This window comes from Leptonychotes weddellii, chromosome 3 (assembly GCF_054177405.1).
Source record: "Leptonychotes weddellii isolate Sample4059 chromosome 3, ASM5417740v2, whole genome shotgun sequence".
In the NCBI taxonomy this organism is placed as follows: domain Eukaryota; kingdom Metazoa; phylum Chordata; class Mammalia; order Carnivora; family Phocidae; genus Leptonychotes; species Leptonychotes weddellii.
This window is the reverse complement of record NC_138371.1, coordinates 10,540,262-10,675,718: the sequence shown is the minus strand read 5'-3', so window position 1 is coordinate 10,675,718 and position 135,457 is coordinate 10,540,262. Positions and strand designations below refer to the sequence as shown.

Genomic DNA, 135,457 nt, shown 5'->3' with positions numbered 1-135,457 from the left:
CTACCAGTCTGTGAGTCTGTGCCCTGACCAGGGGTGGGAGGCTTTTGCTCATCCACGGTGCAGGATCCCGAGGGCTCCCTTCCCCTTCCATTTATCTTCTGATATCTGCCCATGGAATCACAGCTTCCCGCTTCATACCTCGAAACCAACCATCTGCGATATTCTGTTTGTAGAGATCCAGATCTATCTTCTTACATCTCAGGCTGGGTGTTCAGAGTGGTCTGGTAGATATCCAGCTCAATTCCGGGGACTAGTTGGAATAGGGTCCCCTACTCCTCCACCCCCTTTTTTTGTCCCCCAACGCATTTTTAAACCCCTACTTTTGGGGCATCTGGGTGGCTCAGTTGGTTAGTGCCTTTGGCTCAGGTCATGATCTCAGGGTCCTGGGATCGAGCCTTGCGTCAGGCTCCCTGCTGGGTGGGAAGTCTTCTTCTCCCTCTTCCTCTGCCCTTCCCTCTGCTCATGCTTTCTCTCTTTCAAGAATATAAATAAAATCTTAAAATAAAATAAACCCTGACTTTGGAGTTGCCTTCAGCTCCAGTGTAGGAGACACTTCTGAAAATCTGGCCCATTACTTTAAAATGCTACCTCAGTGGAGGCCCAAATGGTATTGTCCAGCTTGATCGGTCACTTTATTAACCCAGTGTCTCAGTTCATCCAGGCTGGTATAATAAAATACCAGAGACTGGGTGGTTTATAAGCAACATTTATTTCTCACAGTTCTAGAGGTTTCAAAGTCTAAGATCAAGGTGCCAGCTGACTGCGGTCTCAGAAAAGCCTACTTTCTAATTCATAGACAGCCATCTTTTTTTGTGTCCTCACATGGTGGAAGGAGTGAGGGAGTTCTTTGAAGTCTCTTTTATGAGGGCACTAATCCTGTGAGAGCCTTCATGACCTAATCACCTCCCAAAGGCCCCACCTCCTAATACCATCACCTTGGGCATTAGGATTTTACATGTAAATTTGGGAGTGTGGGAGACACAAACATTCGGTCTATAGCACCTAGCTTGACCCTGAACCAGTGTTGGCTTTTCTCAAAATATTAAATACATTCTCCGGTAATGAAGGATGTCCCCAATGAGAAAGTTCAAAAACACAAGTCACAGTCTCCAAAGATCATTTCCAAAGGGCCATTTCACAATGTTTGGAGCAAAGGTAGTATTATGGGAATAAGTTTACTGTGTCCCAAGATAACTTTGCTCAAGAACACTCATGCAAAAATCTAAGGGCTATTTCATGCTAGGTTATGCCACCCAGGGCCCTGGCGTTGCACAGTTGCCCATTTCTCTGCCTCCATCACCCCTGCCCCATAGCCTTCCTTTGTTTCTCCCTAAATCCTGCACCCCAGATCAAGTCCAGTGTTTTCCAGGAAATTTCCCTGACCAACCAGTCTATCCTCCATCCACTCAGCCAAGGTTGCTTAGATGTTCCCTTAGCTCTTTCTCTTTTTCTTCTTAAGACACCTCATGCTATTTTTCTGTGTTCTTACCTTTTTGTGCCTGGTTCTATATCTCCTTCACCACTTAAGTTGAAGATACTTGATACCTGAAGGTACTTGAAGGCAAAGATGTGTCTTGAGCTTCCAGTATTTACCATACTATCCAGCACTGTGCCTAATGTGTAACAGGCACTCAATAAGTATTAATTAATTAATTGCAGGATAACTTTCCTGTCTAACTTTTATCTAATATTTTCCCCCTTTAGAATTTTTTGGCTATGCAAAGAATAAAAATAAAATGCAGAGGGCTTTAGATATATCCTTAACTTTGTACAAATGATAAAAGTCCTCATCCTTAATTTTGGTCAACAAATATTTACTGAGCCCCTCTTATGTGAAAGCCACTATTCTAGGTGCTCAGAATATGACTATATAAGAACAGAGTTTATATTTCCAGTGATGGGAGAGAAAAATAGTTGAACAAGTACGTGGAATATATATTCTATCCAATGGTGACAGTTGCTGAAGAGAAAGAAAGAGCAGAAGAGTAGAGACTACAGGGTGGGGGGAGGGGGTTGGGTGGAAGGGGGCAGAAGACACAATTTTAAATCTGATGGTCAGTAAGAAGGTGATATTTGAGGGAAGACCTGAAGAGAATGGGCTATCAAACCTTGTAACATGTAGACAACATTTGGGAAACTCAAAAAACTAAGGATCCACATAGGTAGTTGTTGATATTCTGAGCCTAGTGTCCCATGTCTGGAGCCCTGAGAATGGCTTTAAAGCCTCCTGTGCTTACTTATACCTAAATATTAATTACAACGTGCCATTATTATTATTATTTTGAGAGAAAGAGAGAGAGAGCACGAGGTGGGTGGGGGGCGGGGCAGAGTAGAGGGAGAGGGAGAGAGAGAATCTTAAGCAGGCTCCATGGCCAGTGCAGAGCCCAACATGAAGCTCGATCTCACTAGCCTGGGATCATGACCTGAACTGAAATCAGGAGTGGGACGCTTAACTGACCGAGCCACCCAGGTGCTCCACACCGTGCCATTAATCTTTTATTATATATCTCCCTCAAGAGACTGTGAGTGATTTGAAGGTGGGGATTATCTCATTTATCAGTACAAACCTCATAGTATTTAGCACAATTCCTGGCCAACAGTGAGAAGTCAATAAATGTTTGTTGCATATTGAATTAGTCTCCATTCTAGCAAACAACTCATCTCATCTAAATTCAAAGCATGCTTATCCTAATTTGAGTCAAATAATGTTTGCATAGACATATTTATTTTTAATGTAAACATTTAGCGAACGTCTTTTAAAATAAAGAATTAAATTTCTTATAATGATCAAGTAAAGCTGGCCCCATATCCTCTTTTGACACTGACCCATGGAGAACTTGCCAAATATGGATTTAAAGCTGAGTAGCATATCTGCTACTGTTCAATAAAAGAAGAATAGCTAGTACTGGGAGCAATAATGCAGGCTCCCAAAGGAAAACTTTAAACTAGCACACACAGTACTAATTTAGCCCTACAGTTATTAACCTGAGGAAAAAGTAAAGTTCAAGTCATCCAAAAACTCAAGGACTAATGAGACAACCATCAGGCTCCTTGGCATAATCATGGTTGTGTAAAGACATAACTTTGTTGCTGGCTTTTAAGTTGGGGGAGGGCATGTGAAGAGTGCCAGTTTCCACCTCACGGAAGAGATGTTTTCTTTCTCTCTTAACTCATCTTCAGTCCCCTTATTGACTCTGAAAGCCCCCGAGGCAGAGAAATCTAGCGCTCTGTCATCTAGTCATGTCCAAACGGCTCTTCACCTGAGAAAGGCCATCTATTGAGCAGCCCTGGAGGCTGACACCACCAGCTCACCTGCTGAGCTCTCTGGCAGCAAAGCACCCCGAGGAAGTTTACTCCAATCATATAAAATCTATTGCAACGGTAGTCGATACACAAGCTAAACAAAATCCTTTAGTATCAGTCGATGCTCCGCTGTGAGCACTGCACGGTGTCTCTTGAAGACCTGAGAGAGAGCACAGATGACCCAGGGGTCCTGCCATATGTTCCTTGGCCCTGAGCTGGTGTGGCAGTTCCAGTGAAATCTGCTGTTGGCTGCTGGCCAGCCAGGATCCTGTTTACTAGTACTGTTCGAGTCATTTAATAGCTGGCCAAGTCCAGATGTTGCTCTTAATGGTAACTCCCTGCGGTCCCCAGAGGTGACAAGGTGCCTACAAAAAGCTGCTAGAGCCACTCCCACAGCTCCGGCTCCATTGCCCTTCCAGTTCGAACCCTCTGGACTCAACTGGTTTCCTTCCCATCGACAGGACTTTCTTCCTCTGCTGGGTCCTTCCGATCAACAAACCAGCTGGATAGTTTTATGTGATTTTGTTTTCAGATTCTGCCCCAGATGCTGCCTCTCCAGACTGTTCCCTCAGTGATTGAGCATTAGCATCCAAAGGCATGGAACAGCCAACCCCTGACCCCCTCAGGACCAGCCAATAGGTGTCTCAGCTCCTGCTCATCTAGGAAAGGACACAGATGAGGTATCATCCAGGACCCCACAGCAGAAAACAATATAGAACAGATGAAAGAAAAGGCATGTACTCCGTATCTGCGCAACAATATAAATCTGCCATTCTATCGTGCTAAAACACATTTTAAGCCAAAGAAGAGTGTAAAAGGAATCAATATTGGCTCCTAGAGGCTCTGGGCTCTGGATATGGCCAAAACATTGGCAAAAAAAAAAAAGATGTGGTGTCAAGATCAGTGGGCAGAGATGTGGTGTCAAGATCAGTGGGCAGAAGACAGATGGGGGCTCAATTTTGCCAATTTTGAGTATAAAGTTTTTTTTTTTTAAAGAAAAACTACTCATAGACCATCTCAGGAAGTTTCCAAAATCCTATGTTTGTCTGGGAGCACAAAGTCCTGCCTTTAGAGATCAATGAATATTATCTGGTGGCCTAGAGATCTCCTCAAAACTGCTAAGCAGAGACCCTGGAAGCTTAGATTTCAAAGACTGGAGCTGGGTTTGAATTTATAATTCTTTATTTTACAAGTGAAAAACCAAGACCTGGGGAAGTTAAATGGTGAGACCAAGACCTCTGCTGGAGTTCACACATGGTTCATACATGGTCACACATACCTCATACATGTTTCACACATGGTCCACAGTGCAGTGTACGTGTTTCACACGTGCCTCATATGATTCATACATGGTTCGTATGTGCCTTGCACATGCTTCACATGTGGTTCATACATGGTTCACACATGCCTTATAAAAGGTTCACTTTCAGTCTCCTCTCCCTCCAAACTCTACCTAATGATGTTGAATATCTCTTCTCTAAGAGAAGAAACAGCATGTCTTAAGAAATATGTAAATTACATGTAGTTTCCCCCAATGCACTCAAAGAAGTGAGCTCTGAGATCTCTCTGACTCAACACTCCCAGATGGTGCTAGACCTCCATAGACTTTAGTCTGCCCCAGTCAACTGTAAGCCCTTGATTTTTCTCAAAGCAGAGACTGTCCTCAACATGGTTTTCCCAGGGTTTGCACACAATTCATTATTAGCACTCCATACAGTTATTGAATAAATAATAAATCCTTCTAGGTTTAACTGTAGGGTGATCCGCATTTAGATATATTGACTCCACTGGTCCCTCTCCCCTGTGACTAGTAAACTATCTCGGTTAAATTATTTCAGGGAAGTCATGGTTTGATTCTCCTATCAACTGGTTACCTATGTTCTGTCCGAAGAGATCATTTAATCTACAATTTCTACTGGTCTTCTTGAAGTTGGCACCATAACTGAAAAACGGTTTGTATCAAGGGCCATAAATACATTTGTGCTATTTGACTTCATAGTTATACTTTTAGAGTATCAAATTTTAGGAAATAACTCCCAAAACTTAAGATTTATAATATGTCCAGAAGCATCCATAGTAATACAATTCATAAAAGAAAGAAACTGCCCACAACTAGAGAGTAAACACATAAGTTAGAGTACATTCAATAGCTATCAAGTGTCTACTATGTCCAGTCACTATCCAAACATTTCTGCCCCAGTAGAGTTTACATGATTTAAAAATTATGTTCTTAAGAGTTTTTAGTTATATAGAAGATGCTTAACATATGTGGTTAAGTGAAAAAGGCAGGATACGAAATTATATATTCAATACGATCTTTATATATTTATATATCCACAGAAATCATTTTAAAAGTCAAATTCTTAATAGAAGTTGTCTCTGAGTGTTGAAATTGAATTATTGTTGTTTTTCTTTATGCTTTTCTATATTTCAATATTTAATAAATTATTTTCAATAAACAAATTTTATAGTCAGATAAACAATGGAGGAGGTTGGACAATGGGTCACACACCCATCTGAGCCACAGGAACCTGGAACTTTTGCTCTAAAAATTCCCACTCTGTGTTTCTAATAAATAATATCACTTTTTTTAAGGTATAAATTTCCCAATCTACAAAGCCATTTTTAGCATTCCTTCTTCTGGCAGGCAAGAAGAGCAAGCAATAACCTGCCATAAACATTTAAACATTAAACATTAAACCTGCTCTGTGTTAAATGTGTTTGGGGCTAAGTTAACGAGCTGATAGGTCAATGTAAACTGCATTTTGAGATATTATGTATTCTAATACCAGGGAATTATTTATATAATACCACTTGTATACAAAGTGGATTGAAAATCTGTGAGCATTATACACACACACACACACACACACACACATACACCCAACCAAGGGTAAAATACAATAGTGGCCATATGCTGAAGATTTTCTAAAACAGCCCTAATGTCATAGAATTTTATTTTATCAATATGGGTAACCTTTAAACTAAACATTCCTTAATTTTTAATCCCTTTGTAAGACTGACCTAATAGATATTTAAACACTAGAATAAAATATATCACATTATGTATCCCAATTTTTCCTTCAAAATCTAAGGTCACCTAAACAAAGAGCAGCATATAAATGTTCATGGAGTACCCCAAATGGAGAGTCTTACATTTTAATCCCAAACAGATTATCACACGTGTGCAAACATCCAATTGTTCAACTGTCATTTTGCTGTTTATCTGCAAGTCATACACACTCACACTCATACACACACGTATACACACACACGAAGTTGAGAAAGAAACAATGCTGAGCAGGAAGAGGGTGCCTTGAAGGCATAAATTGGGTGAAAGTGACTCATAGGACAATGAGATAAAGATAAGAAATTATACCATCTCAGCTCTGATTAGTGAATTTGGAGAAGGTGGGATATGGGGTCAGGGAAGAGTGGGTGTTGGATTTTTCTCAAGTATGTGGAACTGACCAGTCAACACCTCTGAAGAAAAAAAAAAAGCTTCAAACACTTTACTAACATCCAAAGCCAGAGAAGCTCAAGATTATCTGTCTGACCAAAAGATTAGCTGTCAGGTAAAGCTAATGACTACATGAAAGGGAAGAATGGCAGGTTCACCTTAAATTCTTCACTACTTGTACACTAAGTAGTGACAACTCTGTTTCAACCCAGTGACTTGCAGAAAGGGGTCACCATGGAGAGATAGTAAGCAATACAAAAGACTGTTCGAACGTTGCTCTACATTGGTAGCTAAAAGAAAAGAAATCTCTTTCATCCCCAAGGTCTAAAGAGTTTCCCGACTATGACATATGAATAAGGCAGGCTTAGGGAAACATTATGGGGGTCAGATCTCAATGAAACAAGGCCATCAAGGGCTGGATTCCAAAGACACAGGTGGTAGGAAGAGACCAGCCGTCCCAGGGGAGTAGATATAAATATACATATAGATATACATATAGATTCCATTCCCTAAATATCTTGCCACTGCCCCATGTAAGGAACACTACAGAAGGGGAAGGGACAGGGACTCAGATTACATTTTTCTGTTGTGTTCATTTTTCTCATTTGTCTTTGCTCTCCTGGGCTCATTTCTTAATATAACAGCAATACATAGTAATACATGCTTACTGTAGGAAATATAGGGATGCAAAATAACACAAAAATAGGAATAAAATGCCACCTGTCATCTCATCATTCAGAGATACTGAACTTTAACATTTGGACATGTATCTATCCAGCTGGGGTTTTTTTTGTTTTGTTTTGTTTTGTTTTTTACCATGTATAAAGTTGTTTGGGTTTTTAAAATCAGGGATTACTATCAACAGACTGCTTTGCAACCTGCCTCTCAAATTTTCAATAATATCCTGATCACTTGGCAATGTCATTAAATATTCTTTCAAAACGTGATTCTTAACGGCTGCGTGCAATGCTGTCCTGTGGATGTCCTCTAATTTAGCTGTTACCATATTAACATTTCAACTGATTCTGACTTATGCAGAGTTCGTTATGCATATCCCTCATACATAGTTTGTAACAAATCTTTTTTTTGTTTTGTTTTTCTTCCAGGTAACTTCCTAGAGGTGAAACTGGGTGAATAGCTGTGTATGTTTTTCAGGCATTTGATACCTGATGTCAAACTGTCCTCCAGAAAAGTCTGGTGATCTACATTTTACCAGCAATGCATTAGACTTACCTATTCTCCCCATGTCCCCACTAATGGTAAATATCACAAGATCACTGTAAAAAGAATCTGTTGGGTTGACATCTAAATATAAGTATCAATTGTCATTTAAATTGCAATTTCTTAAATTATGGGTGAGGGTTTCCTTATGCTTATTCACTCCTTCTGTTTTAACATTAAAGTAAAACCAAACTGCAATTGTGCATTGCACACATCCGTGTCCACAAAAGCAGATGAAACATCCATACTTATCCTTCCTCCTTCTTAACTCCTGAGGTACTATTTTCCTCGCTGTCTTTTTTCCCACTAAAGTGATGTATAATTGTTAATAAAAAGAAGAGGGGAGAATGGCGGAAGAAGACACCACAAGGTTTGAAAGAGGGAAAGTGATGGACAAACAGGAAGTGACTTAGGTTTCAAATTCAGTGTCCCTAAAGGAGAAGACTCAACAAGCAAGTGAATTTTTGCCAAAGAATATTGGAAAAACTCAGAAGTTGGTATTAAGAATAGTTCAATCCGGGGCGCCTGGGTGGCTCAGTTGGTTAAGTGTGGACTCTTAATTTTGGCTCAGGATGATCTCAGGGTCCTGGGATTGAGCCCAATGTCAGGCTCCACGTTCAGTAGGAGTCTGTCTGAGCATTCTTTCTCTGTCACTTTCCTTCTTCCCCTGCCCATGCACCCTCTCTCTCTCTTTCTCTCAAGTAAATAAATAAATCTTAATAAAACAGAGAGAGAGAGAATAATTCAATCCTCACATTTCCTCTTCTAACCCACATGGTCTGACTGATGTTCCTCCTAGGGGAACATGGTGTATGCTTATCTAGAAGGTCGTCATACAGCCTGCCCAAGCAAGGACAGTTGGCTGGCATTCAATCCAATTTAGCATTTGTCAATCCCAAAATGTCTTGGCTTGAACAACAATATATATATATAGTCACTGTATTGGGTTGAATTGTGTCCCTCAAAAGATATCCACCTTCAACCTTAGAGTATGACCTTATTTAGAGTAATCTTTGCAGATGTAATGAAGGTAAAGATCTCGAAATGAGACCATTTTGAATAAAGGTGGATCCTAGGAGCACCTGGGTGGCTCAGATGGTTAAGCGTCTGCCTTCGGCTCAGGTCATGATCCCGGGGCCCTGGGGTCGAGTCCCGAATCGGGCTCCCTGCTCAGCCTGCTTCTCCCTCTCCCTCTGCCTCTCCCCCTGCTCATGCTCTCTCTCTCTCTCTGTATCTCTGTGTCTTAAATGAATAAATTTAAAAAATTTTTTTAAAAAAAGGTGGATCCTAAATCTAAAGAGGAGAGCCCTTATTAGAGACAGGACAAGAAAGAGACACAGGGGAAGGCCATGTGACAACTGGAGGCAAAAATGGTGTGATGTAACCACAAGCCAAAGAACATCAAAGATGGCCAACAGTTACCAGAAGCTATGAGAGAGGCACGGAATAGATTCTCTCTCAGAGTCTCTAGAAGGAACCAACCCTGCCAACATCTTCATTTAGGACTTATGGACCCCAGAGCTGTGAGCAAATAAATTTCTGTTGTTGTAAGCCATCCAGTTTGTGATACTTTGCTATATGGCAGCCCTGGGAAGCTAATACAGTCAGCCTGATCTGGAGAGGACATCTCAGGGAGTTGAAGGAGTAAGGATCTCCTGGATATAGGAAGGTAAAGTGGAATATACATGGATTGAGTGCATCTAGATGCCAGTCATCGTGTTAAAAACTTGACTCAGATTATTATTCAATCTTCCCAGCAACCCTAGAAGCTAAGAACTGCAATTGTCCCCCATTTTACAGTGAAGAAAACCGAGGCTCCCAAAGGTTTCTCAACTTGCCCAGGGTCACACAGACTAAATCCAGACCCAGGCAGTCTCACTCCAGAGCCTGAGCCTTTAAATCTTTAGCCAGATTCTTCTGACATCATCTGGATTATTCGTGGTATCCAGCCATAAGATTCACTCACCCCCTCCTCCATCTGTAGCATCCCTGCCTCCAGAGGTTCGGGCACACATACCTTAAGTCTAAAGGCTTATATGTCCAGCAGACTGAGAGAAAAGTCACTGGCCAGTGTCATAGGTGGGGCTCCCAATCATGGAGTAGAAAGCAGCCAAACCCAGAGCCTCCCACAGGATCCTTCCGGATCTAGCTGAGGTCCGGTAGGATCCCAGCCAATAGGGCTTCCCGTCAATGCTCCTGTGTGGTGATTAGACCTATATTTGGAAGAATGAAGAACACAAGAGGAGGAAGGAATAATCCTTCTTCTGCTTATCTCCAAATCTGCACACATTTAAGCAAACTCAGCCTACTCCTAATAGCGGTACAGACTGAATATAAAGTAAGAGTAGTAGCTGTTAAGGATAAAAATCTAACCTGGTTCCAAAGCCCCTTCCTGGGCGTAAATTGGGACTTTTTGAAAGTAGATGAACTTCTTTGGGCTTCTAAGATCCACTTTGGCATGGTGATTGTACACAGTGGCCCTGAAGAATTAATTATGCTTAAAATAATGCTTGGAAGCAGGGCTCATGTGTACCCTTGAGAAAGCCTATTGACCTTGCAGACTGTAATCAGCTGAATAATGGTCCCCCAAATATATTGAGTGTGCAGTCTTTGGAACCTGTGCATGTTACCTTCTGAGACTTTGCAGGTATGATTAAATTAAGCATCTTGAGATGGAGAAATTATCCTGGGTTATCCACGTGGGTGCTAAATGTAATCACTCCCTCGAAACTCCAAAGGAACACAGTCCGGCTGACATTTTTATTTTGGCCCAGTGAAACTCAGTCCAGGCTTCTGATCTCCAGACCCATGAGAGAATAAATGTGTGCTGTTTTAAGCCATCTAGTTAGCAGTCTTTTGTTACAGCAGGGACAGGTAACTAATACACAGACTCATTCTCACTCATGAATAACCGGTTTGTTCTGCATTCATTGAGTACGTCCATTTTCCTTTCTATTAAATAAGTAGCAAACAATCATCAGATGCTTTGGGAACAAAGAAGAGCAACAGCTGGTCAATCACATGCCACTGATGATCGCTAAAAGACTGACTTCTCATTTCTTCTGGCCTTTGGTGTGTTAGCTTGGAGGAAGGTGTGACTACAGGGCAGGCTTCAGTAGGATCCGCGTGTCCTAAACTCTGTTAAGATCACCTGCTTTTCCTCAACAACAGTAGCAAGGTAAAACACTGCAAATTCAGAGATCATCATGATGCTACAGTCCCAAACCACTGCCTCCCTGCAACCCCCCCTCCCCTAGGTATACAAGAGCGGAAATCACAGTGTTGCAATGATGTCCAGGGATCAAGGACAAGGTATAAAGTTCCTCCATCTCATCCTCAACAGGAAGCGACAGGACAACATGGGCTTAGCTACTATCACTCCATTCCTATTGTTTGGGCCAAGTTGACTTTGAGTAAGAGCTTTGAGGAAACTGTTCAAGACAGGTGATAAACGGTGGCACGTCTGATCTGCCATCAGCATGGGCTGGTAGAAAGTAGGCTGGTCTGGGCGCCTGGGTGGCTCAGTTGGTTAAGCGACTGCCTTCGGCTCAGGTCATGATCCTGGAGTCCCTGGATCGAGTCCCGCATCGGGCTCCCTGCTCGGCAGGGAGCCTGCTTCTGCCTCTGACCCTCCCCCCTCTCATGTGCTCTCTCTCTCTCATTCTCTCTGTCTCAAATAAATAAATAAATAAATAAATAAAATCTTAAAAAAAAAATTTTAAGAAAAAGAAAGTAGGCTGGTCTTAGAATTAGACTAATTAGACTAATTCTAATTAGACTTAGAATTAGAACTCACCTTTGACATATCACATCTGGGCCTCAATGTCCTCATCTATAAAATGTGAGGGTTGGATTAGGTCAGTGCACACCAGAATCCCTTATTTATTGATTTCATTGGCCTGTGTTGTCAAATAGTTTAAAATCAGTGCTCAATGTATAGCTTACAAATAGTGCAGGGTTCTTTTAGAATATAAATCCAGTGAAAATTATTTTTCCTTCCATAGATAAAAATGTATAGAATAAGAAGCATCCCTTTAAAACTCTCAGTAGAAATGACTATTTTTTGAAGGGAGTATTTCAAGAGAGCCATCAAAATAATGCCAGTTGGTATAACTATCATATTTGTGATCATCAACTTCTATACCATTTAACCAAATAGCATATTTCAAAGTCCCTCTTTTGACCCTCGGTATAAACGTGTCTGTGTTGTTAGATCCCTTCCTGAACTTTAATGAATGATACAAACGTGTAGAATTTCTAACATATACTTTGTCTTTAAGCACCTCCTGAAATAAACTTATGAAGCCTCTAAAATCAGGACCCTCTGTAGAAAGTGCTGATCATTACTTGTCAAAGAAATTAATTCATGCAGTGCCAGAGGTGCCAGAGGTGAGAAAGCGCTTATCGGTGAATATTTTCTTCGATCATCAACCTGCTAAGAAAATGCATTTGCAGCTCATCAGGCTGTTAACTGTGTTATTTATTTTGCAAGGGCTCCCTCTTTCTCTTTACCTTTCAGAGGAAAGCATTTAATTTGCTGGAAAGCAGAGCTGGAAGGTTGGCAAGACCCTCTGCACAAATGAATATTTCCCAGAAAACGTGGGAGATGTGATTCTGGAGGTCTGCACAAGGCCGCACTTTATATATTTCATCTAGGTGAGAGTCACTTGGGTTAGGAATCCAAGAGAATCTGAAATATATCTTTTGAAATGTACATATGGTTATTCTTATCATAGGTCCATTTGGTATCTGACTTTTATCACATTTTTTTTGACGGAGATATAATTTATAAACCATAAAATTCACTTGTTTAACAGTTCAGATTGTTAGTGTATTCATGAGGTTGTGCAACTATCTCCACTAATTCCAGAACATTACCATCATCCTAAAAAGAAACCCCGTGGGCGCCTGGGTGGCTCAGTTGGTTAAGCGACTGCCTTCGGCTCAGGTCATGATCCTGGAGTCCTGGGATCGAGTCCCTTATCGGGCTCCCTGCTCGGCGGGGAGTCTGCTTCTCCCTCTGACCCTCCCCCCTCTCGTGCTCTCTCTCCCATTCTCTCTCTCAAATGAATAAATAAAATCTTTAAAAATAAATAAATAAATAAATAAATAATAAAAAGAAACCCCGTATTTATTAGCAGCCTCTCTGCAGCCCCTGACAACTCCTAATCTACTCTCTGTCTCTATGGATCTGTGTGTTCCGGACGTCTCATGTTTCATGTACATGGAATCATCCACTATGTGGCTTCTTTTACTTAGCATAGTGTTATCAAGAGTCATTCAAATTGTAGCATGTATCACTATTTCATTCTTTGTTTTAAGTTTTTATTTAAATTCCAGTTAGTTCATGGGGCGCCTGGGTGGCTCAGTCAGTTAAGCATCCAACTCTTGGTTTCTGCTCAGGGCATGATCTCAGGGTCATGACATCGAACCCCGCATGGGGCTCCATGCTCAGTGTGGAGTCTGCTTGAAATTCTCTCTCCCTCTGCCCCTCCTGCTCTCTCTCTCTCTCTATCTCAAGTAAATAACTCTTTTTTAAAAATTCCAGTTCGTGGAGCACCTGGGTGGCTCAGTCGTTGGGCGTCTGCCTTCGGCTCGGGTCATGATCCCAGGGTCCTGGGATCGAGTCCCACATTGGGCTCCCTGCTCAGCAGGGAGTCTGCTTCTCCCTCTCCCTCTGCCTGCCACTCTGCCTACTTGTGCTCTCTCTATCTCTCAGTGAAATAAATAAAATCTTTAAAAAAAAAAAATTCCAGTTAGTTCACAGAGTGTAGTATTAGTTTCAGGTGTGCAATATGGTGATTCAATGCTTCCAAACAATACCTGGCGCTCATCACAGGTGCGCTCCATAATCCCCATCACCTGTTCCACCCATCCCCCCACCCACCTCCATTCCAGTTGAACAATACCATTGTATAGGCATACCAAGTTTTGTTTATCCATTCATCAGTTGATGGGCATTTGGGCTGTCTTCATTTTTTTTTTTTTTTTTTTTTTTGGCTATTATGAGTAATACCTGAAAGTTTTTGTGAGGACATCTGTTTTCAGTTCTCTTGCGTATATACCCAAGAGTGACATTGCTGTATTCCATGGTGTCTCTATGTTGAAACTTTTGAGGAACAGCAAGACTGTTTTTCAAATGGCTATACCATTTTATAATCCCAAATGTGTGAAGGCTCTGATTTCTCTACATTCTATTCTGTACTGCCTGTCTTTTTTACTGCAGCCACCCAAGTAGATGAGAAATGGTATCTCATTGTGGTTTTGATTTTCATTTCTCTAATGACCACTGATGTTGACCATCTTTTCATGCATTTATCAACCATTTCTTCCTCTGTAAAATAGGTTTCATGACAGTTGTCTGTCTCATAAGACTATAAAGAAGGTTAAATGGGTTAATGCAGGTAGAGTACCTTGTTTGTATCCTTACTTATAGAGAAAACCCAATAAATGTTAGCTGTATTATTTATTATTGCTAGTATTCCAGGAAAACAGAAAGCTTGCACAGCATCCCCAAATTACTGAAAATTCTTGACTCTCAGAATCAAATTTCTATTCCTTGGAGTTATGTGAGACCTAAATTCAGAATAAGACCCCAAGCAAAATGTCTCTGTATACAGATGAATTTAGTTATCACTCCAGTCTTTGGCCATGAATTTCAAGGATCTAATTCCCTAGTGGGGAAAAACAAACTTGGAAGAACCATGGAATAGTTATTACACAATTAATACTGAGGAAGAACCACCTAAGTAGAGCAGGGGAGTTAAAATAGCCTAAAATGTATTATATGATAATAACTAAGTTCACCAGTGAATCAATAGGAAAATGCAAGATGCCTTCGTTCTTGCTTAGCTCTGACCACTTCACTTCTCTGGGTGGCATGTTTCGCCCTTGGCAAATGAGATTTTGGATTTCGTCAGATGACCATTAGTGTCCACTCCAGATTTAAAAGTCCTATGGGTACACTCCCAAAATCATTGTGACTGTTCATTTATTTGCAGTGTGATCCAAGATTGGATCAGAAAGCAACATTGGAAGTATTATCATTTATACTAAAAGCACAGATAACCATGGTAGCACAAACCTGTAACTTCTTTTTCAAATTATCTATTTAAGATTTTGAATAGATAATAGATTCCTGTGATCCCAAAACTAAAGGTATAAAAAAGTATGTATAAAAAGGCTGCCTTCCCCCATTCGGTTCCAACTACTCCCTCACACACACGTGTGTGCACACACACCATTTACCATGATTTCACTTTAATATCCTTCTAGATATTATTTATACATTTTTACATTCAAGGCAACACAAATATGTCTTTTTTTCCTCCTTTCTACATGCTAATAATATGTAATGCTCTCTCTTCTGTACCTTGCTTTTTTTTCACTGAACAATGTATCTTGGAGATCTTTCCATGTCAGCAATGAAGATTTCCCTCATTCTCTCTCTTATAGGAACAGAACATTTCATTGTGTGTATGCATCATAATTTATATAACGAATCCCCATTGACGACTACACAGGTGTCCAGTTCTTTCTATTTTATTAAGGAGCCTTTTTAATTAAAAAAATGGACATTGAATATTATCAAATGCCTTTTTCACATACATTGAGACAAATGACTCTCGTAGTTTTAGCTACTGATTTGCTAAATTATGTTAAACTTCTTATTTTTAAATCATCCTTATGTTCCTGAAATAATTCCCTTTTGACTGTGGTGATTTATTTCTTTTAATAATGATACTTCTTGCTAGAGTCCTGTTTGCTAATATTTTATTGAGGAGTTTTGCGTTGGTAACCACATGATATTGTTTACGGCTTTCTTTTTGCCCTGTATTTGTTGGGTTGTGAGATCAGTACTCTCCTTGCCTCACTCATAGGAATCATTTAGTGGTTTTCCTTGTTCTTTTTTTGAGGCTTTCCTTGTTCTGCTCTGAAACAGCCTGAGTAACATGGGAGTTCTCCATTTTTCTAAAGATTTGGTAGAACTTCTTTGTGAAACTGTTTGGGTGTGGGGCTTTCCAAGGTTTTGCTTTCACAAACGCCTCTGTTTTAGTTATATTATTTGCCCAGTGTGTATTTTGATTTAGTTTTGTTTTTTAAGGCTCAGGAACAGAACGTTGGATTTATCAGACGCCTCATTTCATGGTACATCATTATGCTCTGTTCCATAAGGGCCCCTCCTTATTCATTTTTTGTAAAAGCATCTCTTCCTTTTGCCCCCACATCTCTCTTCCCATTCACTTTCCCCTCATATAGGCAACCATTCTCATGTTTCCTAAGCATCTTTCTAAAAACATATATATATATACTGCATTTGTGTATGTGTGTGAGCATGCATTCCTTTACCTACATAGATGGTGTTGTGCTGTGTATCTTACTCCATTCATCATCTTGTCTCTCAAGCACTATGTGTTAAGAGCCATTCATGTTACTTGGCAAATGAAATCCACTGCTTCTAACTGGCACAATGACTCCAAAGTGTGCAGCCTTTTGATTTTAAAACCTGTGCCCTTCCAGTGGTGGGCACCCAGGTGGTCCTCAACTCCTCCCTCCCCCACCAAGTGGCTGTGCAATTAATGTCCTTGCATCTGGCTCCTTGAAAACCTATGTGAGAATTCACAGGTGAAATGGCTGAAGCCACAGGGGACGTATTATTTCTTCTGAGTAAAATGGCTGACCGCCTACACTCCTGCTAGCAATGTATAAGGATTTCTACTCCATGAACCCCACTGATTATCTAGCTTTCTGATTGTTGTCAGCCCAGTAGGTGCCCACCAATAATATCATTGTTACTTTAATTTTGATTCTGATTTCTATTCAAATATCAGTTACCCAAATATTGGTCTTCCGCATCCTCCCTTTCATATGCCTTGCCCATTTTTCTAATGGACTTGCTCTATTTTTCCTTTTTGGTTTTCAAGGGTTTCTTGATTAATCTGGATATTAATCCTTGGCTTTAGACATTGCATATGCCTTCTCTTCTCTGTCATTGATCTCTCTGCTTTATTCATGATGACCTTTGTGGACTAGAAATCCTTAGTTTTGATGTAATCGATCTTCTCAGAATTTTAGTTTATGGTCTTGCTTTTGAGGTTTCACTTGAAAATTTTTTCCTGCTAACTTTCTGATCACCAATTCTAATTGGGGGGAGCAGGGGCTTTCCTACACACCCAAGTGATTCTCTGGCACCAGCTGAATGTCCTACAGCACAACTCAATTGTGACCCCATCCATCATGTTACCTGGAGGTAACATCAGACCCCACAGCTTAAGGGCTTAAGGGCTCAGTCCCTCAGTCCAAAGACTGCTCCCCACTTGAGGTGCCAGTGACAAGTTCATGTAGTCACCTGTACTTCTGAGTGACAGGCTATAGATTGGAGGTTCCAATGACCCCCTTCCTTGGGTTCGATTAATTTGCTAGAGCAGCTCGCAGAACTCAGAGAAATATTTCACTCACTAGATCACTGGCTTATTATAAAAGGGTATAAATAAGAATAGCCAGCTGGAAAAGGTACACAGAGCAAGGTATGGGAAAAGGGTGTAGAGCTTTCAAGCACTCTCTGCGCACTCCACTCTCTCCAAATTTCCATGTGTTTATCAACCCGGAAGCTCTCTGAACCCCTCCCTTTTGGGGGTTTTATGGAGGTTTTGTTCCACAGGCATGATTGATTAAATCATTGGCCATTGGTAATTGAACTCAGTCTACATCCTCTCTCCCCTCGCTGGAGGTTGGGGTATGGGGCTAAAAGTTCTAAGCCTGTAGGTCAGCTCTCCTAGCGACCAGCTCCCATCCTTAGGTTACCTAGGTGCTTTTCAAAAGTTACTTCATTAGTATCACAACAGGCATAGTTTTTGCTCTTATCACTTGGGAAATCCCAATGGTTTTAGGAGCTCTGTGCCAGAAGTGGGACAAAGACCAAACATTTATTTATGATCACAAATCACAATATCACACCTGCTCTAGGTAACAAATATATTCTTCCATATTTTCTTCTATTGACTTGGGTTTTTTTTTCCTTTGAGATTTAACTATCTGATTAAATCCATTTAAAGTTTACCTTTATTTGAGATATTCAGGAAGAATCTAGCTGAATTTTCCTCCAAGTTTTTCTAATACCACCTTAACTGGTTGTGTAGTTGTGATGGTTAACTTTATGTGTCAGCTTACCTGGGCATGGTGCCCAGATATGTGGTCATACATTATTCTGGATGCTTTTGTGAGGGTATCTTTGGTTGAAATTACCATTTAAATAGAGTAAAGCAGATTGCTCTCCATAATGTGGGTGGGTCTTGTCCAATCAGTTGAAGGCATGAAAAGAACAAAAGATGGACCTCCTCTGAGCAAGAGGAAATTCTGGAGCAGATCATCTTTAGATTTAAACTGCAGCATCACCATCACTTCTGTTGGGTATTCAGTTTGCTGGCTCACCTGTAGACTTTGGATCTGCCAGCCTTCATAATCATGTGTTATTACTTTGTTAAATTAACACTTGTTAAGTGAAGGTTCAGGGAGCTGGATGGTGAGTCATAGTTCAATAAAAGACCACAGGAGAAATTAAAATAGAGAATTTTATTACTCATAGGTGCTGAAGGAAGTACACAGCACTCTTGGAAGTTCTACACAGAAAAGGCAAGGGAAGGAGCAGGTAGAGAAAGTGACAGGATTTGGGGCACATGCTTTTATTAGGATCTGTGGGTAGAGTGCTTTGGGGTTCTCAGATTAAGTCAAGATTGGTAAATTCAAATTTAAAAAGCAGGGTTTTGCTAAGCTCCATGGGGATTCTATCCAAGCGGAAGGTCCTGAGACTATGGGAGACTATTTACTACAAGGGCCTTTGTGGAAGTCACAACAGTAACCTACACTTACTTGCGACTCTGTGGGCTGTTATCTAGGGCATGGGCTTGCATGAGGGGCAAGAGTCAGGTTAAGGCCCCCAATGTCTGCTTGGCCAAATAAAATGGATGCCAAAGCAGCAGTACCATGGAGGAGTTCAGATAAACCGTGAACATTCTGAGAGCCAATTCCTTAAAATAAATCTATATACACACATATCCTACTGGTTCTGTCTCTCTAGAGAACCCTGACTTGTACTATAGTTTTAGTTTTAAACACAATTTATTAAAGACCATACATTCAGGGCTTTGGCCTTAAGCTCTGTATCCTGATTGTTGGTCTGATGGAATGATTTAGTATTAACCCTTCTTTTGTAAAACTAAGTCTGTGATTTCTGTCATTACACCTGGTAGGACAAATCCCACTCCTTGCCTCCTTTTTTTTTTTTTTTTTTTTAAAGATTTTATTTATTTATTTGACAGAGAAAGACACAGCGAGAGAGGGAACACAAGCAGGGGGAGTGGCAGAGGGAGAAGCAGGCTTCCCGCCGAGCAGGGAGCCCGATGCGGGGCTCGATCCCAGGACCCTGGGATCATGACCTGAGCCGAAGGCAGACGCTTAACGACTGAGCCACCCAGGCGCCCCTCTTGCCTCCTTTTTTGATTAACTTAACAATTTGTAGAACTTCACTCCTCCGTGTACATTTTAGGATAAATTTTTCAAGTTTCTTTTTGAAAATCCAAATGTAATTTTGATTAGGGTTGCACCAAAATTATGGGTAAATTCGTTGCAGCCAAGAGCATGAATATCTCTCCATTTCTTTGATTAGCATCTTTGTTTTTTAATCTTCCTTGTTTGCAAGTAAATTTATTTCAAAGTGCTGCTAAAAACCAACTTTATTGAGACGTAATTTAAATTAAATAAAATGTAGTCATTTTAAGAGGACAGGTTGCTGTTTTAACTTATGCAGCCCACTGAATAACCAGCCACAGTCACATCTCAGCTACTTTCTAAAATGTTCCCTCATGCCCCTTGTCAGTCAATCTTTTCTGATCCTTCACCAAAGCAACCACTGATCTATATATCAGTTTTGCCTTTTCTGGAACTTTATATAAATGGAAACATACACAAGGTACTATTTTATGCCCAGTGTCTTTTACTCAGTATAACGTCTTTGAGGTCCATTTCTGCTGTTGAGTGAAACAATACTTCATTCCTTGTTATTCCTGAGTATTATTCCACTCTACAGATATACCACAATTTGTTTAGCCATTCACCTGTTAATGAGCATTTGACTTGTTTCCAACTTGGGGTTAATATAGATAAGTCTTCTGTGAACATTTGAGTATGAGTATTTGTGTTGTCCCACAAATTTTGAACTCTAGTATTCTCATATTGGTCATTACTAAATACTTTCCAATTTTCTTTATAATTTCCACTTTAACCTGAGAGTTATATAATTATGTTACTTAGTTTCCAAATATATGAGCTTTAGGCTTTCTTTTTGTTATTTTCTAGTATTTCCAACTCCTATCTATTCTGGGCTCAGTTTTTATAACTTGTTATCCTAGAAAAACTATACCTTACAACCAAGTTCATACATTTATTTTGATGAAGGGATGCACTGCGTTCCCTGAAAGTCTTTTAATCCCCCTTTTTTTCTGTGATTCTTTTCTTTTCTTTTAAGTTTATTTATTTATTTATTTACATAATCTCTACACCCAACATGGGGCTCGAACTCACAATCCTGAGAGATCAAGAGTCCCATGCTCCTCAGACTGAGCCAGCCAGTCGCCCATCTTGGTTATTTCCTTATTATTAGTTTATATAGTTTTCATTTTGTGTCTTCTTTTTTCACTTATTTAGATTAGCTGATAGTTTGGCTTTGCATTGCTTCTTTTTTTAAAAAACACAGATTTGGGGGAGTTTTTTGAGTCTACTTTTTATTTTCTCAATTAATTTATGTTTTGCTCTTTCATACTTTCTCCTACTTTCCTTTGGTTTGTTCTCTCCTCTTTATTAGTTTATTTTCATATTTTATTACATATAAAGAGAATAGAGTAGAATTTATAGTTTTAGAACACAAGTTCTGATAGGTAATATTTTCATTTTCATTATTTTCTGAACGCCCTGAAATTTTGGTTTTGGATTCCTGTGTGACCCAAGAGTTACCTAAGAAACATAAAAAAAAAAAAAAAAAAAAAATTCCAGGTAAAGTAGAGCTTTTCTTACTGTTTGTTTTCTTCTAATTTTTTTCCATGATGATCAGATGATTTTTGTACAGATTGGACTTTGCTTAGTTTCTCTGTGTCCTAATATATGGTATTTTTTTGTGACTGTTCCATGGATACTTGGGGAAAAAGTATATGCTCTGTGTTCATGGAACAGAGTATGAGATATAGCAATTGGATTTCCATTGTGAATTTTGTTGTGTAGATCTTTTACTGTTTTTATTACTTTTTTTTCCCTTGATCTGCCATGGACTAGGAGAATGCATTCAAGTCTCTTCCTAGAAAGTATTTTTGCCTGTATCTTGTTGTACTGAATTTTTTTTTCTTTATGCATGTTGATACTACATTCTTAGGTTTATGTATTCGAAACTGTTAGAAACTTGCTCTGAACTGAACTCTTTATCATACTAAACTGTGATATATGATAGTTAGGAAGGCAACCAATAGATCAGAATTATTACAGTTCTATTTCCTCCCCACGGCTCTTTCCTCCATTATCAATTTTAGTTTCAAATATTTATTTTTACACTTTGAATATACTTTTACTTCTACCATTGGTGCATCAGCTATAAGTTATGCTTTCTCTTCAGCTGAGAGATCAGGAAATCAGCGCACCTAGTCAACCTCTGCTACCTCACACTGTTATGATCACCTTGACATCATCAGGGTTTATAACATTTACATTCAGTTCCTTAACAACAAATTAGTATCGATCTAAATGGAATCTATTGTGACTGCCAGGCCTTTTGCTGTGCTTCGACTCTGGTTGCCAGCCCTCCGCCAACAGGTCTTAGGCTCAGAAGAGAGAAGGCCTTTGTCCCTGTCCTGTGAGGAGCAGAGCGCACAGCCCCAGTGCCAGGAAGACTTGAGAGGAATGCAGCTGGTTTGGAGGCTGGGAATCTGGGTTTGGAGCCGTAGGCAGGGGCTTGGCCCAAAGCACCCGGTTCATGAGCCTGCAGAGGCTGAAGTGCCCGGCAGCAGAAAGAGGGCAAAACAGAGCAAGCAGGAAGGACTTGGCTATAAACACAGCTGATGTGTCCCTGAAAACTCAAGGAAAATCGGGTCAGAGATTTCGCAGGGAACATAAATCCTACTAAGGAGATGGGGACACTGAATCATGAAAACTTGGATTTCAGTGGCATCGTGGTCTCATGTGACCCTCAGGCCAGATAGGCCTGGGAACATTTAGACTACATCTGAGATTCAGATGTGAGTCGGTAGGAAAATACATTTTTTTTGTAGATAAATAGTGAGGTTTGCTTAAACAGAAATGCGAGATAATAGCTGTTTATATGAAGCTCTTACCCTAATAGATACAGATGTGTGCTTTTGTCTTTACATAGTAATCAGAGTTAGAACTGGAGACAAGAAGAAAATACTCCCTTATTACAACTCGTAGCTTTCTCTGAATTGAATTTAAAATGAATTTAAAATACCGTTTTAAATTCTGCCCTTAGTTGCGGGCAGAAAATTCTTGCCTTTCTGCCCGCAACTACGATGCGCGCATGCGCACGCGCACACACGGGGCCCTCTGGTGTGTGACTTCAGCAGGCCCTGGGATTTCACGTCCCACCTCCAACTGTCCAAATCCTACCCCCGCCCCGAGTCGTCAGGGGCACAGGTCCAGAAAAGCAAAATCACCTTGTCACAAGGCTTTCCTGTTACCCTCCTCCAGAGGCCACTTCTTCCTCCTCTGAATTCCCATGATGTTTTATCTGTGCCTCTCATGGAGCTTATCTCTTTCTGGCTTGTATTATAGTTGTTTGCGTGTATTAGACATCATGGTCAAGAGGAAAGGACTGCTGGCTGTAGAGGCAGACCTGTCTGAGGATGGATCCCAGGTCCATCCCTCACTAGGTGGGTGGCCTTGGGAAAATACCGACTCTTGGAAGCCTCCCTTTTTTGGGGGGGGGGGTGCAAAATATAAAAATAATATTCTCTCTCAGAATTGTTTTGAAGATTGGAGATAGCATACATAAAACAGCTCTTGGTAAAATACCAAGAGAAGTCAATCACTATTATTATTATTATTATTATTTGTGATGTTATTCTGGTTAATTCTTATGTCCCCTACCAAAGTATTTATTTATCCATTTCTTCAACAGTTATTTATTGAAGACAAAGTCTGTGTCAGGCACGGAGGGCCTGCGTGGAGCAAAAGACAGAGGGTTTGCAGGATAAAGGCAGAAGGTAAACAAGCAAACTAAGAAATACAGAGATAATTTCAGATGAAGATTGCACTGTGAAGAAACTCAAAATATTTTGTAGAGAGCAAGAGAGGCAGGGGAGATGAGTGAAGGCCACTCTGGGAAGGGAGCTTGGACTGAGCGGTCTCCTGGTGGATGGGAGGGAAGCGTCTATGAGAAGTTCTGAAGCCAGGGCATTTCAGAGGAGGGGGCAGGAATGTGAAGGGTCTGGGTGAGGGAATGAGCTGACAGCCGAGTGAGTGAAGGAGAGCATGCTAGAGGTCAGGCGGGAAGAAACAGGCAGGGGCCAGTCCCTCAGAGCTATGCTGGCCCTGGTCAAGCGCACAGATTTTATTCTCAATGGGATTGGGAACCTCCTGAAAAGACACGGTTCCCTGGCTTGTATTCAGGTTTCTATCTGCCATTGTGTTTGCCTCCTGAAGAGCTGCTAGCCAGTAGTGGGCCCACAGATTTTTGTGAAAGGTAGAGAGGAAGGGAAGGGAGGAAGCCAGGAAGGGAAAGAGATAGAGTGAAGGAGAGCCGGAGGGAGGGAGAGAAGATCCTAGTAGACACCCACACAGATGAATCTGATGGCTCTCCCCCTTGTCGGTGCCTCAAGGACAGATCGAGGCTGGCCTTGGTGGGTAGAGAAAACTTTCATCCTCCTGTGAACATTTGGTGTCACACTGGTCTCTTCCCTGGGGTGGTCCCAGATGGCGGGGTGGGGGGGCTGGGGAGCTGGGAGGTCTTCGAGAACAGGCTCCTGGCTGCCTCTGGCTCTCAGGTCACAGATAACAACTGTCAGATGGTCTCACTGTGAAGCAATAAGCTTCCCCAAAACAAAGAGGCCAGCCAAGCTCCAGAAAAGCTGCAGTCTGGACAAAACACACAAGCCTGGAAAAAATTAAAAGTTCATGAGCAACTGAACGAAGCACCTCGGGGAAATGCAAGGGGTTAAACGTAAGCACATGATGTTCCCGAGCCCCTGAACGCACAGCAGAAAGACAATCGCACATCCTTGGTAAGGGGGGAAAAAGAAAGCAGGAGAGAGACAAGTCAGTGTTCCCATGTGAGAACTAAAAATAATGCCGTGTGAGGTTGGCCCGGCCCTAAAATGGAGGGAAAGAGAAATGAAAGGCAGGAGAAGGCATGAAACAGGATGAGAGGATGTTGGCCAGAGGCAGGGCCTGCTCAGGGCTGCCGGGCTTCTTTGTCTTGGGCAGAAGGCTCCCTCCACAGCATGGGATGGCTGAACCTACCCTCTTGGGGTCCCCTGGACGCCCCCCTCTCTAAGAGCCCTGTGACGGGGAGAGCCTACCCTATAAATGAAGCAGAAACGACAGCTTCCTCTTCAATATTTTTTCTTCATAAAGTTTGATCTTAAATATGAAAAGAGTTGGACTCAAGCCTGGCCAACCCCAGAGGCCAAATGGTGCAGGGGGCATTTGTTATAGACAAGCATTCCCAAAAAAGTGCTGCAGTAAGACCAGAAGAGCAGTGTTTGGATGAGCAGGGAGTGTGAGAGGATGAGACCCAGGGACCCTAGCTGAATCCAATGGAAAGGTTACGGTGCCTGGATGGGAGGCGAGTGTCCCGTCCCAGCTCCTACCTTGAGAATAATGCAGTAGCTGGAATGAAAGGTAGAACCAGCTAACGTATTTGTTGTTCTTAATGCCCAGGTTCCTCATGGGTACCAGTCTTGCACTCAGAAAGCTGCACAAGTGCATTTCTAAGAAACCACACGGAGATCACAAAATTCCACCTGGGACTCCATCATCAACTTTCCCTGGAGCACGGGCCTTTTTCGCCAGAAATACAGAATAAAGACCAGGCAGGGTAGACGCCTTGTGTCTAAGGCCCTTTAAAAGTTACAGAAATAAAAAGATAGACCAAACCGCTTTGGCACAAAGGAAGAGCTATCGTCCAAAAGTCGTGAAAATATTTAGAATCAAAATTACCATCCAGGGTCTGCATGCATAGGGTGCCAACTATGGGCAAAGCATGATTCCAGATGCGCTGGGTATGGTGGGAGGACCTATAATGCGTACCAAACCTTTGCAGAGTAAATAACATCATCCCCACTTTATACATGGTAAAACTATAGCTCTGAGAAGCTAAGCAATTTTCTCATGGTCTCTTAGCTAGTAAACAGGATTTCCTGGTTGGCCCAGAACTGTTTAATTCCAACACTTTCCAACCCTTTCCTAGAATAAAAACTTATCTCTCCATGACCGCAAAAGGAAAAATTAAATGGCAGATTTCAACTGTGTGGTCATCTTTGTTGAAAATCTTTGATAGTTGGTAATGTTTTCATTGGAGGCTCAACATTTGTATGGAATGCACACGGTGGGCATTCCATTACTTGGAATACCATAGTGTGGTTTCCTATTTTGAGTTTGTAATTTCCAAAGAGAAATGCTCTTTTTCAATTTTTGGCTGAGGGTTTCTTTGTGTCATGAAGATCAACTCCTTTGCTAGGGCACGGAAGAGTAAAAATAGATTTCCCATTAGTAGCAACAAGTAGGAGTTGTTTGTCTGCCAGAAGGAAATTCTTTCATTCTTTTCCTGCTTCAGTTCTTTTTCTGCCAACAATTAAGCAAGGTTCATCATTGTGTGGGTCTGAGCCAACTTCACGAATGGGTGGCGTAGGTGGTCACCTACTAAGATGACCTCAGGGATGTAAAGCCAAGGGTGTTGAACCCAGAAAAGAGTTGAGAGCACCAGCCAGGCAAGGACCCCCATGCCCCAAAAACAAAGGAGAGAAAAAGTTTAGCTTTGATGAACTTACTCAGAATTGGAATGATTCCGAAAATCTAGAAAGTGAGGTTATCATTAATTTAGCAAGTATTATGTCATTGTCAAAGTAAAGTTTTATTTTAATTTCATGTAGAAGAAAGGGATCGCCTCATCATACTCCTTTTCAAGGCTCAGTGCCTATAAAGTATTAAATCTGCTTCAACTAAACTAAATACCCCCTATTAAACCCCACATGGATACCTAAAATCCCACCATTAGCAATTACTTTCTGTTTGCCAAAGTGTTCTCTTCCTTCTGGGTATGTTTTCTTTTTTGAGCCAAATGCCCTGGGAGCTAATACATTGATGTCATATACCTCTGGAAAAAAAATAGTTTATCACATGTGTTTTCTCCACTCCAGAAATACCCTGGACCTCATGAAAATATTTGGCGAAGGGCAGTACCCCACCTCAACCAATGTGTACAATTGAAGAGAGAAAGCTCTTGGGCGCCTGGGTGGCTCAGATGGTTAAGTGTCTGCCTTTGGCTCAGGTCATGATCCCAGCATCCTGGGATCGAGTCCCGCATCAGGCTCCCTGCTCCTTGGGAGCCTGCTTCTCCCTCTGCCTCTCTCTCTCTCTCTGTCTCTCATGAATAAATAAATAAAATCTTTAAAAAAAATAAAAAAATAAAAAATAAAAAAAAGAAAGCTCTAGAGACAAACTTTGCTGACCTAATATTTTTGACCTAGGCCAGTCCCTAATTCTATGCCATTTGCCAGGGCATCATAAAAATTGTAAAATTCTGTGATTCCAAGAAACTATCTCTCTGCTCTGAATCTTTGGTGAATCCACTAGAAATCACAGTCCCTTCTCCCCAACCCCCCGGGAGGGAGGGGATGAACACCGACAAGCCTGTGAAAAACATTGCTTCAGATTTTCGTGTTGACAAGTTTCTGAACCCCAGGTTACGATTAAGTAGCCCTCATATTTTATAAACAAAGAAGTGGAAGGCCAGAGAGAAGTGCTTTGCCCAAAGTCACACAGGTAGTGGCAAGGCAAAGACAAGAACTGAAGTAGTCACACAGCCATTAAAAGAAATCCCCCCCTCCCCAAATCAGATTCCCATCTGTCAAATATTTCAGCAAACACAAATAGTAGAGTTACTCGATTCAGGGAGAAGTTTGTTCAGCTCAGCCAAACTCATTTTATTTTTCAACAGATGAAGTAAGCCAGATTCAGAAGTCTACACTTTTGTTCACATATGGGGCATGGGTCCCCGCTAACTGGAAAAGTTGGTGTGTGGTGGGGATGAGCGAGGGGTGTAAAATTAAATGAACAATTCAAATTTAAACCAGAAACATGCTGCTGATAGAAAAAATAAGTTGGCTGTTTTAGATGCCTCATTAACATTTCCTCCCTGAATTGGGGTGTGTGTGTGCGGTGTGCATGTGTGTGTGCTTTTGGCTGCCAACTTCTGTGATAAGCAAATTTGAAGCTGCATTTAACCTGGTGAGGAAAATCACTTAATTAAGAATCAAGTTTTAAGAAACTAATAAGAGACATCCAAGTAACACTTTCCTTTTTTTTTTTTTTTAAAGATTTTATTTATTTATTTGAGAGAGAGAGAATGAGAGAGAGCACATGAGAGTGGGGAGGGTCAGAGGGAGAAGCAGACTCCCCGCTGAGCAGGGAGCCCGATGTGAGACTCGATCCAGGGACTCCAGGATCATGACCCGAACCGAAGGCAGTCGCTTAACCAACTGAGCCACCCAGGCGCCCCCCCAAGTAACACTTTCATCCTGACTTAACCAGAAACCCTCAAAAGCACTAGAGAAAGTCGGACATGGGGGTGAGGGACTCGGGGAGGGGTACAGGTTGTGTCTGGAGTATTGAACTGTATATCAGGAACTTCCCACATGGCATTTTCTGACAACCTAGGGTCATAAATGTAAACTCTATATAAATTCTATGCTGTGTGTGAGAGATACCCTCACGTTTTCAAGGAACATGGATTTTTCTTGTTGTTTCCATGTCTTTCAATTATTATACTTTAAAAACAAAGCTCTGGACTTCACTGGAACTGAGTTGGGCTTCCAGCTCTACACTTACCCACTGAGTGACCTTAGACAAGTTCTTCTCTAGGCCTTTGATTTTTTTTCTCTCTAAAATGGTGTTTTAGGGTGCCTGGGTGGCTCAGTTGGTTAAGCGACTGCCTTCAGCTCAGGTCATGATCCTGGAGTCCCTGGATCGAGTCCCACATCAGGCTCCCTGCTCGGCAGGGAGTCTGCTTCTCCCTCTGACCCTCCCCCCTCTCATGTGCTCTCTCTCTCTCATTCTCTCTCTCAAATAAATAAATAAAATCTTTAAAAAATAAAAATAAAAAAATAAAATAAAATAAAATGGTGTTTTATATAATATCTACAAGCCTTTGGGATGAAAGGTTACATGGGCACATGAGCTGATCCATGACCAGACAGGCATGTAGCAAAATGCTCAGTAAAGGTGAGCTGGGGGGTTACTTGGGTTTTCACTGTATCTGATCCAGGGGAAGTTGTGAACTCATGGGACCTTAGTTTCTTCACTTTACCTGAGAATAAGAAGTTGCACCAGACAACAGGTAAAGGGCTCCGCCCAGCAGCAACACTTTGTGATTCTAGGATGCTTTCTTGTCTCTTTGAAAGTCATGACTTCTCAAATCTGTGCACCAGCTTCACACACTGCATACTGGGCCCCTGGAAGAACCCCCCAAAACTCGCCAGGAGTGGGGGGCATTAAGGAATCCACTTAATCAACCTGGTATAAATTCAATTTTAAAATAAAGTCACAGTCAATGAGAGTGGGACTAAAATACAATTTCCTTATACATAAAACAAGTGGTCCAGATCTGAGATTACTTGCAGTGGGAGCTCCAAGGAGGCAAGAACTGTGTCATTATGAGGGTATCTCTCACACATAGCATAGAATAGTTCCTCAATATTATTGTGGGTGTGATGAATGAATAAAATATTAATACTCTATAATAATTTAAAAAATACCCAAGGAATTGCCTTCCTAGCTAATGACTCAAGTTATGACAATGGCTCTTTTTCTTTTTTAATCCAATAATCCTGAAATCTCTTATCTTTGTCTTGTAGGTTACCAGGTATTATCTTCCTGACTGGAATTCATGCCAGGCACTGATTTCAATTCTCAGCATGGCAGCTGATGACAAGTTAGAAAAGGAGACTGGAAAAGGGTGCCTGTTTGTTGTCTCTCCGATTGGTTGAGGATACTAAAATCTACTTTGAACTCCATTTGGAATTTCTTGAGGAAATCCAACCCTCCTCAGAAAAGCACAACCTGTAATTGGTTTCTACCCGCCTCCCCTTTTTTTGGCTGTTAATCTAGAAGTACCAAGAAAAAAGTATCATCCTAGATTTACTCTAATTCAACTCTACATGCCTAACTATAAAAGTATTTCAGGATTTGTAAATGAAGTTTAAAGAAGTCCTTTAGGTAGCTCAGTGACCAACTGTACAGGGACTAATAAACTCTGATAAATTTGATCATAAACTCTGTCCAACAGCAATATATTGGTGGCTGCAGAGCTTCATGACACTCTTTCAGCACATTGGGGAGAATTCCAGAATCCCAGTGCACAAAACTTTGCCTCATGCCAAATATCTCTCTTGAAAAACATCAGTCATAGGGGTCAGCAAACATTTCCTTTAAAGGCCAGATAGTATTTTATTTGAGGGGCCATTTGGTCTTGGTCCCAACTACTCAACTCTGCTGTGATAGTGTTACACGCAATACATAAACGAATGAGCATGACTGTGTTCCAATAAAACTTTATTTACAAAAACAGGCAGCTGGCTGGATTTGGCTTACAGGCCACAGTTGTCTGACCCCTGATTGACTGATCATGGCATGGTGTGATGTAATATAGACATGTGGGGATTCACTGAGATTCCCATCAAATCCCCTTTGTGTTTTTTAAATAATATTTTGTTTTGTTTTGCATTATGAAAGTAAGACATGATCATTGTAAAAACTTATGGGAAAATAGAAAAGCTAAAATTAAAATCATCTATAATGCCATCAGACATACCACTTCTTAATATTTTAGGATATTTTGTTTCATTTAGGATTTTGTTCCATAGACTCAAGATAATGCTGTATAATACTATAAGTGCAAGTTTACTTAATGCTTTTATTTTTATGCTATTTCCTACCTAAATTTAGGCCAATTTTACTAATTTCTACTTTATAGAATGCTTTTTCCAGACACAGTGAGGATCTCCAGCAATATCATTTCTTCTCTCACATTTACAACTAAGCTCATGATGCTTGAGATTTGGAGCAGTATACATACAGAAGAGATCAGAAAGGATAATGCCTAGTGAACATCAACAACACGTTCCTCTAAGGTCAGTGTATAAAATAACCCTGGAGAGATGTGTGTTCTGGGGAAACAACTGATTACTAATACAGTCTCATGAGGTCTGTGTTAAAATCTATTTGGTATCAGCTCTTCAGGAAATTCTGTGTAGTTCATGTATAGTCCAAGCTTTGAGAAGCACTGTGGATTGATGAGGTTCAGGACATGCTACCCCAAAATAGGACACCTTGACATATTATATATTTTAAGCTGAAGAAATTTAAGAAAACAGCAGAAGCAGGAAGATCATTCTGCCATTCTCCTGTGAAACAGGTCATGACACCCTCATGTGAGTGGTGCCTGCCCAACACCCACAGGAAAAGAGCGTACTTATCTCTGAAGACAAAGGGGTGTCTGAGAAGAATCAGAATTAACAGGCTTTGCTGTTTCCCTGTTTACTACCATAGCCTCAGACTCCTTAACCTTTTGCCTTCCTCCACAATTGCGCACTTTTCATCAAACCAAGCCTAAACATCCTCATCTAGCTGTTTCTTTGGGTCTTCATTCCTTAGGAAAGCACCCATGTTATGCAAAACTTAGACTGAATACATTTGGATGCCCTCCTCCTGTCAATCTGTCTTGGTCAGTTTAATTTTCAGGGACCTCAAAAGTGGAGGAAAACTCTTTCCTCCCCTGCAGGGCCTACCAGGGAGGGAATTCCTGGACTGGAGGTGCTCCCACCATTCTTTCACTTCAGGTAAGGTCTCGTTCTTCAGTTCAGTTGAGACTCAGGCATCCACCTCCTTACGTGTTTCCCTCTGGCCAATCATGGTCATTTATCTGATCATCCATATCTCTAACAGAGATTTTAAGAAGCTCTGATTTACTTCTGTTTATAGAGTTAATACATAAAACCTAATGCCTAAAAACCCAGGGGTTTGGGTTTTATGTGGCTTTCACATTTCACCTGCTGCCCTTGTTCCTAAAATAAAGCCGAGTATTTCTATTCTGTTGCTGCAAAGGGGGGTACTTATTGAGAAAAACAATAGGGAATCAGAAAGAGATTTCTGATACAAATAAACTAAGCTAGGCATAAAGATAAAGACTGGAAACAAACCTAATGAGGCCCTATTACTTTGTAGGGTGAAAGTTGTAGGTTGGACAGAGCTTCACTTTTGGGCTCCTGTGAGATCATACTTGCTCAGCAAATTCATGACACAAGGCAGCTGGAGTGATAAATGCTTTTTGTGTACAGAACTTATTTTTTGTTTAAGTACTTGGAACCCAGAGACTTGTAGCGGCGCCGATGAAAATACAGACTCGGCTGTCAAGCCATCCTCGCGGGAGAGGCTGCTCTGTTGTATCGGAGATGGTGACATAGACACGCCCTTTCCCACCTCTGCTTGCACATCTGGGAAAGAGGGATAAAGACAGTACCTACCTCTGGGTTACTGGAAGGAAGAAGTGAGATAATTGATGTGAATCCTGGTAGCTAACCTATGATGAATGCAGAATAAATGACACTATTTGTAGCAGAACCAGAGAGATAATCCCAAATTCTCGATTATTAATTCTCGCAGGCCCTTTATTGATGGTTTACTTGATATACTTTGTTTTTGTATACGTGCAGAAGGCAATAAGACAATTATGCTATAAATTGCACCACCGATTCGTTCCAACTAGACTTCCTTCAATTACCGCTAAATAGTTGATGTCTGCGTATGATTTCAATAGAGATTAGAGTGATGTTTGCTGTGTGATACCACTGGGAGGGAAAAATCAGTTGTGGTCATTGTTTTTCTTTTAAAAGTAAATGGACACAGTTAATAGACAGTGAAGATGAAATAATGACTTCAAGCATTTATTCAATCACGTTCTGTGCCCCCTGGGAACAATGAAGATATCATTTACAACGCTGGGCAGAGGGAAGACCCCTCTAGCCTGGTGCGCCAAGTAAGAAAACTCAAGCTTCTTACTCTCAGTGGAGAAGCATGCTTATTAAAAAAATGAAATTAAAAAAATTAATCTTCAATCTGTTTCCACAATGTTCAATAATTTGAGTTTGCCCTAACAATGTAAGACACACCAATGATCTATTTAAATTGTTCGAGCAAGAAAGCTCAGTTGGGAGAAGGTGGGGGAGTTGGCTGTTTCTATATTGGCAAGGTGGCTGGCTTATTATTTTCAAAAACCATCGGTGTCCTATCCCTTCTAGTGGTGAAACAATCCAAAAGGTTCTGCTGGCACAGAAATCGGGCTTTCCCAACTCGCCCACCATGAGTTACTTTTAAACACACATTCCTAGACAGCTCCAGGGAATCAGCATTTCTAAGTGACTCTAGTAATCCAACAAGTTTGGGCAGCCCTTCTCCACAGTGGTTTTCAGCCCTGGCCCTGTACTAGTCTGGAGAGCGTAAAAAGCAGCAGCCCAGCCCATATCCACGACCAATGCCCAGACCTCACCCCAAAGTGAATCAGCACCTCTGGACTTGGCCCCCTGCGCACAAACCCTCAATGGCAATCTGCATTTGAACAACCTCTTGGGCGAATCCATGTGCAACTGAAGGTTCTGACAAGGCTGTTAAAGGGCCTATCAACAGAACATCTAACTTTCCATCCCGAGGAGGATGGAGTTTTGCTCCCCACTCCCTCTTCCCATTTTACCACTACCAACAAAAGCAGCTTAAAATCTTTCCAGATGTCTATTTCTTTATCCTCTTGGCCACTGAAAGCCAACTGAAGAGGAATAGTGTGAGGCAAACCTCTCTGTTCCAAAATCATTTATTAATTCAAGTATGTTAAATAGCGTCCACCACTCTTACCCAAATGCCCCAGCAACTTTTAATTGGCAGTTTCTGTTTCATGTCCCAAACCAAAACCATTAAGGATCACTAGCATTCACATCCGTGAATTCATTTAGACAGTTTTCTTTAATTAACGATGAAGACACTACAGTTCTAAGTACCAGACAGAATCGGGGGGGAAAAAAAATTGAAAATAAGCATAACACTATAAAGAAAACTCGGAAAAGTGAAACACTTCTAAATAAAAAGTATATACCTGGCCTGGTACCCATTACATATATACATAATACATATGTTCTACACGTATATACAATAAATGTTTTGGTAGCAACACAGACCATGCCTTGGTCCTTCTGTACACAGACGAAGTAGCAGCATTGGCAGCATCACCATCTGAAGATGATAAACCAAACTGCACACACATTAAATGGAAAAATATATATGTATTTAATCTGGCCCACCCTGCAGCCAAGAGGTGTTAAGGAAAGAACTTTGTAAGAAAAATTGTTCCGGGAACTACATTCTTAAGCCAATAGCAAAGCTCTAAGATCAACAAACAAAACAAAAACAAAAACAGAACAGCACTAAAGATGCCTATACAAATACAGACAAGTTTTCCTGTTCACTGAATTTGTCCTATCACGTGCATATTGGTTAACGCTGGGGAAATGAACATAAGCAAAGAGAGATTTAAATGCCAGGTGAATGGCAAGGATCTAGAACACCAGAGCTCCTGGTGTACACATCACAAATGCCAAGTCATCAACAAACGATGAAAGGAAGACAACTCTCCAGCTAAGTCATGTTTTCTAATCCTATTAGCTGATTATAAGCTCTTTATTACTGGTAAATTCCTTAAGAAGAGGGTCAAACACCTTCACGATCTTTCTACCTCCTCTCAGCACCTAACTGGATGCTCTGGTTACAAGCATTGGGAAACCCAACATGCCATCCGACCCACACATTCTCTACCCATGCTTAGAAGATGGATGGACAGAGCTGTGGTGGTAACTCCAAGATCTTATCTGGCTTGACTTTGGAGATGATCAAAGGCACCAAAGTCTCTCCAAAACTAAGCTCACAAGACTGGAGGTCTTTCTCTTAGTATTGGCAAGGCCATACTTCCTCACCTCCCAAGAAGTGCATGCTTCTTCTCCTAAAGTTTTTCAGCAGCCTTTATGAACGCAGCATTACCTCCTAGGTACACACGATGTCCTAGGAACACTAACTCCCCCGTCAAGTCATTGCAAAGAAGCGATTTCATGTTTGGCTTCCATCCACTCTCCTTCGCATGCCTTCCAAAGGGTCCTCCTGTCTCTCCCCAGTCAAGGTCTTAATTCCCACAGTGTCTCTGGTTTCAGGGCCTCTTTGCGTGATGGACTGACTCCACAGAGCTCTGCCAAAGCACTCGGAGCACTTCCCATTTGTCATGGCTCTACTGTCAGTGGATGATGAGCTCCCCTCCCATTTTTAAACCACCTGCAGCAAATAAAATTAAAGTTTTCAACTACCTGGCATATTGCATTCAGGATGCAAGACTGAACAAAACAGGGCTTCAGTATTGTGCAATACTGTTCCTTACAGTATAGTAAAATTGTTTCCTAGTACTTTAAATGTCTCAAATTTAAAAGACAGGAGACAATAGGGGAAAATAAAGGTTAAAAATCTCTACTTTTGGCTAGATGATTTTTAGTAAATCCATTTTTGCAGTCAACCTAGATTAGTTAAGAGTCCCTGACCTTTGAAAGTTAGCAACAAATAGCCACAAACGTAACATCGGTACTGAATTGTCATTATTGACCCAGGTGGTTGATCATTAATGGATTCTCTTCACTTCTAGCTGGTTCTAGGACCTTTTTTTTTTTTGCCCAGAATGAAGAGATCATCAAAGTCATGAACTATACTTGTTCTTTCCACAAAGGAGAATTTTAAAACTCTGCCTAGGTCTCTAAGAAAGAACACTGTAAAAGGTTGGTCTCATGAGGAAAAAGCCACTAACTTATAGGTTAACCAGAGGCCACGAGAAGCCCCATTAATGTAATTCCTTGGCTGGCCTACAAATACTTGGAAATGGATAAAAGCCAGTTTTCAATAGGAACTGAACACAAGGATTTTAGCAGCTGATGTTGCTCAAGGTCAACCCCTCTGTAGGCAGAGCATGCGTTTTTGTCTTAAATACCAGCAACTTCCAGTTTTAAATTGGTGAAGTCTGATACCACCACCAAACCCAGCTCAGGGACCACTAGAAGCAGCTTATTAAATAAGAATTTCTACCTTTATGCTATTTGACTCAACAAAACATCAGAGAAATTAACCAAGAAATGGCTTTTCCAGTCTGTTTGTTTCTGTTCTCACCTAAAACATGTTGATACTCTATGTGCAGAGGTATGTCGGTAACACATATTCAAAGTATAGTTTCCTTGAGAAATAATAACCAGCTTTACAGGAAAACGGTCAGGGCTGACTTTGTTCATTGATGTCTCTGTAACTACTTATGCCCTCATTGGAAGAAAGCAGGACAGCTTGCTTTCTTCCTACATTAGCAGGAGTAGTAGTCAGAATACTTGCAAAAATTTAAGTTGGTTTGACCAAGAAAGTCGTTTTTATAAAAGTGTAAAAAAAAATATTCATAGCAGATTTTTAAAATCGGTAGTGTTCTCGCCTCATAGGAAATGATGTAATTCAGCAAGTTCCTTGAAAACAATGGATTCTTATGACTACAGACCTATTCATCTTAGAAATTGATGAGCATGCAAATGATTAGAATCTGCAACAATGAACGTCGCACAACAGTCTGTGAGGTCCATGCCGTCCGGTTGAATTAACAGTAACACAGGCCTCAGCAGCATGAGGGGTTCCATTTATCTCCACTCCCTGTTGAGTAGAGTAGGGGTCCCCCCCGACCAGCTGGACGACGGGCAGCAGCCCCTGCAATGGCCCCCAACCTTGTCCCTTCCTTGTAGCCCCTCCCCGACCCGGGGAGCTCAACCCATCAGAGAAATGAAATGTTGCTCCTCTCCACAGCAGGGCTGGGAACTTCTGATAGTTTACATGGACTCTGAGGGAGCCTGACCTGGGCATTAATTCACTTAACCTTTAGGAAGTTTCCTGGCAAAAAAGATTAAAAACACCGTAGGCAGTATCTTTAAGTACGTCCACGGCCTTTTCTTTTTCACAAGGAAAAATTCCAAGATGTGTGTGCTTTCCAAACAAGAGGACGATTAACATCTTCACTGCTGGCTAGATGTTTCAGGAGCCAGTCATTATGCTTTGACATGCTCTCTGTACACTGGGTTTTATTAACTAATCACTAATAGGCCAGTACCCACCAGGGCAAATGGAACCACTTACATTCGGTTAAATCATGTAACATGGGATGGTCTCAGAAAATAAGAGATAAGGGTCCTGTGGAAAGTGTCACATAGCCCTGGTCATGATAAAAACCATTTTTCTGGAATTTTAACTTCTGGTTAGAAGTCAAAGACAAGCACTCACTTGTCTTACCACCTTTCTCGAGAAATGCCAGAAATAAAATATCCTAACGTGTGCACGGAAAAAAAAAATGGTAGCAGGAAACTTACAGAAGTGGGGGGAGGGGGAGAAGAAAAGATCGACAGTCTCTAGTTTATTATGAATAGAAAGAAATTTCCAGAATTTACAAACACCCACATTGTTCATTCCAAAGAGAGCTTTTGATTTAAAGGGATCACCCAAGTCTCCTCCTCTTTACAGTATATACAATGGAAGACTTTGATTTCCTTTGCTTGTAATTTTGCTTCCATTCAATGGCCAATTTTAAGCTGACACTTGAAAATACCCAGGAGAATATATCCTTCTTCAGTTTAATTAACATGGCCTATTGCCTTACAGGAAAAATACAAAATTAAGATCAATTCTTGTAAGGATCTCAGCTCAACATCAGGGCTATATTACAAGAGATAGTATCCGCAAATATAACTATACAACTGAGAACCATCTAATGGCACTATGATTCTTATTATATTATTTTTCTGAATTACAATCTTAAAACAAGGATCGTACCCTAGTCTACTCTTGTTAGCCTTGTTTTAAGTATTTGCTCCACTCTTTACAACAGAACATTGTATACCTCAGTTCCACATCCAAAAAAGAGATGTACTGTAAGAAAAGTTACATTTTAATTAAAAAAAATTACACATATAAATCAAAACCTATGTTAAATATTTAATACTCTCTCCACCCAACGCGAACAGTTTTGTATGAAATAATTTACAACGATGCTTTGTCATACACAGTTTCAGCAGCAGATGAAATGGATCTTGTAAATGCAATGAGAGTAAACCCATTCTCTTGTGGCATGGTGGTGGGCCCATCAGCTCACGTGGCCAGCTAAGTCCTTAAGGTTGAAGATGAAGTTTATGCAGACTCATAGTTCTGGTGTCACAGTGCTTTTTTGCTTGGCACAATAGAGTACGTGCAGTTCAGTCAAGGAGCTCCTGAGGATTGTAGAAAGTAAACAAACTGAAATGGATGCATCGTACCATCTACTGAGGAGGAAGATGTGAGGTCCTGGTTGTGAATCATGAAATATTCAGAGTCTGGGTACCCATGAGGAAAGGGAGGATTTGCTGAGGTCATTCAGGTCTTCATTCTGAAAAGGAAAACGAAAGGATTTGTCACCACGGGCATGTCGCAAAACACACGTTGTATCAGTTTTTAAGGGTTTTTCTTTAAAAAGGAGGCGGTATCGGATAGGCAGAAGTCACAGGCACGACCAGTACTGTGTACTTAAATAAAATCAACAAACCGTATTTAACTTTTCCCCCCTTTCAAAATGCAAGCGTCTAAAGCAAATACAAACTCAAAATAGTCAATATTAAATCAGTCAACAGATCGATGGGATTTGGAGGTTTCAGAGTTCAGTAACACAAAAACACAAAATACTTCGATGTTCTGAGGGTCCAAACAAAAATGTGAATTATAGTTGTTGTGTTAAAGTACTATAAAATATGGTAAGCAGGTTACAGTCAGGCTATGCTTCATCTTCTTTTGGTTCAAAGTCAACTGCAGATTTTAGAATTTGAAGTTGCGGGGCCTAACATCACAAAATCTGAAGTCAGTTTTTAACGTGACATGGCTCGACATGAGGATCTTAGATGCAGAAGGAGACCCAAGTGAAACAGGCATCGTGAATCATTAAATTAAAAAAAGAAAGGGATTCTGATTTAGATCTAATAGAAATGCCATTCTGGCAGAAGCACATTGCTTCTATGCAAGTCCAGAAGGCAGACCTCGTGGGGCATTACCCATGCCCTTCCAGAGAGGAGACCCCTTGTTCAACCTCATAAGCCCTCTTTTGCTCTCCAGTATTAATACTAGATAGGCCTTCTGAAGCCCACATTTTTGTTATCTATACATATCAATGCTTATAGAATGGCGCTGAGTAGATAGTAAATATTGCCGAATGGATAACTGGTTGCATTAAATACTATGGGGGGATATAAAGCTGAACTGTGCTACAGGCCCTGCTTTCTAGAAAATCTAGGGAGGAAGGTAAGCTCCATTCATAAATAGAAAGAATGCAAAAGAAAAAGGGGGTAAATCCCATGGCAGATGCGCAGGAAAGAAGCTCTAGCTGCATGGAAGGAGGTAAAGGATGCTTCTAGCTGGGAAGAGAAAGGAAGTACCTGACACATCTGGCTAGGCCTGGAAGAAAAGGAATAGTTTGGGGATGTGGAAATGGGATCGTATCTTTGCTGCTTCAGGGCTGTGTCCCCAGAGCCTCACACAGGGCCTGGCGCACAGTAAGGACTCACTAAATACGAGTGGAACAAATCAAAGGGACAAAGCACAGGTCCCACTGATAGCACGTGATAAAACAAGGCCGGGGAAGGGTATGGCCACGGCAGGCCAAATGGAGAAGGTTGCGTTGTGTTGGATCCCAAGGTATGTGAAAAGGGGTCGAAAGAGGTAAATCTGCAAATGTAGGTGGGACAGATGGTGGAGAAACCCGAATGAAAGGCTAAGGTATCTTTTTCTAAGTCTAGGGACAACCAGGACATGTTTCAGGATACGTCCAGATGTAGCAGTACTAATCCATGTCAGCTCCAAGAAAAGGAACAGAGTCTACAATCCATACAATGTGTATGCTGATCAACATAACTGTTTTTCTCTCTCTTCCCTTGAAGGAGAGTATTAGCTGGGACCAGTCAGCATTCACCATTTGGCTTTCAGGTAAGCTGAAATTTACTAAACATGGACTCTACTTTTATGAGATTTCTGTTGTTGTTTTCGTATTAACTCCGCCCCTAAATGACAGGTGAACAGTCTGTTTTTCTATAGACAAATAAAGACTTCCCATGGAGACACCAATGTAAAAACAAAAAAGGACTCCAGGCTTTATCCCTCTGATTGCCAGAGAAACAGGACTTACTTTGTGTGGTTCCTACAAGTGAAAAGAAAACCCATCCCTTCAGAAACCCTGAAGACTGATCTCCAGATCTCTTACTTACTATCAAGTTTTTCCTGAACTCACACTGCAATCTATCAGAATGTTCCTACAAGAATATCTAGACAGAGCTTCACACAGCTTCATAGCTCTGGGCCCAAGATGAAGTGGGAAGTCCACACTTTATTAAAGGGCTTGAGATAAACAAACAAACTGCTCATTTATAGAAAATGGGGGGGGGGAGGTGTGGGGCAGGCGAAGGGCACACGGTATGCTTTTCATTTTATAGCTGGCTCTCATCCAGAATGGCTGAATGCACAGCTCAGCACAGGAACAAACTGTATCCAGTTTTGTCCTCACACGTGCCAACCCCGCATGGATGCAGAGGGGCAGAGATTGGGGGCCTCTCTGGGGAGGGAAAACCCTCTGGCTTTGCCAGATGCTGAAATCTATTGCTCTGGGCCACTCTGAACCCCTCCCTGTAATTTCCCACAAGTATTTATGTTCAAAGAGCAGGAAACAAAAGGATCTACCAATGGCACCATAAACTTTCCCTCTAAAGTCTCAGCATACTACTTTTCAAAGCCCTTTATCGTAAATCCTGATCAACACATGTCTCAGCCCCTAACGCTACCTACTGGTGGCATTAGCTTGGGGATCTCTGGAAAAGTGAGCAAGTGGGAAAGAGGAGGTTATGCTGACAGGCAGGGGATGGGCACAGAGGTGCTCAGCAGGCAACAGAGGCTGGGAACAATTTCAAGCGAAAGTCTGAAGTTCACATCTGTTTATCTTTGTTCCAGGGTGTGTGTGTGTGTGTGTGTGTGTGTGTGTGTACAGAAAATGTAGCTCCTGGGTAAATGACACGGATTTTTAACAGACATCCCTGAGTGAGAACTGTCCTTTCCTGCAGCCTCTTTGGGGTCTGCACACGTATTTCAAGCAAGCAGCCATCGTTGGAAGCATTTTTGGAATGCTTTCTCAAGTTCCCATTTCTTTTTTGTGACTGCCTTCTCAGCCTTGGGCATATTCTTTTGAACAGTCTCTATAGCAGCCGGTCTCGGCCCTTTGAGGGCACATTTGGTCTGTGGAAATGGCCAAAAAGCTCTGGGAGCCAAATATGGTGAATAAAGGGTCCGATTAAGCCGGGTAATGGTTCCCAGTGAGGTATTATCTAAATCCAAAGAACCCCAGAACTAAAGTTCCCAAAACATAGCTGTTCACAATTGCTCTGATGAGCTCTGTTGGAAATGAACTCTGAGGACATTATAGACAGACTTTAGGGTAATGTTCATGGGGCTAACGTTCATTTGCCTTTATTCCCGCCTCTACACAACAGCGGTCAAGAAGGCCACAACTGCACTCGAAGAAAGGCCCGCATGCAGATCATACATTTTTGGGATATGTTTTTAAAAAACCAATACCGGGGCTCCTGGGTGGCTCAGTCGGTTAAGCGTCTGCCTTCAGCTCAGGTCATGATTCCGGGGTCCTGGGATCGAGCCCCGCATCGGGCTCCCTGCTCCTCGGGAAGCCTGCTTCTCCCTCTCCCACTCCCCCTGCTTGTGTTCCCCCTCTCGCTGTGTCTCTCTCTGTCAAATAAATAAATAAAAATCTTAAAAAAAAAATAAAAATAAAAAACAAAAAACCAATACCGATACTAGGCTCCCGCAGTCATTCAATTCAAGAGACATCTGCTGACTGACAAAAAGGCAGTGATAAGGACTATCCTAAGCACTGAAAAGGATGACATGGGTAGAAGTACCTTTGAAGCACTTTATATATACAACCTGGCTGGACTCACACCAACCATATGAGGGATATATTGCAACAGTGTTTTACAAATACAGAAACTCATCTGTAACACCCATGAAGTGGAAACAAAAAAGCAAAACATTTCCTTGGAGAAGAGCTGGGCAAATATCAAATGGTGATGTTCCTAGGATACCTCCTGTCTAGTTACCTCACTGGGGAATAACTTCTGAACCCAGAAAGATGATGCACCTGTCACGAGATTTAGTAGCAGGAAATTACATTTTGACAAAATTTCATCGCCACATCAGCATCTCTTGTCCCCTTCCCTGTGTCTTCTCTTAAGATAAAACCCACCTAATCCTGTTGCCAGTAATGAAAAATGTAATTTTTAAAGCATTATCAAATAAGTCAACACTTGAGCAATGCTACTTGAGACCTATGGATTACTGCATTATTGCATCCGGTAGGAATTTACATCTTCCGGACTTGACCCACTTAAACTATGCCTATGATAGCTGAAAAACAGATAAAGCTTCTGCTTTCCTTCACACTCAGCCTACTGATTAGGCTTCACTGTAAAGCAGCTGAAAACAGCGAAAGATTACGATGCGTGTACAACGAAGGACCCACACCCTTTCAACAATGAATTTTTGGTCCAACCCATTGACTAAAAGTTTTATCTTGTATTCAAATGCCTGGAAACCTCCTGCCAATTTGTTGAGTCAAGGCAACACAGTTATAAATATCTGGTTAAAGCATGACTAGCAGTCTACTTCCACTAAGAAATTAGAAGTAAAATAGTCTTAGTTGCTTCGCTATTGTCATATACCAAAATGTAGCCACAAAGTAACTCTTCCTCACCCAACTACGGGTGAAAAAAAAAATGACTACCGTAATGACTTTTCTTCAATGGAGATCATTGTTTGAAATCTTATATTGTAGATTCAACTAGAAAAATTGGTATAAATGAATTCCTCCACTTAAAGAAATGTGTCAAAACAGCACATTTCTCTTTCACTTAAAATAAACAGCTGTGACTTAAAAAAAAAAAATTCTTGACTATAATATAGAAAATTTATAGACCACAGGAAAATGTAAAGAAGGAATAAACATTTCTCGAATTCTTGTCACCCAGGGAAAGCCACGGTTCAGATGTGGTTCTAAAGCTACTATCTGCTTAAAGGACTTGAACTTTTAAAATTCTGCATCCATGGGGCGCCTGGGTGGCTCAGTCGTTAAGCGTCTGCCTTCGGCTCAGGTCATGATCCCGGGGGTTCTGGGATCGAGCCCCACATCGGGCTCCCTGCTCTGCGGGAAGCCTGCTTCTCCCTCTCTCACTTCCCCTGCTTGTGTTCCCTCTCTCACTGTGTCTCTCTCTGTCAAATAAATAAATAAAATTAAAAAAAATAAATAAATAAATAAATAAAAATAAAATTCTGTATCCAGTGTCAAAAATGTTTCAATAGGACAGGAAAATAATGTTCCCATCATATTTAGATCTTCCCTGTTCTTAAAAAAAAAAAAATCTGTGATGGGAAGATATTTGAAATGTTAACCAACTTTTAAACGTTCTTGGTATTCTATTCCTTTCCCCTCCTCCCAATTCATTGTGTATGGGGAGGAGTATGGCAGTTTGAAGTAGAAAAAGCCTCTGGCTTCCTGGCTTTGATGTCCAAAAGCCCACATCCTTAAGGGAACGGCACAGGGAAAGTATTCAGAACAGGAGGGGAGGATTCCTCTCAGAAGAGAAAACGGTTCCCCTCGCCTGGGAATAAAGAGAGAAATGGTCGGCATGGTGTGTAGCTCCATACCTGGTAGGATGCTGAATATGGCACTTGTGAGCTCTCTCTATATCTTGTCTTCCCAAGCCTGTTGATTTCTGATTTGACACAATTATATTCAACTGCATAGCACTGCTGTGACCACAATTCATTTCTTCAGCCACCTCATTGATGCTGATGCAATAATTCATGCTACCACTCATTTAAAGAAGAGCAAGTCTTCTAGAATGCTTACCTATTCATAAGGCACCTTACAAAAACACTGCAAAAGTATTCTGCTTTTAAGCATACCTGATTCTGGTGAACAGGCCAGTAAATTAAAAGAAATCATCAGTATAAATAAATTCATAGTTCTGGGAATGTACAGGTGCCCTGCATTTTAACATTTACACTATTCAACCTCTGATGGATAAAGGAGACCGCTGACACATTTGATGGGTATGAAACACTTATTAAAGCAATTTCCTGGCTTAGAGTTTGGTTCTACCACGGGGGGGGTTGGATGGCAGCATTTAGGAAGGAGCTCAGTCCTGTTAGCTATGGTAATCACCCAAGTAAAAAAAAAGCTAACCAAGTTAACCGAAGCTAACACCAAGTTAGAAAAGCTAACTCCAGAGGGCTTCAAGTTCTGGACACAGGGAGAATCACTCTGCTCTTTAGAAGGTACACCTGGGAAGTGTCAGCAAGCTGAGACTCTGGTAAAGGACAGACCTAAGTGGAGAGAGAGTAGAAACAAAGGAAGGAAGGAAGGGAGCGAGGGAGGGAGGGAGGGAAGGAGGGAAAGAAAGAAAAAGAAGAAAAAGAAAACAAAAATCAAGGTAGGATTGAACTAAAGAATTTCTTTAAAAGGTTTTGTCTATCTATTTGTCAGAGAAAGAGGAAGAGAGAGAGGGAGCACAAGCAGGGGGAGCACCAGGCTCCCCCCTCAGCAAGGAGCCCGATGCAGGACTCAATCCCAGGACCCTGGGATCTGATGCGAATTGAAGGTAGGTGCTCAACTGACTGAGCCACGCAGGCGTCCCAGGACTGAACTAAAGGATTAAAGTTAGAGGTTAAGACCACAAGACGTTTGCTACTTTATGTTAACAAGAAGCTAAACCAACATCTTTTCAAAGAGGCCAGAACAGAGCTGGCAAGACTTGGTTTCATGGTCTTAAAAGGCAAAGGGTAAGTGACCAGCCAGGCGGGTGCTTTCACGGGGCTGCTTAAGGAGCACTTTGCCTGGTGCAAGTCACATGGGTGAGAGCGGGTGCAGATAACAAGGTTGCCGGCCGTGCCTTCCAGCTAGCAGGGCTACCAGGCAGGAACAGTCAGGGAGAGCTGCCAACATGTGAGAGGCCACCTCGCTCCAGTTCCCCTTGTGTCCCAGTTAAAGTCCTTCTGGCAGGGCTGGTGACTTCAGGAGCCCACCAGCGAAGAAAGGCACATGTATTATGAAAAGAAGAGAAGAGAGGGGCTGACCCAGGAGCTGACCCCCCAGCCTGTGCGCCCCCGCTGGGAATCCCAGCAGCGTTATGGACCTCTCCCGCCCCAGCAACAAAGGGCAGGAGCTGGGGCGGGAAACTTGTTGAGAGGGTTTGAGATTTATGGAGAAGACAGATGAAAACAACAACAACAACATATGGTTCGCAACAATTAAAAGCATTCTGCCAGGGGCGCCCGGCTGGCTCAGTCCGTGGAGCGTGTGACTCTTGATCTTGGGGTCCTAAGTTCGAGCCCCACATTGGGTGTGGAGAATACTTAAACATAAAATCTTTAAAAAAAAAAAAAAAACAGTATTCTGCCAATAATGTATTAAAGAAATCTGAAAAAGCATTCAGAAATCTTTTAAGCCGAAGAATATTCACTTTAGTTATTTCCCATTCTTTTTATTAATAGGGAGTGTGCTGATAAAGCAAAAAATAAGGTAAATGGGGGGCCAACACCATAAGAGCCCTTCCCCCATCCCCCCGCAACGTAACTCAAAACGTCTCCAATCTCTCTTCTACTGAAATTAGAATGCATCCCCCCATACATGACAGTCAAGGTAGAGGAACTCAGAAAAACAATCCCTCTCCATTACAAGTCAGACCACATAATGTAGAACAGGAAGCTTTAATTTTAATGGAGCTCAACCAAAATCAACCTGTTGCTTGAAGACATGAAAGTAATATGATGCCTTCTTCCCTACCTGAGAAAACAAGTCATAAAAGTCGGTCTTTCTTCTCCTTTCATGGGACCTATTTCTGCAGTATATTCTCTCTCCTAGGAATTAAATTCCAGTTCTGAGGTTTATAGTTTATATTGTAATTTCACACCAGTTTGTTGTTTTGTTTTGTTTTTAATGTTCAGAAATACAGGATATAGGTTTTATTGGTCTGGCTTTGATACAAACCAGTAGACTTAAGTTAAAATCACAACTTAGTTTACAATGTGGTGTAGAGATAGTAAAAAAGTGTTTGCAATACCGTTTCTGTAATTAGGCAAAAGGGAATCCAGCGGGCTCAGCCTGGTTGTACTGCCTTTAATTTTTCCGCTAAACATTGAACAGATTTTGCATTCTTTGCACCCTCCCCAGAGTCCTATCAGAAATGGCTTCAAGAAAGCAAGGGGCTGATTTTACATTTGAGTAATTGTCTGACTACCCAATTGTTTCTTATCAACCATCAGCAGCTTTTCCGTAATAGCCTAAGAAGCACAGCACAGAACAAGCGTTCACACAGACAGCCCGGGGTCTGCAGTGGGCTGAGGTAAGGATCATTAACACCACTGACATCACTTTTGGCAGCCAGAGAAAAAGGAAAACCTGTGGTTAATCTACTTCCTACTCACCACAAGTTTCAGCCGGAGTCCCCGATAATATGGGTTGTGGTTGACTTTATGGAAGAACTTGGTAATGCAAGAAAAATGTACTGAACCGAACAAGCATCTTTAAAAGGCACCACGAGGTACCTCAGCTGTGTGGCCCTGATCTGGAGGTATTCTGGTCATTAAACGGGCCTAACGGAGGGCAGGGCCATTCCCAACTGTTCCCAGTAAGGTCAAGCTCAATAGAAGACTTTCCCTACTGCGCACATCTAATTAACATCTCCTGGAGGCCATCATCATAAATCACAAAGAAAAAGGTTTTACTCTTGTCTTCCTTCTTGCCTTGAGAAGGCTAAGGGGAGATTGTGGGGAAGAATTTGATACAGATTCTTCACAGTTAAGTGAGCTGTTGTTATTTCTGGGGTCTAAATGATGAATGAAAACTGAATGAAACCAATTGAAACTGGTCATCAATACAGAAGTATAGGGCAGCATATTTCAAATGTATTCAGTGCACACCTGTGACTTGTCTTACCTTAAGAATTCTTGTTACGGAAGTGCAAGTCATAAAGATTTCTGGGCTATGAAAGCAAGCCTTTTTAAAAGTCAATGTGAAGGAGGATGGAAAACTGTCCCATCCATCTTAGGCTATGGAAGGCCACAGGTGGGACCTCTTTGTAACTGGGTTATGTTCAAGATAAGGTTTAACATGGCTTGCAATAAAGTAATGCAACCTCGAGTTGCCACTACCTAAGTGATGAGTGTCCTGTATGGGATTCTGAATCCTAAAATGTAATTTAGGAATTTCAATCCAAAAAAGTTACTTTGAGAAGGAGGATGGTCCTACCACATGGCTGTTAGCTTTTTATTTTTTTATTTTTTTATTTTTAAAGATTTTATTTATTTATTTGAGAGAGAATGAGAGACAGAGAGCATGAGAGGGAGGAAGGTCAGAGGGAGAAGCAGACTCCCCGCCGAGCAGGGAGCCCGATGCGGGACTCGATCCCGGGACTCCAGGATCATGACCTGAGCCGAAGGCAGACGCTTAACCATCTGAGTCACCCAGGCGCCCCGGCTGTTAGCTTTTTAAAGCCTGATCAATTTTAACTCAAAACTTATTTCCAAGTTAAAATTTAAAAGGAGACTAAGACAACTTATATGATCTCTCATTCTTTTCTTTGTGACTTTGGGCACGTTACTAACTCTCTTCCATCTCAATATTTTCATTTGTAACACCGGGATAACAGTACCCATTTCATAGGGTTATGCCTTGAAGTTAAATGAGATAATACATGAAAAATTCTCATCGCTGTGCCTACCACACAATGAGCCCTCAAACATTAGCTCTTATGGTAAGAATTCTTATGAAGAACTAGATATCCCTGGATCTCCGATTTTTTCCTGATAACCTGAAAACACACACCAACCAAAAACGCATTGGTGGAACTAACAAGCAAGAATGAATCCATTGGCCAGATGCCAGGGGAGGGCTGAGGCCAAAGCCAAGATCAGAATGTGTCTTGGGAAGGGAGACAACAATATTTGAGAGAGGGGGTGGTGGTATCACGGAAGTGCCCAAACAAAAAGAGAAGGTAAACGTCGTAGAGGTAAAGCTAAAAATAAGACCCTGGGATAGGATTTTAGACAAAGACCTGTCTACCTACACAGGGAAGAGCAGGAGTTAAATATTAGGACAGAGAGCGTTAGCATATCTTTGAGCAGATCTTAAATTAATGCCATCTAGAGAAACACTGCTGAGAGCCCACTTCTCTTGCTTTCTCAGAAGACATTAGAAGCCTGAAGTCCTCCTTCCCCCCATCCCTTCTAAGTACCTGCTAATGAAAGACTTATAATGCTCCATGAAAGGATTCACAAAGAATTCTCATGAATAGGCTTAAATGGATGTTCAGTGAGATTCTCCTGCACTATTTCCAGGTTCCGAAGAAGCATGTTTCTAATTGTTGGGGGAGGAAATGGGTGGCTTTTGTTTCTGAATTCTTGTCCCCAGTCTTGCGTCTGAAGGAACAGAACAGGAGTGTGACAGAGGCAGTCAACACTGCCTGACTTACCTGACAAAAAACTGAAATTGCTGCCAGACGCACACGGCTAATGGTTGGGGAAATAGTGTGTGTGTGGGGGGGGGGGGGATCTGGAAAGATAATCTGAAATAACTGATAATGTAGACATTGCTTGCATCGCTAAGGTCTTTGAAGCAGACAATGGTGCAGATTTCTAAGTGACTGCAAACACGTCCCTATTGTCCAGAAGAAGGAGGCCAAATTCTTCCAGTTGACAAGGAGCGGCTGACCTTTCACCCGCTGACCCCAGAGCTCGTGGTCCTTTGCTTTCATCTCTCAAGTCTCACTTCCATGTTGCTCTTGTTCCTCTCTCTGTTCCCCATTATCTGACAGCTCGGCCGTTCACTTTTTCATTTGGAGAATCTGCTGAGAAGTTCCCTGGGGACAGCATGCTGAACTGACCTGCACCAGCTCCTGACCTGGCTGCCCAGCTGAACTAGAAGCCTCCTGAGGACAGCTGGGACAAATTCCTCATTAAGAGGTGGTGGCAACTCTTAACTTCTCATAACTCATAACTCATTAACTTCCTTATGAAGGCTGTTTCTCAGGGGCGCCCGGGCAGCTCAGTCGGTTGAATGTTCAACTCTTGATTTCGGCTCAGGTCATGATCTCAGGGTTGTGGGATCGAGCCCTATGTCAGGCTCCATGCTCAGCACAGAGTCTGCTTGTCCCCCTCCCTCTGCTTCTTCCCTCCCCCAGACCCCTACTAGCATGTGCTCTCTCTCTCTCAAAGAAATAAATAAATCTTAAAAAAAAGAATATTTATCAGTGACCCTAAGGTTATCACAGCCCCAGGGGCGATAGAGGGGGGTCTGTGAAGGTGATCCTCAGGCCCACTGGTGTGCCAGGCAGGGAGTCATCTGGATTTCAGCTGAAACACGCTCATGGGGCTAAACCACTGTTCTCTGCGGAGACCTTCTAGCCTCCAAGCATTTCACTAAATCTTGAGTTCTCAATTTGGGTGGGCAGGAATAATTTCTCCCTGCAAGAGATATTTGGTAATGCCTGGAAACATTTTTGGTTGTCACAACTGGGGTTGGGATGAGGTGGGAGAGAAGCTGTTGGCATCTAGTGGGTGGAGGCCAGGAATACTCCTAAATTTCTGAATTCTTGTCCCCAGTCTTGCGTCTGAAGGAACAGAACAGGAATACTCCTAAATTGGCGAACAGGACGGCCACCTACAACAAAGACTATCTGGCCCCAAATGTCAAGAGCTCCAAGGCTGAGAAACCATGCTCCAGAGCTGTTGCCGAAGCCACCAAACAAACGTGCTTGTTAACTGTTTCTGGGGTTCACACCAGTTCTGTGGGAGAGAGTGAGGGAAGAGGTAGGTGTCCTGTTCCAAGGCCTTCCTTTATTTATGATGGCCACACTTCAGAATCCCAATGGGTACACTCCAGGCTCATGGCCTTTCGCAATTTGTCACTGCTGGAAACTTACTTCTGCTGTATCCCATTCCCTTCCTTTTCTACTAGAAGATAGCAGATCTGATTAACCAGTCCAGGCCCATGTTTTCCTATGTCCCTCCTCCACAGGAAAACAAGAATGTCTGGTTGGGATATAAAAGCAATGACTAAAGAGGGGAGAATACCAGACATGGTGGAGGCCAAAGCAGCAGAGTCTGGGGAAGGCTAGCAGGTGTGAGGTTGCTCCATCTACACTGACCATGAGAGACGGACCCCACAAGGAGATACCCTTGATCACTCCCAGGCTTGTATCTCATCCGACTGAGCCAGTACTTTGTGGATGGTCTTGGACAAGTCACTTGACCTCTCTTTGCCTCCACAATTTAATGAAATGGAGAAAATATCTAGTCTTCACAATCATTTGTAAAACTCAGCGAGAAAGAAGAGACTTTCCTTTTGTTATTTGTGACTATTAGTCATGCTCATCGTCCTCAAATATCTGGGAGTAAAAGGAAGTTAAGAATTAGGTCCCCTCTCTTCCAGAATTAGTCAACTTTTTAAAATAAATCCACTAATTTTGCTCTCTAAGAGGCAACTCCTAAGTCAGACTATTTCCTAGAGATTTTTTTCACTTTATGAAATACTCACCTTGGAAGATGATTTATTACAAAAAAAAAAAAAAAGTCAAATTTCAAGATAGAAATTTCAGTTGCTGTTTCTAAGTATAAGATGTCTTTTTAGGAGGATACTTTTTGGGTCTGTTTTCCCTAAAACTTAAACTTGAAAAAATAGCTGGGTGGGGGGCAGGGCACAGAGACCATCATCAATGAGAGTATGCAGGGTTCAAGATTCCAAAAATTAGATGATGAACAGAAAGAACAAGTTGATCTCCAGGTAGTTAAGTATGAAGCTTTTCAGATGGAACCCAAAGGTAATGGTAATAAGAACAAATCCTCCTGAAATAAAGCCACAGAAGTTACTGTGGTGCTTTAGTTCATAAAGAAAACAATAGCTTCTATTCTTTCTACACCGTAGCCGACGAAGCTGACGGAATGCCTTCCAAGTAAAACCCAACCACACAATTTCACCATTACTTCCCAACAGTGGCAGGCTCTAATTAACATTTAATGAACATCCCTATGATGTACTTTGCTTAATTCTGCTCAAAAAATGCCTTATGTTTTTCCCATAAAACCATGTCACAAATGGGCAACGGTCTACTTCTTCATTTGGTTACTCCCACTTTCCTTTCTGAATGGTATAAGGAAGAGCATCACTATGTTAAGTGTCCACGTCAAATCTTCTTCTTAGGAGATGCTTCTCTTCCTTCCTGTCCTTCCACCCTGAGCTCTCCTCACTCCCAACCATCAGCAGCACCAAACAGAGCCTCTAAACACAGCCCCTGACTTCACACACATCATTTCTGCTGGATCTTCCCCACAGAGCTTCCAGGAGAAACAAAGGCCTTCCCAGAGTCTTCCAAACAGAGGTGCAAGGATTAAGAGCAGCCAGATCCTTGCTGATTTCCTCTTTTAATGCATATCTAGAGGGAATTAACAGGAAGGTGACTTGAGAACCATTCGGCATAAGTAAATAACCTGGTGGGAAGCGTAGTATAAGGACTAACCAAAATATGCATCTGGATGACAATTATTCCAATTTTTGTTTTAGATGCTCCATTCCCATTTCAACAGGTGACTTCCATCGTGTGACCAAGTCATCGTAGAAAGGGCTCATAGATTAATATAAACAGAACAATCAAAGTAGTCCCACACCTGGTATTATGAGGACTTCCTCGATCATATGATTATTGTTAAGACTTAGAATCATGTTGCCTAAGCCCATGAAAATGGTGAAGAGTAGCACTGAGGTAAGATTTGGGGTCTCCTCATGCCCAACAATCCTTTTTCTAACCATGAGTCATTAAAATCTTAATAGCCCAACTATTCAGAAAAGAAAACAGTCTCCCCCCAAAAAGAAAAGACCCCCCAAGAAGAAAAAGCAAGTTGGTATCCAATAAGAATGCAAAGCAAGATTCTTAGCAGCCAAGTCATTCAACTATACAGTGGGGACTTCCATTAGGTAAAAGGGGCAAACATATAGTAGAAAAAGACCCCAAAAAGTCTCTGAAGACTACAAATTTATTGTAAATGAAGAATACACATCAATTTAGTTCAAAATTATTATAATATCAAGGTATTAAATTAATAGGGATTTGAGATATAGATAAACACTAGGTATTTCCACTTATTACAATACCACATCTAGCTTTGGTCTCTACTCTTCAGGCATACTGGAGAAAATAATAACTAAATTATTAAGCGATAAAATAAAGTCATCCTTCTCAAACTTTAGTGTGCTTAGGATCTCTTGGGGGTTTTGTTAAAATGTAGATTCTGATTCACCAGGTTTGTGGTAGGGCCCAAGATTCTGCATGTCTAACCTGCTGTCAGGTGACCCAATGTTGCTGGTCTGGGGACCACACTCTGAGCAGCAAAGGAGGAAAGAACCTTTTAGAAAAGGAGAAACATACTATTTAATTTCAGTAAAAGAATAATAAGAGGGCTTAACTGGGGACTTTAAGGAAGGCTACCCATGATAAGCCATCTGTTCTCCATCTCAATAGGGTAAATGAGCTTAAATTACAGCAATAGTTTTGAACTGAAACACAAAAAAAAATCTCCAGGCCGAAAGTTTCTAGAAGAGTTAACTGGACAAGAATGAGAAACCTCTGCCTCGCGACTCCTGAAAAAAACACAGAAGATCTGGATGACTGCAAAGAAGACACTGGGAAGACAACAGACTCCACACTGATGGGTTTCTACCTGCTTAGTGTTCAGGCTGCGGGAGACTAAAGACAGTTGGGCTGGGAAAAGAGGGCTGGAAACTGTGATCCAATACATTTCTATCTCTTTAAAACACGGATGCAGATTACTTTGATGTCTGGAGGTCCTGGTCAAGAGGAAGTGAGCAGGGCCATGTGTGTTAGCTCACAGATGATAGAACCCAAATAAACAAGCATTCACCACAACCCAAAGGAATACAGACACCCTGCCCTCCAGCCGTCTTTTATCAAATAAACCTCAAGGCACAAATTGGAGGTTAGTTCTTAACTCCCTGTCTTTATTATTCGAGGGGACCAGCAGGTAGGAAAAGCCAACTCAGATCTCACCTGGAATACAAGAGTAGAATCAACATAAATATAAACAACATAAACAATGAAATGCTTATAGTGATCTACAACACCTTCAACTTTGAAGCATCAAAAGTACTGATATCAAAATATGCTCCCATTTTTCCACAGAGCATTAATTCATCCTCCATAATGTTTCTGTAGAAAAAGGCTAACTCTCTGTGCAGGGATCGCATCCCCAGAAACATAGGATGCATGCAGAGGAAGATCCAGAAGAAGCACGTTTTGCATCCGGGGAAGCAGTAAAGCCATCATGACTCCAAGGTATTAAAATGTGGAAAAGACTCAAAATTAAGCACAGAAGGATGGTCTGTGTGTACTAGTAACTTCCATTCACATCAACAGACAGTAGCAAACCGGTCCAATTGCTAGAAGAAGGCAAACAGCCCCGAATCAAGAGCTTGCCCTTCAGTCCAACTTAATAGCAAGTTCGTTACTACAAGGTTCCATTTTCACATCGATGAAGTTGCAATTTCATTCACTGGGCCTGACCCGCTGCTCTGAGCAGGAGGTGCAGCTTTACTGCTCTGGAAGAGAAGCTCCAGGGAGGCAAGCAGAGGTTTCTAATGGCTTTAGGAAATGGAAGGAACATGGGGTGGCCAGAGATACTCCCCAAGAGCTAATTCTAAAACCACTGCTGGGGTGGGCAATTTGCAAGCTATGCAATGCCCATGAGTTGTTTTCCTAAGCAGTGGGGACAGAATGAAAATGCATTTCATCAAGGGTTATGGGATACAGCAGGAATAGAAACTGTCTGCAAGGCACTTAGCTTTGTGGCTACCTGATGGGGGGGGTAAGACCCTAGCTCCCCCTGGCAATCAGGCACTCAATCAACATCACTGAGCTGCTGTTCCTGGTAAAATGGTGATAAAAGTGCCCACTCATTGGGTTGTTGTGAGGATTGAATGAGATACTGACTGTAAAATACATGGCCCAGACCCTGACCATTCAGCAATTATAGAACAATCTAGCCCATCCAGAAGCAAGAAGCCACTGGGGTGGGGGGAGAAAGAGGAACTCAAAGGAAAAGGAAGGTATTTGCCACATAAGCTCCCTGCTCTTTACAATACTTCTGGGGTGTCTGCAGAGAGGAGCACCTCAAAAAATGGTGTCAGTAGAAGCCCGCTAATGATACTCATCGTCCGTAAGGAATACTGTCCCATTGTTTTATCACTGGGTATGAAGGGGCTTCCTGTTTTGCTCTGAACTTATCATTTTAGTAGTTGATCCATGATTTAAAATGGATTGTCCTTAGCAATTCTAAAGCACCCCAAACTTTTTTTTAAGATTTTAATTATTTATTTGAGAGAGAGAGAGAAAGAGAGCGTATGTGCATGTGCACGCAAGAGGGGGAAGGAGCAGAGGAAGAGGGTCGAGCGGACACTGTGCTGAGCTCAGAGCCTGACATGGGGCTCGATCTCAGGACCCTGAGATCATGATCTGAGCCAAAATCAAGAATTGGATGCTTAACCGACTGAGCCACCCAGGTACCCCCAGCACCCCAAACTTTTATAACCTGAATTTTTATACTTCATTAGCTGAAAGGTAAAATTCTATCTAGGCATGGTAGAATCATACTATATTTCCCATATGCCATGAAATTTAATTTTCTGACTCTGTGAATAAACTTCGGTTTGATTAACATCATTTGCCAAATTGTTCTTGATGCTTGTCATCTCCACCTCTACCTGATTTATCATTGTGTTTCATACATAATTGGCACTCAGTAAATAACTGTTTATAGATATAAAGGTATATATAAGAAAATCAGATGCACATACACACATATTCTAAGGTCCCTATGACTTGATTTTTTTTTTTTTTAAAGATTTTATTTATGTATTTGAGAGAGAGAGAATGAGAGAGAGCAAGTACATGAGAGGGGGGAGGGTCAGAGGGAGAAGCAGACTCCCCGCTGACAGCAGGGAGCCCGATGCGGGACTCGATCCCGGGACTCCAGGATCATGACCTGAGCCGAAGGCAGTCGCTTAACCAACTGAGCCACCCAGGCACCCCCCTATGACTTGAGTAAGAGTAATTTTAGGGGCACCTGAGTGGCTCAGTCAGTTAAGCATCCAACTCTTGGTTTCGCCTCAGGTCATGATCTCAGGGTCATGAGATGGAGCCCTGCATCGGGCTCCATGCTCAGCACAGAGTCGGCTTGAGACTCTCTCCCTCCCTCTCTCTCTCTCTCAAATAAATAAATAAATAAATAAATAAATAAATAAATAAATAAATATTTTTTTAAAAAAGTAATTTTAGGCAAAGATAAATGGCTCTTAAGTTTTTGCAGGTTCCCTTACATTTAACAGTAAGTAGGGGTTTGTTAACCTTTTAACAGTGTTATGCCCCTTTTGATAATTTTTTTTTAAAAAAAGCTCAATCTAATAAAGGTAAACACATCTCTCACACACACACACAAACACACACACACAGAAACACACACACAGAGTCCCCACCAGCAATACACCCCACGTTTGTTCCGTGTCAACCACTATGTTATGAATTTGAATGCGCATTATTTCATCTAATCCTCAGGACCCTCCTGAGATTGTATTACTATTCCTGTTTTAAAACTGAGAAACTGAGGTTTGGAAAGGATAGTAAATTCCTCAAGATCTCAAAGCTAAGTAAATGGGGCCACCGGGATTCAAAATCCCTGCTCGTGACCACACATTTACAGACAATGCTAGAAAAAGCATGGGTAGAAGTAGTGGCAAGCCTCTCATCTAAACACAGTCCACGGGAATAGACAAAGTTATTTTTATAACAGGAAATGGGGGTAAGCTTCGTTGTTTATAGAGCGTAATGAGAAATTACATAGCAAAATGCCATTCTGATAAATCTACACGAAATCAGCTAAAACACCATTTCACACAAGAGGCAGGCACCTGGATATCGGAAAGACCTCCACTTCTGGAAAAACGTCTGCCAAAGAGATTGCCATCATATAAGCATGCTTTTCTCCCTTGTTATGTGCCCTCCTGTAAAAATACTACCTACGGAATCGCTCATTTCTTGAAGAGTCTAGACAGTGGTAGATGCAAGCAACTGGGTGTGACTAATAGATTCTGACAAACACACACAAACAGAGACGAAAGGTAAAGCGCACGGCCTGACATTTATGGGCCCCATAAAATAGAAACCCTGTCCCCTCTAAGACTGCAGCCTCTTCTGGCCCAGTGCTCCCAGTTGCAGGATCCAGTCTGCGGGGGAGATATTTTTACCCACCTCATTGTCCTTCAGTCCTTCCGCCCTTTATTTAGAAAGCCAAAATAAAAACCAGAAAGAGCATATTGATCGTCATAAGCCATACACTATAATATGTAAAGAGAAGTCCTTTGACATTAGCAGCCACCAAAGAACAGAAGATTAAAAAGTAAATCATAAACAGCTGCATCTCCCCTTCCAACTGTTTACATTCTTAGACATCCACTTTTTTAAAAATATTCCCTATGTAGATCAAAACATGCTGTACTGGAGGGGAGGAAAACAATGACGTTAGCTTTAAGATATTATACAGTTTACATATAAACAGAGCTTCGGTGTCATTATTCTAGTTGGCAGCAACTGATCTACATGGCTCAAGTGGAGAGCTGTAATTGTGTTAATTATCTCTGTCTACAGAAAACTCTAAAATATATATGTAACCTTTAAAATGGCATCTAGCCCGGGTGTGTGTTCCCTATCGCATAGTAGGGGATACAAGCGGCTTAACAAATCAAAACAATCCAAAAGCTCTGCGCGTTGAACTTGGGGGGCACCGGGCGTGGGTGACAGGGGATGCCGTTATTGGAGACACCCTGTCCTTTCATCCTTGCTTCCCTCCCCCTCGTCCTCCCAACTTTTTTTTTTTTTTTTAACTTTCCCTTACTAGCTTCTCCCTATCAATGAGGGCCACCCATAAAGACTGATCAGCCTTATTACTGATCCTCAGGCTTAGAAAACTGGGTGGCCCCATCCCAACAACTAGTTTTTAAATCCTTGCCTTCAAGCATTAAAGCACGAATGGCACAAAAAGCTAACCCGACAAGCCTGGATCTCCCCATCCCAACACATGTAGGTAGAAGAGGGCAGGGAGGACTCAAATCTCTAACATTCTGTTACATTTCCAAGAGATCAACAGTTGGCAAAAAGTCTTTAAAACACAGTGTCCATCTACAGACTTGACACATGTACTTTAATTGTCCGTAGAAAGGGAGATACTTCATTCTAAGCACTTTTAAATTGTAACATAAGCTCACTTCCATGAGGAGTAGCCAATTAATATCAATGGCAAGAGAGCCAGGAAGTTCAGGCAGATAAAAGAGTTGGCTGCCCTGAACTATCCTTAAGAAAGCATTTATCCTATACCCACATGTCTGAGGGATGAGCCAAGGTGAACCACCAACTTCATCTTACTGAGAAAATTCTGATGTTCAAATCTGGCATCAATGACCTCACTGAATGAAAACATATTCTCTCCTGAAGGTGGTGAAACAGTCCTGGATATGCTTCCTAGGTCAGCGAATCCGTGGCCCAAAAGTTGCCGGGCACTGTTTGAAAACATTCACCGCACGACTAGAAGTCAATGTCCTGACATCCAAAGCTCTATGTGTTAACACACATCTGAAGGTTTAGGAGGATGAATACACAGAACTAATATATTTTGCCTTCAGAATACAAGTAAAGAAGATAGTTTTAGAAATCAGATGACTTATTGATCAATTATATCCTTATCAATGCATTACAATAGCAGTGTGAATTCAAACGCAATGGTCCAAACCACAAATGGGACAGAATTCTGGGGAAGCCCCAGATTGTCTCCTGTGAAATATAATGGTTCCTCCTTCCCTTAACAGGCTTCTGAGAAGGCAGCCATTTATATAGCCAAAGAAAGGTCTCAATGCCTGTGTGCTTGCTTTCAACGATGAAGGGCGTGTGTAAGAAGCACAAATACATTTGTCTACTTATAAAGTACTACAACTAATGGGTCATGACAATGACTCCAAGTCATACTGACATTTGGGGGAACCCGCAACATACAAAGTAAGAAGCTTCCATCAGGGAGGATGGTTGGTGCCCCCAAATTCATGCCCTCCTGCAAACCCAGTTCTGGGCAGGTAGTAAGCTGGCAGTATCAAACACGTTCGATCATGAGCTCCATGAGAAAGAAGCTTCCCTGGCCAACACCATTTAGGAACTATCTCCCTCTTGACATCAGAGCCTTCACATTTTGTTTAACCCTGTGTTTCCCAAACTGAGGATCAGAAAATATGCAGATCTTATTTCATATTATGGTCAATAAGATGTTAATACACCAATAATTTATAATTTCACATACAATTTATATGTCACAAGAATTGTTGGCTGCTCAGATTTTGAAGGAAAATGAACTTATTTATTTATGGGTGGGGAGGGAGAATGAAGAGTGGAGATGGCAAGCTTCGTCCCCTCATTATTCAAACTCAATTTGAATTCAGAAAACCACTCTTCCGTTTTCAAGGCTCATGTATGAAAGCTGTTTTATTTTTACCTTTTTTTAAAAGATTTTTATTTATGTATTTGACAGGGAGAGAGAAAGAGAGCACAAGCAGGGGGAGCAGCAGAGAGAGAGAGAGAGGGAGAAGCAGGCTCCCCACTGAGCTGGGAGCCCGATGTGGGCCTCAATCCCTGGACCCTGGGATCATGACCTGAGCCGAAGGCAGACACTTAACCGACCGAGCCATCCAGGTATCCCCAATGAGTACTTTAAAATTACAAAAAACATGGTAAATGAAAACACCATACTTTTTCAAAATATTAAAAAGAATGTTATATTCCCTTTTAGCCTAAATATTTTCTCAATATACAGCTATGGATACTGGGAACATGTGAAGTTTGAATGTCTAAATGTGACATTTGGACTTGGGTAGAAGTTTTACTATATGGGGTTAAACTCTTCTATAATATAGAAATAATTACAATGTGGCAGACTATTACCTGCATCCCTTTCTTGGTTTCCAAAAGGCTGGAATGATTTACATATTTTCTAAAATATCTTTATGTGTATAGATCATATACTGCCAGAAATACAGAAATGAAACACAACGAGCATAATGTTTATAGGGAGGAAAAAGGAAAAGGTGGTAAGGAAGGGATGACCTTAAGTTATCAGATGCAAATGAGAACAACCCCCACAATTAGCCAGATAGGACATAATCCAAGGTTTTTAAAATGTCCAAGTAAGTGAAATTTTTGAAACTACAGATAGATACGGGGATTGTCTTGAAGACGTTTTTGTAAATTCCTCTAACAAAGACACTCAGTGCACATTAGAAATTATTTTATCCAGTAACTGTGGAATAAGAGAGGCTCTACAATTATACATTCACTTCTGTTTGTGCCCAGAATAGGACTCATAGAGGCCCAATGGGGGATAATGAAAAAATAAGCCCTAATACCCAAAATTGCCTGTTTCAGGGGGAAAAAATATTACACAAGGCTCAAAGCACAAATAAAAGTCACAACTAGCAAGTAATGTTCATTAGGCATCCATGTGGCTTTGAAAGCCAAATCCAAATGCTTATTTATAAATGTGAGATAAAGTTGCCATATTTTTATGATGCCATGTTGGTCAATGGGAAAAGGTCGTTCTACAAAGCAAAACATTTTGCTCAGAGAAAACTTTTATGGAGGTCTGGAGCAAAGGAACTTCTAAACATGGCACCTGAATTTAATAAAGGGGCAAATAAGTAGTGGGCTCTTGAGTCTGAAGTTACAAAGGTTTGGACATCCAGCAAACCACGGCAGCTGGCAAATGTCCTGAGCCGTTAACCACCAACAGCAGCTGAAGCAAGACACATTCCAAAACTCTGTAGCCCTTCCTATAATATAGTAAAATGTTGATATGCAGTGAAATTTATTTCCTCACTAAGGCTGAATGAGATTATGCAAGCAGAAAAGGACTATTATGATCAAAGCAGATACACGTTTTCAAATGCATTTAAAAACTAAATGAAAAGCAACATAGCAACTTCTTTTTTCAAAAATCAGGCAAAGACAAACAAAATCCATTTTTTTAAATTATAATTTAAAACAAGGCATTTTCTTTACACTAGAGAAAACTAAAAAAGAGAACCAAAAGTCACAATAAAACACAAATACAGCACCAGCACCGTGAATAATGAAACCATGAAAATACAACTGAAATGCTTTGACCTCGTGCTGTTAGAACATGTCCACAGGCTTGGATGAGAAAGGAAAGTCACTCAGAGAGTAAGCTCACCCTTCAAACAAGTCTTTCAATTGCACAAATTAAATTTGTTTTTTTTTTTTCCCTTGCGTTGTTGTCTTTTGCCCTAAGACAAGATTAACAATTAACTTTAAAACCAAGATTCAATAAGTGGCTTTACTAAAAGGTTGCCTGAAATATTATTTCAACAAAAGGTGACATTAAGAATCTACTTTCTATTCCTGGGAGACAGCTGAAAATACCCAATGAGTTTATAAAATGTCAATAAAAGAGGATCTCACAAAGAGCTAATCTAATGGTGTCCGGTCCACACTTCCCTACAAATATATGCAGTCATACTTTTTTCCCCCCCTCTTAATCTGCTGTGGCTCCATTAGTAAGCCCCTAAAAATGTAACCTGGCATTTATACTCTGGTCCATCTGGAATGTCTCTACGTCAGAGGAAAACCCTCACCCCCGTGGAAGATGAACAAGTACACAGCTGGTCGAGATCTGGGCACGTATGAAGGGACCCACTTATGTGTCTGCAGACACTGGCTAAATGGTGAATCCCTCCAGCACCCTCTTCTTCCCACTTTTGAATGAAGCTAGAAAAAAAAAATATGAGCTTGGTTTGTTGTTTTTTTTAATTAAATTCTGTACTTCGGGGTGCCTGCCTGGCTCAGCCGGTTAAGCATCTGCCTTTGGCTCAGGTCATGATCCCGGGGTCCTGGGATCGAGCCCTACGTTGGGCTCCCTGCTCAGCGGAGAGCCTGCTTCTCCCTCTGCCTGCTGCTCCCCCTGCTGTGCTCTCTCTCTCTCTGTCAAATAAATAAATAAATAAAATCTTTAAAAATAAATAAATAAATTCTGTAGTTTTATCAGACACCAAATAATTCCTTGTTGCAAGAACAAAACTTGAAAATTCGTCCTTGAAGCTATATGAAGTCCAAGGTGCGGTCTTTTACCCTCACTAGAAGACTTGGGAGCAAATATGCAGAATGCTGAGGCCGATCTTGTGAGCTCTTGTGACCGACCGACCCTGAGCTCGGTCCTCCTCAGAGCAGTGGACTTATACATGTGCATTTCGGTAGAGAGGCAGGAACCGCTGAGGTTTTCCACACTGCTTCCCTGAAAACCAGCACTTCTAGGTTTCACTGCTGGCTCATGATGTGAAGTTAAACTTAGAATCAAGCTGAGTTCGGCAGCAAGCTACACCCCCTAACCAGCAGGAGTGTGAACCTACAAACAATGCCAATTCTCAACTCCCAGTTTTATCTTATTTCTTTTTAAAGGTTTATTTATTTATTTTAGAGTGAGAGAGCACATGAATGGAGGAGGGAGGGGCAGGGGGAGAGAATCTTTCAAGCCGACTCCATGCTGAGTGGGGAGCCTGGGACCCGGGCTCGATCTCATGACTCTGAGATCATGACCTGAGCCGAAACCAAGAGTCCCACGCTTAACTGACTGAGCCACCCAGGCGCCCCTTAACTCTTAGCATTAATGAGCAAAGCAGGGCAATAAAACCCAACTCTCCAGGTAATTTAACTAAAACAACAACATAATGGCTTTGGAATGTGTTTTGGTATTAATTTGGCTCTTGTTGTAACTGAGGTTAGGATGGCACAACTAGAGAGGGCGCTATTTATACCACTGTTTGTGTGAAAACAGCCCTGTGAATGGCACCATACACAGTCTGGTGGTTGTAAGTTTTATTAAGTCATTCTAAACCAGTTACCAAGAGCTATGCCTCAGAAAAAGCTGGAAATTATCCATTTTATCTGATACTTTCCGGTGTAATTCTTTTTTTTTTTTTTAAAGATTCCATTCATCTATTTGAGAGAGAGAGAATGAGAGACAGAGAGCATGAGAGGGAGAAGCAGACCCCCCGCCGAGCAGGGAGCCCGATGCGGGACTCGATCCCGGGACTCCAGGATCACGACCTGAGCCGAAGGCAGTCGCCCAACCAACTGAGCCACCCAGGCGCCCTCCGGTGTAATTCTTAACAGCCACCTTTGTCATACCGGTCAACTGCCATTCACAGTGATGAAGTTTTGCTTCTTATTAAACCTTATACTGAATATAGGCTGGTGGAGGTTTCAAAGAGCTTTCTTCTTCCCCCAAAGAATCCAAACTGTGGATGATACAAGTTCTAACATTTGAACAGAACTAAGAATTTATAGGTATTCCGATAACCTGAAATTCTCCAAATCCAAGGAATCTGCCCAAGGAAGCGTTGTCTAACCTGATTCAACTATGAACTGTGAATCGTGAATATTGAGTAACTGTTTCATGAGTGTAATTTAGAAATTATGACAGAGCCATAAGCATGATTATGAATAGAGATTGCTACATGCTATTATTTTCCATCATAAACTGCAGGAAGATTAAAGATTCTCATTAATTTTAGCAAAGACCCCTGTACTGGATCATACAGGCACTTCATCCCGATTATCCGAAAAACCTATAAAACAGGACTAGGATGATTCATCAATACGAAGGGCTGATCCATAGCCCTTTATCTAGCCAGGCTTTGGTCACTACAGAAACACTCCAAATACAAACTAGAAGGCTCCCTAAGGTTCACTGTCTTTCAACAACTGGCAATCATTACCTTCCAGAAAGACACATTCAAATTTGGTATGGTTTATTCATTTAGTTAAGTTTTTAAAAACCTTGCTCTTAAAAAATAAATAAATAAAAATAAAAAATAAAATAAAAAATAAAAGCCTTGCTCTTAGTGACTATAAAAAGGCACTATCACCATTTGACGGTGGCATCCTGACTTGGAATTCATGGTCCAGGATTCTTTGGGAAGTCATTCCAGATGTCACATTAAAGACACACAGCTCATGCCTCCTTTGGTACAGCCATCTAAAACGCCATGAGACCATAGAAATGCACAAAATAACCAAAGAGCAATCACAATGTAAGTTTTACCTACCATCTCTACCTACAATCTCTATCGAAACAACTCAGTTCTCCTCTTACAGCTAGAAAGCAGCCAGACAATACATAACGAACAGGGTGGCTCTATCCCCATAAAACTATAAAAGACAGGCGACAGCCAGATTTTGGCCCACAGGCTCTAGTTTGTCAACTCCTTATGTAGTGTAAAGTAGACTTACATATTTTACTGTAAGTCAGGAATAAGAAGACAAAGAGGACCACACATAAAACCCAGATCAGCTCAGAGTAACAACCCTTTGAGTATGAACACGTTTCTAATGCAAGGAATCAGGCAAGCAAACAGCTAACGAGGAGTCTGTCAAGGATAAATATGTATTTGTTATTCTTACAAAATATTATAATACTCTTTTGGTCATCCAGAAGAGAGTAAGACTAACTTAGAGCATTCTGTGTCATTATCTTCTTTTAAATACTTTTTAAATTTTTTAAAGATTTATTTATAGGTGGCTCTATGGCTTAGCTGGTTAAAGCGCCTGTCTCGTAAAGATTTATTTATTTGAGAGAGAGAGAGAGAAGGGGTAGAGGGAGCAGGAGAATTTCAAGCAGACTCCTCACTGAATGCGGAGCCCGACCGGGGGCTCGATCTCATGACCCTGAGGCAGTAATCAAGGGTTGGACACTTAACCGACTAAGCCACCCAGGCGCCCCTCTTCTTTTAAATGCCTTTATAGTGAAGACTGTACAGTAATTTTCTGAATGGAAAGACAAAAGGAGAAGAGACAAAACCCTTGAAGGCAAGGAGGGAAAATGGCTAGCGTAAGAAATACAGGAAGAGGAGAGAATGCACGGCTGCCAGCCTTACACTGGAGGGTCTTGTCAGTTCTAACTCGTCATTCCCTAAACATTTCCCATACCATCCTATTTTGGGTTCCTTTTTATTCAAATTACTACATTTTTGGGGTTTTTCTTTTTATACCATGGTGTGGTTTCTTCGGTCCTGAAAGTATGCAAGATTCTGAGAGTCCTGTATTAAGGCTCTCTGGAAGGCTGCTATCCACATTTCTGACAAAAATATTACAAACAAAATCCACAAAAAGTGCCATAGATGCCACATCTCAGATCCCAGTGGTTACCCCCTTTAATGCCAATGTGAAAATGAAATGAGCGATCCAGAGAGCTTGAATTTCAAGGGTATTTTTAAAAAGATGCCATCTGCTTTCCAAAAGCAAAACAGCAAGAGAAATAGTTTCCTTCTTCTCTAGCATCAGCAATCCAAAATATTAGATCATAGTGCATTTGATTTCTAATGGCCAAGGTATCAACATTTTTGTGGTCTTTTTGTTTTGGTTTCTATAAGTCAAGTTTTACTCCATCTGGAATTACTCATTACCCTCCCAATAATTCTAAATCAACTTCAAATGCCATCAAAAAAGACCCTACATAAATCCTCCATTCACAAAAACGTCAACTTTTGAATCAAATTTTTCTTGAGCAATACCCAAGCTACTGTTCTCTTCGTTGTCAATACCAACAATGAACCTCAGGGCATTAATATGTCCTATTCCATATGATAATCTTTAGGCCAATCACTTAGTAGTCAGGGCTTCAAAACTCATCTGTATCAATGTTTTACAGTAAGCGAACTTCAAGTACCAATAAAATGAAAATCCCTATACATAACTCTGTAGTTCATGCCAAATGATGAAAGATAGAACATGGATAAACTTTAACAGCACACAATCCAATACCATTTCATCTGAAAATATTCCATCTGAAAATACATTTTATGGGTTTCTCCCTCTACCAGATTTTCTAAACAATATTTTGCTTTTGCTTTCACTGCACTAATGAAAGTATGTGTTCGCTTGGCAGTAACACAGAATCACCAAAAGAATGTGACAAAGAATCAGATTTTGAAATATGGATTTTTTAAATTGCTATGGAAAGGACTCCATAAGCCTGAAACATGAAGACCAGGAAAAAGAGAAGAATGAATGAGGACACTGTGATGAATCCAGAAGAAGGAGGTAAAGCAGATCATGGTGGCCATCCGCAGCATCATCTCTGTACAAAAATGATACTACAATTTATCCTTTGTGTTGCAGTTCTTAAGGTCTTAGTGCTCATTTATGTGTGAGCAGATCAGAAACTGGTCAGCTGCCTAACTGTTTTCTACAGGACACTAATTAAGTGCTCCCTGAAGACCTAACAGTGCACCCTCACACTAAAATGGTGATTATGGGAATGCCATCAACAGAGTGCTTAGAACTCTATTAAACAAACTTTGTTCCTTGGTAATTCTCTTCAGAGCCAAGAAAATCTGTTTATATTTTCATTTCCCTCCTCTTGGATCCCTATCTAGTCCAACCTCACATTCTGGCTTCATTGATTCATATTCCTTTCTTTGGAAAAAAATCTACTCTAACTCACCTCCTTCAGGAAAAACACAGTTGAGCTGAAATGGGAATTAGACATGAGACAATACCCTTAAAATTTTTAAATTTTATCAACTAGCCAGTAGCAAGCTTTTCACGAATGGCTATTTGTTGTCAGACAAAGGTCTTTAGAAGGTCCTCTCTATGGACTGATCCATATCCAGCTGGAAGGGCCAGGAAGAATTTTTACTGGGACCCTGTGGAACTGACAACATATTTGTGTTTTCTATAAGTTGGCTAGCATCATTCTGTTCCAATGAGTTTTTAAAAACAACCCGTGAGCACTAATGGTCTTTCTTGGGCTGACAAGAGTGAAGTATCCCGGAGTTTTGCTACCTGCCTACTTGACAGTGAGAAACTCCAGGTTCTGTTTTGCAACATTTGGGCAGGAAAAGGGAAGGGCTCCCCATGACTGTCTTATGTCACATGCATAAAAGAAATACACAGAGTGCCTTTATCAGCTGACCATAACTGGTACCAGGAAAAGGCCATTTAAAAAAGTAAAACCCACTTAAAAGAGGGAGCCCATTTTTATAGCAAAAAGCACTTTGATGGAATTTTACATTGGAAAACTAAAATATTATAAATATTAAAACTAAAATATATGGGAAAAGCTATTTTACCTATCTTTAACAAAATATAAGTCAGTTGCATCTACTGGCAAAGTCTTAGAATGTCAAAGTGTGATCAAAGTGTTCGTTTTTTTGGAATACTTTTCCTGCATATTTCATCTTTGAGTTCTCTGGTTTGCATGGAACAATCATAAAAAAGATCATATTTATAGAAATATTCAAATATTTATCCATTTCCCATGGGCCTTTCTTAATCCTGTATTTTTTACCATTCCCTAAAAGAGTCATCATCTTTTTGTTTTTGTTTTAAAGATTTATTTATTTTAGAGCGGGGGGAGGGGGAGGGGCAGAGGGAGAGGGAGAGTCTCTCCAGCAGACTCGGAGCTGAGCAAGGAGCCAGAAGTGGGGCTCGATCTCACGGCTCTGAGGATCACAACCTGAGCCGAGATCAGGAGTCAGACACTTAACTGACTGAGCCATCCAGGCACCCCAGGAGTCATCATTTTTGATTTGTGTCTTCCACAGTTGGCTCATCTAATTCTGCTAGATCTGTACTTGTCAGTGACTACTTGGGAATCCCAGCAGTTCTTCAACATCATTTTCACGGACTTCATGAAATCCTGCATCTTTTGCGAGATGTACATTTTCAAGTTTGAATAAAAACTGGGGAGGAGCAGTCCGTGGTAATAAGTATAGAGAGATAATAAGCAAGAAGAGATTCTAGAAGTGGTTAGTTCCTTAGTGAATATTTTTATAGCTTCTACTTCCCTGCTAAATCCTTATGATTGCAGGACCTCAGCTAATGAAGATCACTCTCCCCGTGCCACGCACATATTCAGGGCTCATCAACCCACGAGCATGTCCCCATGAAACCACTAGAACCAGCTGTCCAGAGTAGCTCAAAACAAGAATGATCGCAGAATTAACACCTAAAAGCAAATGGCATATCAAAAACATCCTTGAAAGTGAACTCTGTCAACATTTTCCAGGAAGTAGGTAAAATCCAGTTAAAAAACAAAAAAAGCAATAAAAGTCAAAGCTAACTCACTCTACCTGATTGGTGCCATATGTTTCATTATAGCTTTTAAATGTCACAGAAAAAAAAAATGCTCTGAAATGTAGGTGTTAGAGCAGACCAGTATCTAGCATATGGGAAGATTAAAGGATTAAAATGAACTAATACTGTACTTCCTAAAACATACAGACTTCCACTCAGTGCCAGTCCACTGGCAGCCAAGTGTTATCAGCAAGTCTAAATTTGGATCTTATAACCTAAAAACCACTTAAGATAAAAAAGAGGGCTGAAATAAGTGTGAGCACTAACAGGGCCAATATGCGAGCGGGTCATGGCAGGTGACACAGATTCCAAAACAAAATGACCAAATCTAGACAGATCAAACCTGGGTTCTATTACTTACAGCTAGAATGCTTGTTGGAGGCTTACATCGAGGATCCTACCCCAGAAGGAAGGGCCCTTGCCATTCTTTATAGAATAACTGGGATCTGGCTGGAAAGAAACCAGAGTAGGCGTGTCTTTCAAGGACTGTGTCAACAATTCTTAGGTGGGTGGCCAAGCATCCAGACAGTCCTGGAATGAGGACTGAATTGTAGTCACAATATCCCAAGAGTCTGATTTGGTCCACGAGCATCTCAGCAGCTTGGGCAACATGTTGCCGTGGCAAGACTAAAGATGAGATCTCCTTGAGGTACCTAGAATATGCCTGCCTGAGTGATGCTAGGAAGGAACCTATGAAAATCCAGGTCAGAGGTAGCTTTAGTTCATAGAAGAGGCCCCAGCCGATTGGCCTCAATCAAAAGTGAAGACGTGGGGAGCAAGAGATTATACAGAAGAATTCCATGTTTCTCCAGTGTAAACGGTGGTAGGCCTTCAGGGTGGTCCCTGCACAGAAGCTAACCTTCTAACTGGGCTTCCCACCTCACTGAGAATGAAATACAAACTACTCAGCATGATCTATCAAGCCCTCCAAAGTCTGGCCCTAACCTGCTACTCCAATCGCATCTGCTACCCCTCTCTGCTATCCCAGATGCACCAGAATATGCTAGAATTGTTCCCTTTGCAGAACTGCATCTGCTGCTCCTGAGAACACTCTTCACCAGCACATAGTTACGTGGCCTTCTCCTTCACTTCAGTCAGGTATTTGCTCAAATCCTTCCTTTCTGACCACCCTTCGCAGAAACAGCCCACCCTCCCCCTTCTTCTCTATCACTTTGCACTATTTAATTTTCCTGGTAGCTCTTAGTCCCTGAAACTACATACTTTTGTTTACTTGTTTATCATTTGCCTCTTCCACTAGGATAATACATACTCCATGATGACAAAAAACTAATTCTGCCTAATTTACTAGACTCTCCATCTTCCAAAAAAAGTAGCTGGGTACACAGTAGTCACTCAGTAAGTAAATACCTATGAAATGAGTGAATGGACATATATTAGTTGCATGGATACAAATATATTTTATGAGATAATAATGAATATAATAAGCAAATAACCACTGATAAGATGAAAATGAACCAAACCAAAGCCCAAGGGCCAATCAAAGATTTAGGTGTTTGTATACCACAGAGTATGTCAAGAGTTGATTGGTAAAATTGCCTTGAGTACGCCCCTATATTTGCTGACCTCAAAATCCATTTGAAACTAGCTTTGGCTGTTACCACACCAATCTGGAGGCCCTCAGAAATTCACCAAGATCCTGATCCTTCTTTAAAGTCATCAGAACTGACTGAGGCAGGATAGATGTCCCTATCCGCAACCTGTTCCCCAACATTGTAACACTTGTTCGTGTAACGGGACCACTCACATTCTATGTATTTTATGTGACTATGTTTAATATATTTCAAAACAGTTTATGCAAATGGAAAGACAATCAGAACCTGCTGAGCAGGGAGCCCGATGCGGGACTCGATCCCGGGACTCCAGGATCATGACCTGAGCCGAAGGCAGTCGCCCAACCAACTGAGCCACCCAGGCGCCCGTGACTATGTTTAATATATTTCAAAACAGTTTATGCAAATGGAAAGACAATCAGAACCTAGAAACTTATACTAGAATTTTCCTAATTCAACTCTGTCACTATCACCAAATTGTTCTGTGGCCACAAGTATGCTCTTAAAGCACAGAAGGCATGCCAAAGATTGCCATCAACTGAGTACACTCAGAAAAGAGCCATGAACAAACAATGAAACTAAAGACAATTCGGACACCAGCCAATGCCCAGCCAAGAATGGACACTGGCCATGTGGGACATGGACATTAAAATCAGGGCAGTCCAGGTTCAAATGATCAGTGACCAAAAGGAAAACAAGTTCAAGCCAAACTGCCCAGAGTGTCTTCAGAAAGTCCAAACATCAGGTCAAAACAATGCAGGCCCCCAGCACCCCATGGAACAGAGAGCCATTTCTGGGCCTGTCCTTCCAGCCACCCAGCTTATGGATGGAAGACCTAGACATGCGGGGCATGCCATCTTAGGCTTCCTGAGAGTTTCACAGGAGGCAGCAACAACTTATCAACCCATTATTACAACATTAAAGTAGTTTAACAAAGCGAGCTTTCCAGTGGTAATAGGAGAGATAGTAGGGAAGGACTCCTCTGTCATTATCTTCAGGAAACGTTTTATCTATGACTGCAGGAAAACAGGTACATATAAAAATAAGCCATAAACCAATGAAATAAGAGTCTTTGGACTTTTCTGAATGAACTAGGGCTATTCATTGATAACAAGCATACATTTGTCTTAGTTAAGACATATTATCCATTGACTTCCTTACTATTATTTAAGGTATGGCCTTCCAAGTTACATAAAATACAGTATCACCATTTTCAGGGCTGTCCTATCTGCCCTCCTACATGGGCAGAGCAGTATAAGCACTTCCTCCCCAAAAAGGAAACAGGAGGTTGAAAAAAGAGCTCTAATAAAGTCCTAGTAGTCATAAATGCATTTTTAAAACTTTATGGATAGGGTTGACTAAGTCATAGATACAGGCAGTTAATTATTATTTTCATGGATGGCTAATAATCAAACACTCTGCATATAAAAGAGGAAACTGCATTTAATGAGCAATCTTTTAAATCCTTTAATTAGTCTCATAAATTTACAATTTTTTCCCAAACATATCTTTGAAAATCCGAAGGCTTCTGGCCCAATACAAGTTTTCAAAACTACTTCAAAAACAAAAATTAAAATTAAATCTGAGTGTAGTCTACTTAGTTTCTTTGATAAACTGATGATCATGCATTTTGCCCATTACCTCCATCCTGCTCAATTTTTCCTAAGAGTACTTACCACTATCTGAAATACATGGATCTGTTTATTGTCCGTCCCACTAGAATACGCACTCCATGAGGGAAGACACTGACTCTTATTTCCTAGCACCCAATATAGTACCTAGCACCCCAAACAGTACCTAGCTATATTCCTAGCACTCAAAACAGTACCTGTTCATTTATTTGTTCCTCAAATTAAACACTTAAATCTATAACACATATCCTTTGTACACACACATATATAAGAATGTAACATAAGTAACATTTTTTTTAAAAGATTTTATTTATTTATTTGAGGGAGAGAGAATGAGAGAGAGCACATGAGAGGGGAGAGGGTCAGAGGGAGAAGCAGACTCCCTGCCAAGCAGGGAGCCCGATGCGGGACTCAATCCAGGGACTCCAGGATCATGACCTGAGCCGAAGGCAGTCACTTAACCAACTGAGCCACCCAGGCGCCCAATAAGTAACATTTTTTTAAAAGATTTATCTATTTGACAGAGAGAGAGAGAGGGAGGGAGAGCAGGGGAAGCCACAGGCAGAGGAAGAGGGAGAAGCAGACTCCCCGCTGAGCAGGGAGCCCAATGTGGGGCTTGATCCCAGGACCCTGGGATCATGACTTGAGCCGAAGGCAGATACTTAACGACTGGGCCACCCAGGCGCCCCTAACATAAGTAACATTATTTTATATATATATATATATATATATATATATATATATATATATATATATATATATAATATAAAAATGACAAAGCATTATATGCATATCCATCTTTATACAGTATAGCATGGCGGGGGGAAGCATCAGGCTGGAGATATATTAGGGTTCTTTGCTGATTCTACCATGAAACAGCTGTATCATCTTGACGAATTTACTTAACTTCTCTGGGCCTGAATTTACTTATCTATAGAATGACTGTTTTAATGTTATCATCTTCAAGGACAATTTAGGCCTAATATCTTTTCATGATAAATTCAAAGATTCGTGTAAGGTTTGCATAATCCATTCTACATGGAAAACAAAATAGAAAAATAACAAAAATTCTAACTTCTGACCTCTGGGTAATTATAAACCATTAATTAACTATGGTCAATGGCTACCTACCAAACTGTTGTATGAATTTTACTCCTCCGCTAACCTCTTTGTTCTTCTCGTTTTATCTCTATTTTGTTTTTCCTTCACCAATGGAGCCAAAGCTCTGAAATAATTCTGGAACACAAATGAGCCTAGTGAGCCACTGAAATAACTGGGATAGTTGGCTAATATCATACACTTGAGCACAGGAAAGGGGACCGAACTGTGAACTGCTCCACAAGCCATGTGTACCCTCTTGTCATCATCCTTCCTATAAACCTGTGACCTTGACAAACGCCAAGTCAGGACCAAGAATGAGCTCACACCTGAATACTCACATAGAAACATGGTACCCTATAGAATCACCATACAGCCAACAGTACAAAAAATCATTCTGTAAGAGCAAGAGTGAACTAGGAGATGCTTAAACTGGTTTGCACTCTCCAAAGCTGCCTTTCTTTGGGAAAAGTAAATTGCATCATCTAGATTCCATGACTAACCTTAAAGAGTTGATCTAGCTCCTTCACTTAAATAAGTAAGTCATGCTGTTGACTTTCCTTTACCCATCTCTTCAAGATGGTCGTCCCTTCTGCCTAGCACAGCACATAACACCAGATCTCTCGGGCAAAGGGGGCAGAGACTCAAGAGTAAAGACGTTTATCAACAGGAATTTTGTGGAAGAAAACATTCAGTGCGACCCAGCAATACTTTTACTTTCCGTATTTAGTATATAATTAAATCCATAGGAACTATAAAATGCATGTACGTACTGCCTTTTAAAATTTAATAAATACGTTCCAGTCTTTAATCCTGATTTATACTTACAGCTTATAAAATAATTTAGCCCATGTGTAGAACTTTGATTTTTCTATGCCAAGCTAATAAATGCAACCCAGTTCCCTTGAATTTAACAGTATAGCACACTCCTACTTCATGAAACAAATATCTGAAATAGAGAGTCAATGTCGACGCATCTTTCCTTTCAGGCACTCAATCACGATGCAGTCATCCAGCCAAGAAGTCTAGGAAGCTGACTGAATTTGAAAAATATTTTTAATAAGGAAGGAACATGAACCAAAAGCACCCTTGTATTCTAAGGGCGAAAAGGGAGTGGTAGGAATTGAGTGAAACCACTATAAACCTCGGGCTCAAGATGAAATTCACAGTTCAGAACTGAACTTCCATAGAGTCCTTTGCTTGCTCCTCAGGACAGCATTATCAGATAGATTGGGGAAATGTTACTACCTCTGATTTTAAAAACCAGAAAACTAGGCCAAAGAATGGTAGATCCCAGGAAGTGGCAGAATCAGGAATAAAATTCCCATCTCCTCTTTCCTTATCCATGCTGGTTCTATCATGTACAAGAGTCATGTGCATTATTCGACCTCTCGTATGCAATAGTCAACCCTGTCTTGCACTACAGGAACCTGGAAATGATGCCATATGCACACACACAACAGATGGAGCCAAAGGAATGAGCCAACAGTGGTAGACAGTTTTTCTCTTAGCCTACCAATTACTATTGAGTGGTAGGAAATACAAGAATCTTCCCAACACAGGAAAAATCATGCTAGTAAATTCTCTCCACCCCCCCCACCCCCCTTTACATTTGCCTTTTTTTTTTTCCCCGCATTTTTAATCCTCTTATAGGTGTTGATTACAAGAAAAGAAATCTTGGGATCAGGAAAGCAGAACTGAAACCTAAAGCTTATCATAGTGATAAGAATACTTACACAGGAAGCAATAAATTACCACTGCTTCCTGTTTTAAGTATTCTTATCTGTAGGGCACTAAGTTTTTTCACCACAGAACCTCACATTTAGGACACTTCCCAAAATAGAATCTTCTGATCTTCAGCTGTCAGCTGAAGTTGCTTCATAAATAGCCCAGTGTGTATACTCTGGAGGGTTGCTAACACTCTAAATGCAAATATAGTCTGGTCATACCAATTCTTTTTAGACTCTGGTGACAATCTGGAATGTGCAAAATCAAGCAGCCCCAGAAACTGTATGGAGGACACCAGGAATGTCTCTAGTCAATGACCTATGGAACACTACTTGGCTATTTCTCGACATTTTGAAATCATGGCCATTAGCAGATATATATATTCCTATTTTTTAATATAAGGTTCAAAAAGAATGTTAAGATTTGCTTTAGGTCGGTTAATTTTTAAGCAGTTTTAAAAATAACTTTTATCCAGAGATTCTTTTTGGTGAAAAGGATACGTATCAAGAAACCCCTGAGTCCTGTATTTTAAGCAACTTTTCCAGAGGCTTTCACAGCCAACAAGTACAGGCAACAAAACTGATTATAAGGGAATGTTTGAAAAATTACACATGTAACCCAAGGTTAAATATATGGAGAAAACACACACACACAGAGACACACACACAGATATAAAAGACGCCTAGCTGTAATCTTTATGATCTAGTATGTCAGGAATTCCACTGCCAGAAACACAAGTTGAAACAATTTCAGAGAGAGAGAAAAAAAAAAAAAAAAATCGATGTCTGTGTTTTTAAAGGAAAAAAAAAAAAAAAGCTGTATGGAATGAGACTATGGAGCACAAATGACCTGGATTTTATTTGTCTTTTGTGTCCCAGTATTTGAACAAAACATCTGTGCCTTTATGGCCCCCTTGTCACCCCATCCTCTGCTTACCTGCCCCACAGCACACCCACTCCCCCATGGCTAGGAAGGGGTTTCCTCTTGGTCAGTGGCAGCCACCCCAGGAGAGAGCAGCCTTAAGGCAGATTACAGCTTGTATGTAGTAAATGCTCAAAAAAACCTCACTGAGTGTTGAAAGACTGTGTATAAATATGATCTTCAAGCCCCTTTCGGCCAATTGCTAAGTAGTTGCCTTTTCTCGTGCAAAGGTGATCAGCATGAATTCACCACAGAGTGGCCCCTTTATAAGCCCAGGAACAATTTCCTGCAGTCCAGCAAGGAAAGCCCAGTCCCCAGATGACAAATTCAGATGGGGATGAACCCTGTGGCTGCCTCACGTGACCCAGACTGTGTCCGGTCCCCCGCAGGAGTGTGCGGCCAATTCCAGATTCCCACTGGGCGTCTAGAGCTGATGCTGACCAGGCTCAAATTAACTGTATTCACTGGATTCCCGGAGACCGGGAAGTCAATTATGCAGAGGCAAAATGAAGATTTTATAAATATCTACCATGAGGCAAGATTACAAAATAATTTTTTAAAAAGACTACCAGTAGAAGGATTCAAATAACACGGTTTCAAAACATCCAGATAGCTAAGTCCTTCAAGGAAGAGGGCCAAAACGGGCTCTGACGATCACAGTGGCTCCAAGGTGGTACAAAAATCTGTACCATTCTGCTGTTACTGCACAACTAAACTCTGACAGAGAGCAGATTAAAATGAGAAGAATGCGGAGAAATCAGGAAGCCGACCTTCACCTGTACCCTGGGTTGGTCTGAAACACTCAACTATAGAACACTGGCCAATTCTGGGCAGGAATAATTGGGAAAATTGTATAGGTCTTGGAAAGAACCACAAAACTGATTGCAGGTTTGAGAAATCAGAATGATGAGTAATACTTAAAAATGGTTAATATTAAGGGAAAACTGAGAGCTCACTTCATGAGGGTCTTCAAACGCATGTAGGGAAATATCCCGTAAAAGGCCAGTGGGCTGGATAAACAAACTGTGGTACATCCACACAATGGAATACTATTCAGCAGTGAAGAGAAAGGAGCGTATGAAGGCACAAAAAAGCTTAGATGAATGTGAAGTGCATACTGCTAAGTAAAAGAAGCCAGTCTGATAAATGTGTGCATGTATGATTCCAATTATACGGCATTCAGGAAGAGGCAAAGCTGCAGAGATGATAAAGAGATCAGTGGTTGCCAGAGGCAGGGGAGACGGAAGGAGGATTGCCTAGCGAAGCACGTTTGATGTTTTGTGTGGGGAAACTCTTTTTCATGACACTATTGTCGCAAACACAAGATATCAAGCACTTGTCAAAACACAGCGCTTTCTTGGCACAAAGAATAAACCTTGCGGATGCAAATTTTTAAAAATCATTCAGAGGTCAGTGATCACAGGTGGAATGCAAAATGTGACAGAAGAATTGAAATGTATCACAAACGCACAAGACTACGTCACTGAAGGGGGCAAAGGAATAAGGTGCTGACCAAAGTGTAACTTTGGAAATGAGGTGAATCTGTAAGACTTAAGGCAAAAGAAACAGTACACAAGCATCATGCTCTGGTTGATAAAGTTGCTTCCTAGGGGGCATAGGTTAACAATTCTGGAAGTGTTCTGTGTATGCACGCAGTAAAATTGAACAAGGAAGTAAATGGATGGAGGACGGTGACAGCCAAGTTTCTCACTGTTGGGAGTGGGAGGTGACAGATAAACAAGGGGAAAACGCTAGAATAATCCATATGGAAATCCATTAGAGTTAAGAGACATCGGTATGAACTTATGCGTAGCTTAGTATAGATACAGATGGTTACATATAGAAATATTTATAGATATGTGTATATATGTGGCTTATGATACACACATGTATTTCCTTGTTCTGGCAATTGAGAGGGCAGAAAATAAATGACGGCCCAGGAGCAACAAACACATCTAGTGCCAATATGGGGGTGTCCAATACAATTCTCTTAATAAGAGGAACCAGGGCCTCTTGGAGAAATGGAAGATTCCAGGACTGGGGCAGGAAATAAATAAGATGATCCTGGAGCATCTTATAGTGTCAGAAAGTAAGGAAATGCTTGAAAAAAAAAAAATACTACTGAATTAAAAATACAGGAGGGGCACCTAGGTGGCACAGTCAGTTAAGTGACTAACTCGGTTTCGGCTTCAGGTCATGATCTCAGGGTCGTGGGATCAAGCCCGAGTCAGGCTCTGTGCTCCACGTGGAGTCAGCTTGAGATTCTCTCTATCCCCCTCCCTCTGCCCTCCCCTCCTTTTGTGCACTGGCTCTTTCTCTCTCTCTCTCTCTCAAATAAATAAATAAATCCTTAAAAAATAAATGATAAGACAAGTTTGCTTGAAAAAGCAAATTCTATAAATATTCATGACTTCTGCTAACTGGTTTTCAAACACCTTTAAACTTCCTGGACACTTTTAAGAACCCCAAATTGGGGGTGCCTGGCTGGCTCAGTTGGGTGACTCTTTATCTCAGGGTTTTGAGTTTGGGCCCCACATTGGGTGTAGAGATTACTAAAATTAAAATCTTTAAAGAACACCAAATTGTAACTATAATGGGTGCATTGTTTTTTATCAAAAATTTGGATGATGCAAAGTTTCTTTCAGAGGAACTTGACTATGTAATTTCAGCAAATGAATATATATTGTATTTGAAACCTGAAAGTCATACCCAGGTTAATTAGCATTTCTAATCACTTATGAAACGTTTTATGTTTACAGCTATTTTCTTCTAAGAATTTGTTTAAATTCATTTCCAGCCTTATTTCCTCTTTTAGCAAACTGACTAGTAACAATATCAAGGTTGTTATGATTTCCTGTTTTATCTTCTGAACATTTAAACATAGCCATTATGTTTTATTTTTTAATTTGTTTTTACAACCTTACTGTCCCTTACAGTCAATTTTATATGTATATTTAAATCTTTGGGTAAAAATAAAATTTATATACCCAATTTAAAAAAAAAAGAAAGGACAGGGGCCATCACTTGTCACCACGACTAAAATCAGAAGGAGGGAAATGCTCTCCCTTGTCAATAAGGGATTTAAGTTAGGTATAAAGAAATTTCCTCACCATAAAAGCTTTAAACCACTAGAAAAAGTTACCTCAAACTATGGGATTTCCTCTTGTGATGTATGGATCCAACAGGAATCTACCCGAAGATCCTTACTAGTAAAATACACACAATATTGAAATAAAAGCTTTTCATATAAGAGTAGTTTCAAGAGTTTGGTCTTTCCTCACCAACATTTTGCACAAGGAATAAATGTAGAGAAAAGCAAACATACTAAATACTTTTCCAACAGAATTTTCATACAAAATTTCAGAAAAGGATGGGTATTATGCAGTTTTGCATAACAATGCTCAAAAGAAAAGCCTTAATACCCAGTGAAAATTACTAACCTTAACGCTGCAACATGGGCTATGATTCATGAAACCCAACACACACACGTGGCCCAACACACAGTGGCAGCCATACCTTTGGCCAATCCCGGTCTTTCTCAGGGACCCCCAGAGGTATCACATATTTCGCACCCTCTTTCCCTCGTTGTCATCTGTAGCAGATCTTGGCTTTACATATGAGACAATCTCTTCCAAGCGGACACATATCAGTTTCAACTCCTACTTCCTTCTCTTTCATATACTGCCCTATTACAGCAGAAAAATCTGACTTTGCTGCATTTATGAGTCACAAGGTAAACATAATCGTGACTGATAAGCCATGAAGAGTGCAAATGACGTACTTCTATCCAGGCAGAGAGACTGTGATGAATTTTAAGGTAAAAGTGTGTGTACAAATGAATGTTGTCTACCTCTCCAGTCCGTGAAGTGGGCCAGAAATCCCACTCTTGTCCCATCTCTCAGTGGGTCTCATTTGTCCCCTGGGGAAGCTGATCCTGGACAGCTTTCTCCCTCAACCAGTCCCAGAGAAAAGAAGCTCTATAAGGGCGTGAATTAGCATCTGTTTTCTTTTCATTTATAACTCCAGAACTTAGGAATATGCCTGGTACTCCGCAGCAACTCACGAACTCCTTGTTGCATTAATGAACCAGAACATTCTCTCACGTCTGGCCTATAAACATTTAACTCTTTGGCAATTCCTCACCCCTATCTTTATGAACAGTTACGATTTCTTCAAATGTCCAGGTTCAGTAACTACAACAGCTTAATTATGGAATGAGCGGAAAAATTTCAGACAAGTACTCACCAAGTGTGAGGTAGCAACAGTGTAGTTAAAAACTCTCTGTCCCCCTGAATATTCAGAATATGATTCTGTCTACAGATAAATGAAGTACTGGCATACTTCCCATACTGTGGTTTAAAAACATATGGTCCCACATTCATTCAGTATCTACAACAAACAGTATCAACCAAATGCCAAACTCACTACACTAAGCATTCGAACTTAGTCACCACACTGGTGAAGAGAGAAATAGCCTAGCTCAACACCAGCCGCACACCTGTTAGAAAACACTACTAAGTTTTAGAAAGTAGCATAAATGTCAAATGACTGTGAAGGGCCAGGAAAACGGAAATCCTCTTTAAAATAAAATAGAACACATTTATGTTACAAGATCTTGGGGAGTTGCACGGTTTTAGAGCAAAGGGTGACAAATGCTTTGCTATGTGTCACATTGCTTGGACCCTACGTTTTAGCTTAATACTTGAAATATCAAGCAATGTTTAAGAAGAATGGCTATAAAAGGTGACAAACTAGTTTAGAATACACATTCTATCACTGTGGCCATCAAAACAGCCCAGCTTCCATGAAGTATGGAACCAGAACACAGGCAAACAGTCTCCTATCTTGGCAAGTAGGTTCAACTTCCCAGACCAAGGTTAACATTGTAGCTAACAAGTGTCACAGTGGCAAAATGCATTCATGTAAATTTAATTCCTTTTCCCAGATCTTACTGGTACTTTAGTAGAAGGGCTAACTAGCAACCTTATACTCAAGAGGAAGAAAAGGCATGAGCATAGGGGACAAATTAGAAGGGGACTCTCCAAATCACACACTGAGTAACTGGCCTCTTTTTTAAAAATAGAGGTAACTATGATACAATAATTATTTTTCAAATCATTTTCTCATCACTTTTGGTATCTTTAAACCTCAGTGAAAACACTAAGCTCTGACCTACATTACTAAACTGCAATTAACATCAGAACAACTCTACCAAACTAGTAGAAGAAAAATTGGTAAAGGACTGTTGGAAGCAGAGAAATAAAACTCCTCAAAATAAGGCAAAGTTTCCGTCAACCTTTAAAAGAATGGTTTGGGGGAAAAAGAGGAAGTATCCCAGGATTTCAGACATAGGAATGAGGCGACTAATTAATTTCACTGGAGCCTGCATTTCCAGTCCTATCAGATTGCAAGAACTCTTGTCATTTTGTTTGATTATGTTTAATATCATGTGAAATCTCAATTTGAATTTGATTTTAAGATTTTATTTATTTCGGAGAGAGAGAGAGAGCACACAAGGGGGGGGGGCAGAAGGAGAGGGAGAAGACTCCCCGCTGAGCAGGGAGTCCAAGGACATGGGGCTCAATCCCAGGACCCTGAGATCTTGACCTGAGCCAAAGGCAGACTGACTAAGCCACCCAGGTACCCCTTGAATTTGATTTTTAAAATATCCAGCGAATGAAATGGTTTGAGGTACCCAGAATATATCCATAGCATTGTTTCTGTTTGGGACTTTTCTAAAGCTATCCTCTGCCTTGCTTCAACAACTATCCTCTGGACTGTTGATAAACAAGTTTTTAATTTGGCAAGGGCTCGGGGTCCTCTCCTCCTCAGACACTGGCGTCTGCTCTCAACACACTCACAATTTTTATTAGCAAAGAGGGGTGGGAAATGAGTAACTAGAGCAAGGATGGGGGTTTCCATCCCCGCAGGAAGGGGTAAACTTTTTGAAAGCAAGGAGGGAGACAGGGCGGTAGGTGTACTTGAACCCAGCCAATAACATACTCTAAATGTTTTCTTTGATCATTTAAATGTATTGATTTTACAATGCAAATGCAATTTGACTTACTTCCCATGGAAATGCATTCGCAATTCTAGGACGCTAAGCACTCTTACCTTCCTAAATACCTCTGCCACTATTTTTTAAAATAATATTCCCCAAGCCCCCCCGCCAAACGAAGACCAAAAGTCTTCTTATCTAGTGAATAACTATAAATCACCTCAATTGGGGTAAAGAGGGAGGAGTGGAATGGGGCTCTATTCTTACAGAACAGACACATTAATTTCAAATGCACCTAAAAGTAGCCACTGAATTAAATCGAATTGGGTGGCATGGGTTTCTGTTGTGTACTTGATAATGCAAAGAGGCTTTCCAGGAGCCCATCTAATACAGCGTGCTGGGAAAGAGGCTTTGAAGACACAATAACATTCTTCCAGCTTTCAAGCTAGAGGCTAAAAGCACAAATGAACCATTCCCTTTTCCGACTTGAGACACATTCCTCACCCAGTTCAAAGGCCCGAGAATCAACAACCCTGTACACTGTCTGAAGGTTGCCCTTGTAGGAACTTGTGAGGGACCAAAGGCTCAGGCTGCAAAATATTTTTCAAGACCTAGTTTTAGGAATGTAACATTTTTTATTGGAATGCAGTTTCCACTCCCTAACCCTCCTCACCTCCAAACACACACACACACACACACACACACACACACACACACACAGAGACAAGTTTAGGCAAAAGGGAAAGTTTTCATTATAATCCCAATGACTTCCAGGGTATCCTACCAATGGAAGTAAAATATTTTCAGAAGTCAAGTCATTACCCATTCTTTAGAAAAACATGTAATATTTATATTCCTTAATCTAACCAGAGGGAACGGGATCAGCTTTGAAAGGAAGGTATTGTTAACTGTGGTTCAAAGAGTGCCTTGGCATTGGGAAGGGGGCAAAAAGGGCAAGCCAAAGAGGAGCTGGGGGGTGGGTGGGAGCTGCCAAGATCAGGATATAAATACACCACTCAACGGGCCCCTCAAAACCCTTTAGGGACTCCCTTCCCTCCTCCCAATATGACGTATGTTACCCAGTGTGTCGATTTTGTTTTGTTCTGTAACCTCAGGAACGTTAAGGCATTCGAGGTTCTGGTGTAGGAAAAATGTAAATACTGGCTGGTAAGAGATCTGAGACAGGGTTCAAGAAACCACTACCGTGGCTTTGAGTGGGATACTGCCAACCATCTGCATTTGCTTCCCGAGAATCAGCAGCTCCGCATTACCAGAGTCCCTATCTGTGCTCAGGTGGGAACACGACTTTCAAACCACTGAAGTCTTTGGCTCCATTTCACCCACAGCTCCCCACCGCTCCCCACAAAAAGCCTCATTCTCTGAGCAAGTGCTGCTCTGGTCCAGCTTGCTGTGTATGTGGGGAAAGGGCAGGCAGTCTTGGCGAAGGGACGGAGGGAGGATGGTACAAGATGCCTGATGTCCCGTGGCTCTGGGCTACTTTCTAGCGCCATATTTCATCTGCAGGCCTGTGGGAGCTGCCTGAACATGGTGTAGTCCTCTAGCCTCGGGCAAAGAGCATTAACTATTTTCACCAACCACCAATGGCACTAAAAATATAGACGACAATCTCTGGTAAGAAACCCCAGTAGTCATTGTTCACATTTTCCTTAGAGGTGAACTTCCAGCTTTCACTCATTCCATAAGAGGCCGATCTCAAGAGGGAATCAAACTCTAAAGAAAGGTCTGAATCTGTGATAAAAAAGTCCTTGCCATCCCTTCAGGAACCTGAATGACAGAACCACATTATTTACTATTTTCTCAAATCATTTCCTGTCCCCACACCTTGCAGTAATGCAATTCATTGTTTCCTTCTTTGTTCTCTGCCTTCTACAAGCACAGGGAAGACTGGGACACACCTACTTCAGTCCCCAGTGCCTGACTCACAGTATGAACTCAATAAAAGTTTACTGAGACAATATAAGCTTTCATGTTTCTCAAAGGAAAATTAGAAGGAAAGAAGTGATAGCACCAATACGAAGGAAATCACTGATATTTCATCCAAAGCTAGGAATATTCATTATAAACATTTAAGAATAACTTTATTCTAGGCGTTCAACATGCAACCAATAAATGGTCAATGATGGTATAAACAACTGCATTTATAAATACACTTGTACAATGTATAAATCAGACACAATGGCTTCTCCCATCAAGAAGACTCTATTTTTCTATCCCTTGAAACTGGGCATGGCTTTGTGACTTGCTTTGGACAAAGGGATAGGAGCAAATGAGATATAAACAGAGGCTTGAAAAATACGTGTGCCCCTCTCTCACTGCTGCTGGTTGCTCATCCAAATGCTATGTAAAGTTTGGGTTAGCCTGCTGTGGCTCAATCAACAGCAAGCACCAACTGACAGCCAGCATCATCCACCAGACAAGTGAGGGAAACAATCCTAAACCAACCAGTCCGCAGCTAACCATCCAACCGTCCACGTGAGCTTTCCCAGGTGAGACAGGCACTCCACACCCTGAACACAGCCTAAATCACCAACCCTCAGAACTGCGATCTAACAAATGACCAATGGTCTAAGGCCATCGGTTTTGGGGTGGTTTCTTACAGATCAAAGCTAAATGATGCATACCCCTAAGAAACTAGCTTGTTTCATAGATTAAATCCTTTAACAGCTTTCTTAAAAGTTTCTGCAGGTTGTTGAATTTCATTCTTCACTCCAGATGATCTGGAAGAAAACTGGTATTGTCTTAGCATATTCATATTGACAGGTCACCAAAAATGATACAATACTGATAATTGTGATTTAAAGGTCAGCTGTTATCATATTCTTGAAAGTTTCTATTTTGTAATGGTAACTACTCCATCCTATTCACACTGTACCTAGACCACAATCAGCAAGAACATCAGGGCATCAATTATAAATGTTTTTAACTATTCGAGTTCCTCTCTGGTTCAAAGTAGAGATTATCTCAGTCATACTCATAGTAATACACATCTCCTTAGGAGATGGAACAGATTCTCTAAGTTCCACTAATTTCCTCCAAAGTTATTAACACTTGGAGTGAGAGGAAGTCACTAAACAATTTATTCTATTATTTACATGCAATTATTATGACTAAAATAACCCGCTCCCAGAATTTGAAATGGTTTTTGCCATTCTTTCTGCTTATTCCAATAGAAAGCTTTAATTCTTCTGAACTCTCACAAATAGGAGACCTTGGTGACCAGAACGTCTTCAAAAGGCTCCTTAACCTTTATAGTTAATCCTACCACACTATATTAAGAACTAGTTATTCACTCCCGTGGAGGGGCAGGGAAGTGCTGACATACTTCAGCAGAAAAACAGGGGAGAAAACAGAGTAATAAAGACTCACACTTGGACACCTTTCCCTTCACAAATGCTTCAAAATTAGAAAAGCAGATCATTTCCTAACTAATGCTTTCCCCCCATCACTGGGTTATACTAGATGATGCTTTCTCTTATAACCTGAAGAGTCACAAGAGGCACGGGAAATAAAGAGTACTTTTCTCTTTCCTTTTAATAAACAAACAAACAAACAAAAGCAACGAGTCTACTGTAAGAGGTATGTTGACTGCTGTGCTCCTTCAGTGCAAAACGTGGGGATCTGAGCATGTTCTTCCACGGAAGACTCTGAGCAATTGGGCATTCCACCAACTCTCTATTACTAAGCTTCAAAATTTATGAGCAGTTCATCTCTGGAAACATAAACAAAATCCAGCATCGACGGTGGCCTATGAGAAGAGAAGCTGGGGAACAAGAGTGGGAAAGAATCTTATTTTTCACTTTATACCTTTAAAAAATTGTTTTAAACTACTTATAGCATGTGCATTAATTGCCAACACCAAAAAATGAAAGAAAAAAGCTGTGAATAGACCCAGCAAGCTATCATAAAACTAGGTGGTCTTAAAAAAAAAATGCTTTTTTAGGTTTCTGTAAGAAACTACTCTGAACTTAAAAACAAATATGACTGCACATCATCAAAGCGGAGAGAGTGCAAGTGAACACACTTAAAAACAGCAATGACAAAATCTCAAAGGAGGTTATACTTCCAGCCAGAAGCAAGCACAGGAACCAGAGGTCAGAGGGTTAAAGCCTTTCACTACTAAAAATAAAAACCACCCACCCGAAGGGGAAAAAAAGTTCTCCAATGATAGAGCTTCTAGGATGGAAAGAAAAGACTACAATTTCTTTTACAGCCCCAATATTCACCCCATGCTTCCTACTCATGAACTCCTGTTCATTTAACACCTGGACACCTCTCCTGACTGCTTCCCTTGGACAAAAGAGCCAAAGATATCTTTTTCTTACTTCTTGCTAATATTATGTTTGCCAGCTGAATATCTAAAAAGGGGCCACTCTTCCAAATAGTTTCAAGAGGCTCATGAGCTATTTAAGTGAGCTGGTGTTATTGCCAGCCAGGAAGCCAGGGTTAGAATGATTAAGAAAACCATAATACTCTGAGGTAGATGGGCACTTTCACCCAGTAAGTATGTGAAAAATGCTGACTTTCATGGATTACATATCCTGAATCTTGATTTTTTTTCCCCCAGATAAGTTGTGCCAGAAGAAATTTGGTAATTACTTGGATGAACTCCATTCACTATCTTTTTCCCCCCTCCATTTCCATGTGTCCACCCCTATTCTCTTACAACAAAATATGCATTATTGGAACACAATAGGTGTTCATTGCTGTTTACTGAAGAAAAGAGGAAATGGGACCAACACGAAACTGAGGTCTGGGGCCTATTTGACTGAAGGCAGACCATTCATGTTGAGGTTGGGAGGCAGGTGGCCTCTGATCTTGTACCAGAGAAGCTAATGTTCTTCTGATTATTCCCACAATCCCTAAAATTCAAGGGTAAGTGTGATTATTTCCAGTATCCTAGCGAGCCCTTCAAATAATTTTAAAATAAACAGGGACACCATCCTTAGAGAATAATAGATGAATAACAGTGGAAGACAGAGCAATTACTGAATATTTTGGAGACCTTAAACTAACTGCTATATTTTTATAAATGTCTTTCTTACATTTTTGCCTGTTTCACATGGATCTATAACCTTCCTAGAACTAAGAATCATGACTTTCTGTGCAAAATAGAATTTGTTTGCCATGCTACATACATTTAAAGAAAAAAAAAAAAAGAGAGAGAATGTTTCTTTAATCATTTCAACAAACATAACACAACTATCAATTTCTCAAGATTAAGTGAAACTGTTCAGCAACATGACCTAAATACGTCAGGGCTGATCAGAGAACTCGTATCAAAGTATTTTTCGGTTAACAAAAAATGGGGGAAAGTTTATGAACTTGGGTTTACTGGCATCTTCTTCAGGCCAACCAATTAGCATCCAATGTATGTGGGTTTGGTTCAAACAGGACCAGGGTGGAGGGCAGAAAGTGACACAGAGCGGGGAGCAAACAAAGGAACAAACATGGAAGGGCAAAAGGAAAGCAGTGAATACTTACTTAGTAAAACGTTACTCAATTAAACATTCAGGGTAGGGGTAATAAAACCACAAAATTTCCTCTCTGCTTGAAGATAGATTCAAAGATCCAATTAAAATTATAGACTGACCAACATATTCAATTCTCCTGCCATCATGAATGAAAATGCAGAGGGGGACTTGAAAAAGAAAAGCTGCCTTTTCAATATAAACACATCATTTTTAAAAGCTCTATTATTCAAAGATCACTGGCTCATTGAGGAAGCACAAATAACATTTATCCAACCAACTTTATTTTAACAAATAGATTATAGCAGAGCCTGCAGCAAGAATATTATTAAGATGGAAAATGTTCCTTTCTCCACAGATGACAGTACCTTATACTCATCTAATCCATCTTCTCCCTTTTTTCTGTGAATCAAGAATGGGAGGGATGCTACTGTTTCCACAATGTCAGACAAGAACACGATGTCAGACAAGAACATTTCCTGACCATCATTTTAAAAAGCCTCACGGTAACTTTTTTTTGCAACTATTTCATATTAGTTAGAAATTAGCATACTATTATACCATACACATATTAGAGTGTAATTGTATTAAATTAAAATTCAAAGTGATTACAACTTCCAAACATGTTTCAATAACATTTTAAAAAGTGCTTTTTAGAGTTTTCCACTAGCTACGGACTTGTAAGGCAGGGAATAAATCAAGTACATAACTGTAAACGTGGTAAAGAAAGTTACAGAATCTTTAGTGTGAAACTGACTTCAAACTGAATTCATGAGACACTATTTTACTTGAATACAATTTCCAGTAACTCTGTAACATGAGGAAATCATTGGGAAAATAGCTTTAAAACAAAACCTTACAATTGCGAAGTGTTCCATTATCCTAAAATTACCAACCCACCAAAATAAAAGGAACCATTTATATACTATACAGCTAAGAAATATATATGATTGTAGCAGAAGGACTGGAAAAGAATAAGTCAACGAAGTTCTGAATGAAAGAGTCAATAGACTATTCTAATGCAATCCACACAGAGGTACCCAAAGGGTCAGAATTTCTGAATACATTGGCATCTTGACAGCCAAGATAATACTAGGTCAGCAAAGCAGTATACAGCTCAACTAACAAATCAAAAATCCTAAAACACAAAAAGCTAGACAAACACTCATGCTGCCGGCAAGAGAAATATTGAGCTTTTTCACACACCTGACAGAGAAAACTGAAACCAAACAAAAAATTGTGGAAGACTTCTTATAGTCCTCAGTTGGCCTCTCAGATTTCCTTACTATTCACTCAAGTGGATATACCTCACTGAAGGAAGGATTCCGATGGTACAAATGAGAAACATTATCCATACACAGAACACCTGCAGAAGAAGGGGTGATTTCTAATTGAAGACAGAATAATGTCATAGACATGGATTGGTTAAAGCTTGACCTGTATCCTGGGGTGGGATGCTTCCAACAGTTGACCTTAGGATGCAAGGAACTAGCAGTTGACTTGCATTCTCACACACATTTAATGTTTTAAAAGGGGAGGAGAGGGAGGAGCCCAGTTCAGTCTAGAGAAGGTTCCAAAAATTTAGACTTGTACAGTCTGGAGGGTTTGTCTTAAGGTCTGTTAAAATCTGCTCCCCTCCAAACCAGAAAGTTTAAAATAAGTCCTGAATCAAACCATAAAGAGTGATCCAAAAGCTAGAACAGGAGGAAACAATATTCTAATACACTTCATTATAACCCAATCAACAGCTTCTTCAGAAAGAATCCTCATTACAACTGACCCATTAAAGAATATCAGTCATTCTCTCCAAAATATTCCTATGTTTAGTGCTGCAAAGGAGGTCAGAATAATTTAGAACAAAACTCTCAAGTTACTGATGAGGAAATAGGTCCAGAGAAATTAAGTGACCTACCCAAGGTCACTTAGCTAATGAAGGGCACAGGCTGTGTTACAACTCAAGATCTCTGGCTCCCAGGAACTGCTTTTTCCATTGCATCATTCAAGATAACATAAAGCTATTTTCCAGGAATTTTGATAAACAAACCAACCAAAAAAAAAAGTAAAACAAAACAAAATAAAAAAACCAAACAGCAGGGAGCAGGGGAGGCATGAATTTTTGAATTCCAAGTCCCTTACAGTAGTAGGCAATATAACAGTATTTATTTGGGGGGGGCAGAGAAATAATTACAATATGTGGAATTTTCTACGGATTTATTTTTTAACATAAAAAGCTACTTAAACGATGTCAGAGATTAAGAAGATTGTTAGATGCTCCAAGTTTTCTGGAACAACAGAGAAACTCTCTCCCATAGCTCAGAAGCTGCATGAGGCAAAACATTTACACCAGGGCAGTCCTTCTGCCTTACATTTACACCTATGGACAAACGTTGCCTTTGGGGCTTATGATTCAGTGATGCATGAGGGAGGCTGGCTGGCAAAAAAAGACTTACTGGAGAGGGAAAGGGGAGGGGGGAACACCTCCATTAATTTCTCTCTTACTTTCCTTTATTTTAGAAGGGAAAATCAGAACAAATTTTCCATCCCATAAAGTAATACATCTCACATAACGTTGGTTATTTGAGGGCCACAACACAAATCTAGCAAGCTTTCAGAAAGTTAGCCCAGGCTGCCCTGATGAGCTTTCACTTGGGCTGTCACTGGTCAAAAAAACAAATCTGGTTTTGAGAGCTTAAGCAGCATTTCCTCCAACCTCAGTACCAAACTCTACCCAGGCCCTTGCAATGAATCTCTAGATTCTCATGATTTGCAAGCTATATCCGGCGTTTTCATTTCACTGTGAGCTCCCCTGGGCCTAGAAGGGTCAGTTTTTGTTGATCTTATCTGGCTCCAAGCTTTGCAAACTGCGGCCGCTCGATATATAGTGTTGACCCTAATACAATTTCCAGCCAAATGAGTTTTTCCTGAATGATCCCCAAACAGTTCCAGCCAGGAACTTGTGTTTCCTTTTTTTTTTCCCCTCCTCCTTCCCATTAGTAAGGGACATAAATGTTAGAATCTTGAGCCAACCCAATCAATCCTACAACCACGTGCTCGTGGATTTCCAGACAGGAAGATGAAGGAACGTGGCGTCGTAGTAAACCGTAGTAAAGAGAGGAGGGAAACAAAATGGGGCACGTCACATGGTCACGGCCTGGATTTTTCTCAATTAAAAATAAGAGGAAGTGTGTGTTTCCGGCCTCTGTCAGTGGGCTGGTTGGACTTTCTCATTCTTAGGATTCTGGGCTGGATGCACGAATAAGGCTGAGCGCATAACATCCTCTGGGAGGGGAGTAGGAGGGGGTGCGTACTTGGCTCAGTTCCACAGGCACTACAGGGAAGAGGTGGAGGGAGAGAGTTGGGAGGGCTGGTGGTCCCGACGCCCAGCCCCGGGGGCCACCGCTGAACCCAGGACCCAGCCGGAGGCCCCCGGCCCCCACCCCATCCCCCGACCCGAGGCCCCACCCCGCGCCCTCGGCAGCGCGGTAGATACTCGCGCAGATTGGCTCTGGCCGGAGCCAATCAGGACCCGTCCGCTCCGCCCACTCAGAGCCAGATCTGCACGGAAAGGCCGGGCCCGGCTCACCAGCCTCCGCGGACCACGCGGCGGGGCGGGGAAGGGGCCAGGCAGCCCGGCGCCTCTAGGCGACCGGAGGTGGGCGGGGTGGGAGATTTGTGAGGGCGGCCTCAGCCCCGCTGCAGATTCCCCAACCCCCGGCTAAAGGGGCTTGGAAGAGGGAGGGGAGCCAAGTGCCAAATAAATAGGGAGGAATGCAGGAAGCGGAGGTGACCCGGGAAACGGGAAAGTGCCAGAGCTGAGACGGTATGCGCCAGACAAAAAAGGCCACACAGGGAGGGGAAGGGAAGGAGGGAGGAGGAGGGAGAGAGGAGAGGTAGTCCTGGAGGTACGGAATCCTTGAAATCACAACAAGGAAATGGAGTGAAAGGAAGAGAAATGCCCCCCTTTTTGGGGGGGGGCATAACAAAATGACAAAAAAATAAATAAAGGGAACTTAAACGGGGCGGCTTGGGTCTGCGCCTTTGCCAAAGCCTGCTCTATCTGCCGGAGCTGCAGTTTCAAAACAAAAAACAAATTTGAGGTAAAAGCTGGTTAAAGATAACTGGGCTGCTGTGTCCTTTCTGTCCTCTTGGGCTCTCAATCCACTCTCTGCAGAGAGTAGGCCACAAGGACTGCGAAATTCTAAAATGGAGAAAAAGAGAAAAAAAGACAAGGCCGGAAACATGAAATAAGAGGTGGGAAACAAAGGGAATGGGAGAAGGGGATGCTGGAAAACAAGAACTCAAAATCAGAACGAAGTTAGAGGAGGCACAGGTGGACAAAAATTGGTAACTGGACATGAGGTCATTGGGAAGGACAAGCACCAGTCCTGAGCACCTGAGCTGCCTCACTGATGTTTTCCTTTAACAGTCAGTGAAAAATACTAGACAAGCCTCAATGTTTAAAATAAGGGGTTGGGAGAAAGCACACACCCCTTCTAGCTCCCCATTCCGTTCCTGTTTCAGGTTTTACCAGAGCCATGAGCAAGAGAGGGGCAAAGATAGGAATTTCTGAGGAAGTTAGGAAAAGGATGTTTTCACAACTAAAATACTCATTCCCAGGAAAAGTTGTTTGCCAAGGAAGGTCGGATTTTTTGTTTCAGCTAATTGACGATCAGATCACATCTTTAAACTCAACAGGGCAAAGGAGGGAGAATTCAGGATGGAAGGGTGTCAAGTAGCATTTGGTGCCTCATTTAAAACACACTGCAAACACCTCTCATCTCTCCATCTACAGCTTACAAAATACACACTGTAGAATTTTTCTGCCATGGGGCTGTCCAAGCATGGTGTATTGCTTACTCCAAGATTATTAGGGATATGATTATAAGTTTATTCCAGAATGTTACATTCTCCCTAAGAAAGCTAAGAATAGAAGATCGTTTTGCTTTGGTTAGTTTGTTTTTAATGTACCGTCCACATAAAGAGGACTTTATTTTAAAGCTCCTTTAAGAGAGGAAAACTCTATTTGGTCATCAATTTCTTTCAGAGCAAAATATTATTTCTTCTCTCTATAAAAAGAAACCTGTTCAAACTAAGAAAACAGGTGAGGAAAATTTATTGTTTCTTAGCTTCTTCTTTCGTCTTCTCTAAAATGAAAATTTTGGCTCTGCTGGGTTTGTTTCCTACAAATCCTCATTACTTTATAAATGAAACATTTTGCAACATAAATGGTTAAAGCATTAGAGGGATTCACATTCCTTAAAAAGTCATTTTTTTTATCATTTAAAAATAACCAAAGTTTTTAACTTTTGATGTTGACAAATATAATTAAATCTCTTCTAGTCAATCACGAAAATAAACACTGAATGCTAATCAAATAATGCTTTCGGGGCGCCTGGGTGGCTCAGTTGGTTAAGCGACTGCCTTCGGCTCAGGTCATGATCCTGGAGTCCCGGATCGAGTCCTGCATCGCGCTCCCTGCTCGGCGGGGAGCCTGCTTCTCCCTCTGACCCTCCCCCCTCTCATGTGCTCTCTCATTCTCTCTCTCTCAAATAAATAAATAAAATCTTTAAAAAATAATAATAATAATGCTTTCTATATCATCTCACCTAAAATCTTAGTCTGAATGTGTACCTATATCTTGTTCTAGAAACCAGCACATGATATGGGTCAAGTATTAGAAGCTGGTTAGAATCAAGGAGACTGAGACTACATAATAAACAAATACCTACCAAGAGGAACCCAATGCACAATTTCTTATGAATGGACACATATTTAAAAGCTCATTCTATGAAGTATACATCAAAAAGACTATCACAAGATAATCAGTTTGTCAGAATAAAGTGTTTCCAAATGCTGGAAACTTCTGCACTGCCAACTCACCACATTATTTGCAGACTATACTCTCTTCTTCCCACAATTATGACCACCAGAAAACAGGCTCAACAGAATGAAGGACAGGCAAATTTCCTATTACAAATGTTTTTCATTTTCAATAGAGCCTTAGCCACAGAAGACGTAAAGCCAACTTTCAATATGTACTGAGGTGTCTATTCCAGCACTTAAAGGCAAACAATAAATGCTCTAAAAATGGAAGAGTACTCCTAGCCTTTACATTCAGTGCAAAACAAAACCAAAGCTCGGCATTTCCCTAACATAATACTCCTTTTCAACGTAAAAATGTTAAGTAATTTTACAGAAGATATACAGTAGCCCCCAAATGATCTGTCTGATGTCTCCCTGCAGGCCTTTGCAAGAACAGACAACTGTAAGGCAGACACGCTGGGATGAATTTCCTAGCTCTTCACTAATAATGGGTCCCAGACACATGCAGACTTTACTGCAGACCCCATGCAAAAGCAGCCACGCCTGTGAGGTGGTGGGTCAGTGTGTGAATAATATTTCACAAATCCTGGGGCGCCTGGGTGGCTCAGTCAGTTAAGCATCTGCCTTTGGCTCAGGTCATGATCCCAGAGTCCTGGGATCAAGAGCCCCACATCAAGAGCCCCACATGGGGCTCCCTGCCCAGCGGGGGGCCTGCTTCTCCCTCTCCCTCTGCTGCTCCCCCTGCCTGTGCTCTCCTGCTCTCTGTCAAATAAGTAAATAAAATCTTAAAAAAAAAAAAATTTCACAAATCCTGGTTCAGGAGCAAAAAGAGAATGTCACCCATAATTGCTCTCTACAGAGTCATAAATAGACAGGTATTTCTCCCTAAATATGTCAGCCTAAACAAGCTCTTACTCCTGAATCTTTTTAGGGCAGCAAGAATAAAAACTGATGTTTCCACTGCTATTTATGTTGCCTCGGTACTGTGAAATCACAGAATTAAAGTACACAGAGCAACTTGATAAGATCGCCCTTAAGAGCTCCAAGAAACTATCTGAAATGAAGGGTTTGGATCAGCCCCCGTGCTAACAAATATTTTTGTAGAGCTGTTCCTTCTAGGGACTGACCTAAATATACAGTCACAAGAAAACTTCAGTAAAGAGAACAAGGTTGTTATGTATGAACTTCACAAGCCTCAGAACTGGCATCGGGTATATATTTTGAAAATACTACAGTAAGTACTTCACTTGGGAGCCTCAAATGAAAGGCCTCCTGGGCCCAGGCTCCAACAGGTTTATTGACAGTCAGCCAAGTGTCCTGGTGGAGGGAGCCCCTTGTGTGCCCTCCCCTCCCCCATGCTGTGAAAGCACTCCCTAAGGAAGCAGTGGGAAGGAGAGGAAAGGGGCCTAGGCAAAGAGGAAGAGAATTCCAGCACAAGGTTAAAAGCAGATTTGTCTTCTGACTTTGTCACCGTGAAACGCACCTGCTGTGATGCCCAGTTGAGCTACTGGAGGTCCTCTGGCTGCTTCTGGAAACTGAGGCTGGCATACGCGCTTAAATCCTCGCTGGAGCGGCTGCTTGAGCGGCTCTCCCTGCTGCCCAGAGGCTGATGAGGGGGCGGGGGCAGGGGCGGTTGAGGGGGGCGCTCCTGAGGGCGCTGTTTGAAGTCCTTGACCAAATCCAGGTCTATGTAGTTAAGCCCATTCTCCAAACCCCCAGCAGCCCCGCACACTTGGGCCGGCTCCTTGGGGGCTCCCCCGAGCTCCCCAGGCCTCAGCCACACATTCTCAAAGGAAGCAGAACTGTGGCGTTTCATATCCTCTGTGCTGCTGCTGCCAGCACCGCTGCCCCCTACAGCAGCCCCCCCTCCAAAGGGCACCGCGTTGCCCGCCCGGGTGGCACTCGGCGTGGACGAGAAGGTCTCAGAGCTATGCCGCCTCCGGCACCCTTGTGGGTCCGCACGGATCACTTTGGCACTCTGCGTACGGTTGGGACTGAGGTTCACCCGGGTGAAGGCGCTCACGCCCCCAGGTCCCTGGGGGCCCCCCAGAAGGGAAGAGCGGGCCACCAGCTCCCCTGCTTTTTGAGGCGCGGTGGGGGAAGCAGAGGCTGCAGAGGATGAGGAGGGAGCGGCCGCTGTGGCCCCTGGAAGGCTGGCCTCCTCCACAACAATGCCTGTCCGCATGTCGGCATAGCTGACAGGGGCAACTGGCGAGGTGTCCACGTAGCCCTGCCCAGGACAGCCCATCTGCATGGTCATGTAGTCCCCCCGGCTGCCGGGCACTGCCCGCGTAGGCCTGCACATGCTAGCAGCACCGGGAGGGGCAGGGCCCGCACTGCCTGGCTGGACCCCAGCGCTCTCCTGCCAGGTCGCCCTCCGGCCTGGCCCCAGGTCCATGTTCATGTATTCCTCGGTGCCAGTCTCGTCCTCTCGGGGAGCTGGCGGGAGCTGGGATGGGCACCTGACAGAAGGCGAGCTGCGGGAAGCCACAGGACCAGATAAATAAGCTGGCTGTTCACTCCCAAATTCAATATTCACATATTCGCCAGGGCTCTTGGGCTCCGGGGGAGGGCGCAGCAGGGGCGGGAGCTGCTGTTGCTCCCTGACCCGAGGTAAGGTGCTGGCCTTGGGGTCCCCCAGGGACAGCCTCGTGGGCCGAGCCAGGCGGCTGTGGGTCTGGGCAGCTGTGTCCACCTTTCGAGGCAGATGGGGCTGCAGGACCTGATGGTGGACATGCGGGAGGCCAGGATCCGGCCTCACCCCACAGTATCCCCCGCCCAGGCTGTCGCTGCTGGTGGACGAGGAGGAATCTTCCGCCGTTGTAGCATAGAGAAGGCGGCCAGAGCTGGAGGAAAGGCGGAGGTGCTGGTGCCGGGCACCCTCCTCCAGCTCCCCAGGCCGCTGGGTGTGCTTAAAGGACCTTGGCAATGAGTAGTAGGAGAGAACTGGCTTGTGCTGGGGGTCCTCTGGGCCGTAGTAGCAGTCGGAGGGGCTGCTGGTGTTGGAGCCCCCCCCTGGCGACATGTTCATGTAGTCACCGGTACAAGACAAGAGCTTGCCACTCCCGCTCTCCATGGGCAGTTTGGGATGCGGCAGGGCGTGAGCGTGGTGGCCCCCTACCCCATTTGTCCACAGCTTGCCGTAGCTGCTCCCAGAAGGGGCGGCGCTGCTGCTGGGTCCGCCTCCAGTGTCCGGGGAGCAGCTGCTGCTTGGGGACATCATCATGTAGCCATTGGGGTCCACTCTCTGGGGATGGCGTCTGATCGGGTTGATGATCTGCTGTGGCGCCGACACGCTCTTGGGGCTCATGGGCATATAGTCGCCACTGCCCTTTCGGCTGCTGGGCACTGGCGCCACTCCTGGGGACATGGGCATGTAGCCATCATCCGTGTGGAGAGTGGAGGAGTCTGGGCGGTGGTGGCCCCCACGCCTGTCCAAAGGGTGCATTTCCAGACCCTCCTCAGGGTAGGAGTGGGTGGGCACGAAGGCAGAGTGCCGGTAGCCAGGCAGCCGGCCTCCACTGCCACCTCCTGGCGGGTAGGGAGGCATCATCATCTCTGTATATTCCTCAATGGAAGCCACAGACGACTGGGATGGGGTCTTCTGGTGGGAAATGGTAGGGGATGTGCCCGCGGAGTGAGTCCGCTTGCGGAACCGATTATCCAGATCTACAGCACTGGCTGCTTCATCCCCAGCCAGGGCTGGGCTCGTGCCCAAGCCAGCTCCTGGGACGCAGCGGTGACCGTTGCCACCCCGAGGCAAAATGTAGTGACCATTGGGGGCGGTGAGGGTGGAGGACCCTTTGCCTCCCATGCAGATGTAGTTGCTCAGCTCCTCCTCACCGCGGGCTGGTGGCGTGTGGCCCAGGGAATCCGGGGTGACACTGCGGAAGGAACTTCGGAAATCGCAAGGGCTGGAGCCGTACTCATCGGAGGAGATGAAGCCGCCATCGCTGGGGGAACCCGACACAGAAGCACTAGACCGCCGCGGGAAGAGACAGTCCGAGGTGGAGCCGTGGCCGCTGGTGCTGCTGGACGACAGGCTGACCGGGCTGGTGGCGGAAGGCGAGCAGCGGGAAGAAGGCATGGGGATGGAGCGGCTGTGGTTGAGAGGGGGGTGCAGCCGGGAGCTGCCGCGATGCCGGTGGGCGTGGGTCCTGTTGGTGCTGGGACTCACGGGGCTGCCGTCCACCGAGGCCGGGCGGGACATGGTGCCTTCGCCGTCGCTGGACGCGCGCACACGGAAGGAGCCCTGCTTGCCGCCCACCATGCTGGCCGGTGAGGTGGCGGTGATGCTCTCGGTCCGCGAGCGGCGCGTCAGCCCCACCTGGCTGGGCGGGGGGTTGTTGAGGTGGTGCCTGCGCAGGGGGACGCTGATGGGGTTGGAGCAGTTGGAGGAGGACTGGCTCTTACTTCGAGGACGGAACTCATCGCTCATGGCCCGCATGGCCTCCAGGATGGTCTCGTGCATGTTCTGGGCCACCACAGAGTCATCCACCTGCATCCAGAACTCCCCAGGTCCTGTCACTGCGGAACGGCCCACTTCGATGAAGAAGAAGTTCTCTGAGTGGCCGCAGCGTCTGATGTTCATCAGCTGCAGCACCACGGCCGCCGCCTCCGAGTTCAGCTTCACGAAGCTGATGGTCTTGCTGGTCAGGCAGAGACGGTAGATGCCAATCAAGTTCTTTGTCTGACCCAGGCCCTTGGGTTTCAGGATCACCTGCCAGACCTCCTTGAACGCAGGTCCTGGGGGCACGTCCCCGTAGCTCAAGTCCTCCCCAGCTTCCCCAAGGCCCGAGCTGCCGCTGCAGCTGCCCCCGCCGCCTCCTGCCCCGGGGGCCGCGGCCCCGTCGTGGTGGCCCTTGGCCCGGTTGTGCAGCTGCAGGAGGGCCTGGTACCAGCTGTCCTGCTCGGCCTCGCTGTCCGCCGCGATGGCAAAGTGCTCGTCCCGGGTGTAAAGGGCCACCAGGTGCTTGTTCTTGGAGTCCGCCCGCTTGTTGATGTTGAAGCAGCTCTCGAGGGGGATCGAGCGTTTGGGGGCGCTCGACTTGTGCCGCCACTTCTTCTCGTTCTCGTAGTACTCGAGGCGCGCCGGGCCCCCCGCCTCGCTGGCCGCCCGCAGCACGAAGAAGCGCTTGTGCATGCTCTTGGGTTTGCGCAGGTAGCCCACCTTGCGCACGTCCGAGAAGCCGTCGGTCTCCGGAGGGCTCGCCATGCTGCCGCCGCCACCGCTGCCGAGGAGAGGGAGGCGCCGAAAAACAACCGGGTGGGGGGCGGAGGCTCCTCGCCGCGGCCCCGCACATGCAAACAGGGCTGGAGACTGCCGAACCCCCGACTCCGAAAACCACGCCGCCCCCCGCGCCGGGGAGGGGCAGCCGAACGGGGACGCAGCTGCTGCGCCCAGGAGATGGCCTCGGCCGGAGTTTACGGGCGTTTCATGCCCCGGGGGGGAGGCAGTGCGTCCAGGGTGAGTGAAGCCCGGATCCTCCGAGAACCAAGTCTCCTCGCAGCCGCCGCGGCCAGAAAGGGGCGAAGATGCATCTCTCGCCGCCCGGGCTGGAGTCTGGCGCAGGCGGGCGGCGGCGGCCGGGGGGTCCCCGCGTTGCCCCTCCAGGCGCGCGCGCGCCTTCCCTCCTGAGTTCCCCTCTGGAAGTAGCGATTCCCGAGGCAAATTAAATATCCTTGGGCAGGGGGAGGCGAGCTGCCAAGTCCCAACGTTGCACGGGGTTCTCCCTCCTCCTCCTCCTTCGCCTCCTCCTCCGCCTCCTCCCACCCCCCAACCGCCCCGCCGCCACCAGCCGCCCAAATACCAGCTCAATCGCAGAGACCGCGGCGCTGCGGCTGTTGCTACTGCTGCTGCCGCCGTCCGCGGACGGGTCCGCTGCAGCCCCCATTCGGGCCCATCTCGGCGGGCGGAGAAAGTGCCTTCAACACGCAAAACGCTACTGGGCAGCCGAGGGAGCTGGGGACGCGCCGGAGGGACAGGCTCATCCCTGCCCCTCGCTCCAGTCGGCAGGGGAGGAAGGGAGGGGACGAGGGCGGGAGGCAAAGAGGGAGGTTTGGGAAGGAGTCGGGGAAGACGCCTCTTCCCCGGGAGGCGCTGCCCCTGCAGTTACTTCTCCCCTCCTCCCTCCTCCTCCTCGGAGAGTTGCCGAGAGCCCCAACCAAAACAAGCGGCGGCGTCTGGCTCCGTGCGCCGGCCCCCGCCGACCGCGCCGCCGTCTCACTCGGAGGAGAAAAACACGTGACGGAGCCTCCGCGCTCCGCAGCCCGGCCGCCGCCGCCGCCGCCACCGCCGCCGGGAGGCTCCCGCCCGGGTCTCTACATTCCCGGCCGAGCCCGCCCCGCGCCCGCCCCTCTCCGCCCCCCGACCGTGCCGCAGCGGCGCCCGCGCCGGGCCCAGGAGCAGCGCTTGGGCAGCGCCCCTGCGCGGCCGCCCGCCCCGGCGCAGAGCCGTCCTCCGCGCGCGCCACCCGGGGCGCCCCCGGCCCGCAGGAATCCCCGCCGCGGGTGCGGGCGGGTGTGTTTGGGTGGCTACCCGAAAGCACGAGGGGAGTCTGGGAAAACGGCGGCGGGGGGGCGAGCTCGGGAAGACGCAGGAGTGAGGGTGGGGGGCGGCGGGGGGGCACTGCGGCTACGGGGCCCTGAGTGGGAGGGTCCGGGGAGGAGGGGGCGCGGGAGCTGGGCTAGATCTTACCTAACAGGTAAGATCAACCCCTAGAGAGGGAGGTTTCTAGTCAAGCCTTTTTCTCCCAGAAAATATAAAACCTAGATTTCAGTTTCAGGGTGATAGGCCACAGCGCGGAAATCTGTATTTTTATAAGGTCTGCTAAGGGACTTCTGGGCCAGCCTTCCACCTTGGAATCCCCGAAATCACTGCAGGGAGGTACTTCGAAGGAACAGAGGTGCGCCCAAGGGCATATATTGGGGGATTCTGATCACTCCGAAATGAAAAGAGGGATCCCGGTAGAGTGTCCTCTGTCCGGCGCTGTGGGGCTAGCTGCTGATCAATTAGGGAGAAAATGTAAATATCTCGGCTCCCACCCCGCCCCAACCCATCCTTCCTAGGGAAGGGGCGGGAATCCACAGGGGTAAAGACTTGGCGAGAAAACGAGATGCCCGTTATCACATTCCGGAATCTACCTGTGTTTTTAAAAAGATGTTAGGGACCTACAGAGGGTTAATAAGGCCAAAACCCTACTGTGTAAATATTGGCTTAAGTGTTTGTTTCACGCACAGCTTCCACACCCATTGAATCACCCCATAAAATTTTTACCCTTGACCACAAGGATAATCGGGAGAAAACAAGGATCGTGCCACCTCGACGCTATGGGAAAATGAGTACTTCACGAGTAGAACAGGCCAGCATCCTGGATCTACTTGAACAGACTCTTACAGTCACCTTGGGGTATCAGTCTCACTACAAGCAAACGCTCCCCGAAGTTGTTGTTTTTTTTTTAAGCTGGCCTATAAGCAAGCAGTGGGTCCCTTGCTTGCGCAGTTGGCAGTAAGGACCCTACGAAGATGACGTTTGTCATTTGGTGTACTGCTATCTTATTTGTCCATCCCATTCCTGGCCGGTTTGGGGTTTCCGCCCCGTCTCCACGCCGGGGACCGTCCTTTGCCTCCAGCTCTCAGACACTGCGGGATGCTCGCGGGGAAAGGCGGCAGTGGAAGTGCTGGGCATGCTCCGTGGCCCGGCTGGCTGCGCCGCGGAGGAGCGCGCCTGGGCCTAAAGCGGGGGTGAGGGGCGGGGACTGTTTCTTGGGCAAGCTGCTGATTGGTAGGGCTGCCTGTCTTTCAAGCCTTGCATTGCAAGAGGGGAGGTGGGGACAGAGGGTGAGGGTACCAAGGTAGGTTGCAAAGCGTAGTAAAAAAATAAAATAAAAGAGAAGAACCATAGGCGCCATTCAGTGGCGTGTGGTACGTGAATTGGGGGACCCGGCATCTGCGGAAGCCTGGGAGCCCCTCATTTCTCCTCTTGCCTTCAGGTTCCCCAACATCATGCGGGCTCATCTAAACCTGGTTAATCTATCATTTGTGTACACACTGTTGAATTGAGAGCCCGCCCTTCTCTGCCTCTGACAGCTTGGTGATGGGGGCACACGTGCCCACTACTGCAAAGCTATAAATAGCAGATATTTGGAGCTGGTAAGGAGGCGGTAACAACAGTGACCGAGATTCTGGGAGCGTAGCTTGCTTTATGGGGAGCAGGGGAGGGGGGATGCAGAGCAGGGAAGACTGAAGTTAGTAGTAAAGTGTGATTGTGTGGGGTTTTAACCTTGGCAAGAAAAAAGTCGGATAAAAGGGTTGTTTGTTAGTAACAACGTAATCTAAGACCAAAGGGCTTTTTACAGGTTTGATGGTTAGCGCGGATGGGAGTGGAGGACATTTCACATTTTGTAGGAAAACAGTCCAAATCCATAGACTTTCACTTTTCAAATGATCCTTTCCTTCCCCGCCCTCCCCCCAAAAGCTAAAGGGAATATACCTCTATGGAAAACAAAATACTCTTGCTAAAAGAAGGCAGGAAGGTCGATTTAATTTCTCCAATAACCTTCACAGAAAAGTTTGGATTTTAATCATATAAAACAAATTACTGCATAATTATATAAAAGCTTTTTTTTTAAAATGTCTCAGTGGGAAAGGATTTATGCCTTAAAAATTCAATTTCAGTGGCTAAAATGTTCTATAGAAATCATGGAATAAGTCAGATTGCTGCAACAAATCCTGTTCAGACCAGTGGGTTTCAGGCGGAGGGTAACTGCTGATCATGGGATGTTACTGCCATCTCTTCCTACATGCTGGTGTTTTACTACCAACGTTAAAGGTGGTTAATATTTATTCTAATTATACTATAGTAAGTTCGTTTGTTCTTCACTTTTTTTATTAATGGGTTGAGATAACTCTGGAAATGCACATTTGGTTCATACAAGATATAGACTAGAAAGAAATGCTTTTGTGGAATCTGAAGTAATTTGGAGCAGGTACAAGTATTATCCTGTCACTGTAGGCTAAATTAGTCATGTGGCATACTGTAATGAAATACACCGTATGAAACATTCAGTCTTAGCTGATAATGCACAGAAACCAAAAAGCAACCTATTACCAAATGTATTGCTCAATGCCGCCATCTATAGGATAGTTAGAGATGATTTGTGTAATAGACTAAAGTGCATTTTAAAACTAAAACAGAGCTGAAATGGTTCATGGGAACACTGGGACAGTTATGTTGATATTCACAAATGCAGTTATGATTCCAGGAGCTAAGACTTCGTACTCCATGGGTGCACTGCGTAATGCTATCATGGACATTATACAAACTTTATAAATTATTACATATATCCTTAAAGTGATCTCTAATTAGAAACTTATTTTGGTTATGAATTAATCTGTTATAAATTAAACATTTTACATATTGTCAACATAGAGAAGTGTAAGTTACTGTAAAAAATAACAGAAATTAGATTTGAATTGGCTGAAGGTACAACTTAGAATTTGACAATTAGAAAGTATTTCTTATATCAAAACATGTTCTACTTAGGATAAATAGCTTATACCTGGAGGAGCTGTTTAAATATTGTCATCTTTAAGATTTGGGCAATTTAGAATGATGCTTGAAGGGAAATAAAAACTTGCCAATTTTCTCATTGTAATGTCTATTTGTTATTTTAAGATAGCTTCGTGGTAACAAATATTTGAATGCCTACTCTGCAAGGCGGTATAAAATATATAAAAGAGACAGCTTCTTATAGCTTTGATGGCATAATAAGAGATACAAAATACAGATGAATGATACCCAAAGTAGTGTGTGTGTGTGTGTGTGTGTGTTAAATGTGGAATAAAGGGTATTTACTGAGAGCAGGTAGAGATCATGGCGGATGAAATAACTAAAGAAATCTTTGTGGAGGAGAGAAGCTTTAAGCTTGAACTTGAAGGGTGGCTATCACTCAGATAAGTGATAGGCAATTTTTTTCCCCATTCAAGTGCTGTGGAGCACCTCCTTTGTCAGGCATGAAGCTGGGTGATTAAGATTTAGATTCCTGACATATGATCCTGCCCACAAGAAGCTTACAGTAAAGGTGGGAAACAAATGAATACAATTACAGAGCACTGTGATCTCTCTTGTAAAAAACAGTAGGCACAGGGGCACCTGGGTGGCTCAGTTGGTTAAGCGACTGCCTTCGGTTCAGGTCATGATCCCGGAGTCCCGGGATGGGGTCCCGCATTGGGCTCCCTGCTCAGCAGGGAGTCTGCTTCTCCCTCTGACCCTCCCCCCTCTCACGCTCTCTCTATCTCATTCTCTCTCTCGAATAAATAAATAAATAAAATCTTTAAAAAAAAAAAACAGTATACACAGCACAAATGAGATCCCATAACGCCCTATTACCTTCTGTTTTAAAAGTCATCAATCACAGGGCGCCTGGGTGGCTCAGTTGGTTAAGCGACTGCCTTCGGCTCAGGTCATGATCCTGGAGTCCCGGGATCGAGTCCCGCATCAGGGTCCCCGCTCAGCAGGGAGTCTGCTTCTCCCTCTGACCCTCCCCCTTCTCATGCTCTCTCTCTCTCATTCTCTCTCTCAAATAAATAAATAAAATCTTTAAAAAAAAAAAGTCATCAATCACAAACAGTATGATTTGGGAGCCTGGAGATGCCCCTCCCCTTAATAACCTTTTTCTCTCTCTCTGTCTCTCTCTCTTTTAAGATTTATTTATTTATTTATTTGAGAGAGAGAGAGCTCGCAAGTGGGGGAAGGGGCAGAGGGAGAGACTCCTCAAGCAGACTCCCGGCAGAGTGTGGAGCCCAGCTCAGGGCTTGATCCCACAACCCACAAGATCATAGCCTGGGCCAAAACCAAGAGTAGGCTGCTTAACCCACTGAGCCACCCAGGCGCCACAACCTTGTTCTCTCTTATAATTAAAATCTCTCATCCTTTCAGATTTAAAAAAAAATGTGAAGTAGGGAAATTGAAAGTGAGCTAGAAAGTCACATTGGGCTTGAGAATCTGCTAGATCAATGCTTCTCAAACCTGAGAATGTTACTAAAGTGCAGGTTCTGATTCAGGTCTAGGGCAGACTGCTGTCCTATATTTCTGACACATTCCCAGGGATACTGATTCTTCTGGGTACATGTGGGCACCACCTTTTCTCTAGCACAGTTTCAGATGACTGATGATTGGTCGAAAGGCACCATAATATGCTGCTGGGAAATGCAAGCAGAGTACTTACATTTCAGTATTCTAGACATTCCAAGAGAACAACAGCAATAACGATTCTACTTAACTGAGGCGTTATTGCATTGGGGCGTCTCTCTTTTCATTCACCGGTATCAAATCTTTCTGACAAGTGTGAAGAGTTATTATGTCTCTTACTTGTGTGAGTGTTTTCCAAGGTGTGATAAAAAAATATAGAGTTCTGGCTACATCCAAGTCCTATTGAATCAGAATCTCTTAGAGAACGCTGGACCCCCACTATCTGCATTTTAAGAAGCATTCCAAGAGACTCTTATTTACACTAAAATTTAAGAATCAGCAGCTTAGGTACAAAGGGAAATGTTTAATTAAATATCTTGGGAACAGGTGAATGTACAGCCTTAACCAGTAAACAAAAGTCTCTACCGTGGAGTAGGCAGTGACCCAGGCCTGGTAAGTCTCTGAGTCTTTGGAAAAATCAATTACAGGCAGTCAGCCAGTAAAAATCCAGTTCTGCTCTGGTCTTGATTTCATCCTCCCTCTATCCTAGAGAACTCAGAGAAGATAAACGCGCTGCGAACTAACACAGGATTTTAGAAAGGCATTAACACCCTCAACAGACAATTTCAAACCTTTTGCTGTTTTTGGTATAAACAAAGCATCAAATAAACAGATGACTGAGGTTGGAGGAGAGGGAGAAGGTGAAAACTCTGTCACTATTTAGTTCTTCCATTTCAGAAATTTTGTTGACTGGTGATTTTTTAGATTAGTCCCTAATCATTGACACCTATCTAAAAGACTTGCTTTGTCTTTTTAAAAATTTTATTGATTTAATATATTCTCATTTTCTACATTCCTTGGTAAGGACTGGAGATTTGCCAGTCAATATTTCATCTTAGATAATGCTACCAACTCTTTTGGTCACTTAATCCAAGGAAGGAACCCCCAGCTGTTTCTTGTATTCAAAGAGACATCTGTTGTATCCAGAAAAGCATATGCCTAGGATTTATAGACTTTACAAGAACTCTTACTGGTTTTGACCCATTGTTCATCTTAAAGTTGTCTTTTTGGTGCCCTCAGTCTAAAATTTGATAACCAAAAATGTCTTCAAAATAATTCTGCAACTTTACTTGTTTTTTAATAAGAATTTCCCTAATGATGAAGTTGCAATGCCTTTTATTTAGTAGTCAGGGTCTGGAGGTAAAATAATTTGGTTTTCCTAACAAAGAATCCCCGGGTCTCCCATGGCCCCTCACTTTTCTCCCACCTACCCCCCTTAATGGCAAGATTAATAATCATATCTTTTGTTTCCCTTCTTCTTCCTCTTCTTCTTCTTCTTCTTCTTCTTCTTCTTCTTCTTCTTCTTCTTCTTCTTCTTCTTCTTCTCTTCCTCCTCCTCCTCCTCCTCCTTCTTCTTTTTGAAGTAATTCCTCAAACTGAGGATGGCTCATGATTTCAAGGTCCTTTACTTAAAAACAAACACAGGGATGCCTGGGTGGCCCAGTCGGTTAAGCATCTGCCTTCGGCTCAGGTCATGATCCCAGGGTCCTGGGATCGAGCACCGCATCGGGCTCCCTGCTCAGCAGGGAGTCTGCTTCTCCCTCTCCCCTCCTCCCCCTGCTCCTGCTCTCTCTCTCTCAAATAAATAAATAAAATCTTTAAAAAAAACAAAAACAAAAACCACAACTACACAACTGATTAGAAGCTTAGGAATATGTGTGTACCAGGAACATGTGAGTTAATTTGAACTCAAGACATTTGTAATTACATCGATACCTCTGGTGTTGCCAGAGGGTCAGCCACATCAGAATCACCTGGGTGCTTGTTAAATGTGCAGCTTTTTCTATCCCACCCTGACTCTACGAAATCGGATGCTGTCTAGGTTAATGTGTACTTCCTCCATTGAGTTTTACGTGTGCTAAGATTTGAAAACGACTCATCAGCTTGTACCTAAAACCATATATTTTAAATGAAAATATTATATGAAATACATAAGGACTCACCTTTGGTCAATAGTTTTATTCTGAAATACTTTACTGCAGTGACTTAAAAAAATTTTTTTTTGGTAAAGATTTATTTATTTATTAAAGCGAGAGAGCAGGGGAGAAGGAGAGAAATCTAAACAAACTCCAGGCTGAGCACAGAGCCCGACATGGAGCTCGATCCCACAACGCCAAGATCACGACCCCAGCCGAAACCAAGAGTTGGCCAACTAACCGACTGCACTACCTAGGTGCCCCGTGACTTGAAAACTTTTGACCATGACCCCCGGTTAAAAATATTTACAAACACATTGTACATCAAGCCCTGTACAAATGCAGGCAAGCAACTGAAATACAACCTACCCTTATGCCTTGCAGTGCACTCGGATCTTTTTACTCCTATCTCTCTCCTTCGCATGCTCTTCTTCTTTTAATGCTTGCTAAGACCCACTAAGTTAGTTTCCGAGCACATTAAGGTGTCACGATCTGCAGTTCAGCTCACTACATGAGTATTTCTGAATTCAAAAGCAAAACAACCACCACCTCTAGTTCCTTGGTTGTGCTAACCATGAAGTCTCTTAAGGAGGAAATGCACATCGTACTTCTGATGGATTCTAGTTCATTTAAATTATACTATTTTTAGTATGAACCAAATATGATTTTTCCACTCCTTTTTTCTTAAGCTGAAGCCAATCTGTACCTGCTAAGCAATGAAATCTGCTACACTCAAATTTTCCATCTATTTTGGGCGCCTGGGTGGCTCAGTCGTTAAGCGTCTGCCTTCGGCTCAGGTCATGATCCCAGGGTCCTGGGATCGAGTCCCACATCGGGCTCCCTGCTTGGCAGGAAGCCTGCTTCTCTCTCTCCCACTCCCCCTGCTTGTGTTCCTGCTCTCGCTATCTCTCTCTGTGTCAAATAAATAAAATCTTTAAAAAAAAAATTTTCCATCTATTTTAACAATGGAAATCTAAACACAGGTAAAAGGCAAATTAAGAACACAAAGTAATTCAATTACTATTTTCTTGAACATTACAAACGTTTATTATCAGTTCCCAATTTTATTCTCTTATAATATTGAGTTAATGTCATTTACCTTGCACTGTGTATAAAGTATTTGGGGGAGAGAGGTGAAGTAGACATAAATGCATGTAAAATATACTCATATAAATTTATATTTTATTTTCCACCAGTGTTTGGATTGAGGTTACATAGGAAAGGGACTGTCCTTTTTTGTAAAGGAGATGTATTTAAAAATGAATTACTTATTAGTAATTTAAATTGGTCTTATCAACATTAATTTCATTAAACTAGTTAAAATGTTAAATGTCATTTTGTACCCAACTTACCAAACATAAATTTCTCCAAGTACTAGGAAATTCCATTTTGAAGGGCTAATTTTCATTCATTCACTCAACAAATATTTATTGAACATTTACTATCTGTCAGTCACTATTTCAAGTGCTTGAGGTACAGCACAAACAAAGCAGATAGGTATCTGCTCTCAAGGAACTTATATTCTAGTAAGGAGAGACAAATGGCCATAAAACTAAACATCCTAAATGATTAGAACATCTAGTATGTTAGAAGGTGATAAGTGCCATGGAAAAAAAATTAAATCAAGATTAGGAGGTTTGGGAGTGCTGATAGTAGTAGAGGGTTGCAATTATAAGTAGATGGTCCACCCAGGTACGTCTCATTCAAGAAGGTAACATTGAGACCCAACAAAGGTGAGCTAATAGCCAACTGGAAAATGGTGAAGTGTTTATGCAGAGGAAGTAGCCAGTGCAAAAGGCCCAAGTTTAGGAACATGTTCGCCACATTCAAGGAAACGGTGAGGAAGGAAGAGTTGCTGTAGCCAAGCAGGGGAAGGGAGAATAGGAAGAAGAGAGATTCAAGACAGCACAGTAGATGAAATCATAAAAGATCATGTGGGTCATTTTAAGGACTTTGGTTTTTACGCTGAAGGAGATGGAAGCCACTGGAGGGTGTTTCACAAAGCATGGGCAGAATCTGACTTATATTTCAAAGACCCATTCTGCTGGTTCTGTTGGGAACAGACTGTCAGGGGAGAGGGGACAGGAATGAAGGCAGAGGTGGGGAGACCTGTTAAATGGCTATTGCAGAAATCTAATCAAGAGGTGGAAATTCAGCTGGCAGTGGAGATGGAAGGAAGTGGTCAAATTCTGAATATATTTTGAAGGTGGAGTCAGCAGGATTTGCAGGTAGTTTGGATGTGACATGAGAGAAAAAGGCCTTTTTAATCTGTGCATCCAGAAAGGTAAAGTTTCCATGAGCTGAGGTAGTGTGTCAGTTTTCTATTAGTGGGTTAACAAACCACTTCAAAGGAAGTCTCTTAAAATGTCAACCATTTCATTATGCTCTAGGATTCTGTGGGTCAGGAATTCAGTCAGGGCTCTGTGAGGTTGGCTGCCTCTGTTCCATGATGTCTAGGACCCTGGATAAGATGGAATGACTAGTTGGGGGCAAATTGAATGGCTGGAGCCTGGAATCATCTGAAAGTGTCTTCACTCCTATGTTGGGCACTTGGATTGGGATGACTGAAAGTCTAGGTCAATCAGAGTCCTTATACCTGCTCTCAACATGTGGCTAGAGCTTCTCTCAGCATGAAGGCTAAATTCCAAAGGATCAAGGCTGCAGATGGAGCACCCCAAGAGCAAACATGCAGAGAGGGGTGTTCCAAGAGAATCAGGCAGAAGTTGTGTAGCCTTTTATGACCTCATCTCAGAGATCATAGAGCTTCACTTCTGTATGTACTCTGTTGGTCGAAGCAGTCACCAACCCCTGCCAGATTAAAGGGGAGGGAACCTGGACCATATTTCTTCCTGGGAGGAATAACAAAGAATTTGTAGCCATTTTTTTTTAAGTACCACAGATTAGATGACTGTGGGTAAACAGGTACAGGGATGATTGGAAGATCAGAAAGATTCAGTTCCTGATTGAAGAGAATGTTGATTTTCGGATGCTTGTTGAACCCGTAAGTGGAGATATCAAGTAGGCATTTGTATATATATAAAGTTGCCGTTGAAAAGACTGGTCTGGGCAGAAGATGTAAATGTGAAGGTTGTCAGCATATGTGGAATTGAAAGCCCATGATACTGGACAAGACCATCAAGAGACAGAAAGTAGAGAACAGAATAGTGCAGAGGAACCAGCAAAGGAGACTGAGAAGAGCAACTACTACGGTTGTTCTCTTTAAGGAGAAGGGAAGGTACTGTATCAGGGAGAAGAAACTATTGAGTCAGTTGCTGCTGATGGTCTAATCAGAGTAAACCTTGGAATTGGCACAGGCTTTAGCCTTATTGTGTTTGTGTTATATATGAGCATCGATCTCAGGTGCACACAACATGCTTGGGGTATGATTTGATTCTTCAGGGAAATCACTAGTGTTCAACCCACTCCTCACATGTATATAGTACAGTAAATGTATATAATAAAATCTGTAGGGCTTACATGGATAATTATGGCAACACATTTCATATTTCCTAAATAACTCTAACTTGAAAAATTGCCATGAGGATAAAGGTATTGGTATGTCTGATGCTATATTAGATAATTCTCAACAAGGACTTTTACCTTCTTATCTTTGATACCTAGACTTCTAGACATTTCTTAAAATTCAGACAGAAGGAGGGAAGGGGGAAGGGTGATGAGGGAGAGAGAGCCATAGAAAAAATTTCCAAGAGAATATGTCCTAATTTTTTTTTACCAAACTTTTAAATAATATTTTTAGATGAAAGCTTATTTCTAGAAATTTACTTCTAGATTAATCAAATTTTACTGATTAAAAAATTTCCCAAACAAATGATAGCTCTCCCCTTTATCTTGAATTACTGTTAAAGATTAATGGAAAGTAATGCAGTGCATCCAAAAGGCAAATATTAATACTAGCACTTAATTTTAAGCTGGAAAAATAAGAAATAAAATCTTATGTAAAATAAATCAATACCAACAATATAATTATGCAAGATAAAAATGACTGTGTCATCGATAGGCACACAATTTACCAGAGTAGAAACCATACCTCTTAGAATCTTTATAGAACTACAAAATATACTTACAGTTTTGTGAATTGTGAGACTTTATTATGATTTTAGTTCTGCAATTTCCCCACCATAATATAAAAGTAAAAATAAAGAAAATCCATGTAATTTGTTATATGTCCGCTGTGAATGACAGTTGACCCATCCTTCCTCTACCCAGTGTTGATCTGCTGACTCTCCCATGTGACCTTGCTTATGCAGACATTTGCACAGATGACCATACTTCCCACAAAATTGCTTGCTCTCTTTCTGTTTGGACAAGGTTGATCATGGTTTCTTTGTTGGTTACTGAGAGTATTTAAAAATTAACAAAACAAAAATATTTTCTTATCTCTCTCAACAGCTTCTTCACTTTCTCTATTCCCTTTTCCTCCTCCTATTACATTTCAATGGACTTTGAAACAGTGCACTATGTGGTAGTTCAGGACCACGGAGAGCGTGACCAAGGGGGGCGCTTCCAAAATACCCTAGTCATGTAGGTGGAAGAAGAGATGATTCTGGAATTGTTGCTGGACATCTTTCACTTAAAGGACATTATTATAAAGAATAACAGTGAAATTCCGACTCCCTGATATTTAGGAGGAATGATTTCTCTGGACTTTCTACCAACTTTCTAAATGTCTCATTTGAATTCCATCTAAGGAGAAGATACCAAAAGTATGGATAGCCAGAAGTTGCCAGTGTAAAACATCTTTTGAAGTTTCGTGTTTATACTTTGCTACATTTTCACATTTCTTTTCTTTTTTTTTTTTAAAAGATTTTATTTATTTATTTGACAGAGAGAGAGAGATCACAAGTAGGCAGACAGGCAGGCAGAGGGAGTGGGAGAAGCAGGCTCCCTGCTGAGCACAGAGCCCGATGTGGGGCTCAATCCCAGGACCCTGGGATCATGACCTGAGCCGAAGGCAGATGCTTAACCATCTGAGCCACCCAGGCATCCCCATTTTCACATTTCTGACAGTTATGAGACCCACCAGCCTACCATTGAAGAAAATTAAATCATACAGAGATTCACAGAGTTGTAACTGAATAGTTAGAGCCATGTGTGCAGGGTCTGCTCCCAGGTCTCTAGAACTGCTCTAGAACCTGCAGCTCATCTTTCAAATCTGTGAACTACTTAGAATCCATTCAGTTATTATCCTCCCCTGTCTTTTAATTTTCCTTAATCTAGTTTCACTTGAGTTTTCTTACTTGCAACTGGATATGTCCTACTAATGCAGATAGGCAAGATTTAGATAGACAAATGAGAAAAAAGATAATTCTAGGCTAGGAGCAAAGAAGATTACAGGAAAGGAGGTAGGAATGTAGCTTGGGGTTTTCTGGGATAGTGAGAAAATTGGTTTAAGAATATTGAGTGTTTTTTAAATAGCTTCTTTATACTAAACTGAGTAGGAGTATGAATTCTTTCAGCCTTTTCAGAAGGCAGTTGAACAAGAGCTATCCAAGTTTCAAATGCATATACCATTTGATCCAGCAATTCTACTTCTAGAAATGAATTCTAAAAAATAAATATGTAAGGATATTCATCAAAATGTTCTTTTGTCATAGAAAATAACTGAAAACAACATACATGTCCATCAGTAGAAAATTTGTTAAATTTACATATTGAAATACCACATCGCTGTTGAAGATAATTCAGTAGATCTATAAGTGCCATTATGGAATCATCCTTACAGGGAAAAAAAAAAAGGTAAGATGCAAGCTGTATAATAAATGCTATCATGTATTTTTTTTTAAAGAGCACATGTATATTTTCATATGGAAAAATTCTAGAAGGGCAAATAAGAAATCTTAGCATGGTTTTCTCTGGAAGAAGGAATTTTTATCCCATGTTCAAGCAATCTAAGATTTCTTGCTTGTCTTTGAAACAACATTCACATATTACTACTTGAATTAAACTACTATCATTAAATATAACAAGGGTAGAGCAATGAATTTTAATGATATATAATGGTTATCGCTTGCTTAAGAATTTCTATGTAGACATTGTTTTAAGCCCATTAATATATTATCTCATTCGATTATCACAGCAACCTTATGAAGAAGAAAACATTTCCTCAAATTGCACTTGAGGCTGCTGCAGATAAGGGGGCAGGAGCTCTGAGAGGCATCATGCCATGATTCCAAACTCTGGCTCCAAAACCCTTGTGTTTATTCTTCTTTTTGCCACCCTGAACTGCCTCTGACTTTGTTGTTGTACCCCTGAGGACTTATTTCTGTGGATAAAAACTAAGTCTCCAGGGTGCCTGGGTGGCTCAGTGGGTTAAACGGCTGCGCTCTGCTCAGGTCGTGATCCTGGGGTCCTGGGATTGAACCCTGTGTTGGGCTTCCCTGCTCAGCAAGGAGTCTGCTTCTCCCTCTGCCGCTCCCCCTGCTCATGTGCGCTCCCTCTCAAATAAATAAATAAAATATCTTAAAAAAAAACACCTAAATCTCCCTGTAGTCTATCAATGATATCCAATAAGGATTCTCTTCATAATGGCTAATTAAACAAATCACTAAATAAACTTTTCCTTCTGTACCAGGTGTGTGTGGTGTAGAGATTTTCTTAAACTGACAGCCAAGGTATACACCACCTCATAAATTTTATTAGAGAGCAATATACAGTAATGGTGTCTCTCTCCAGCAGTGGACGACATTCGGTTGTTTAATCATGATAATGACGAAGTTAGACTTTCATATTGAAGAGATAGCTCTTGTAGTTTTGAAGGATGGGTAGAAGAGAGGAGATTGGAGGCACAGAGGTAGTTGACATGGAAATTTCTTGGGCATCTACCCAGCACTAAGTTTCCCCATCTTTTGCCAAGAACACCCTCATATTCCATAGGTCAATTCATAGAAGGACTATTAGTTTAGATCTCAGATCTGGACTGCCTTGGGTCAACTGGCTCTGCCACTTACCATCACTGTAAATGCTGACAATTCATTCAATCTCTCTCATGTTTCAAGTATCAGTAACATGGGAATAAAATAGTATTTCACTGAATCATTGTGAGGTTTTAAGCAGATAGAGCATATAATATGAGTGCTCAGTAAATATTAGTCATCATCAGCATTATTATTGTTGTCCTCAACCATGTGTTTTGAATGGGATTAGTCCCACCACTCCTCATCTCCCCCTGCCCTTCAATCCACACCCCATCGCAGAACAGAGCCTACCACAGAGTGGTGAGGATCACAGAAATCCTGTCCCTAAAGAAGGGGCAAGACTTTGTCAGTTTGACACTCTTAACTTACTTTATTTTTCTTAAATATCACCAGACACATTTTATACTTATTTATTCTCAAAAAGTAGAGAATGTGTGTGATTTGTTCACTGTTGTCTTTGGGTGAGCAATAAAGAAAGGTGGCTGGGGCGCCTGGGTGGCTCAGTCACTAAGTGTCTGCCTCCCCTAAGGTCATGATCCCAGGGTCCTGGGATCGAGCCCCGCATCTGGCTCCCTGCTCCACAGGAAGCCTGCTTCTCCCTCTCCCACTCCCCTTGCTTGTGTCCCCTCTCTTGCTGTCTCTCTCTCTGTCAAATAAATAAATAAAATCTTTAAGGAAAAAAGAAAAGAAAAGAAAAGAAAGGTGGCTGAAGAAAGCATTCCTGGCAGGGGACTATATGAACAATGGTGGGAAAATCATGAAGAAACACGGGCATTCCATGTGGGCCAGAGTAAGGAGAACATGTGGCTGGTCTATAAATGAGATCATGCGTGGAAAGTATTTAGCACCCATTAACCATCATGATAGCCATGATAAGAAGTGGCAACTACAAAGTCTTTGAGAAGAGTGTCCACTTCATTCAAGAATTGTTCAGGACATTTAGTGCCATGTCCTTGTTGTATACCAGGCACTTGATACTCAACTGTAGGACAGAATGCCATTACATAACCTTGAGTCCCACAGAAAGGACTGTGAATGCAGATCGAAGAATTTGGGCTTATTTCATTCATAAAGAAGAGCACTGGGTATGAGAAACAGGCGAAGTGACATGAGCAGACCCAGGAAATAGAATAAAATGGGTGGGGGTAGGCTAGTAAGGAGTCCATTTCAACAGACCTAATGAGATAATGTGGGTTGGGGTTAGGTCTGTGGTGGTAGAAATGAAGAGGAAGGAACAGATACAGAAAAAATCCAGAGGTGGAGACAATGGGCTTTGAAAACAGGTTGGATGTCCGGGACAATTGCGAGAGAAGTCAAAGATGACTGGAATTTTAATCCCAAGTGATTGCGAGGCTGGTGGAACATCTGATCACTTTTTTCTTTTTTAGAATGAAAGATTCTATTACTCATAGAAAAGGCAGGATCCAGAAGTCAACAGGTTTGCGCCAGTTCCCTATCCCCCCAAGTCCACCAGGGGAACACAGGTGGTTGAGATGGAGGCTGCACATAAAGGGGCGGTTGGGACAGGAGAAGAGCCCAGGCCCCCAGCCCAGCAAGCAGCCAACAAGCCACCCTCCCATCCTTGCTGTCCCCTGGAGTGGGCAGTTAGGGCAGTCATGCTGTGTGCACATTGACCTCTGTGGTTGCCTGTGTGACCAGCTATAGAAACTGCTCAGCATCAGCAATTGGAGAAGCCTGCAGGCTGACCACTCAGAATTTTTCGAGACTTCTTCCTGCCGGTGGTGGATGCCCTCCCAACACCATTATTTAAAGTGCATGCATTGGATTACTTGTTAGGTTTAACTGGCTTGAATTTATTTTCTTTTCTTGGCCCAAACTCAACCAAATTAATTTTTTCTTCCCACGATCCTTATTCATGAACTCTAATTGTTAGTTACTTTGAGGGCATTGGCTGTCTTCATGTAGTTTCCCATACACATAATGTAATTATGTGACGAATTAATTTCTGCAATGGGCACAGTTGAAATTATTTTTCTAATTTCTAAAATCACATTTCATCATGAACAATTTCCTAGAATCTGCCTTCTGGAATCCCACTTCTCATTCAGTTTGGGGATTCTCTTTTCTAAAATAAAGATCTGCATATCAGATAATACAGTTACTATACATTTCATCCAAGCTTTAAAAAGGCATTGGGTATTTTACTTTTTAACTCCTCTAGGTAACACAGAACTCTTTTGGAAATTTTTATATTGTATTAATCAAAGCATATCAAGGTTGATCGATTCCAAGACCATGAACTTTACCTACATAATAGAAAGCAAAATTAAAAATTAGAACTTGCAATTTCTATTCCACTCCATTAATTCTAGTTGAAGTTATTTCTGCCAAGTGTGTTCTGTGGAAGAAAAAGCTTATTTGAAGACTCGTCACTCTATCTGTCCCTCTTTTTTATCCCAGTTGCTCAACAAACGGAAGCCTGAGTTTTCCATAAGTTCTTCAAAGTATAATTTCCAGGATTCTGGCATCCAAAGGTTAATTTTTATGTCTCTCTAAGTTATATTCACGGGCTCTTGAGACATTAAAATAAAAGGTCAATCCTTTGGAGTGAGGGGAATAGAAAATAAAAGAGGCTATTTATAGTTTTAAGTTCTTTTTATAAATTGTTCCTGCTCTGTGTCTCTAGTTTGTGAGGGGATGCTGATGGCTTATCTATTAGTGTGCAGGTGGGGTGGCCTTTGTCAATGCGTCTGGCTTCAGCTAGGAGGTGAATTCGATAACATTATGCTGACTTGCAGGCTACAAAGCCTCTGATGAAGGGTCATCACATCTGGTGCCTGATTTTATGTCTGTAACTAACCTTCTTCCCCATGGACTTCTTAACTTAGTATTTCTAAAGATATTATACAGGGCCATCTTGCTGACTTAGAGGAGGCAGTGACAAATTTAATGTTACTTCACCTCTGCAAGGGTGAATTCAAGACCCATCACTGTGTCCAGGATCCTAATAGCATATTTGAATATTCTGAACTGCAAGGCTGGTTGCGTTAACTAGAATAGCATGGAAATGATGGGAAAAGACAAGCTGTACAAGAAATTATCAGTTTATCTTCTGGAGAAGGTTACCTTGGAGGCCAAAAATTTTTTTCGTCTAACAATGGGTGGAATGCTTTAAGAAGCAGCTTATTTATAGTCTCAGCTAAGTGATGAATAATCTCTTAAACTGGGCCTCACACCCAGGTTCTGTTGTTGACAGGGTATGAACACCAGATAGAAAACACAGGTCCAATACCTTTTCCTGATCTCAATGTTTTTAAAAGACAACTTGCATTTTGGTTCACTTTTCACTGAAACAAAATAACAATTTACATTTCAATTGTGGTTTTCCCTAGACACACTAAAATGTGTAGTTCATTGAACGTGTCAGTCTATCAGCATTTTCTGCAGCTAATGTTTCCAGTGTCTAAAATGGTGTCACTCTAACACTTTCATGATACTATTTTCATCCTGGATAAGAATGCACAATGAGATATATACTCCTTATAATATGTTTACTTCCTGAATTTAAGAGCAGGTGAGGTCAGCAGTCATATTATTTGACAATGGGCTTATTTGGTCAATGTCATCAAATAATTTTCTAAGAGCTAAAAATTAGTCAAATTACTGGCTTACCTAAAATGCCTAGTGGGTTAAAGTAAGTGATTGTTTGGTTCAGTCACAGACAGCGTGCCTAGTTGACAGTGTTGTAATTAATACATTATAATAGTCAATCAAAAATTACTTACTGGGCACCGATCAGGTACATTACACTGATACTCAGTAGGGAGCCAAGAGGAAATAACCCACTAAGACATTAGCTAAATGAAGACATATACTGAGCAACCATAAACAGCAAACTAATGAGGTAGACATTTGTCATTATGAAGTATCAACCTGTAACTTTGGAATTGAATGACCCAAAAGCACAGACGTGTTCTGGATCACCCAACCAAGCAGGGATCCAAAGGATCCCTTTAAATCAGAGCTGTCCCTGCCTGGAAGAATAGAGAAGACACAGTCGTGTGGGCTGGCAGGGAAGTGACCACACAGCCTGCAAATTCTCAAAGTGGGAAAACTCCATTAATGGCTGTTAGAATCATCTGGGGATTGAGGTGCTCGCACAGATTTATAGGAGCCACCTGAGACCTAATTAATGTAAATCCAGCATGCGCATTTCAAATAAGCTCTTTAGTTAATTCCGAAGGAAGTGGTGTATAGTTCACGTATCAAGAAACACACCGTATGGTTTCATATAGCATGCTAGGCCTACACCATCTTTCCTGTTTGTTTTGGTAAAGTATAACTCAAGTGCATTTTTAATGTTATCTAAAGGCTAGTAAAGAGATAAAAGAACTCAGAACCATGAGATCATTTTCAGGTATTATTTCTATTACTATTTGCCTTATTTCCTTAAATCAGAGGTGGTAACCTGGTAGCTTGTTGACCAGATGTGGTCCAGGGTGGTTTTGTAAATTGGCCCAAATAGCATTTTTAAAATTAATTGTCAACATTAAATATTAGAAGATGATCCATTAAAATTTGAAATTCTAATCTCTCTTTAAAAATCAAATGATCTGAAAGCACTGAGCCCCAATTCCCAAATGGCCTCAGTCAGCCAAAATGGAAAAGCAGCTGCCCCTTTGGATGGCCAGTTTGCCATAGTCCCATGGCTCCAGATCATCTCCCTGACTCCATGGCCAAGTGTCAGGTGCCATTTATCACCATAATGTGTCAGGTTCTTTCCTCCACCCAGCCCGCTTGACTCTGTATCACCTGCCTACCTCCTCCAGGCACTGGAGTTTGTGACCTCTGTCTGAAGAGTACTTCAAAACCAATTGCTTTTGAGCAGTATTTGATGATGAAGACAGATATTCCACGTTCCGACTTGTTCTAGTGCCTTCCCCTGGGATGGCGAGACTATGCTCCTGGGCAGAATCTGGGCTAATTCATTTAAAGATTGCCCATTAATCAAAAGAAGGTCTAATCTAACTCAAGTCTTTCTAAGAGGTTACACAATTTGCCACATCTAATTGATGTGCATATTTTATTTTGTGAATATTTTTTTACAGCCAAAAGAAAGGCACTGCTAATAGAGACTGTTGTTTTATAGGAAATGCAGTTGGTTAGAATCATTTACCAAAAAATAAATTAAGTAATTTTAAAAACTACTTTTAAAAACTCACCTTAAATCAATCACATGTGGTTAAAAGCCCAAAAATATTCAGTAAGCAACCTGTCTTATATTTCTTCCATAAAAATATAGTTAAAATATGTCATATTATTTCTCAGTAGGGACTTCAAAATTAAACAATATGTTGCCTTTCCCCAAGATTAAATATAACCTGGCACTGGAAAAATCAGCCTTTCCTTCATTACTTTTTGTCCCTTGATCATGTGCACTGAAAATAAGTTTCAAGAAAATTCAAGGTAAAAACCTGTTAATAAAATAACAAGTCGAGGTTTAAGTAAGAAAACTACTTAAGCTGGTATTTTTCTCCTACAAATCAGGTCCCCCTTGTAGCTAGGGCAACTGAAGATTTGTGGACGAACTCATGGTGATTTAGGTTTAGGTGCCGAGTCTCCCACTTTCTGTCTTTGTGAACTTGTATCAGTCATTTTGTTTCAGAGCTTCGAGTCTATAAAAGGAGAGAATAGTCCTACTTCAGAGACTTACTAGAAGGAGAAATGAAGTTTGATGAGTAAAGTGCATGGCCCAGGTTCAATAAATGATAGCCTTTATTTTAATCAGTGATTCTTTTTCTGATACCGACTAAACAGTATTTCCGAAGGCCTGGGAAAAACTCCCCCGAAAAGTCACTAGTCAACCCTTGTTTCAATTTGTGTCTTAAGGAGTTTGTTCACGCCACAAAAGGAAAAGGCGAATGAATATATTATCTATGACAGAGCGTGGTTTAGGCTAAGACCTAGTCATCACTCCCAAGACTCATGCTGATTCTTCCGTTAATCACGAGCATATTCAAAAGAAGGCCACAGAGAAGTATTTGTTTTAAAGATTAACTTTTAATTTTTGGAAGTTAGATCAGAAAAGCTATTAACACAAATGGAAAAAGGAGCTGGTGGAACGTTAGCTGTTGTTCCAGAGAACAGCGTTGAAGAAATGGGGCCTGTTAGCTGGCCCAGGAAGGTGAGTACCCAGCACCCCCAGCCTTAGTCAGAACTTTTCTGCTCTTCCTCTAGCCTTTTCCTCCTCAAAGCAGAAAACTGAGTACGAATAATGGAAAGGCTGATATTATAGTTAATTTTTTCTTGAACCCTTAACTATGTGCCAGTCACTGAGCTATACATTTCACATGCCTTATTTCCGTTAACCCTGGAAGGAATTCTTGCCCCAGGTAAGAGGTTGGTCAGATCACTGAGGCCCTTGGCTAGGGCTGGGACTGAAGTCTGGTTTGTCTGAATTCAAGCTACTTATGAATGCAATAATGATTACTAGTGTTTTCTGTATTTTTTTAAAGGCAGTGAAAGAATTTTTGGTATTTTTTCCTGTTACATTAAAAATAATCAGTTTATTCTTTGAGTTGGTTTTGCAGTTGTTGACTTTGCTTATATATTTTTCTTTTTTCCCCCTATGACTTACAGGCTCTCAATAGATACAAATGTTTTAAATTTATGCTGATTTATTTTTCGAGTTATGCATTATCTATAACTTAGATTTCTTTGTCCAGAGCTCTAATTGCCTCTCATCATAACACAAGACATATTTATTAAGTAATTGTGAGTTGTACTAAGTTTATTGACTGCTTCTTGGTTCTATTTTCTTCATTCTAAAATATAGCAAAACTATATGTTTTATTCCTCTTACTTCACTATTAAAGTTTTAGTTAAACTCGTGTGAATTTTTAAGTGTTGAAAATTATGGTGATTTTTAATCTGTATCTTAAAACTTTCCTTTGGCTCAGCAACTTTTACTTTTAGTCACATTTTATATTTTTTGGCTACTTTGATTTTTTTTCTAGCATGCTGTTTATTTTTTTCTTCTGCATCTTAGAATCTTAAAATATTTAAGCTGAAGGAGAACTGAAATAACTTCATGTGATTCCCTCATCTTACAGTGGAGAAAATGAAGTTTCAGAGGCTCCAAATAGCTAACTCAAGGCCTCATAACAGCAGCAGAGCTGAAACCATATTCTGTGCACTTTCCAATTTTTGTTGCTTTCTTGCTTATTCTAAGTCAGAAACATTAGAAACAAAAACCTGGGGGCTCCTGGGTGGCCCAGTCCGTTGAGTGTCTGACTCTTGGTTTCTGCTCAGGTCGTGATCTCAGGGTCCTGAGATGGAGCCCCACATCTGGCTCCACGCTCAGTGTGGAGTCTGCTTAAGGCTCTCTCTTTCTCTCTCCCCCTCTGCCCCTCGCCACACTCAAATAAATAAATCTTTAAAAAATTTAAAAAAAAAGAAACAAAAACCTGAATCAGGCCTTCAAATAGCTTTAAAGGTTTATATAACAATAATTTCTACCACAGGCTGTTAGACCCATACCCACCCCCACCTTGCCCCATCCTTGATATCTTGTTCCTTATGGATTATATTACAGTCATTCAATCAATTAATTTTAAGGTTCTGGGCTATTAGTCAAATGAATTAAATTTTGTTGGAATGTTTGTTCTTTTGTGCACATGTAGAAAGAACTTTAGGAGTCATGTTGGCAGTTCAGCCCAAAGGGTCAATTTGCATTTTATTTTTTTTAAATCCAGGTTGTGCTCTACTTAATAGTCAAATGTATGGTCTAGAATAGAATGGATGGCAACATTTCCTCACAACTGGGCCTCATGGCACTTGGGTGGTTTGCAGTGTAAAATGGATAGAATAGTGTGCTAGATTGACCCTGGAAATTTAAGATTAATAACCTTTTCTTAGAAAGCAAATCTTGTTCTAGTAAATGCATACAGAAGCAAAGGACCATCTTATCTGCAATTTACATTAAAACAATTGAGAAAAATTGTGTGTGTACATATATTAATATACTAATATTAATTTATATATAAAGACAGGGAGAGGAAGAGAGAGAAACAAATGCTAACACTTAGGACATTTTGTGTACAACTTTTCTATAAAGTCTGCAATTATTTCAAAATAAATAAAAAAGTAATTGACAACATAAAACCTTGTATGATCTGACATCCACTTAATGGCTGGCACACTTACAATTTAAGAAAAATAAACAATTACCTGTAAAAAACCTTTTCTGCTTACATACATATAGTTAATGTTCTCAGACAAATGATAGTCTTTACTTATGTGGTTAGTGCTCAAAAACACATATCCCCTGGGAAAGACATGCTTTGATTGGAAATCAGTTGTGTTAAAACACAAAAAGACAAATCTAAATGAGGTAAAGTGGAGCTCTCTGTCATTATAGGTGATATTAAGAACTCCTCCCACCCCGTGCTCTGCCCCGTGGTTTCTATTTTTCCTAGCCTATTGTAATACATTGGGTAGAACCTTAGCAATAATTTTGCAAGTTTTTCAACTACGTCTTTGGTCCCTGGATCCCTCCACCTGAGATCCCTCTGTGTCCAGTTCCCCCCGCCCCAGGCACTACCCAGGACTGCCATGTGCTGGTGGACAGGGTGACCCATTGACCTTTCACTGACATTCATTCTCTTCTAAGTGTTCCCTCAACAATGCTCCATTTTAAACACGTTATGTTTGAGTGTGGTTGGAAAGGCCTTTTCGAAGTGATTTTCATTATCAGCAAGCAGTGGTTGAGGTAAAGCTGTGTGTACGTGGGTGTGGATAGGCTTGTTATGTGTCCAAGGTAAGTCCTGAAATCACTTGGGCTACAGGCAAATGGGAAGTTGGCCCAGATACCTGACTCACCTACTACTGCTATGATCATAGCCTCATTTCCCATATTTTTTTTTTTTAAGATTTTTTATTTATTTATTTGAGAGAGAGAGACACAGCGAGAGAGGGAACACAAGCAGGGGGAGTGGGAGAGGGAGAAGCAGGCTTCCTGCCAAGCAGGGAGCCCAATGCGGGCTCTATCCCAGGACCCTGGGATCATGACCTGAGCCGAAGGTAGACGCTTAACGACTGAGCCACCCAGGCGCCCTCGTTTCCCATATTTTGATGCAAATTCCTTTTTGGACATTTTTTTTTTTCCCCTAGCAAGAAAATTAACAGCTCTTCCTTTTCTAAGAATTCGTTATCTAAGTTTCTCATAAAGCACATGTTCCGTATTCATGATACATTCTGCCAGATTTGAGGAGATGTGGTTTAGGGGGTCTCCTGTGAGGTCCCAGATAGCACATAGAAAATATGATTTGGCAGATCGGAGTCAAACCATTCATTGTAGTCATGGAAGCATCAGAATTTTAGTTGATATTAAACCAGAAAGGCATTTGCAGATGTAATAGAAAAATACTAAACTGTTAAAAATAATTATTAAAATAGATTATTTAGGATTTATTATTTGAAAGAAACAGGGACTTTCAAACAATATTCTCTACTATCCTGTAAACATAAAAACAATGGGACAACTGTAAACCCAATTTAATTTTTAGATAATCATGAGTGAAAACAAGATTAAGGAAGATCTATCCAAAACAATAGAAAAACTACTTTTCAAAGTAGAAAAATATGGAAAATTGAAAGAAACACAATCATTCAAAATAATTCCGAAATGGATAGTGAATGGTTGTTATTTCCATTTTTAACAGTTTAGATAATTAATGAAACAATGAAAACTTTAAGCATGTATACGAATAAAAACAAAATTACCTCTTACATAGATGATTCTGCATCTAGTGGCATACAGTACTGGATATTTAATATTTAGAAGTAAAAATAATAGAAAGTTTGAGCCATCATTCCCTTTACCCACTAGGTATGTGAGCTTTGATATATTACTTAGACTCTCTGACCCTCTGTTTCCTCATTTTTATTTTATTATTCTATTTTTTAAGATTTATTTATTTATTTTAGAAAGAGCAAGCATGCACTATTGGGGGGAAAGGTAGGGGGAGAGGGAGAGAATCTCAAGCAGACCCCCGCTGAGTACGGAGCCTGACATGGGGTCGACCTCAGGACCCTGAGATCATGACCTGAGCTGAAACCGAGAGTGGGATACTCAACCTACTGAGCCACCCAGGTTCCCCTCCTCATTTTTGGCACACGGTAGATGCTCAACAAATGGTAGCTAATAGTAGTTATAATGACAGTGAACATGTATTGAATATTTGTGTAACAGGCACTTTGGTAAGACCTCAAAATGTACTAACTTACATAAGAAGTGGGGGTCATAGTGGTGGTAAAAGTGAGATTTTGTAGGATGTTAGAGGATTAAGAAAACAATTTTACAATTTACCAAAATAATATTGAGTTGTACAAAATCAAAATCTCTATCTGAAGGTCTTAGCAGGAGTAGGTCAAGGGTTGAGTTAAAGTTCAAAGTATCTTTTTTTTTTTAGATTTTATTTATTTATTTATTAGAGAGAGAAAGAGGGAGAGTAGGGGGAATGGGCTGAGGGGAGAGGGACAAGCAGACTCCGTGCTGACTGCTGAGCCAGACACAGGGCTCAATCCCACGACTCAGAGATCATGACTTCAGCCAAAACCAAGAATCCAATGCTCAACCACTCAACAAACTGAGCCACCCACGTGCCCCAAAGTTCAGGGTATCTTGAGATAGTCATGCTAAAGGTGCTTTAAAGAGTACTCAGCCTCCAGCTCTCCCGCTGAAGCACTGTCATTCCTGGTGCTGAGATGATGATGGTCTCCAACCATTTCCAGATCTCCTAAGAGTCCAAGTCTCAAGAGAGAACCTTTGACTAACAGATTCCATGTTATATTCCTGTTCTCTAGTGGTTACTGGGGTAGGGACAAGGAAATTTAGGTTTATTTATGTTCTATGATGGGAGGGGATTACTTCTTAGACAAAAATTTAGACAATACATGAGAAGAGAATGAAGTTTTATTGGTATGCCCCAATACAAGAAATAAAATTATCTGTTTATGGTATGATTGGAATCAGGAAGAGGTTGATCTAGGGGCAGGAGTTTAAGCATTAAATTGTAAGTTTTAAAATACCTGCAGAGTAACATGAATTATTTTAGTGTTATCACAACTCTTCTCAGTCACAGTAGACTAATTGAGAGTTGATTAGTGAAAATTCATATGCAATTATAATAATGTCCATAATAATGTCAGGATAATTAACCATCACAGGTCTACTGCAAGTCCATTGCTATTTGTGGTTTTAGTATACCTTATTACCACCAGAACTTTTCTCACTGGCTGTAGAATAAACTCAATCATGATAGATCCTTAATTCTATATTCTTCCTTTAAGCCAATAAAAAACCATTTGAATTCTAAAGCACACATTTCCATATAAAGACTCAAAGACAAGATCATTATAAGAATTTCTAAAACATGTTAATTGACTGCATAAAAATGCATTATTAATGGTTTTTTTTTTAAGTAAGATTTAACATTCTCTATCTTACATCCATATTCTATAGCTAACCTTTCCTGTCATTCTCCAAAATTCTCCATTCCCTTTAGTCCAGTATATACATTGTAATGCTCATATACCAAGAATATTGGACATCATGGACACCTTTTTCATCTGTTACTACTGATCAAAATAATACCCTGGTTCAAATAATACATATAGCATAAACCACCCTAGTGATTCCTCACAATATTGTTCTTACTTTATTGTTTCCTTTTTGGCCGAGAATGCTCCATTCCATTCATGCTCATGGGTCCAATCCTACTTCTGTATCAAGGATACTATTCAAATGTCAACTCCACAAAGCACTCCCTCATCTCTCCAACTCCTATTAATATTCTCTTCCTCTGAAGTCCCAAATTAATTGCACTAAACATAAAGAACAGTTAGCTCTTGGGACACATGTGTGGCTCCGTTGGTTAAGTGTCTGCCTTTGGTTCAGGTCATGATCTCAAGGTCCTGGGATCAAGCCCCACATCTGGCTCCCTGCTCAGTGGGGAGTCTGCTTCTCCCTCTGCCCCTTGCCCCATTCTCTCTCTCTCTCAAATAAATATAATCTTAAAAAAATCTTTAAAAAGTTAGCTCTATCTGGCTTCATTGAAATTTATGTAGATCCCTTGGCTCCTTTTTAGGACTAGACTTTCCTAGAGTATGGCATCCATATCTGATTGGTATCCCCTGACTCAAGAATTATGCTGTGAACATGGCATGTGGATGGGTAGGCCCTGGGTAGTTTGCCATGCTCCTTCTTTATTAGGCCTTGTGGATGACTGGCCACACGTGTCCACAGACTGGTTATCTTTTCTCTTTAAACAGCTTTGTTGAGATGGAATTTACATACCATAAAATTCACCCATTGTGTGTGTATAGTGTCCCTATGTAATTTTTAATACATTTGTAGAGCTGGGAAACCATCTTCACAATCCAGTTTTAGAACATTTCCATCATCCCTCACAGTTCCCTCCTGTCCATTTAGTTAACCTGACTCCCACCTCCAGGCCCAAGCAACCACTGATCTGTTTCATGTCTGTATAGGTTTGCATTTTCTGGGAATTTCATATGAATGGAATTCTACAATATATAGTTTTTAGGGTCTGCTTTCTCTCAATTAGCATACTGTTTTTGAGGTTCATGAATGTTGTAGGAATAATCAGTAGCTTGTATCTTTTTTATTGCTTTATCCAATCAACAGTTGATAAGCATTTGGATTGTTTGCAGGTTTTGGTTATTATGAATAATAGCGCTGTGACATTTGCATTCAAGTCTTTTGTGGACATATGTTTCATTTCTCTTGGGTAGAGTCTTAACTATGGAATTGCTGGGTTGTATCGTAGTGTATGTTTAACTTTTTAAAATAGACCTAGGTTGTTAATAGATCTGTTAGGGGTTGAATTGCATCACCCAAAAAGACATGTTGAAGTCCTAACCCCTAGTACCTCAAAATGTATTCTTATTTGGAAATGAGGTCATTGCAGATGTAATTAGTCAAGGTGAGGTCATTCTGGAGTAGGATTGGCTCTTAATCCTCTATTAGTAGTGTCCTAATAAGAAGAGGATAGAAAAATTTTAAAAATTATTTTAAAAAAATAATCCAGTTGTTATTTGCTCATGGTGTTGTTGCTTGATGTCCTCTCTCCTTCAGGCCAGGTTTTGAAAGCTGAAAATGACTAATCTGCCTTCCTGCCAGCAGCAATCCTACATTTATGAACTGTATAAATGTTGTTACCACAACTTCTCTATTTGTATGCAAGGACCACATTTTAGGAACATTCATTTACGTCAAATGGCTTAATCCTAGGTATTGTTGCTCTCTTACAAACCTTTGATAAAATTAGAAAATTGTTCAGATTAGATGGGTCTTGAATATCATACACTATGTGCATAATGCTGCTTTTTCTCATGATTAAGATAATGAATACTTCGAGTGTTAGGAATCATCCTACAAAGTAATGTAACAACTGCATAAATTTAATGTTAAAGGTCTTCTTCTGGCACTGATTCTTTGTTATTTGTTCTATTATTTGCTATTAAAGCCCTGCCTCAGTGAAAGGATGCGCGACTGCCTCATGTTAAAGATGTACAATTATTATCTAAGTGATGTTTGCCAATTTAAATAGGACTTGAGTATACAACATGCTGATTTCAATAGGAATTTTAAAAAGTTCTGGTCTACTGAATGAATCATATAGGACAAAAAAGGTCATTTTTTAAAAGGTAGACTTCTTCCGTCCTCTTAAATGTCTATGAAATTTATCACAGATAATATTTGAAATGGAATCTAATTGCCTAAGTATATTCTTAACCTCTATATATGACATTTTTGAGATTACTGTATTGAGACTTCTTGACTTGTGGCTCCCTTAAAATTACTTCTGTATTTGATGGATTAAAATAAGAAGAAAAATGATGCAATTATAGAAAGGTGCAAGGGGTGTGAGAGAATGGAAGATAGGATTAGTATTAATTGAATTGATGCATATGATCATGGATCAGAAGGATAAATGGAGACCTCTTCTTTCTGAAGAATTACCTTTTTTCCCTTAGTAAAGTCTATAAAATACTTCTATAGGCAATTCATCTACTCCACATCCCCCTTCAGTTGACTTTCTAGGAATGCAGTTTCTCATTGTGGGCAAGCTTTCTGATCAGCATATTGTTTTCAGAAGAAAGAGATAACTCGTAAGGCTCAAAGAATAACTTGCAATTTCCTAAGAATCTTTCCTGTCACTTGAAAATCTGTTATATTCCCCTGTCCCCTGTACATGAGCCAAATTTTCATCTAAATTTCAAACTCCAAAATAAACATTTCCATGAAGAGTGCTTGCAATAAACAAAACAAAAGACAATCAAAACTCTTCCGATTTAGGCAGTTTTTAGGTAGCCGCTCTAAACACAGCTGCCACAACTTCCAATAAATACAGAACAGCATACCACCACCTGCATTTGGAGTCCTCCTTGAAAAATGCGTGTCTTCCTCCTAGTTATGAGAAAATTCCATACCAGCCAGTATGATAGCTTCTCCATATTGCAGGAAATAAATAACAGCATTACTGCATTTAACTTAACCTGACTCCTACAACTAAACATAAACTCGTTCCACAGTAGAAGCAGAACCCCTAATTAAAAGAGCATCAAAGGATACTTCCATCGAAATACTTCACACCCGAAGCCTTTAAATGGGCAAACAGACTAATAAATGCCGGCTCCAACCTAAGCTTTGGGGAGTGAGCAGCATGCCCATGACCTTGTTTGGGTGGCCAACTTTCTAACTGGGGGCTCGGCCAACCAGACGGCCGCTCTCCTGCTGTCTGCGGCTAAGCCACGAAGGTGGGAGCTTCTGTCTCTCCCACCAGCACTTCACAGCCAGTGTCCGACTCCGCCACGCAGAAGCAGGACTTCACGGCAGGGATGAGCCAGTTCCTCAGCCGCCACCGGGCCCACTCGCCGCTTGTCCCCACGTCCAGTCCCTGGAAAGCAGGTCGCTCCTTTGCTTCACGTGTGAGGAGGCGATCACCAGTTATTTATGGCAGGAAGGAATATTATCCTCGTGTCACTCGGAGCCAGGGGGAGGAGTCGAGGGTACAAGGCCCCCACACGGCTGTCTGTGGTGAACCTTCTTCCGCGGGACCCTCGTAACCTGCCCCGAGGAACCGCCATAGCACGCGGGGGGGTGGGGCGGGGAAAGAGCGCGAGCGCGCAACTGAGCATGCGCGGAAGGAGACTGGCCCTCTTGCTTTACGTCCCCCTCCAACCCCCGCCCTGCCAGCCATGCTGAGCGAGCCGCGTCGCCCTCGCTCTCTTCTCCCCGCCCCGCAGGCCCCGGGGACCAGGAGCGTTGGGTATCTGGCGCCCGTGCGAGATGACGCACATGCGCGCGAAGACGTGGGGACGCAGGCGGGCCGTAGAGAGCGTGAGTTTCCGCGTCTGTTTGGCACCCCATGCGTCGTCTGTTCTGCGGAGTGTCTCTCGCCCTTTTCCCAGGGCCGTGGCGCGGAGCGCTGAGGGGTTGCGGGGCGCCAGTCGGCACTTCCGGGGCCGGGCTGGGGGCCGGGCTGGTGGCGCGCTTCCGCATTCTGGGCACCCTGGTCAAGTCCGGGAGCCCGGTGGGTGCTTCCCGCAGCGAGTTGCCCTGGGGTCCCATCGTCTGCACAGCGGCCTCTTCTTGGGGCTGACCGCCCCGGGAACTACGTGCTGGGAGGATGGGGTTGGCTCTGTGGGAGTTTTAAAAGATTCCTTCGGAAAGCGGGAAGTTGAAAGTGACGTTGCATCAGCAACAACTTGCAGTTTCAGGCGCCGGAGGGGTAACTTTGTTTCTATGAACAAGTGTGTGGCAAACACAATCCTAACTAACTAGTGGTATTTCTCTTAATAGGGGATAGGAAATCCGCATTTGGATTTAACCCTTTTTCTAGTCACACCTTAAAAAGCCTGTCCAAAAATGGATCACATGCTTCATTTTTCCAAACTGTGCATAAACTTCTGAAGACTCAGGATTGCTATTAGAAGGAATTTCTGCATTGTCATGATTCAGCATCGAGTTGTGTAGGTCTTTTTGCAGGACACTCAGAGGCAGCTGGATTTTGCTGCTTTTAGTCTTAAAAGTCTAATGTCTCACATTTATGTCGCTTTTTTTTTTTTTTGCCAGCTCCAATAAAGTATAAATTTAAAGACTTATAATTTGCTGCTCACATGGCAGCTTGGGGAAGCAAGTAATTTTACAAAGAAGAATAACAATACACTCCTAATCGTCCCAGGACTACTAGCATCAGCATCACCTCGGAACTTGGAGATGCAAATTTTGGGGTCTTATCCCAGACTTAACCAGAAATCTATTTTAACAAGATTTGCAGTTAATCCACTGCACGTGGGTGCTAATGTGAATATTGCTGTCGTGATAAAGAGGAGAAGTCACAGAATGGAATGTGAAACCAGGTGAAGCCTTTCCTAGGTGTAAGACCTTGGGATCAGTTAAAGGTTTCTTCGTAGGGCTGTAAATATTCAGTGTGAAAAAGCAGGGAAGATAAGTTTAACACTAACACATGTAAGAAAACACTCAAAGATGAGATGTTATTTAATAGCTTGTTAGAACTGCATAAAGTTAACTACTTAGATTGTGCTGAAAGGATTTTCATGGTGTTCAGTGTGAGTTGAAGTTCCTGAATATTATGACCATGGCTTAGAGGGCATTTTATTTGTTTATTTCTGGATTCTAATTATAGTCTATATAGTCAAGATTGTTGGATGCAGGATATTCTGTTGAAAGTTATAGCAGTATGTTCTAATACCAGTGCTATTGGGGCTGCAGTATTTTTTTTTTTTTTTACAGGTTGGTTGGTTGGTTTTTAAAATATGCCCCATGCCCAATGTGGGTCTTGAACTCACCACCGAAGATCAAGAGTTGCAGGCTCTACCGACTGAGCCAGCCAGGGCCCCTGGAACTGTAGTATTTTTTTTTTTTTTTTAAAGATTTTATTTATTTATTTGACAGAGAGAGAGACAGTGAGAGAGGGAACACAAGCAGGGGGAGTGGGAGAGGGAGAAGCAGGCTTCCCGCAGAGCAGAGAGCCCGATGCGGGGCTCGATTCCAGGACCCTGGCATCATGACCTGAGCCAAAGGCATATGCTTAAGGACTGAGCCACCCAGGCGCCCCTCCTGGAACTGTAGTATTTTTAAGAATGAGATAAGTAATTGTGTTAAAGAGTAGCTTTTAATTCTTTGGCCTTTTGGTCTTTTCAGCTTAATTATACCTTCTCTTGATCCAGAACTTGGTAAACAAGTTGGGTGGATAACCAGAGATAAGCCTTAGCCATAGAGCTGAGGGGTGTTAATGACTTGCATGCAGAAGCCTAGGCTGAACCCTTATCTTTCTTTCCCATGTGTCATGTAGATCCAGGAAGTGGAGGAGGCCTCATGGTAACTACTCCCTATACCCCTGTTTCCTGGAAGCATCACAGGAGCTAAGTTAGCTGTGCCCCTTCACCTGCAGTTTTTTTTTCGGATTTTCAGTTGCAGTGTTTACTTACAACTTTTCCCTTCCCTTTGCCAGTGTTGGGGGGGGGTGGTATTTTGGATTTGAAGCAGTTGCCATAAAACCTAGACTCATTCAATTTTGAGAAGGATCAGTGCCACACCATGGCTAAACAACATGTCACTTTGATTAGAGCACACTGTTCCTGAGCCACACCATGGCTCTTAGATACTGTGGGTGAGAGTTTTTGGATAAACATGAGTCACTTTGGATATCTGCTTCTGTGAATAAATTTGTTAATACTACCACTAAATTAACACTGTCCCATCATGAAACATTCATTTTTCAAAGGCCCTAAACAATTTTCTTGTTCTCTGTGTTAAAGAGGCAGATCTATGGCAGTGGTTTTGGTCAGACCTTGTTTTGAACCCTGCCTCTACTACTTACTGAGTTCGTTAAACAGATTAACATCCTCTCGGCCTAATTCTCTCTTTTGTAGAGTAGGAGTCATGGTGTGTGCCTATCTCAGGACATTGAATTAACTGAAAGTGCAAAGCATGTCTACCATGTGAAGGCAGAGAGACCCAATAAATGCTGCAGTTGGACAGGGGGAAAAAAGGTAGTTATCACCCCAAACCTAACTTTACCTCATTCATTTCCTCATACTATTTTTATAAATGAGGTAATTTTGTTATTACCTAACTGCACTGCTTTTCTTTTTAAATGCTAAAATCCCGGAGAGTCAAAGCTTTCACGTTGAGAGAAAGCAAACCCATGGAAAAAATTGAAACTCTAAAACCTGGTAGAAAAACACTATCTTCAGTTTTATCACTGTAACAGAACAAATTCCATAAAATTGTTTTGGGTGTTTATTGGAAGGTCAAGGTCAGGGGATGATTAATATTTAAGTATCTTCAGTTAGTTAACCAGGACAGTCCACTATAGGGGGGACACTATGTTCCAGGAGGTGGAACCTCACTGAATATATGCACTGTGCATTTATCTTCCATTTAAAAAAAAAAAATTATCTCCTGTGTTTTTATGTATATATATTATATATATGAGCATGGAAAATACTTGAAAGGAGTCATACCAGGTCATAATTTTGTTTACTTGGCAATGTATTATAATATGGAGATGGGGATAAATAATCTGTACATTTATGTAAAGTTACATGGGTGCATGTATATATAAACATCCTTTAAAAAAAAGATTTATTTATTTTAGAGAGAAAGAGAGCATAAGCAGGAGAGGGGAGAATCTCAAGCAGTCTCCATGCTGGGTGTGGAGCCTGATGCTGGGCTCCATCTCATGACCCTGAGATCACGACCTGAGCCAAAACCAAGAGTCGGATGCTCAACCAACTGTGCCACCCAGGTGCCCCTAAACATTTTTTTTAAATTTATTTTTACGATTTTGTTTATTTATTTGAGAGAGAAAGCACGAGCGACTGGGGGAGGGGCAGAGGGAGAGGGAGAGAGAATCCAGGAGACTCCATGCTGAGTAGGGAGCCCAACACAGCTGGATTTCACAATCAGGAGATCATGACCTGAACAGCTCAAGAGTCAGACACTTAACTGACTGAGCCACCCACGCGCTCCTAAACATTCTTTTAAAAAACCATTTAAAAGATAAATAAAAGCCATTTAAAAGATAGAAATGATGCTTTAAGAAGATAGATTTCCTTTTATGCTTTAGGTCTAGTCACATAAGCAGTGGTCCTTAGATTTTTTTTTTAAGCAGGGAACCCTTTTTAGCAGAATCTTACCCAAAAAGCTCAGGAGCTGAGAGGCTTTAAGAGAGGTTGAAGGGCACAGTTCTGCTTGCTGGTGCTCATCTTGAACTTTTTGCAGTGATACTCCAGGGCATGTCCCCAGAACCCTGGAGTCCAGGGCACTGGGTATGAAACTCTTCATCTGTGGGATAGAAATCGTCAAGAGACAGTTATATCTAAAAAGTCATGGCATTAAGAATTATTGTGAGTGGGATTCACAAACTTGTTCTGAAGACAATTCCCAGGATTTTCGGCAATGTCAAATGTATGTGTAACTTCTCATGCAGAGGAGTGAGTGGTTATTTAAAAAAAAAAAAAAGGAAAGGAAAAAATCCAGTCTTCAGTATGACCCATTTTTTACAAAAAAGAGGAGTTCTATGAATGCTTTCTGAGAAATCATCTGTTTTTTTTTTGATCCCTCTAAGCCGTGACAGCTGTATCACTGTTAAAGCTATTTAATATTTTAACTGGATATTGTTTAGCATTACAGATGACTCAAGGAAAAAGAAACAAGAGGTCAGTGGAAATACATTACCTGTGTTTATTGTCCCTCTGTTTTTTTGTTGTATGAAAGCAGCTGGTTTGCAATTTGTATGGTAAAGGGTTTTTCTTAAAGAGTTAATTTTTAGTTAATAGTGAGCTTTCATAAGAAAAATAATCTCAAACGCTAAGTATTTGTAAGGTTGTTATTAATAGGGGTAGTAGTAATATCACATTTGTCTTTTTTCACACATTGAGCAGGGTTTCCTGGTGACAGCTGGAGTGTGGGGGTGGGGGAGTCACTTTCAGTCAGCCTGCTGCTCGGTGCAGCGTCATGATGGCCATAGTTCAAAGCCTGTGGGATAATTTTGGCTGTATTCAGAGAATAAAATGTGTCAAATTTCTGGGAAGCAATAGATAGTGCAGAAGAGCCATGTAAGAGCCCTTTGGGATCTAGATGATAGTCAGCTAACAATGTGTGCGTTCAGGTTTGCTTGTTGGTGTTATTTTACCATCTAGTTTCTTGGACATTGTTACATGCACATCACAATTATAAAGCAATAAAGTCTAGTTCCATGGGGGGAAAGGCTCATTACTTTATGGAGAGGAAGGGAGATTGGAAAACAAACTTTGGGAGTGTGCTACGTGCTTTCACATAATATGCTATTTCATTTATTCTTCACAATGACTCCAGTAAGTAAGTAGAATTTTTCTCATCTATGGATAAAGAAGCAGAAGCTCAGCAGGATTGATTATATGATTTGCCTAAGGCCACATACTAGTAAACGATGGCATCCATATTTGACCCCAAATCTGGCTTCAGCTCCAGGAATGTTCTCATTATACCAACAGCTGTTTCTGCATGGTGTAAACTTGCTTATGCATTTTTAATCCAAAGTCACAATATCAGGATAGTTATGAATGAAATTTAATACATATTACAATGACTTCAACCTTATAAATAATATATAGGGGAGTGTGTATGTGTCTGTGTAGGGTCTGTGTGTGTTGGCAGCTACTTGTAATTTTGGATTTTTTTTTTTCCCTTGAGGGATTCTCTTGGGCAACACTGAAAGGAACTTTGCTACATTTTTTTATGTTACAAATACTAGCAATTTGCAGTCATGTGGTTGTAATGAATCAGTTTGATTCTAAGTTGGAACCAATGTAGGAATAAATATTGTGCATACTTCCCACCTAGTCCCTTCCTTTCTACCAAAGTATTCAAGATTTACTCGTTTCTTTCAAGGTATGTTAATTTTGTATTAATAACGGACCTTTTGGCTTTCCAAATTTTTAGCTTATAGCTATTATGTCCACCAAGTGATGACTTAAATCCTTTTATTTTTGTGAGATTACTCTCCTGCTTTTGATTATGAGTTTCACGGATCATTTCATCTCCTTCTGCATTGCCCACAAGATAATGGCTGCTCAGTATTTTCATTCTTTATCCCACACCCCATACAAAACCTTAAAACTTATTTTTGCTATTGTCTAAACATTCCGTGCACCTTTATATGCATTCCTGTTTTCGTTATCACACCATAATGTCTCTGTTTGTATTTCTGCTCTCTAGGCTTCTAGGCTGTGGTTGCCTGAAAAGACAGTACCTCTCCCTTCATAGGCATTCCTTTTTATTAAATGAAAGAATACAGACAGTGAGATATAAAATTATCTGCTTAATGCTTTTACTGCTATAGTTTCACATTCATTGATTTTCTTCTCCGGGGCTTATAATTAGAGAAATGTGATGAATTACAGGATGGTGGAACAAAGGGGTAAACCCACAGAAAAGCATGCAGGATAATTCCATGATCTTTCTTTTTTTTTAAAGATTTTATTTATCTGACAGAGAGAGACAGAACACAAGCAGGGCGAGTGGGAGAGGGGGAAGCAGGCTTCCCACTGAGCAGGGAGCCCGATGCGGGGCTCTATCCCAGGACCCTGGAACCATGACCTGAGCCAAAGGCAGATGCTTAATGACTGAGCCACTCAGGCACCTCTCCATGATCTTTCTTAATAGCCTTTAAGAAGGCTATCAGGTTGAAGGAACCTCTTACTCAATTTCTTTCCTCCTTCTTTCCTTTCCTTTTTTTTTTTTGTAGGTGAATCTAAATGATTCATTGTCTCAAAGTCTAGTCAGAAGTGTTCAAGTGACAACATTTTATTAAATGTAGAGAGTAATCTTATTTTCAATGAAGAACAAAGGCAAGGAGTATGTTTTGAAAATCAGTAATTAGATGTATTCTTTTAAAAACCTTGTATAAACAAAAGACAAATTTTAGATCATACATTTTTCCTTCTGTGATTACATTTTTCATCCAGTGTCCAAGTTTAGACACTTAGTTTATGGCTTTAAGAGGACTTTGCCTTATTTATGCAGAAGTTGGCTCTTGTGCTCCCATCCTTAGCTGGGTGCACTCTTCTTTCTCTCGTGATAGCATGGCCATAGCAGACCTTTGCTACCACTTATATACACAGCATGTTTTGGTTCTGCCATGAGCTAGAGTGCTGTACCAGGAGACAATGAGAGTTAGTAATGCTTGAAATAGACTAGAATCTGCTTGCCAGCCCTTTGCAAGTGTAGTGGTTTGGGTAGCGTTTTGAAAACAAAGGAAAGTAGGTTAACTGTGGTATCGGGATAGCTTATTCAAGAACAAGAGATTTACTGGAAGTCTGTGGATAAGCTCAGGGAATAGACAGAAAACCAAACAACCAAGCCTTGGTAAAGGGTAATAGCTAGGTGAGCTCTCAAGGGTTGGGTAGACTTGGTGGACTTGGACAGTACTTTAAGTTTAAAGCTCTGTCCACTCCAGATGTTGTTGGTCTTAGTGTCTCTGCACAAGTTTTAGATTCCAGGGAGAGAGTTATTATGTCAGCTCTGGTCACTATCACCCTTGAGTCAGTGTGGGAAAGGGCACCTTTGATTGTTGGTCCCTCCCAGGACCATATCCAGTGAGGGTGGGAGGCAGCTTCCTGTTCCTGCAAGAATGAGGTATTGTTGCTGCTGGGCAGGCCAAAACTCCAAACTGCCCCCACCACCCAGTGATTAATGGACGTCCTGTGTGCTTTGTGGGAACATGAACAGCATCTCTGAAGTCAGCCATGTTCATCTCCCTCTTGACTAGTTCTTGTGCTGGGAGGATTTCGGTCACATACATAATTCACTAACAGTTCTTACACAGAGATTAAGTGGGGGGATGGCTATCATTTTTTTCATTGACTTTAGGCAGATAAACGAAAAAATCTGGTGTGGAGCAAAGGTGAGCATGGAATTGCTCGAATCCTCCTGAAGGGAGTGATGGTGGTTGCTGGCATTGCTGCTCCACGTGTGTCTCCTGGTTAAGGGCCTACGTCTGAATGGCTGTCAGTCGGAGAACTTTAATGAGCCCTCATTACACTAAGACGTGTAGTCTGAGAGAAGGAACCGGCTTATGATTGATACTGGAAATCATAAGTGCTGATGGATCAGAATTGGAGTTGACACTAATTCACCTCACCATGGAGCAAAAGTCAAGATTATATACAAAATCCAGTAGTTTCATTTTTACCTGTATAAAGATAATCTAATCATTTCTGTTAAGACTGTAACACTTTAAAAAGGTGGAAAAAAATAAAAACTTTGTCATCTGACCTAGAGATTTTTTTAATCCTAAAATGGAGGCTCATTAAATTCTCAAATTATCAGATAATGTTGACATAAACTCTGGTTTGAGACTTTATTATAAAATTTATTTTAATTAAAAAATGATTTCTGCTTTCATATACCTTCCACATACCCCATCATATTGTTTTTAAAATGTATGTATACTTGAATCATATGCAGTTTAAAAATAATGGATCACAGAAAGCCCAGAAAAATGATAATTGGTTACTAAGTTGTAAAAATACTTTAAAGCTATTTAGAATCTTTAATCTTCAGTCTTATTTTAGTTTATTTGTTTACATGGATAAAAACACTATTATTTCCCAACTTACAATTTTATATATGTAATCTTATTTAATCCTTGCAAAACCAAACGAACCTGCCTCATGTCCTTTTGCAGGTGAGAAACTGGCAAACAAATTTCTAAGGCATATTGTAGAATTTTTAGCAAAGACCATGCCCTTAACTACTGTCCTATGCTGCATACGTTAATATTGCTGCCCCCATATATCTTTTTGACAAAAAGCATTGGGACATTTCTCTTCCCAAAGCCTATCTGTTTACCCTGTTTCCTGACAACTTCTTTATGTTCGGAAACTGTTCAGATGTGTTGTTATTAGCCATCACCTTGAGCTTGTGTTTGCTGTGAATGTTCCTTCATTGCAGCAATATGCCCTGTGAAGCCTTTTGTCCTTTGTGTCTTCTTAGAGTAGCCTGACAGCCTTTCATGTTGAGCTCAGCAAGATTGCTTTTCATTTAACAAAGCTGAGTGTTGCTTTCTAGGTGAAAAATAATTAAATGGTTTTAAAAGATGTATTTGATTAACTGGAAGCTGATGTGTGTAAATTAATTATACCTGTAATGATGTCACAGCCTTGTCTTTTGTTATTAACCAGGTAATTGACCAGAAGTTTGGAAGCTTATTGTAACTGACAGTTAGTGGTTTGACCTTGTATGCTGTCTAGAAGTGAAACATGCACAATGCATGTAAATGCAGTTTTTTTCACTGAGCTGCGTGTATTG

At 41.8% G+C, this 135,457-nt stretch overlaps 2 protein-coding genes and 1 long non-coding RNA gene across 7 annotated transcripts in view; 1 reads left to right on the top strand and 2 right to left on the bottom strand.

The window, feature by feature from the left end:
* Positions 1-33,246: 33,246 nt before the first annotated feature.
* IRS1 (insulin receptor substrate 1) lies at positions 33,247-97,330 on the bottom strand. The gene is made up of 2 exons (XM_006735700.3): positions 92,469-97,330; positions 33,247-37,769 (listed from the first exon to the last, which is right to left on the bottom strand). Exon 1 carries the CDS (start codon positions 96,198-96,200, stop codon positions 92,490-92,492), a length of 3,711 nt encoding a protein of 1,236 aa, XP_006735763.1. The 5' UTR covers positions 96,201-97,330; the 3' UTR covers positions 33,247-37,769; positions 92,469-92,489.
* LOC145720450 (uncharacterized) lies at positions 55,142-58,341 on the bottom strand. The gene is made up of 2 exons (XR_014143356.1): positions 56,618-58,341; positions 55,142-56,529 (listed from the first exon to the last, which is right to left on the bottom strand). It is a non-coding gene; the product is annotated as an uncharacterized LOC145720450 (long non-coding RNA).
* Positions 97,331-126,344: 29,014 nt separating the features above from the next.
* RHBDD1 (rhomboid domain containing 1) overlaps positions 126,345-135,457 on the top strand; it is a 119,276-nt gene continuing 110,163 nt past the window's right edge. For all 5 annotated transcript variants that reach the window (XM_081813492.1, XM_081813489.1, XM_081813491.1 and 2 more), the window contains exon 1: positions 126,345-126,475. The gene's annotated coding sequence lies outside the window, so the exon portion shown is untranslated. The remainder of the gene's footprint in view (positions 126,476-135,457) is intronic.

What these genes read in the sequence shown, in the direction of transcription:
- IRS1 (XM_006735700.3), bottom strand. Translation starts at nt 96,200, where the DNA reads ATGGCGAGCCCTCCGGAGACCGACGGCTTCTCGGACGTGCGCAAGGTG.